This window comes from Bombina bombina, chromosome 3 (genome assembly GCF_027579735.1).
Source record: "Bombina bombina isolate aBomBom1 chromosome 3, aBomBom1.pri, whole genome shotgun sequence".
NCBI lineage: Eukaryota > Metazoa > Chordata > Amphibia > Anura > Bombinatoridae > Bombina > Bombina bombina.
Window position 1 is genome coordinate 291,683,500 of NC_069501.1, and position 144,179 is coordinate 291,827,678.

The 144,179-nt window shown below is 38.9% G+C and overlaps 2 protein-coding genes across 2 annotated transcripts in view; one reads left to right on the forward strand and one right to left on the reverse strand.

The window, feature by feature from the left end:
• Window positions 1–11,558: 11,558 nt before the first annotated feature.
• Window positions 11,559–82,214, forward strand: LOC128653204 (myeloperoxidase). Its single transcript, XM_053706353.1, has 14 exons — window positions 11,559–11,608; window positions 12,634–12,718; window positions 20,841–20,934; window positions 22,743–22,924; window positions 25,585–25,705; window positions 31,073–31,202; window positions 33,231–33,437; window positions 51,627–51,942; window positions 53,490–53,650; window positions 58,882–59,134; window positions 59,685–59,855; window positions 60,032–60,269; window positions 78,978–79,189; window positions 81,827–82,214. Exons 2-14 carry the CDS (start codon window positions 12,643–12,645, stop codon window positions 81,847–81,849), a joined length of 2,184 nt encoding a protein of 727 aa, XP_053562328.1. The 5' UTR covers window positions 11,559–11,608; window positions 12,634–12,642; the 3' UTR covers window positions 81,850–82,214.
• Window positions 82,215–92,147: 9,933 nt separating this feature from the next.
• GDPD1 (glycerophosphodiester phosphodiesterase domain containing 1) overlaps window positions 92,148–144,179 on the reverse strand; it is a 286,956-nt gene continuing 234,924 nt past the window's right edge. The window contains exons 6-10 of the mRNA XM_053706354.1: window positions 137,754–137,843; window positions 124,440–124,573; window positions 117,902–117,961; window positions 95,653–95,704; window positions 92,148–94,837 (exon numbers count right to left, since the gene is read on the reverse strand). Of these exons, the coding sequence (XP_053562329.1) occupies window positions 94,715–94,837; window positions 95,653–95,704; window positions 117,902–117,961; window positions 124,440–124,573; window positions 137,754–137,843 (459 nt within the window). The 3' untranslated portion in view covers window positions 92,148–94,714. The remainder of the gene's footprint in view (window positions 94,838–95,652; window positions 95,705–117,901; window positions 117,962–124,439; window positions 124,574–137,753; window positions 137,844–144,179) is intronic.

Genomic DNA, 144,179 nt, shown 5'->3' on the forward strand with positions numbered 1-144,179 from the left:
TTGGGGGGGGGTATGGTATGTTTTTTTTTACAGGCAAAAGAGCTGAAATCCTTGGGGCATGCCCCGCAAAGGGCCCTGTTCAGGGCTGGTAAGGTAAAAGAGCTTGTAACTTTTTAAATTTAGAATAGGGTAGGGAATTTTTTATTTTGGGGGGCTTTGTTATTTTATTAGGGGGCTTAGAGTAGGTGTAATTAGTTTAAAATTGTTGTAATATTTTTCTTATGTTTGTAAATATTTTATTATTTTTTGTAACTTAGTTCTTTTTTATTTTTTGTACTTTAGCTAGTTTATTTAATTGTATTTATTTGTAGGAATTGTGTTTAATTAATTTATTGATAGTGTAGTGTTAGGTTAATTGTAGGTAATTGTAGGTAGTTTATTTAATTAATTTATTGATAGGGTAGTGTTAGGTTTAATTATATCTTAGGTTAGGATTTATTTTACAGGTAAATTTGTTATTATTTTAACTAGGTAACTATTAAATAGTTCTTAACTATTTAATAGCTATTGTACCTGGTTAAAATAATTACAAAGTTGCCTGTAAAATAAATATTAATCCTAAAATAGCTATAATATAATTATAATTTATATTGTAGCTATATTAGGATTTATTTTACAGGTAAGTATTTAGCTTTAAATAGGAATAAGTTATTTAATAAGAGTTAATTAATTTCGTTAGATGTAAATTATATTTAAGTTAGGGGGGTGTTAGTGTTAGGGTTAGACTTAGCTTTAGGGGTTAATCAATTTATTAGAATAGCGGTGAGCTCCGGTCGTCAGATTAGGGGTTAATAATTGAAGGTAGGTGTCGGCGATGTTAGGGAGGGCAGATTAGGGGTTAATACTATTTATGATAGGGTTAGTGAGGCGGGTTAGGGGTTAATAACTTTATTATAGTAGCGCTCAGGTCCGCTCGGCAGATTAGGGGTTACTAAGTGTAGGCAGGTGTCGGCGACGTTGAGGGGGGCAGATTAGGGGTTAATAAATATAATATAGGGGTCGGCGGTGTTAGGGGTAGCAGATTAGGGGTACATAGGGATAACGTAGGTGGCGGCGCTTTGCGGTCGGAAGATTAGGGGTTAATTATTTTAAGTAGCTGGCGGCGACGTTGTGGGGGGCAGGTTAGGGGTTAATAAATGTAATACAGGGGCCGGCGGGGTTAGGGGCAGCAGATTAGGGGTACATAAGTATAACGTAGGTGGCGGTCGGCAGATTAGGGGTTAAAAATTTTAATCGAGTGGCGGCGATGTGGGAGGACCTCGGTTTAGGGGTACATAGGTAGTTTATGGGTGTTAGTGTACTTTAGGGTACAGTAGTTAAGAGCTTTATGAACCGGCGTTAGCCAGAAAGCTCTTAACTCCTGCTATTTTCAGGCGGCTGGAATTTTGTCGTTAGAGCTCTAACGCTCACTTCAGAAACGACTCTAAATACCAGCGTTAGAAAGATCCCATTGAAAAGATAGGATACGCAAATGGCGTAGGGGGATCTGCGGTATGGAAAAGTCGCGGCTGAAAAGTGAGCGTTAGACCCTTTAATCACTGACTCCAAATACCGGCGGTTGCCTAAAACCAGCGTTAGGAGCCTTTAACGCTGGTTTTGACGGCTACCGCCGAACTCCAAATCTAGGCCAAAGAATTTAACTTGTAATAAAAGCACTAACCCGCCCATATTTGCACGCAAGCAAAAAAAAAAAAAAATTAACACTCTACTTGTAATCTGGACCTAAATATATTTTTTACACTTAGTATTGAGGATATTTCCTGCCTCCCTCTAGATAGTAATAAATAAAAAACTAGACTAAATGCTAAAATACGGTACAATCTAAACCTAAAACCCTTTTACCCTTACTCAAGGCTCATAAAAATAGGATGCACATACCAAAGCTTAATGGGACATGAAACCCACATCTTTTCTTTCATGATTCAGATAGAGAATACACTTTTAAACAACTTTCTAATTTACTTCTATTATCTAATTTGTTTAATTCTCTTGGTATCATTTGCTGAAGTAGTAGTAATGCACTAATGGTTTCTAAATGAACTCATGAGTGAGCCAATCACAATCAATATATATATATGCAGCTACCAATCAACAGCTAAAACCTAGGTTCTCTGCTGCTCCTGAGCTTTCCTAGATAAAGCTTTCAGCAAAGAATAACAAGAGAAGGAAGCAAATTAAATAATAGAAGTCAAATGTTAAAGGGACACTGAACCCAATTTTTTTCTTTCATGATTCAGATAGAGCAACTTTCTAATTTTCTCCTATTATCATATTTTCTTCATTCTCTTGGTATCTTTATTTGAAATGCAAGAATGTAAGTTTAGATGCCGGCCCATTTTTGGTGAACAACCTGGGTTCTTCTTGCTGATTGGTGGATAAATTCATCCGCCAATATAAAAGTGCTGTCCAGAGTTCTGAACCAAAAAAGAAGCTTAGATGCCTTTTTTTTTTTTTTCAAATAAAGATAGCAAGTGAATAAAGAAAAATTGATAATAGGAGTAAATTAGAAAGTTGCTTAAAATTGCATGCTCTATCTGAATCACAAAAGAAAAAATGTGGGTTCAGTGTCCCTTTAAAATAGAGCTAAATTAAAGTTACAATTATTAACTAAATAATAGCTATTTAAAATTAAATACATACTTACCTGTGAAATAAAACCTAAGCTAGCTACAATATAGCTAATAGTTATATTGTAGCTAGCTTAGGTTTTATTTTTATTTCACAGGTAAGTCTGTATTTATTTTAACTAGGTAGACTAGTTAGTAAATAGTTATTAACTATTTACTAACTATCAAGATGAAATAAATACAAACTTACCTGTGAAATAAAAATAAAATCTAAGCTGCCTTACACTAAAACCTAACATTACAAAAAATAAAAAAACACTAAAATTACAAAAAAATAAATAACCTACCTTTGCAAAAAAAACAAACAAAATTATCCAAAACAATAAAAATGATTCCTATTCTAATACCCTGTTTAAAAAAAAAAAAACACCCCAAAATAAAAAAACCTAATCTATAATAAACTACCAAGGGCCCTTAAAAGGGCCTTTTGTATGCCCTTAAAAGAGCCTTTTGTATGCCCTTAAAAGAGCCTTTTGTAGGGCATTGCTCTAAAGAAATCAGCTCTTTTTCTACAAAAGAAAAACAAACACCCCCTAACAGTATACAAACCCCCAAACCCCCAAAATAAAAAGATTAAAATCTAATCTACCCATTGCCCTGAAAAGGGCATTTGTATGGGCATTGCCCTTAAAAGGTCATTTAGCTCTTTTAAAAAATGCCCAAACCCTAATCTAAAAAAAAAAAACACCCCAAAAAAACTTTAAAAAAAACCTAACACTAACCCCTCTTTAGGTACTCACAGTTGCTGAAGTCCCGCTTGAACGATCTTCATCCCAGCGGCTCCATCTTCATCCATCGTGGGACCAGCATCTTATTCATCCCTTATTGAATGCCCATACAAATGCCCTTTTCAGGGCAATGGGTAGCTTAGTTTTTTTAGAGTTAGGTTTTTTATTTTGGGGGGTTGGTTGGGTGGTGGGTTTTACTGTTGGGGGGGGTCTTTGTATTTTTTTATAGGTAAAAGAGCTGTTTAACTTAGGCCTTTTAAGGGCTATTGGTAGTTTATTGTAGACTGGGGGGGGGGGCTTTTTTATTTTTATAGGGCTATTAGATAAGGTGTAATTGTTTTTATTTAATATAATTTTGTTTGTTATTTTTCATAATTTAGTGTTTTGTTGTTTAGAATTTTTTTATTTTTTGTAATTGTAAATTTAATTTTTTTAGTAGGGTTAGGTTTTTTTATTTTTTATTTAGTTTATTTAATTTGTAGTTAGTTTAATTTTAGTATAATAGTAATGTTAGTTTAATTTATATTGAAATCTATCTTTCCCTACATGCCAGTGCTGGCCTGTTTTTACATGTGCAACAACTATCCTTTAGATACCTGCAGTGAAACCTAGGTCCCACAATTGCGGCACCCATAATTAGCAGGAAATGCATGAAATCTATTTAGTTTTTACTGTCCTTTTCATTCTCTTGGGTTCCTTTGTCCAATACCTAGTTAGGCTTAGGAGCCGAAATGCATTACTGAGAGATAACTGCTGATTGGTGGCTGCACAAAAAGCCTCTTGTTATTGACTTACCCAATGTGTTTAGTTAGCTCCCAGTAGTGCATTGCTGCTCCTTCAACAAAGGATACCAAATGAATGAAGCAAATTTTGGGGGGAAAAGTAAATTGGAAAGATGTTGTATGCTCTGGTGCTTTTTGGCCTCATCTTTAGATGTTGTCTCCTAATAATAGGATGAGTTGAAAGAACAACTGTATTTTGATGTGAAACGGAAGTGAAGCTTATCAGTCTATGTTGGCAATTAAGTCCTTATCTGCTGGCAGGTGTTATTGTTTAACTGCCGTAAAATAATTACAGATATTTATATGATATGCAATTCACAGTTCTGAGACAAAACATTATCAATGCACATATTAATATAGCAAACAATCCATTTTGATCATTTGCTAAAGATTTTAAATGCAAAAATTAGAAACTAATAATCCAGATTAAGAACCAAGTTTAAATCTTGTAAGTATCTGAAGAACCCTTATTTGAACTGTAAATATTAAAAAACACAGATAAAAATGTGTTGTGTGTTTTTTTGTTATTGAGAGATAAGGAACTATTCATATCATTAAACAGAATCAGATTATGACACAGTTCTCTAGTTGTACAACATTACATTGTTCTGTAAATGTACAACTTCTTCTTTCTAAATTCCTCTTTTGTTTGTTTTTTTCTTTGGTATTTTTTTCTACACTGCCCTTTCACTTTTTGTAGCTAGTCAGTGAATATCTATAGCAAGTCTTAAAGATATCAGAAAAACATAGTCAGTGCTACTTGTATCTAGATTTTGCTTCTATTTTCTATCAACTATCAACTGTGCATTGTATATCCAAATCTAGTCAATAGCAGTCAATGTGATACAATTCTCAGGTGCTCTCTCCCAGTGCCAGGACTTCATATTATTCTATAAATTCCTCTTTGCCTTGACATCTTATATCTTCAACATAAGTTATGGCAAGGCCCAGACCATCACAGATATGTTAAAGTGAGTCCACTTAATATCTCTCTTCCCCCGCGCACAAAGTATTTATACTCATCAATCTATGAATTCCATTGAGCAGTCTTTAATAGATTATATAGTACAGTACAGCCAAATATGTATTGAGTCAATTCAAAGGAACATTATTATGTCAAAGTGTGTAATTAAAAAAAAAAACTTTCTAATTTACTGCTATTATCATATTTACCTCACTATCTCATTTTTCTTGTATGTAATGTTGATCCTTTCCATTACAGTATAGGCTCAGGAGTGTGCACATTTAGTGCTCAATACTTGTGCACACTATTGAACCTACTTTCTCATAGACATGAGTTACATTTCAACAAAGCCTATCAAGTGAAATAAAGTTAGTTTAGTCATAGAAACACATTGGAACATTTTTAAAAATTTCTCTCACTGTCTGAATCATAAACAAATAATTTTGACTTTACCTTTAATGGGACAGTCTACTGCAGAATTTGTATTGTTTAAAAAGATATATAATCCCTTTATTACCCATTCCCCAGTTTTGCATAACCAAAACAGTTATAATAATACACTTTTTACCATTGTTATTACATTGTATCTAAGCCTCTGTAGACTGCCCCCTTATTACAGTTCTTTTGACAGACTTGCATTTTAGCCAATCAGTGCAGAATCCTAGGTAACTCCACAGAAGTGGGCACTATGTTATCTATATGACACACATGAACTAGCGTTGTCTAACTGTGAAAAACTGTAAAAATGCATTGAGATAAGAGGAGGCCTTCAAGGGCTTAGAAATTAGCATATGAGTCGACCTAGGTTTAGCTTTCAACAAAGAATACCAAGAGAAGAAAGCAAATTTGATTATAAAAGTAAACTGAAAAGTTGTTTAAAATTGCATGTCCTATATGAGTCATGGAAGTTTTATTTTGACTGGACTGTCCCTTTAAAATAGTTAGCTATATAGCAAAGTTGTATCTGCCAGCATCACGTTAAAGAGGCAGTAAACGAGTGGTAAGGACAGAACCTCAAATCAAAGGTTAAAACTATGCCATATTAACTGTCTCATTCATGTTACTATTTCTGGAATTTCAAATTTATAAAGACAGGATAAGAGTGAAACTGTGACGTGGTTGTTTAAATAAAAAAACTGCTCCGCCAAAGAGAAGGACATTTGCACTTGCAACAAGGTAAATAAACTTTTTGCTGCCTTATTCTAAATTTTAAAATATATTTTGCTATCCTTATATTTCATTGTCTCATTTTTCTTTATTATACCACTCCCTACAGTGAAATTCCATCGCTGGATCATCTTCACATGGTAAAATGACACTGTATTATGATGTTATTTCTGGTTTCGGACCCCCTGAAAAGATGAACAATTAGTGTCACTCTTATCTTGGCTCTATAATCCATGTAAATAAATTTGAAAATAAATATTTGAAATAAATTTGAAATTCCTGGAATAGTAACGTGAAAAAAAAAACACAGTTAATTTTACATAGTTCTTACCCTTTTGATTTAAGTAAGTCTTTACCACATATGGGCACAAGTATGATACACATCTGTTTCTTTCTGACCTGGCAGAGCTCCCCGGCTACTGAAAGAAATCCACTTTGTTTCCTGTGCCAATATATATATATATATATATATATATATATATATATATTATTTAATCTATTTCTCCATCCCTTTACAGAAGTATTACTAGTATCTCCCAACAGTTAATCAGTGACATGTTCTTCATGAATCAAAATTTCCCACCACATACACTGCATAGGTCAGCAGAACCTATTACGGGTCCCCATGATTGAGACTAAATATTAATTTTATTAAATCAGAACTCTCCTTGTGCAGATGGGCATCTCCTTAGGTCATTTAAGGTGAGTTCAGTTTTACTTGGTCCTTTAAGATGAGTTCATATAGACTTCGTTTTACTTCCTCCTTTACTGGTTTTGCATAGTTTCTCACTAGCTGGTTACCCAGCAACTATGTAATTCTAATATAGATATTGTAAGCAACATTGTAGTGTCTCTATGTGAGCAGTAGAAACTTATACACAAGTCAATTTAGGAGAGTTTTCTCAGACAATTTCTCCAACTCAATTGTCTAAACATATTCAGCAAAAATGAATATAAGGTTGTGTCTACATTAGTTATTTCTTCTTATATAAGGCCTCTATAATTGCCAACATCTCTTTGATCAGTGGTCCTGGAAAACGTAAAGGGATATGAACCCCAATTTTTTCCTTTTATGGTTCAGATAGAGCATGCAATTTTAAGCAACTTTTTTTATTCGTTCTCTTGGTATCTTTATTTGAAAAAGCAGGAATGCACAGTGAGGGAAAAAATGATTTGATCCCCTGCTGATTTTGTACGTTTGCCCACTGACAAAGAAATGATCAGTCTATAATTGTAATGGTAGGTTTATTTGAACAGTGAGAGACAGAATAACAACAACAAAATCTAGAAAAACGCATTTCAAAAAAGTTATAAATTAATTTGCATTTTAATGAGTGAAATAAGTATTTGATCCCCTATCAATCAGCAAGATTTCTGGCTCCCAGGTGTCTTTTATACAGGTAACGATCTGAGATTAGGAGCACTCTCTTAAAGGGAGTGTTCCTAATCTCAGCTTGTTACCTGTATAAAAGACACCTATCCACAGAAGCAATCAATCAATCAGATTCCAAACTCTCCACTATAGCCAAGACCAAAGAGCTGTCCAAGGATTTCAGGGACAACATTTTAGACCTACACAAGGCTGTAATGAGCTACAAGACCATCACCAAGCAGCTTGATGAGAAGGTGACAACAGTTGGTGAGATTATTCGCAAATGGAAGAAAAACAAAATAACTGTTATCTCCCTCGGTCTGGGACTTCATGCAAGATCTCACCTCGTGGAGTTTCAATGACCATGAGAATGTTGAGAAACTACACGGGAGGATCTTGTCAATGATCTCAAGGCAGCTGAAATCCTGCAGTGCCTGCAAGGTCCCCCTGCTTAAGAAAGCACATGTACAGGCCCGTCTGAAGTTTGCCAATGAACATCTGAATGATTCAGAGGAGAACTGGGTCAGATAAGACCAAAATCAAGCTGTTTGGCATCAACTCAACTCGCCATGTTTGGAGGAGGAGGAATGCTGCCTATGAAACCAAGAACACCATCCCCACCATCAAAAAAGGAGGTGGAAACATTATGCTTTGGGGGTGTTTTTCTGGTTAGGGGACAGGACAACTTCACCACATCAAAGAGACGATCGACGGGGGCATGTATCGTCAAATCTTGGGTGAGAAACTCCTGCCCTCAGCCAGGGCATTGAAAATGGGTGGTGGATGGGTATCCAAGCATGACAATGACCCAAAACACACGGCCAAGGCAACAAAGGAGTGGCTCAAGAAGAAGCACATTAAGGTCCTGGAATGGCCTAGCCAGTCTCCAGACCTTATTGCCATAGAAAATCTGTGGAAGGAACTGAAGGTTTAAGTTGCCATACGTCAGCCTCAAAACCTTAATGACTTGGAGAGGATCTGCAAAGAGGAGTGGGACAAAAATCCCTCCTGAGATGTGTGCAAACCTGGTGGCCAACTACAAGAAACGTCTGACCTCTGTGATTGCCAACAAGGGTTTTGCCACCAAGTACTAAGTCATGTTTTGCAAAGGGGTCAAATACTTATTTCACTCATTAAAATGCAAATCAATGTATAACTTTTTTTAAATGTGTTTTTCTGGATTTTGTGTTGTTATTCTTTCTATCACTGTTCAAATAATAAAATTATAGACTGATCATTTCTTTGTCTGTGGGCAAACATACAAAATTAGCAGGGGATCAAATGATGTTTCCCTCCCTGTATGCTGCATTTAGCCACCAATCAGCAAGCCTTACCCAGGTGCTGAACCAAAAAAAGATAAATAGAGATACCAAGAGAACAAAGAAAAAATTATAATATGAGTCAATTAGAAAGTTATTTAAAATTGCATGCTCTATCTGAATGATGAAATAAAAACATGTGGGTCTCATATCCCTTTAATTTAGGCGTATGTATATATATATATATATATATATATATATACAGTATATGTATATATGTGTGTGTGTATATGTATATATATATACTGCTTGTATGTGTGTGTATATATATATATATATATATATATGTATGTATATATATATATATATATATATATATATATGTATATGTATATATATATATGTATGTATATATATGTATATGTGTGTGTATATATATATATATGTATGTATATACATGTATATGTGTGTGTGTGTATGTATATATATATATATATATATATATATATGTGTGTATATATATTGTCCTGCAACAATAAATACGCAATTTGGGAGGCGCATAAATGCGTCCTCAGAGGGGAACTATTTAAATTAAAAGCTCAACACCAAAAATCATGCCGACATACATACAAAGATCTATCAGATACATTTGCACGCCTTGACTTAGCCCACAAGCTATCCCCGACAGACCCTTTAACTACCACCAACCTACAAAAAGCTAGACAAGCATTGGACAGCTTTTTTGCAAATCGAATACCAAACACTACGTACAAAAACCAACAGTTTGTTTTCTACAAAAGCAATAGGTCAGGCAAACTTCTAGCCAGAGCATTGAAAAGAGACTTAAGTCTTACATAAACAAAATCCAGCACCCCAATTCTCCAACCACCCTTAAGATAACAAAAGATATTCTCCAATCCTTCCACGACTGCTATTCAACACTATATAACATACAAAAAGATACACCAGTACAAGACCCTTCCTTAGACATGACAACTTATGTTAATTATGCACAATTGCCTAGTCTAACACCAGACCAACTCCAAAATCTCAACAGCCCCATTTCCCAACCAGAACTACTTGCGGCTATCAAATCACTTAACAAAGGGAAAAGTCCAGGCCCAGATGGGTTTAATGGAAAATATTATCATGCTTTCTCCTCAATACTCTCACCCCATCTCACCCAACTCTTCAATGAAGTTAACCAAAATTTATGTAAGCAACCTGACCTATTTAACTCATGTAAGAAGAAATCTGTTATTCTTTATGTCAATAAAATAATTGAAACTCGTTGCAGATGTAATCACTTTTTATTGCTTGTATCGTTTTACATCATTTTCAATAAAACATTTTGGGGGGGAAAAGACAATAAATTGTTATAGGAAGTAGGATTTTTGATGCAAAGAGACATAAAATAGTAATAATAAAATGCTCTATTGGGCAAAAGGTATTCAACACAATGTAAAAGGGATGTGAAGCCCAAATGGTTTCTTTCATGCTTCAGACAATTTCAAACAGCCTTCCTATTTACTTCTATTATCCTATTTGCCTCATTCTCTTTGTATTCTTTATTGAAAGAGCAGCTATGAACTACTGGAAGCTGATATGTGCAGCTACCAATCAGCAGCTACCTCCCAGTACCAGAGCTTACCAAGGTATGCTTTTCAACAAAGGGTACCAAGAGAACAGAGCAAATTAGATAAATGAAGTAAACTGGAAAGTTGTTTTAAATTGAGCTGAACATGGCTGAGACAGTCGGGGAATAGTAAGTGTTTAGGAACCAATCACCTGCCGTGCACAGACATTTTACTACAGACATTTTATGGTCCATTACATTGTGTCACCTTTTTTCCATCCCTTATCAGCCAGTGAACAATCTAGGGAATTTTATACAATGCATTTCCTGTAAGCTCCTCCTATATTAATGGGATAGGAAAGTCAAAACTAATCTTGCATGATTCAGATAGAGCATGTCCTTTTAAGACACTTTTAAATTCACTTCTATTTTCAAATGTGCTTTGTTCTTTTGGCATCCCTTGTTGAAAATAAATACGCACATATCCTACACTAGTGGGAGATGCTGCTGATTGGTGCCTGCACACATTTGTCATGTGTGATTGGCTAACGAGATGTGTTCAGCCAGTAGTGTAATGCTGTTCCTTCAGCAATGAACAGCAAGAGAATGAAGCAAGTTTGATAATAAAAGTAAATTGGAAAGTTGTTTAAAATTGTATGTTCTATCCATATCATAATAGAAATGTTTTGGGTTTACTGTCCCTTTAATTATAAACACCTTTAACTTAACATTTTTCATACAAACATATTTTTTATCACGTTTAATAGAGAGAATGAGAGAATATTTTTTTTAGTTTCTTATCACGTCAAAGATAATTTATTTTCTTTTTTTTTTAAAGTGCTCCTAAAACGTGTAACTTTAAGAAAGAAATGTAGTGCTTGGCTCCTTTAATACAGAAACAATTTTGCAAGTTCTTTGCTGTCCAACCTGCCTACTTTCACTTTTTTTTTTTTTTTTACTATTTCCCTGCTCGGGTGATTTGTGGGCTAGCTTCTCCCTTGCAAGTGGGTGTTGATGTGGTTACAACACTCATGGGGAGCTTTATAAAGCGACTTCCCAACTGCACCTATTTGAGAAGGACAGTCCCTGATTCTGAGCTCTGTTCCATTAATTTCACACATAGAAGCAAAAGGGTGAGTATATATATATATATATAAATATATATTTCTTTTCTTTTAGAAATAATTAGGCACAGAAAGCAAATTTACTATTAAGATCAAAAATATATTTTTAGTGTTTTCTGCATTAATATTTTACTATATTTTTTAAATTAAAAATAATTGAATGTACTATGTGTGTTTACTGAACTATAATGCGTTTTAAAAATCCATATAACTTTTCAATTTATATTTAAATCTTTTTATTGAAAATCTTTCGTTTGTGCAGCTTTAAAATATTTCAAACATTACATATTAACAGGAGACATAACATACATAACACTATGATGCCCCATATTTCTGTCGCCTTTTTAAGTATGACATTGCGGCCCACTGGCCACCGTTTCCCTCTTTCAAGCCTCCGTCAAAGTTAGTTGTATTTGTCTATCAACTTTCCAAGATCCTTTTTCGACCCATCTCTCTGTGGCGTCAAATAACTTTTCAATTTAAAGTGACATGGAACCCAAAATATTTCTTTCATGATTGAGACAAAAAATACAATTTTAAACAACATTCAAATTGACTTATATTATCTTATTTGCTCCATTCTTTAGATATCATTTGTTGAAGAAATAGCAATGCACATGTGTGAGACAATCACAAGAGGCATCTATATGTAGCCACTAATCAGCTGCTACTGAGCCGATTTAGATATGCTTTCAACAAAGGATATAAAGACAATGAAGCAACTTAGATAATAGAAGTGCATTGAAAAGTTGTTTAAAATGACATGCTCTTTCTAAATCATGAAAGAAAAAAAATGTATTTTAAGTTCCTTTTAAAAATAAAATAAAAAAAAAGTTAATTTATTTTATTTATAAAATATTTTACCAGGAAAGATTACATTGAGATTTCTCTCGTTTTCAAGTATGTCCTGGGAAACAAATTGCAGTGTATCGTATTCAAGACATATTTTATGCTAACGATAATAGCAGTCTTAATTTAAAATGAGAAACTGTTCATAAAAAAAGTATTTTAACATCAGATTTATCTCTCTGTAGGGCTTCATAATGGCCTCTTTGCGCATCATGTTTGGGCTTCTTCTTGCCTTTGGATTGGTGGGGAAAAGTACATCTTCCTTCTACGGTAAAATATTTCTATTTTTTATTTATTTTTTTGCTATCTGCAGCACATCTAAACTGCTTCAGGCTGCACTAAAGTGTCCCATGCACTTATCACTCTAGATGTTTTTTGTACAATTATGTGATAGGACCATATAACTGTGTCTTCCGTTTTGCTTTACACATATATCCATATAAAGTTTGGTTTGAACATTTCAATATTTGCATGACATTACTGTGAATTAATTAACTTAAATGGTCATGAAACCCAAAGTTGCATATAAGTGCAGCCACCAATCAGCAGCTTCTGAGTCTATCTAGGTATGCTTTTAAAAATAAAAAGGATGTCAAGAGAACAAAACAAATAAGATAACAGAAGTCAATTGGAAAGTTGTTTGCAATTGCAATTGAAATCCTTTAATGTACACAGATAAAGATTGTAGCAAACAAGAAAGAACAGAATAGGGAACCGTAGACATTAATGATTATTTCATTGACATCAGTAGTTGTGTAATGTTGATACTTGGTTTAGACCAGCAATGTGTCCCAATAATACTTAACAGGAAGTTATATGTTTCCCCCTAGATATTTGCAAAATAGGTATTCCGATCATTTAAAGGGCAAGTGTGTGGCAAACAGAGATTAAAAGCCCCTAAAGTGTTACCATAAAATTTCAAACGTGTTGTTTTTTTATAAGTAAATAGTTTTGTCTATTTTGATGTGCTATATTTTGTATAAATCAATGTAGCATAATACTGTGTTTATGAAGCAAACTTTACTTTTATTTATGATGTTCAGAAACACAAGTTATACATGAAACCCATTTTTTCTTTTTTTCATAATTTAGATAGACCATACAATTTTATTCAACTTTCCAAGTTACTTCTTTTATCTAATTTGCTTTGTTCGCTTGGTATCCTTTGTTGAAAAGCATACCTAGGTAGGCTCAGGAGCCAGGGGCTAGCTGCTGTTTGGTTGCCACACACAGGGCTTTTTTTGTAGGGATATTCACTGGTACTGAGTACCACTACTTCTGGCATCTCATAACAGTTAAAGGGACAGTCATCTCAATTTTTTTATTGTTTTAAAAGATAGATAATCCCTTTATTACCCATTCCCCAGTTTTGCACAGAAAACAGTTATATTAATATACTTTTACCTCTGTGATTACCTTGTTTCTAAATATCTTCTGATGGCCCCCGGATCACATGACTTTATCTATTGACTTGCATTTAAGCCAATCCACGGGCGTCAGCACAATGTTATCTATATGACTCACATGAACTAGGCTTCCCCTGTTGTGAAAAGCAAATACAAAAACATGTGATCATGGGGCTGTCTTTAGGGACTTATAAACAGACAGAAATTTACAGGTTTAAAAATTATAACGTATGTTAATATAACCATGTTTTCTTGTGCAAAGCTGGAGAATGGGTTGTAAAGGCATTATCTATCTTTTTAAACAATAACAATTTTGTGTTGACTGTCCCTTTAATATTTGTAATCATCATGTAAATACTCTACTTTATATCAAACATTGTAAATAACTTTGTCCCTTTGCTTTTCTCAAAGTTATTGAGCACAATATATCAATCATTAATCAATGAGTACCGGCACCTTGTTTTTTTTTGTTTTTGTTTATACAAAAAAAGCACTGGCTGCACATATATGAATCTTGTTATTGGCTTACCAATGTGGTCAGCTAGCTCCCAATAGTCAGTGCTCCTTCAACAAAGGATACCAAGAAGATGAAGTAAAATTAATAATAAAAGTAAATTGGAAAGTTGTTTAAACGTGTATACTCTATTTGGTTCATAAAAGAACAATTAGATTTTCATATCCCTTTTAGGTCTGAATTCATGGCACTGGTTATGTACATATATACAGCTATGTTGTAAAGAGAGGTTGAATAAAGTTGGTGGCAATTGTATGTCACATATGCAACTACTGGTATTCTGCACTGCAAGACTAGGACTTGGCAATCATTTTAATCATCAGCCACTACCAGAAGTTTGTTAGAATACATAATTATTTTTTAATGCAAAGGATCTTTATGCTCTATACCAGGGATAGGCAAGGTGTCCGTACACGGACACTGGTGTCCATGACTAGCCCTTGCAGTGTCCGCCACAACCTTAGTATATCTTTTCTTTCTGATTAAATAATAGGAATAAAGAAAAATATGTAGTGTGAATAAAGTTAGTGGCTTGTCAAGAGACTGCTAGTGATATTGGGTGATAAGTTATGGAATAAATAAAGCCTGAGTGAAATACTGGATGTGTATCTGTATAATAACACCCAGTAGTGACACTGGCACATGGGTATAGCCAGAGGAGGGCCGGTTATAGAATCAGTGGTTTCTGCATCAGTATAATAACACCCAGCACTAATTAATGACATAGTAGTGACACTGGCACATGGGTATAGCAAGAGGAAGGCTGGTTATAGGATAAGTGGTATATGCATCAGTATAATAACACCCAGCACTATATAATGACACAGTAGTGACACTGGCACATGGGTATAGCAAGAGGAAGGCTGGTTATAGGATCAGTGGTATCTGCATCAGAATAATAACACCCAGCGCTATATAATGACACAGTAGTGACACTGGCACATGGATATAGCCAGAGGAGGGCTGGTTATAGGATCAGTGGTATCTGCATCAGTAGTTTCAGTGGTATCTGCATCAGTATAATAACACCCAGCACTATACAAAGACACAGTAGTGACACTGGCTCATGGGTATAGCCAGAGGAGGGCTGGTTATAGGATCAGTGGTATTTGCATCTGTATAATAACACCAAGCACTATACAAAGACACAGTAGTGACACTGGCTCATGGGTATAGCCAGAGGAGGTCTGGCTATAGGATCAGTGGTATCTGTATCAGTATAATAACACTAAGCACTATATAATGACACAGTAGTGACACTGGCTCATGGGTATAGCCAGAGGAGGGCTGGTTATAGGATCAGTGGTATTTGCATCTGTATAATAACACCAAGCACTATTCAAAGACACAGTAGTGACACTGGCTCATGGGTATAGCCAGAGGAGGTCTGGCTATAGGATCAGTGGTATCTGTATCAGTATAATAACACTAAGCACTATATAATGACAAAGTAGTTACACTGGCTTGTGGGTATAGCCAGAGGAGGGCTGGTTATAGGATCAGTGGTATCTGCATCAGTATAATGACTCTGAGCGCTATATAATGACACAGTAGTGACACTGGCACATGGGTATAGCCAGAGGAAGGCTGGTTATAGGATCAGTGGTATCTGCATCAGTATAATAACACCAAGCACTATACAAAGACACAGTAGTGACACTGGCTCATGGGTATAGCCAGAGGAGGGCTGGTTATAGGATCAGTGGTATCTGCATCAGTATAATAACACCCAGCACTAAATAATGACACAGTAGTGACACTGGCACATGGGTATAGCAAGAAGAAGGCTGGTTATAGGATCAGTGGTATCTGCATCAGTATAATAACACCCAGCACTATAAAATAATGTTTTTAATTTCAAAATGTGCCTTGGTGTCCTTCACTAAGGTCTGTGCTTTGGAAAAGGTCCTCCATAGCCTTTGTCTGTGCCTATCCCTGGCTATACACAAAGCTCTTACCAATCATGTTTTTCTTACAGCCTTAGCAGTATCCACTTAAGGGACATTAAACAGTATATAATTTTCAATATACTTTCATTATTTATTTTGTCCCTGTTTCCTGTAATTTAATTATGAAAATTGTGAGCTTTCTAATTCCCATTATGGAAGTGTTAACTCCAAACGTAGCGCTGCTATAGTTCACAAAGCAGTCGGTTAAACGCACTACTGATCCATCTATACCTGTTTCTGTTATAAACACTAAAAGTATGCTCTTATTTTTTTTCGATATTTAAACAACTGATATAAGAAAAAGTAAATCTGCATATTATCTCTAAGCCAATCTTTGTTTTTAATGCACTATTTTAGTATCATTTTATTGTTTAAATTTCCTTTAAATAGACAGGAAAATCAATTGGCTAGATTTAGAGTTTTGCGGCCAAAGGGGTGCGTTAGCTACGCATGTTTTTTTCCCCCCGCACCTTTTAAATAATGCTGGTATTTAGAGTTCTCTGAAGGGCTGCGTTAGGCTCCAAAAAGGGAGCGTAGAGCATAATTTAACGCCACTTCAACTCTCAATACCAGCGTTGCTTACGGTAGCGGCCAGCTTGAAAAAACGGGCTCATGCACGATTTCCCCATAGGAAGCAATGGGGCATTTTGAGCTGCAAAAAAACCTAACACCTGCAAAAAAGCAGCGTTCAGCTCCTAACGCAGCCCCATTGTTTCCTATGGGGAAACACTTCCTAAGTCTGCACCTAACACTCTAACATGAACCCCGAGTCTAAACACCCCTAACCTTACACTTATTAACCCCTGATCTGCCGCCCCCGCTATCGCTGACACCTGCATTATACAATTAACCCCTAATCTGCTGCTCCGGACACCGCCGCCACCTACGTTATTCCTATGAACCCCTAATCTGCTGCCCCTAACATCGCCGACACCTACATTATAATTATTAACCCCTAATCTGTCCCCTCAACGTTGCCGCTACCTACCTACACTTATTAACCCCTAATCTGCCGCCCCCGCTATCACCTGCATTATACAATTAACCCCTAATCTGCCGCTCCGGACACCGCCGCCACCTTCGTTATCCCTATGAACCCCTAATCTGCTGCCCCCAATGTCGCTGACACCTACATTATAATTATTAACCCCTAATCTGCCCCCCCCAACGTCGCCGCTACCTACCTACACTTATTAACCCCTAATCTGCCGACCGGACCTCGCCGCTACTCTAATAAATGTATTAACCCCTAAAGCTAACCCTAACCCTCCCCTAAATTAAATATAATTTTAATCTAACGAAATAAATTATTTCTTATTAAATAAATTAATCCTACTTAAAGCTAAATACTTACCTGTAAAATAAACCCTAATATAGCTACAATAAAACGAATAATTATATTGTAGCTATTTTAGCATTTATATTTATTTTACAGGCAACTTTGTATTTATTTTAACTAGGTACAATAGCTATTAAATAGTTATTTACTATTTAATAGCTACCTAGTTAAAATAATTACAAAATTACCTGTAAAATAAATCCTAACCTAAGTTACAATTAAACCTAACACTACACTATCAATAAATTCATTAACTAAACTACCTACAATTACCTACAATTACATACAATTAAATAAACTAAACTAAATTACAAAAAAAATAAACTCTAAATTACAAAAAATAAAAAAAGATTACAAGAATCTTAAACTAATTACACCTACTCTAAGCCCCCTAAAAAAATAACAAAGCCCCCCAAAATAAAAAATGCCCTACCCTATTCTAAAATAAAAAGTTAACAGCTCTATTACTTTACCAGCCCTTAAAAGGGCTTTTTGCGGGGCATGCCCCAAAGAAATCAGCTCTTTGCCTGTAAAAAAAAACATACAATACCCCCCCCCCAACATTACAACCCACCACCCACATACCCCTAATCTAACCCAAACCCCCCTTAAAAAACCTAACACTAAGCCCCTGAAAATCTCCCTACCTTGTATTCACCCAGCCGGGTATCACCGATCCGTCCAGAAGAGGGTCCGAAGTCTTCATCCTATCCGGCCAGAAGAGGTCCTCCAGAGGGTCGGAAGTCTTCATCCAGGCGGCATCTTCTAACTTCTTCCATCCGGAGCGGAGCGGGTCCATCTTGAAGCAGCCGACGCGGAGCCATCCTTCCTCACCGACGGACTAACGACGAATGAAGGTTCCTTTAAATGACATCATCCAAGATGGCGTCCCTCGAATTCCGATTGGCTGATAGGATTCACTATCAATAAATTTATTAACTAAACTACCTACAATTACATACAATTAAATAAAATAAACTAAATTACAAAAAAAACAAACACTAAATTACAATAATCAGCCAATCGGAATTAAGGTAGGAAAAATCTGATTGGCGTATTGAATCAGCCAATCAGATTCAAGTTCAATCCGATTGGCTGATCCAATCAGCCAATCAGATTGAGCTCGCATTCTATTGGCTGATCGGAACAGCCAATAGAATGTGAGCTCAATCTGATTGGCTGATCCAATCAGCCAATCGGATTGAACTTGAATCTGATTGGCTGATTCAATCAGCCAATCAGATTTTTCCTACCTTAATTCTGATTGGCTGATTATTGTAATTTAGTGTTTGTTTTTTTTGTAATTTATTTTATTTTATTTAATTGTATGTAATTGTAGGTAGTTTAGTTAATAAATTTATTGATAGTGTAGTGTTAGGTTTAATTGTAACTTAGGTTAGGATTTATTTTACAGGTAATTTTGTAATTATTTTAACTAGGTAGCTATTAAATAGTAAATAACTATTTAATAGCTATTGTACCTGGTTAAAATAAATACAAAGTTGCCTGTAAAATAAATATAAATGCTAAAATAGCTACAATATAATTATTTGTTATATTGTAGCTATATTAGGGTTTATTTTACAGGTAAGTATTTAGTTTTAAATAGGAATACTTTAGTTAATAAGAGTTAATTTATTTCGTTAGATAAAAATTATATTTAACTTAGGGGGGTGTTAGTGTTAAACTTAGCTTTAGGGGTTAATACATTTATTAGAGTAGCGGCGAGGTCCGGTCGGCAGATTAGGGGTTAATACTTGAAGTTAGGTGTCGGCGATGTTAGGGAGGGCAGATTAGGGGTTAATACTACTTATTATAGGGTTTGCGAGGCAGGAGTGCGGCGGTTTAGGGGTTAATACATTTATTATAGTGGCGGCGAGGTCCGGTCGGCAGATTAGGGGTTAATAAGTGTAGGTAAGGTAGCGGTGACGTTGGGGGGGGGCAGATTAGGGGTTAATAAATATTATGTAGGTGTCGGCGATGTTAGGGGCAGCAGATTAGGGGTACATAGGGATAATGTATGTGGCGGCGGTGTGCGGTCGGCAGATTAGGGGTTAAAAATTTTTATTAGAGTGGCGCCGATGTGGGGGGACCTCGGTTTAGGGGTACATAGGTAGTTTATGGGTGTTAGTGTACTTTAGAGCACTGTAGTTAAGAACTTTATAAACCGGCGTTAGCCCATAAAGCTCTTAACTACAGCCTTTCCATGGGCGGTAGGAGTTTTGTCCTTAGAGTTCTAACGCTCACTTCAGCCAAGACTCTAAATACCGGCGTTAGGAAGATCCCATTGAAAAGATAGGATACGCAATTGGCGTAAGGGGATCTGCGGTATGGAAAAGTCGCAGCTGGAAATTGAGCATTAGACCCTTTCCTGACTGACTCTAAATACCAGCGGGCGGTAAAAAGCAGCGTTAGGACCCCTTAACGCTGCTTTTGACGGCTAACGCAGAACTCTAAATCTAGGCGAATGTTCTTTTTAGATGTGTCTAAATTATGATTTTTTATTTATTTATTTATTTTAATAGATGTCTCTGTCTTGAAAAAAAATCATACTTTGTGTTTTTATGCTTAGGCATGTGTGCCTGTCCCTATCCACCAGGAAACGTTATGTCCCTAGGGATTATAAATGCACAGTCATGCACTTTGTGCTAATTTTAATATAAATGTATATAGATTTGACTTATCCTTTATTTTATTTTACATTTTTTTTGTAAAAATGCCAAAAGCTCTGTATATTTTTTTTCATGAAAAAAGCAAGCAAAAGCTAGCTAGAAATATGTCACATACTGCAGTATTCATTCTCATTGGCTGAATTGGTATACTGGGACAAAAAAAGTATTTTGCACTTATTTACATTTTATTAAAAAAAAATAACCCAAGATGAATTTTCAAATGCCCTATTTTAGTTGGAGCATAGAAAACAAGTCTAATGACCCATGAGAGAGTGTTGTAACATATTTATTTATAATCGAAGATGCCTGGAAAAGTGTGTTATTAGGTATTTTCCATGTACTGATGTAAGTCTTGCACTGAGCCATATAATGGCATTTTCAGTTTAGTTGCTTCTTTTTGTTATTTGTTATAAATATGTTTATCCTATATTTTGGAAATAACCTAGTTGTTATTTTTTTCCTTTTAATTAAAAGAATAATTATGTCATCTTAAAATATTTTCTACTTTGCAGATGGAGTTGAGGAGCTGGATAATGATGTAATTCTCAGTTCTGCTAAAGAAGCAAGAAAACTAGTGGATGCTGCGTATAAACACACCCGAGAAACGTGAGATAACTTCCTTAGACATTATTAACTTCAGCATATTAAATGTATGGGAAATTAGGTGTAATTTTGTATTTAATCACTAATACCTCCACTCATTGTTATCAAGAGCTTGCCTATTCCTCTCTGCATATTTGCAAAGGATAGTAGGTCCTGAAATTGCCATTATGGGTGGTGGTTTTAGTTACAAAAATATACCTAAAGGAGCAGTTTCCTGTACATTTAATACTCTTCTGCTGGTCATTGGGGACACAGCAAATTGACATTAAAGCCTATTTTTTTAATTTGTGCATTAGCATGTGTTAACTACATTGCAACAGACCTGCGTTCAAAATATTTGTAAGAAAAATATGCATTGTTTTGCAGTCCCCAGACATACCTCTTGAAAAGCCTATTGAATATTGTGTATCTTGCTTCCTTTACTTTGGACAATTAAGGGATAATATAAATAAGCTCCTGTGCAATAGTCTCCTATCTATTATTTTGTATGTTGGCTTGTATAATATGCATTAAGGAGCTGCATCTCCAAACACTGTATTTTATACACTTTATTGAGTTACATAAAGCTGATTCACAAAATAAATTAAAAACTAAGCTTCGACACATATCAAACAATCATTGTGAAGCGGATTGGCCCACCGGGATGCCGAGACATTTCCTGGTGGGCCGTTGTTCTGTCGAGAACTCCAATTCCTCGAAAGCTTAAATCTGAAGTCACTTCCGGTGACTCCTCTATTTTCACTATCTGTTTTGCCTGTCTTGGGGGGCGCACCGCCAATCCTCTGGCATACACCCTAAGTAAATCTTGGGGAATAAGGTGTACAAGGGGGGCTTTGCCCCCCTTGAAACCCGCAGGCGGATGCAAAATAGATAGTGACGATAGGCGATTACAGTGCCCATCTGATTGGTTGTGAATCCTGTCACTCACTGAGACTAGAAGCAATCAGATGTATGGAATCACTGGAAGTGATGTCAGATTGGAGTTTTTGATGATTTGGAGTTCTCGATAGAACACTGTCAATATCGCAAGACCACATCCTGGCCATGAATGCAGAGGGAGCCTCCCAGCCAGGACACAGAGCGAGCCTAGTGCACAGCATAGCGCATCTATTCAAGGGCGCTCCGCTCCTGGAAGCTAAAAAGTAATGGGCTGGGGGGAGCTGGGGTGGAGTGGGGGGGAGCTGGGGTGGAGTGGGGGGGGGGATGGGCTGGGGAGGGGGGGGTGGGGCCAGTCTTCAAAAATATCCAGGGCCGATTTGATTTCCCAGTCCAGCTATGATGTGAAGCATATCAGAGTGTCAGAGTTCTGCTTCCCACATAATCCACGCCAGCCTCTCTGGTGGGAGTGGAATCACTACGATTTTAAACTACAAATCAGGCAAAATAAATAATGAAAGTGCATTGCAAATTTTTTTAATTATGCGGAATTAATTAATCTTTTTATGGGAAATAAAATGTTGAGTTTAATGTCAGTTTAAGGGGGTAAATGACAATACAGTGTCTCTTTAAGCTCTATGTTCTATTCTATTATTTTTATAAGTGCATGGGAAAATGTATATACAGCGGTTTGTTTAGTATCACCATTATGGTCTTGATTACAGCAGGGTAAGATGCTCCAAAAAAATAATATCTGTGGCAACAGCTGCAGCTGGAGAGAGTTGCTTGTACACGAGTTGTCATTTGTCAATTTAAAAATCAAATGAGTGACTATGTGGGTGCTTCTGCTTGTCCTCTGGATGCACGTGCTGCTGCTGGTGTCATTTCCTTGTGCTGTATAGGGCAACTTCTAATTATTCACTGTATATTTCCAGCCTCAAGCAGCGCCTGAAAGCAAAGAATGTGAATGCTGCTGATGTTATGTCATTCTTCAAGCAGCCGGTAGCGGCCAGCAGAACTTACATCAGGGCTGCAGATTATATGGGCACCACTCTCCAGCTCCTAAATGAAAAGGTGAAGAACATTTACAGCAGCAGCAGACCATTCAATATCACAGGTAAGTGTAGCGGATTTTAGGTTTCACAATATAGTTGTAACTTACCAGGGGACGTGCAGAGCTGATACCTGACCCACAGCTCCTGGGAAGTTTGGGCAGCGTTAGGGTGAACTGTGTTCATGACTTGGTGGTTTGGTGTGGAGTTGGTATGGACACTGTTGTCCCTGTTTATTTTGGGGACAATCAAGGCAATATGTGGGAAGACTTTATGATTTCATATATACAATATATAGTATAGAGGAAGCGTCAGGACAGAGGGCTCAGTTCTCCCAATCTGTCGCAATACAAATTGCAGAGTTAGATAAACTATAGGAAACTGCAATATACAATATCATCCTGCATAAGGGATAACGGACATTCAATGGGTATTAATTAAAAATAAAAATATAAAAGAAATTATAGAGGTTTAGCTGTTTTGGTAAGAGTTCTCTTTACCAATAGTATGTACTGTGACTGCTTAAAGGGACAATAAACTTCTCACAAAAAATGTAATTATGAATAATAAAAAATACAAAATATATTCACTGTTTATTTTGTCAGCTTTCCCTGCAATGTGTAGCTTTAAAAAAACACACACAAAACACTGAGCACCAAAAAGATATGTATATCACTCTCTCCGAATGGAATAATACAAGAAATGACCAACCTTTTCTTAAATTCTTCAAATTTCAAGGATATCTCAGAATAATAGAAAGACACCAGAGAGTGCAACACAACTCAGCTCTAAGTGTTAATAATAGTGTGGGTTAAAGTTGTATTAGTGGTTCCACAATGTGTGGGATAAAGTAAAATCAGTGGCTCCACACTTTTTCATACCACTCAGAATAAGAATGTAACCTTTTATTATAAAATAGTTAAATAGTTATAGCTAAATAGTTATATAGGAATAGTCAAAACACAAGTTGTCCTATTATCTGTACTCAATATCTTAACCATGCTAAAACTCTGAAAGAAACCCCATCTACCAAGGGTAGTAGAGAATATTAACTATAGCAAACAGAGGATTAGCTCTATAAGCAATTAAGATAACACCCAGATAAAAATTATTCAAGTTTCTGAAAATAAATTAACAAATCCTTAAACTCTAAAATGTAAATACTATTAAAATGAAATAAAGTGCACTATTTGATTAATACCAGTGCTGGTAGTTAAAAGTTATTTGAAATTGAAAAATGAATCCGATAGAGTGTCTACAAAGTGTCTGTGTTCGATACAAGTAAAGTTTTATAGCCCTCTGGGTTAGGTATAATCCTCTGTGCAGGATAGGGTTAAAGTCTGACTCATGTTTAGGAGATTCATTCTTCTATGAAGGGTGAGCTGTCCTAGTCTTTTGATGATTGGTGTCTGTCAAAACTCTTTGACACTTGGAATATCTTTCGCCCACAACTGTCCAACCTATACAGGTGTAAGGCAATGAGATTTTTCGGTAGCAGGTCAGTCCCTTGATGGTAAATTGGGAGCGTCTCTACTGCGTTCTCCTATGTTCAGCCATCTACCTGATTTAAAGAATCCTGCCCTTGCCGGATAATGATGCCCAGTTGTATATACTCCACACTCTGCCGTTGTGCTGTGTGGTGGTTGCCAATCAGTTTGTACCCAATCGTTTTTTGTTAGTTTCTGTTTTCTAAGTTTCTACTATGGTTAATCGCAATTCGATAAAACAGGATATTCAGGGATCCCAACCCTCCTTGCTCTCTTGGCTTGTAGAGTTTAGTCTTAGCAACCCTATGGAAACGACCTTGCCATATATATGAGTTAAAGACATTTTGGAGTTTAAGGAATTCAGGCAATAAAGGGATTGGGAGAGTCTCAAAAAGATAGCCTCTACACTGTCTCTTCATACACTCCAGAATACAATTCAAAGTATTAACCCTAAGCTATAAAGCAGTCAACAGGCTCATCTCAAAATAGTTACTCCTGACTCATCCTCTTAGATTAACCTCTGACCTATGTGTCTCTACACCTTTTATCTCTATATCCCTCTCCTGCCTCCAAGACTCTGTACGTGCTGCTCCTTTCCTCTACCCCACTCCATCAGACTGTCTCCAACCTTGTATAGCTTCAGACGCTCCTTGAAAACCCACCTATTCAGAGAGGCTTATCATCTCTCCTCTGTTTTTCATCCTAACCAAAATAATTTTTGAAATGCCTTGACTCACTGCTGCACCTACAATCTATGTGACAAGCTACCCCAAACCTTATGTCTCTGCGCCCTCAACCTGTAGACTGAAAGCTCTCTAGAGCAGGACCCTCTTCCTTTTGTACTAGATCTGTATAGTCTGTTATGTTTGTGTATCTTATCACATTGTCATTGTATACCCCTATCTCTGTACCTAGCACTGCGGAATAATAAATAAGAATAATATATTAGTTGGGGTAAAATAGTCATCTTTTATGCATGGATTCGTACCACCCAAGAGAGGTGTTTTTGTTTCTATGCAGCTAAATCTATCTGGATATTAGTCAATAGTGTCTGATAAGTCTTTCTTTTCTTAAACTAAATTGTTCTTCATAAAAATTATAATTTTCCATATACCCCTCACTGAAATGTGTAGTCTAATTTTTTTGTTTTGTTTTTGCTAGTAGCACTAGTGAAATGAATAATTATTACACTAATTATAAAGTTTTTTTAATATATTGTTTTTGCTTGAATTCAACAGACATACTGACAGAGAATCAGCTGGACACAATATACAAGGTTTCTGGGTGTGCCTTCTTGTATCTCCCAAAGACTTGTCAAAACAGTCCTTATCGTACGTTCACCGGGGAGTGTAACAACAGGTGAAGCCATTTTGTAATACCCAGATACAGTGATTAACAAACTACACTACTCTTCTGTGACTGCTGTATATTCTGGAGAAAAAAAAAATCTGTATTTAAATGTATATTTTCCTGCCAATATTTCTACTTCTAAGTATTCTGAGACATTTTCATGTTGCATTTACATCACAATCACAACACCAAGGGAAATGCTACTTAGACAATCTGTGGCATTTCAGGAGCTTGTGTGCATTGTTTCACTATTATGAGCACTACCAATGGTAGCTTATATATTTATAATTTAATGTAGCGTTTTCTAATAATTAAAGTGTGTAGTTGTGCTGAACATAAGCATTAAGAAATATTTTGTGGAAAGTTCTGGCAATTTTTCAATCAGGTACAGGTATACCTCACTTTACAGCGCTTCACTTTACAGTGTTTCGCTAATACAGCGCTTTGTGGAGCTGAAGTTCAACCTCCAAGGATTTTAAAATAGTGCTGTAATCACTGTGAGATTGCGAGATAAGTGAATATCACCTTTTTTATGCTTAGTTCACTCTGTTTACAGCATTACAGTGCAATCTGTGTCTCAGTGCTATAGTCTGGCAAATTTTACTACAGTAATTGTCGCTATTTCACAGGTACAGTATTTATTGAATACTGTGCTGTGCTAGTGTTAAACTAAACGTAGCACTATTGTACCCCTAATATATGTTAGTTCGAACATGTTTTAACGTTTTCAAACACACTGGCAAGTGAAAAGAAAGCTAAAACTGCCTTGTGTCACTTTAAGGCGGTTTTCACTTTACAGCGGGGCTCCGGTCCCTAACCCGCTGTATGAGCGGGGTATACCTATAGTAGACAGTCTGAGAGCAGGCTCCCTAGGCAGTAAACTTGCCAGTTTTTATATACCTGTTAGGAAATATATTGCGTACATAGGAGGATAGTTATTACATTATGGGATTTTATTAGGAACATACTTTAGATGGTGGGGCTGTGAGGTATCTAATATCTGCAAGTAGATTTTCAAGGGATTTATGAGGTGCTATGTTGAGTGAACTTAGTGCATTACCAGCACCCCAGGCAGTAGTCAAAGTTGCATGAAGATTCTCAATATCACTGTACTGAAAACATTGTTATCTAACAGTAAGTAAGTAATCACTACAAAACAGGTTTTTGTGCAATATATCTTTGGATGTTAACTACTTGCTTTGCTTTTGTGGGGATAAAAAAATCAGTTAATTGATCTTCTGAATGAAATGGAGATGAGTGAAGGATTTTATGTTTACCATTTACCATTCCAAGGATCATTTGTTTACTAAATGGTTGTCCTCAGGTTCCGATAGTAGAAATAATCAAAACCAAATGCAGCCCTACCAGAGAGAGGAAGGCTGGCAGAGTTTGCACAACTGAATTATGTGATCAAATACTTGCTTAGGCATTAAAAGTATTTTTTTATATAAATAAATAAATGCTTTCTCTTTCCTTTAGAAAGATTAGTAGAAAGAAAAAAAAAGCATTAGTAAAATAGATTATTTTAATATCCCAGTATCCATGAGATTTAATTCTGTGGGTTTTTATATGGATAGTTATTTATCCTTTTGTGTCTTCTGGGAGTTTATGGTCCTTTGTATTTATATTTAAAGGGAAATGAAACCCAAAACATTTATTTGTGGTTCAGACAGAACATACCATTTTTAAAGAGTTTCCAATTTACTTGTCAATTTATCCATGATATTTTGTGTTGAAGAGATACCTGGGTATGCATCTGGAGCACTACATGGCAGCAAATAGTGTTGCTATCTAGTGCTCTTGCATATGGGAAACGATCTTGCAAAACTGCTGCCATTTAGTGCTCCAGAAATGTGTCATGTTGATTTTTGCTACCTGTCAAATTTTGCATTCCACGTGTTTCAAAAACACGCCTGGAATGCGGTGGCTTATGTGCAAGCATGCATGACGGAGAGTAAAATTACCCACTGCATTCCTCACATTTGTTTTCGTCACACAAACTGCGTATGCTTGCGCTCCGGACTTCATACTTTCCCTCAATTGCAAACGGCTAGGCTGTGGCTCATTTGCTGAAATAATGTGGTTTAGAATGTGCGCTTTTTTTTTATATATATATGTCTCTACTTTCCCCACTATGCACGAGCCATGTTGAAGGGGATAGGGTAGATTTAATGATCAGCAGATATTAATAAATGTATTAATCGTGGATTTATGGCCTTAACTGATGTTTATTATTGATTCAGCATGAGATTTAATCAGACAAGTTGTGTTGAAGCTGTACCGATACAAAGCGATACACGCCTTCGCTTACATGGAATTAAATGCTACCCATAGGGATGAAAATAGAGACATATATAAAAAAGCGCCCATTATTTCAGCAAATGAGCAACAGCCTAGCCGTTTGCAATCGAGAAGTCCAGAGCACGCATGTGCAGTTTGTGTAACAGAAACAAAAGGTAAGAATGCAGGGACTAATTTGCTCCTTCATCAACATTTGCTACCTAATGATGTGCGCATGCTTGTAAACACATTCCACACATTATTTTGAAACATGTGGAGTGCAATTATGTAATTATGCACATGCGCATATCAAGGTAGCAAATTTCAACGAGTTAGCAAATTTCGACAGAACACCGGTTCCTAAGCAATTGTCCCTACTTTTCAACAAAAGATACCAAGAGAACAAGAACATTTTATTATAGAAACAAATTAGAAAGTTGTTTAAAATTGCATGCTCTATCTGAATCATGAAAGAACATTTTTGGGTTTCATATCCCTTTAAGTATTTCAGACAAATATCATCTTATTAGTGCAGGAATGAAGGCTTATAATTAATTACACATTAATTAAACTTGCTTCATCTGCAATTGTTTTGATTTAATTGGATACTGGAAGCATTTTATTTAGTTATCATTGGTTTTGAAGCATAAAAAAAGAAATAAATACTGACATGAATTCAGCGCTAGCAGACATCTTTTATCTATTTTTAAAAAAATCTTTTTTGTCATAGTGGTCAACAAGTTCCATGTTTGCTTCTTGCCTGTGGTACTATGACTGCCAACACCAGTATCTAATAGGTCTTATAGGATACCAAAGAAAATACTTGTGGTTTGGAAATAACCCATTTCTAGCTATTTGTGTATGAACATTAGTTGATACTTTCAGTAAATTACTTTGTGTTTCTATTTCATATTGACTTATAAAAAAGATATTGTCATTTATATCTCTTGTGGAGTCTTCTGCTTCGTCCACTACTGGTAGGAATTGTGTGTGATTATGCCTAGTTAATACATTTACATACATTTTAAGAACAATAACAGTGTCAACTGTTATTGTCATTATTTAATCCTATATTATAAAAGGCCAAGTGTGTTTGTCTGAAGCGTCATGCGCAGTAGAGACAAACACACTTAGCCTTAGATCCTCGCACGCGCACCTCCGAGCTGAGAAGACACCTCGCACGCGCACAGCTGACTGCTGACAGGACCTACCCACACACTTGGCCGCACGCGCACACCCTCGCACCCACACACCCACAAACTTGGCAGCACGCGCACCTATACCTCGCACGCGCACCCTCGCCCACAAACTTGGCCGCATGCGCAAACACCTCGCACGCGCACCCTTGCACCCACACACTTAGATTATACCTCACACGCGCACCCTCGCACCCACACACTTACCTCGCACGCGCGAGCACCCACACACTTAGCCTCAGCGCGATACAGCAGCTGAATCCACACCGGCGCGAGTAGTCGCGTGACTATCAGTTGAAAGCGTTGCAAAGGCTTCACAAAAGTTAATAAAACAAACGCTCCACTATACCTTACTCAGACCTCACACATATAACTGCTGGCCTCAGAGCGTAACCTCACACATGAATTGAAAGCGCGGGAGAGGGGAGAGGGGGGGGGGGGAGGGGGGGGATGGGGGGGATAGAGAGAGGGGGGGAGATAGAGAGAGAGAGGGGGGGGGGAGAGAGAGGGGAGATGTGGGGAGAGAAAGAGGGGAGAGAGAGAGAGAGAGAGGGGGGGGAGAGAGGGGGAGAGAGGGGGAGAGACAGAGGGGGGAGAGAGAGAGGGGAGATAGAGAGAGAGAGAGACAGAGAGAGGGGAGAAAGAGAGAGGGGAGATAGAGAGAGGGGGGAGAGGGAGAGAGAGGGGAGAGAGAGAGGAGAGAGAGGGGAGAGAGAGGGGGAGAGAGGGAGAGAGAGAGAGGGGAAAGAGAGAGAGAGAGAGAGAGAGAGAGGGGAGAGAGAGACAGAGGGGGGAGATAGAGAGAGGAGAGAGAGAGGGGGGGAGAGAGAGGGGGGGAGAGAGAGGAGAGAGAGAGGGGGGGGGGAGAGAGAGGAGAGAGAGAAAGACAGAGGGGAGAGAGAGAGAGACAGAGGGGGGAGAGAGAGGGGAAAGAGAGAGAGAGGGGAAAGAGAGAGAGGGGGGAAAGAGAGAGAGAGGGGAAAGAGAGAGAGAGAGGGGAGAGAGAGAGAGAGAGAGAGAGAGAGAGAGAGGGGAAAGAGAGAGAGAGAGGGGAGAGAGAGGGGAGAGAGAGAGAGGGGAGAAAGAGAGAGCGGAGATAGAGAGAGGGGAGAGAGAAAGAGAGAGGGGAGAGAGAAAGAGAGAGGGGAGAGAGAGAGGGGAGAGAGAGAGGGGAGTGAGAGAGAGGGGAAGGAGAGAGAGAGGGGAGAGAGAGAGAGAGGGGAGAGAGAGGTGAGAGAGAGGGGGGGGAGAGAGAGGGGAGATGGAGAGGGAGAGGGGAGAGAGAGAGAAAGAGAGAGGGGAGATAGAGAGGGAGAGAGAGAGCGCAAAAGAGGGGGGAGAGAGAGAGTGCAAAAGAGAGTGGGGAAGAGAGAGCGCAAAAGAGAGGGGGGAGAGAGAGAGCTCAAAAGAGAGGGGGAGAGAGAGCGCAAAAGAGAGGGGGGAGAGAGAGAGCGCAAAAGAGGGGGGGAGACCACTGTACTGCAAAAAATGGCCCGTGTGAACGGGCTTTAGGACTAGTTTAATATAAATGGTTTAAAATGCTACAACTAAAACCTAGTGTAATAATTTATCCTTATTTTTTTTGTCACCCTGCCCTATCAGCGGGACTCTTTGTTCCTTTTAGTCAGTTAAAAACAATACCATACTAATTATATAGATAACACATTTTTTTGTTCCTTCTACACACTGCTTCTGTAATATTCTGCTATATTTATTATCTGCATGCTATGTCTATATTCATGAAGATAGCGTTACCGATTCCAGATGTTACTTTTGAAAGTTTGAATTGTCTCTTCTGCATAAAAATGTGTTTATTGTTGTTGTTTAAATTACATAAAAATACATTGCTTAATAAAATGCTGAGTAGTTACAGTAATGGATTTACAATTTGTGCTTACAGGCGATTTCCCAGGTTTGGTGTGTCTAATGGGCCCTATACTCGCTTGTTACCAGCACAGTATGAGGATAGAGTTGGTCTCCCTCAAGGCTGGACAGAAAATAAAAAGATCAATGGCTTCATTTTGCCTCTGGTATTGCTTGATTTCTTTCTGCACCTATTTATTGCGTTTTGTAGGTCTCAAGAGATCTCACATGAAATACACTAAATGGCCAAAACTATGTGGACGCCCCTACTAATTATTGAGTTTAGGTGTTTCAGCAACATCCATTGCTAACAAGTGCCTGACCTCACAAATGCTCTTTTTTTCTGAATGGGCACAAATTCCCCCAAACACACTCCAAAATCGTGTGAAAAGCCTTCCCAGAAGAGTTGCAGCTGTTATAGCTGCAAATGGGTGGGCAGCTCCATATTAATGCCCAAGGATGCCCAACAAGCTCATGTAGGTGTGATGGTCATGTTCACATGCTTTTAGCTATATAGTGCACGTAGCAACAAGAGAATGGATAGGACACATTTTTTGTTGCTTTTACGGGACGCGTCACCAGACAAGCTAATATTCTGTGATGTTTCTATATGGGCTTCAGAGATTAAGGAATGGAATATAAGAAAGGGTGACAGCAATATGGGGAGAGGGTTGGAGGAGAAAGATTAGGAAGGTTATGGAGTGTAGCAGAGACTTTTGTAAGAATGAAATGGAAATTAGATGAACCAGAAATTGTTACCTATAAAAAGTACTATTATACAGTTTAGAGGACGGACTGTGTCCTCACATTGCTATATTTGCATCTGTATTGTTCTTTTGTTTTTTTTATTTCATTATTCCCATACTTTTACTTGTAAATGTGATAAGTTTAATAAAGCTCTTTTGAAAAAGAAAAAAAAAAAAAAAAAAAAAGTACTATTATATATATATGTGTATCCTATTTATCTATATAACTTTATCAGTGGTGGGGGAATAAATCCCAGTATTTACTAGTCAGGGGGAAAAGTTACTGGTCCACCCAGTAAAAGTAACAGGTTCACTCAATATTAAAGACACTCCAAAATTATTTATTGATTCAGATACAGCATGCAATTTTAAACAACTTACTTATTTACTTCTATTATCAATTTTTCTTTGTTCTATTGGTATCTTTTACTGAAAAGCAGAGATGTAAGCTCAGGAGCGTGCACGTGGCTGGAGCACTATATGGCAGCAGTTTTGCAAGAATGTTATTCATTTGCAAGATCACTAAATGGCAGCACTATTTCCTACCATGTAGTGCTCCATACACCTACCTAGGTATCTCTTAAACAACCATGGGAACGAAGCAAATTTGATAATAGATGTAAATTGGAATTTTTTTTAAATTGTATGTTCTGTCTGAGTCACAAAATACATTTTTGGGGTTTCATATCCCTCTAAATATAAGGAAAATATCTTACTCATCCATTGCAGATTTGTACAAGTTAGGGATTAGTGTTATTCCCATATATAGAACTCTTACTATGTTCATTTCACTGGGAATGTTACCAAGTGGTCATCCGAACACAACAGCCTATTTACTGTACAATAATATGGATCCACATAACAGATATATAGCAATGAAAAGGGCATCCTAGTACAAATACAATATTCTGTGTTAGCACAGTTTAGATTTAAACAAGTTACCATCCTTTACTATGTTTTAACTACATTCTACTCCAGGTGAGTAAACAGCCAGAGATCGGAGCATACACATGTATGCCTGACCTTATTTGTTCATCCGCTGTAGACTTTCCTGGACTGGCACAGCTCTCACTATGCATTTAAACCCTTTGTAGGGGGGTAAAATACATATTAAAATAGATTTCATTTAAAAATAAAATGCTCTAACAAAATAAAGAATGTATGTATGTCCCCACAAGTATAGAATATGCCGGTACAATGTATTAGTGGCTATTGTAACTTCTACATTTCAAGAGAATTATATGAATTATTAATAAATGAATATATTTTATTCTGAATCATTATCAGCCATTGCTGGGAGACTATAAAACAAAAAGCAGTAGACTTCTTCCTGGGGTTATGCCAGAGCAGTATGTATGTTCTCCTTTCAGCTTCATGTCGTTCCACATTATTAGAAGAGAGTGTTACTAAATCTTTAACAAGGGCTTCTCCTTTTGATATTTGTTTCAGGCACGAGCTGTATCCAATGAAATTGTCCAGTTTCCCACTGCAAACCAAACTCTGGACAGGCAGCGATCACTTATGTTCATGCAGTGGGGACAGTGGATCGATCATGACTTAGATCTCGCCCCCGAAACCCCAGCAAGATCATCCTTCCTGCAGGGTATAGACTGTGATAAAAGCTGTGCCCGGGAAGCCCCCTGTTTCCCGCTTCGGGTAAATCCCTCTGTTCTTTTGTTTTTAAGAAATTATTTATAATTTGGTGATATTAGAAAAACCGTCTCAAGCATTATTAAATGTATTTTGTTTTCCCTCATTACATTCCAGGTACTAGAATGGAGGAACCTAATAGTGTGTCACATATTCTGGTCTCACAAGAGAGGCCAGTTATATAGGGGTATTGCAATATTGTCTTAACTTTCAACATTATTTTGCTTTAAAGGGACATATATATATATATACAAGGGTACATAATAGTTATTTCTAGACATACCAGAATGATTTCAAGTGTACATAATAGTTTTTTATATTATATATATAATAGAATCATTTGTACCATATAATACAATATTAGATAAAATCCTTCTAGTAAAACCTGACGCTGGTTCAATAGCATACTCACATATGCTTTTCATGCCTCGTGCATGAAACACACCTTCCCAGAGAGTCTGCAGTCGCTTGTATGGTGCAAATGAATCTCTGCCATTCTACCACCTGCATTATTTTATTGAGGGTACACAGAAACACATAGCATATGTGCATATGCTGCTCAGTGATAGTTTTTATTAAAATCATCATCATGCACATTTACCATTTTGTTTGGGCTATAGCAGCTATCTAATATTTTCCTTCTCAGATCAGTTTATAAAGGAGCTCTACTCCAATCTGGATTTGTATAACATTAGGCTTCTTTGGAGTCACCAAAACCCTTCATTTCAGATTGGAATTGCAGCAATCATTAGCACATAAATACAGAGCAGCATCTCAAACAGAATGTTTATATTTCAACAGACATGAAACTCAAATGACATTTTCATGAATCAGATTGTACAGTTTAAAAAAGAAAACATTTTTTTTTCCAATTTACTTAACAAATTTTCTTCATTCTCTTGGTATCCTTTGTTGAAATGTAGCTCCTCTCTATAAGAACATACCTATATAGGCTTAGGAGCATGCATGTGCCTTGAGCACTATATTTTTAACATTGTTACAAAAATTGTTGTTAGCACTGCTGCCATTTTGTGCTCAAGACATGCGCGTTCTCTTGAGCCAACCTAGGTAGTCTGTCATGGAAAGGAGCTATGTTTCAACAAAGGATACAAAGAGAAAGAGGAACATTTGATATTAGAAGTATATTGAAAATAGTATTGTTTAAAGGGACATTCCAGTCAAAATTTAAACGCACATAGATGAATTGCATCTTTGAATAGAAACAGGTTTACAATATACATGTACTGGCAAAAAGGATTCTAGTAAAAGTTATCACTGTATAATTGTTAACATTTTTCTCTGCACGTGCACGTGAGACATAGCTAGAAATTCTCAGAGCCCCAGAATTTTAAATACTGCAGCTGGTCAGAGTGCCAGTGGGGCTTGTATCATGTCAGCAATTAACAAATTGAGTCATTGCCAGATGATACAAGCACCTTAGGCTCTCTGAGCAAGTGCTGTGTTTACAATGCTGGTGCACGGGGCATACTTAAATACACTTTTGAAACAGCTATAGCTTTCATAATACATGTATATTACAAAAATGCTACTATTCAAAATTGAAATGCATCCATGTGTATTTAAATTTTGGCTGGAATGTCCCTTTAATTTCACTCTGCCTGAACCATGAAACACTTCTGTCCATAGCACTAATTCCTTTAATCTCTGCACGTTTTATTCCACTTAAAGGTACAGTAAACACAAGACATATCTGTGGCTTTGCTATGAAATAATATATCAGCCAAGTCTTAAAGGGACAGTAAACACAAGACATATCTGTGGCTTTGATATGAAATAATATATCAGCCAAGTCTTAAAGGGACAGTAAACACAAGACATATCTGTTGCTTTGATATGAAATAATATATCAGCCAAGTCTTAAAGGGACAGTAAACACAAGACATATCTGTGGCTTTGCTATGAAATAATATATCAACCAAGTCTTAACAGTTTTAAAACAAATTAGCTTTGGGGGTTTTTCTGCAATTATTTATCAACATCTCCAACCTCCAGCCACCATTTGCCTTATCTGAAGCAGCCAATCTGGGCTTTAGCTGGCAGACAACAAGGCTAGTTATGATCATAAAGTTAGTACAAAGTGCATTGTTTTGCATTTGTTGCCTGATATAGCCAATTAGGGACAGATATGCAGCAGATTTAGCCTTGACAAGTCAGCAGGGTACATTTCAAGATATGAAAATAAGAAATTGCTCAGTTTTCATGGCTAAATTAAAGGGATATGAAACTCAAAAAATGTCTTTGTTGATTCACAGAGGACATACAGCTTTAAACAACTTTCAAATTTACTTCTATTATCTAATTTGCTTCATTCTCTTGATATAATTTGTTGAAGAAGCAGCAATGCACCACTGGGAGCTAGTTGAACACACTGTGTGAGCTGATAACATGAGATATATGTGCAGCCACCAATCAGCAGCTCCTGAGCCTACCTATGTATCCTTTTCAACAAAGGACTCCAAGAGAACAAAGTAAATTAGATAACAGAAAGCAGATATCCTCCGCACCTCCCAAAAATGAAGAAAAATATTTATATAAAAAGTAACATTTATTTAGCAAAAAGATAAAAAAAAACATGAAAATCACCATAAAAAAACATTGTGGTCTGATGGAAGAGTGTGCCAAACATGTTTCAGGCCTCACCCTAGCCCTTGTTCACTGGCATGAATTAGATAATAGATGTATACTGAAAAGTTGTTTAAAATCACGTGCTCTATCTGAATCACGAAAGGAAAAAATTGGCTTTCATGTTCCTTTAAATGACAACATAAATAATGAAAATATACTGCAATGTTGTTTAATTGCGCATAACTAAAAACTACATATTAAAATCTTAAAGGGATAGTAAACACCAAAAAATGTTATTGTTTAAAAAGATAGATAATCCCTTTATTTACCATTCCCCAGTTTTGCATAACCAACCCTATTATAGAAATATACTTTTTACCTCTGTAATTACCTTGTATCTAAGCTTCTGCAGACTGCCTCCTTATCACAGATCTTTTGACAGACTTGCATTTCAGGCAATTAGTGCTGCCTCTTAAATAACTCCACGTAAATGAGCACAATGTTATTTATATGAAACACATTAACTAACACCCTCTAGCTGTGAAAACGGTCAAATGCATTCAGATAAGAAGCTGCCTTCAAGGGTTTAAGAAATTATCATAGGAGCCTGCCTAGGTTTAGCTTTCGAATAAGAATACCAAGAGAATAAAGCAAATTTGATGAAAAGAGTAAATTAGAAAGTTGTTTAAAAGTGCATGCCCTATATGAATCATGAAAGTTTAGTTTGGACTTTACTATCCCTTTAATATGTTTACTGTCCCTTTAACTTCATTACAAATAATTATAGATAATGTGCAAACCTTTCAACGATATAAAATGATTCACTATTCATCACGTTATAAGCAATTAATTGCACAATACAAGTGGTCAGCCACTCTATGACATACAGAGAGATATTGCACTAAGCTTCCAGAACATTAAGTTTAAAGGGACAGTCAACACCAGAATGTTTGTTGTGTTAAAAGATAGATAATCCCTTTATTACCCATTCCCCAGCTTTGCATAACCAACACTGTTATATTTATATACTTTTTACCTCTAATTACCTTGTATCTATGCCTCTGCAAACTGCCCCCTTATTTCATTTTTTTTTGACGGACTTGCATTTTAACCAATCAGTGCTCACTCCTAGAAGCTTTAAGTGCATTAGCTCAATGTTATCTATATGAAACACATGAACTAATGCCCTCTTGTGGTGAAAAACTGTCAAAATGCTTTCAGATTAGAGGCGGCCTTCATGGTCTAAGAAATTAGCATATGAACCTCCTAGGTTTAGCTTTCAACTAAGAATACCAAGAAAACAAAGCAAAATTGGTGATAAAGGTAAATTGGAAAGTTGTTTAACATGACATTCTCTATTTAAATCATGAACGTTTTTTTTTTTTACTTGACTGTCCCTTAAAAGGTTAAATGCTTCATTAAATCCAATGTGCAAAATGTTTGAGTTGATTATCATATTATAAGTTGAAAGACTCAGGTGCACTAACTTCAGGACTTTTAATATTATGACATCACTAAAGCCCTCTCCGCATACACTTCTATTAAGGAAGCTTCCCAGCAACTATGCAGCAAATGTGCCAGACTGAGGTTTTCTGCCAGAACCTTACATAGACTTCTATTAGGAATAATTTACATTCCTATGTTCTTCACATAGACGAAAATGTTCTTTTAATTTGGAAATGTTTTATATTTTAAAATTAAAAAAAATTTCTTCTACGTGAAGAACAAAGGAATGTAAAGCATTTCTTTAGTTCTATAAATAACTCATTAAAATATTAAAAAAGAATAAAAACGGTATTGCTCGCCTGAGAATGAGCAGCTTCCTACCTACTTAGATTTCTCAGTCTACAATGGCCGCAATGGGTCTACAGAGGCGGGGCACACAGCGAGATTTCCTGACAACCTGTTGTTAGCAGAATACCTCAATGTGCAGATTTAAAGGGACATGAAAACCAATTTTTTTCTTTTATGATTCAGAAAGAGCATGCATTTTGAAACAACTTTCAAACTTACGTCTATAATATAATTTGCTTCATTCTCTTGTTATCCTTTGCTGAAAGGTTTATCTATGTAAGTTCAGGAGCAGCAAATAACCTAGGTTCTAGCTGCTGATTGGTGGATGCATATATATATATATATATATATATATACTGTATATATACATGATTGTCATTGACTCACGGTTGTCATTCAGTTAGAGACCAGTAGTGCAATGCTGCTCCTTCAACAAATGACACCAAGAGAATGAAGCAAATTTAATAATAGAAGTAAACTGGAAAGTTGTTTAAAATTGTATATTCTACCTAAATCATGAAATAAAATGTTGGGGTTTCATGTCCCTTTAAGCCTCTATATATAATAACTGACCCACAACTCTGCAAGAGCAGCAGTTTGATAAAAAATGTCTGCCGACAGTTAATTAGTCTCAGGAATGGAAGCTGCCCCTTATCACCCGACTCACCAGCACCTCAAAGCATAGTCCTACCCAGCAATTCTTGTAAGTATGGCCGAGTGGTAAGACGTTATGGTCCAAATTTTACAACTAATTGTGAGTCCGGAGTTCTTTTTCCGGACTATTGCATACATAACTCTACTAAAGTCTCCGTAATAAATCCTGACCCTCTCCCACATCGAGCCTATAAACTTGGAATTATGACAACAGTCAGTAAAGTAGGAGTTGGTTGAAGAACCAACTTCACTGCCTACCACTGCCTTCTAACAACTAGTCAGAATATTATACATATTTGGTCCTTTTATTGCAAAATTGCAGGACTTTGGACCAATTCATACTTTTAGCTAATATAACCTAGTATTGTTTTCTTATTAATCTATTTATATTGCTGACTTATACATGGAGTATTTATATATTCAGTAAAGTATGCTCAGCTTGCTAAGCATAGATCGTACAACAATGCCCATAATTAGTTTAGCTTATACTGAAGTAATGTGCCCTTTTGGGGATAATTAACAATGGGCCAAATTACAATTGTTGTGGTACGGCTATATCGCTGAAAAATTGACCTTTGCGCGTGGAATGGCAGGTCTCCCGTATTACAAGTTGTGGCGATAGGGCTATACCGCAAGCGTTTTAGCCTGTACTGCAACTCTCCATTCCGCACTCAAAAAATGGTTTTTGAGTGTAGAATTTTCATTGCTCCTGTATTACAGGTTGTGCAGTCCAGCTATAACGCTAGTGTTATAGCTTATACCACCGGTATCCATTCCACGATCAGAGACCAGTACTAATGGATTTTGCGAAACAAAAATGTTTCACAAAACTCAGAACAAAATTGTTACAAAGTACACTAACACCCATAAACTACACTATTAACCCCTAAACCACCATCCCCCGCATCGCAAATACTTTATTAAACTTATTAACCCCTAAACACTAACATAAAGTATTAACCACTAAACCCCCACATCACCAACACTAATTACATTTATTAACCCCTAAACCGCTGACCCCCCACATCACCACTACTAGAATAGACCTATTAACCCCTAAACCGCCTACCCCCCCACATCATAACTACAATAATAAACCTATTAACCCCTATACCACCGGCCCCCCACATCGCAAATATGAATCTAAACCTATTAACCCCTGAACCACCGGCCCCCCCACATTGCGACACACCAAATTATACTATTTGCATACAAAGAGAGAAGCGCTCTACCAGGAACGAACAACAGCTCAGTGGCTTGTTCTATGGCGATTTACCACCCGGAAGCAGCCTCTTTTAGACCAGTGTGCTTTTCACAGAAGAAAACTTTCCTGAAGTATATCAGTCTGATCCCGCCAAGTAAGGTCAGTCCAGCCCCGAAATACCAGGCAATTCTCCTCTGAACAAGGAACATGACAACCCCAGACGATCGTTTCGGCCTCCTATGGGCCTCGTCAGTGAGGTGCAGCCACATTCCTCTAAGCACACTGGGCAAGGAGTCCACGTCTGGTTTCCCCCATCACCCATAGGGAGACTTCCCCAGGGTCATAATAATTTGCATACAAAGAGAGAAGCGCTCTACCAGGAACGAACAACAGCTCAGTGGCTTGTTCTATGGCGATTTACCACCCGGAAGCAGCCTCTTTTAGACCAGTGTGCTTTTCACAGAAGAAAACTTTCCTGAAGTATATCAGTCTGATCCCGCCAAGTAAGGTCAGTCCAGCCCCGAAATACCAGGCAATTCTCCTCTGAACAAGGAACATGACAACCCCAGACGATCGTTTCGGCCTCCTATGGGCCTCGTCAGTGAGGTGCAGCCACATTCCTCTAAGCACACTGGGCAAGGAGTCCACGTCTGGTTTCCCCCATCACCCATAGGGAGACTTCCCCAGGGTCATAATAATTTGCATACAAAGAGAGAAGCGCTCTACCAGGAACGAACAACAGCTCAGTGGCTTGTTCTATGGCGATTTACCACCCGGAAGCAGCCTCTTTTAGACCAGTGTGCTTTTCACAGAAGAAAACTTTCCTGAAGTATATCAGTCTGATCCCGCCAAGTAAGGTCAGTCCAGCCCCGAAATACCAGGCAATTCTCCTCTGAACAAGGAACATGACAACCCCAGACGATCGTTTCGGCCTCCTATGGGCCTCGTCAGTGAGGTGCAGCCACATTCCTCTAAGCACACTGGGCAAGGAGTCCACGTCTGGTTTCCCCCATCACCCATAGGGAGACTTCCCCAGGGTCATAATAATTTGCATACAAAGAGAGAAGCGCTCTACCAGGAACGAACAACAGCTCAGTGGCTTGTTCTATGGCGATTTACCACCCGGAAGCAGCCTCTTTTAGACCAGTGTGCTTTTCACAGAAGAAAACTTTCCTGAAGTATATCAGTCTGATCCCGCCAAGTAAGGTCAGTCCAGCCCCGAAATACCAGGCAATTCTCCTCTGAACAAGGAACATGACAACCCCAGACGATCGTTTCGGCCTCCTATGGGCCTCGTCAGTGAGGTGCAGCCACATTCCTCTAAGCACACTGGGCAAGGAGTCCACGTCTGGTTTCCCCCATCACCCATAGGGAGACTTCCCCAGGGTCATAATAATTTGCATACAAAGAGAGAAGCGCTCTACCAGGAACGAACAACAGCTCAGTGGCTTGTTCTATGGCGATTTACCACCCGGAAGCAGCCTCTTTTAGACCAGTGTGCTTTTCACAGAAGAAAACTTTCCTGAAGTATATCAGTCTGATCCCGCCAAGTAAGGTCAGTCCAGCCCCGAAATACCAGGCAATTCTCCTCTGAACAAGGAACATGACAACCCCAGACGATCGTTTCGGCCTCCTATGGGCCTCGTCAGTGAGGTGCAGCCACATTCCTCTAAGCACACTGGGCAAGGAGTCCACGTCTGGTTTCCCCCATCACCCATAGGGAGACTTCCCCAGGGTCATAATAATTTGCATACAAAGAGAGAAGCGCTCTACCAGGAACGAACAACAGCTCAGTGGCTTGTTCTATGGCGATTTACCACCCGGAAGCAGCCTCTTTTAGACCAGTGTGCTTTTCACAGAAGAAAACTTTCCTGAAGTATATCAGTCTGATCCCGCCAAGTAAGGTCAGTCCAGCCCCGAAATACCAGGCAATTCTCCTCTGAACAAGGAACATGACAACCCCAGACGATCGTTTCGGCCTCCTATGGGCCTCGTCAGTGAGGTGCAGCCACATTCCTCTAAGCACACTGGGCAAGGAGTCCACGTCTGGTTTCCCCCATCACCCATAGGGAGACTTCCCCAGGGTCATAATAATTTGCATACAAAGAGAGAAGCGCTCTACCAGGAACGAACAACAGCTCAGTGGCTTGTTCTATGGCGATTTACCACCCGGAAGCAGCCTCTTTTAGACCAGTGTGCTTTTCACAGAAGAAAACTTTCCTGAAGTATATCAGTCTGATCCCGCCAAGTAAGGTCAGTCCAGCCCCGAAATACCAGGCAATTCTCCTCTGAACAAGGAACATGACAACCCCAGACGATCGTTTCGGCCTCCTATGGGCCTCGTCAGTGAGGTGCAGCCACATTCCTCTAAGCACACTGGGCAAGGAGTCCACGTCTGGTTTCCCCCATCACCCATAGGGAGACTTCCCCAGGGTCATAATAATTTGCATACAAAGAGAGAAGCGCTCTACCAGGAACGAACAACAGCTCAGTGGCTTGTTCTATGGCGATTTACCACCCGGAAGCAGCCTCTTTTAGACCAGTGTGCTTTTCACAGAAGAAAACTTTCCTGAAGTATATCAGTCTGATCCCGCCAAGTAAGGTCAGTCCAGCCCCGAAATACCAGGCAATTCTCCTCTGAACAAGGAACATGACAACCCCAGACGATCGTTTCGGCCTCCTATGGGCCTCGTCAGTGAGGTGCAGCCACATTCCTCTAAGCACACTGGGCAAGGAGTCCACGTCTGGTTTCCCCCATCACCCATAGGGAGACTTCCCCAGGGTCATAATAATTTGCATACAAAGAGAGAAGCGCTCTACCAGGAACGAACAACAGCTCAGTGGCTTGTTCTATGGCGATTTACCACCCGGAAGCAGCCTCTTTTAGACCAGTGTGCTTTTCACAGAAGAAAACTTTCCTGAAGTATATCAGTCTGATCCCGCCAAGTAAGGTCAGTCCAGCCCCGAAATACCAGGCAATTCTCCTCTGAACAAGGAACATGACAACCCCAGACGATCGTTTCGGCCTCCTATGGGCCTCGTCAGTGAGGTGCAGCCACATTCCTCTAAGCACACTGGGCAAGGAGTCCACGTCTGGTTTCCCCCATCACCCATAGGGAGACTTCCCCAGGGTCATAATAATTTGCATACAAAGAGAGAAGCGCTCTACCAGGAACGAACAACAGCTCAGTGGCTTGTTCTATGGCGATTTACCACCCGGAAGCAGCCTCTTTTAGACCAGTGTGCTTTTCACAGAAGAAAACTTTCCTGAAGTATATCAGTCTGATCCCGCCAAGTAAGGTCAGTCCAGCCCCGAAATACCAGGCAATTCTCCTCTGAACAAGGAACATGACAACCCCAGACGATCGTTTCGGCCTCCTATGGGCCTCGTCAGTGAGGTGCAGCCACATTCCTCTAAGCACACTGGGCAAGGAGTCCACGTCTGGTTTCCCCCATCACCCATAGGGAGACTTCCCCAGGGTCATAATAATTTGCATACAAAGAGAGAAGCGCTCTACCAGGAACGAACAACAGCTCAGTGGCTTGTTCTATGGCGATTTACCACCCGGAAGCAGCCTCTTTTAGACCAGTGTGCTTTTCACAGAAGAAAACTTTCCTGAAGTATATCAGTCTGATCCCGCCAAGTAAGGTCAGTCCAGCCCCGAAATACCAGGCAATTCTCCTCTGAACAAGGAACATGACAACCCCAGACGATCGTTTCGGCCTCCTATGGGCCTCGTCAGTGAGGTGCAGCCACATTCCTCTAAGCACACTGGGCAAGGAGTCCACGTCTGGTTTCCCCCATCACCCATAGGGAGACTTCCCCAGGGTCATAATAATTTGCATACAAAGAGAGAAGCGCTCTACCAGGAACGAACAACAGCTCAGTGGCTTGTTCTATGGCGATTTACCACCCGGAAGCAGCCTCTTTTAGACCAGTGTGCTTTTCACAGAAGAAAACTTTCCTGAAGTATATCAGTCTGATCCCGCCAAGTAAGGTCAGTCCAGCCCCGAAATACCAGGCAATTCTCCTCTGAACAAGGAACATGACAACCCCAGACGATCGTTTCGGCCTCCTATGGGCCTCGTCAGTGAGGTGCAGCCACATTCCTCTAAGCACACTGGGCAAGGAGTCCACGTCTGGTTTCCCCCATCACCCATAGGGAGACTTCCCCAGGGTCATAATAATTTGCATACAAAGAGAGAAGCGCTCTACCAGGAACGAACAACAGCTCAGTGGCTTGTTCTATGGCGATTTACCACCCGGAAGCAGCCTCTTTTAGACCAGTGTGCTTTTCACAGAAGAAAACTTTCCTGAAGTATATCAGTCTGATCCCGCCAAGTAAGGTCAGTCCAGCCCCGAAATACCAGGCAATTCTCCTCTGAACAAGGAACATGACAACCCCAGACGATCGTTTCGGCCTCCTATGGGCCTCGTCAGTGAGGTGCAGCCACATTCCTCTAAGCACACTGGGCAAGGAGTCCACGTCTGGTTTCCCCCATCACCCATAGGGAGACTTCCCCAGGGTCATAATAATTTGCATACAAAGAGAGAAGCGCTCTACCAGGAACGAACAACAGCTCAGTGGCTTGTTCTATGGCGATTTACCACCCGGAAGCAGCCTCTTTTAGACCAGTGTGCTTTTCACAGAAGAAAACTTTCCTGAAGTATATCAGTCTGATCCCGCCAAGTAAGGTCAGTCCAGCCCCGAAATACCAGGCAATTCTCCTCTGAACAAGGAACATGACAACCCCAGACGATCGTTTCGGCCTCCTATGGGCCTCGTCAGTGAGGTGCAGCCACATTCCTCTAAGCACACTGGGCAAGGAGTCCACGTCTGGTTTCCCCCATCACCCATAGGGAGACTTCCCCAGGGTCATAATAATTTGCATACAAAGAGAGAAGCGCTCTACCAGGAACGAACAACAGCTCAGTGGCTTGTTCTATGGCGATTTACCACCCGGAAGCAGCCTCTTTTAGACCAGTGTGCTTTTCACAGAAGAAAACTTTCCTGAAGTATATCAGTCTGATCCCGCCAAGTAAGGTCAGTCCAGCCCCGAAATACCAGGCAATTCTCCTCTGAACAAGGAACATGACAACCCCAGACGATCGTTTCGGCCTCCTATGGGCCTCGTCAGTGAGGTGCAGCCACATTCCTCTAAGCACACTGGGCAAGGAGTCCACGTCTGGTTTCCCCCATCACCCATAGGGAGACTTCCCCAGGGTCATAATAATTTGCATACAAAGAGAGAAGCGCTCTACCAGGAACGAACAACAGCTCAGTGGCTTGTTCTATGGCGATTTACCACCCGGAAGCAGCCTCTTTTAGACCAGTGTGCTTTTCACAGAAGAAAACTTTCCTGAAGTATATCAGTCTGATCCCGCCAAGTAAGGTCAGTCCAGCCCCGAAATACCAGGCAATTCTCCTCTGAACAAGGAACATGACAACCCCAGACGATCGTTTCGGCCTCCTATGGGCCTCGTCAGTGAGGTGCAGCCACATTCCTCTAAGCACACTGGGCAAGGAGTCCACGTCTGGTTTCCCCCATCACCCATAGGGAGACTTCCCCAGGGTCATAATAATTTGCATACAAAGAGAGAAGCGCTCTACCAGGAACGAACAACAGCTCAGTGGCTTGTTCTATGGCGATTTACCACCCGGAAGCAGCCTCTTTTAGACCAGTGTGCTTTTCACAGAAGAAAACTTTCCTGAAGTATATCAGTCTGATCCCGCCAAGTAAGGTCAGTCCAGCCCCGAAATACCAGGCAATTCTCCTCTGAACAAGGAACATGACAACCCCAGACGATCGTTTCGGCCTCCTATGGGCCTCGTCAGTGAGGTGCAGCCACATTCCTCTAAGCACACTGGGCAAGGAGTCCACGTCTGGTTTCCCCCATCATAATGCCAATTATGACATTTTGGGAAGTCTCCCTAAGTGTGATGCGGGAATCCAGACGTGGACCCGTTGCTCAGTGTGCCTAGAGGGATATGGCTGCACCTCACTGACGAGGCCCACAATAGGCCGAAACGTACGTCTGGGGTTTTGCTGTTTCTCTCGTTCAGGGAAGAATTGCCTGGTATTTCGGGGCTGGACTGCACTGTGAAGTCAGGATCAGACTGATATGCTTCAGGAAAGTTTTTCTCTGTGAAAGGCACATGTTGAGCAAAAAGAGGCTGCTTCTTGGGTGGTAACTAGCCATAGAACAAGCTATTATGCTATTGTTCGTTTCCAGGTTGAGCGCTTCTCTCTTTTTATTTATGCAAATTATGACATTTTGGGAAGTCTCCCTAAGTGTGATGCGGGAATCCAGACGTGGACCCGTTGCTCAGTGTGCCTAGAGGGATATGGCTGCACCTCACTGACGAGGCCCACAATAGGCCGAAACGTACGTCTGGGGTTTTGCTGTTTCTCTCGTTCAGGGAAGAATTGCCTGGTATTTCGGGGCTGGACTGCACTGTGAAGTCAGGATCAGACTGATATGCTTCAGGAAAGTTTTTCTCTGTGAAAGGCACATGTTGAGCAAAAAGAGGCTGCTTCTTGGGTGGTAACTAGCCATAGAACAAGCTATTATGCTATTGTTCGTTTCCAGGTTGAGCGCTTCTCTCTTTTTATTTATGCAAATTATGACATTTTGGGAAGTCTCCCTAAGTGTGATGCGGGAATCCAGACGTGGACCCGTTGCTCAGTGTGCCTAGAGGGATATGGCTGCACCTCACTGACGAGGCCCACAATAGGCCGAAACGTACGTCTGGGGTTTTGCTGTTTCTCTCGTTCAGGGAAGAATTGCCTGGTATTTCGGGGCTGGACTGCACTGTGAAGTCAGGATCAGACTGATATGCTTCAGGAAAGTTTTTCTCTGTGAAAGGCACATGTTGAGCAAAAAGAGGCTGCTTCTTGGGTGGTAACTAGCCATAGAACAAGCTATTATGCTATTGTTCGTTTCCAGGTTGAGCGCTTCTCTCTTTTTATTTATGCAAATTATGACATTTTGGGAAGTCTCCCTAAGTGTGATGCGGGAATCCAGACGTGGACCCGTTGCTCAGTGTGCCTAGAGGGATATGGCTGCACCTCACTGACGAGGCCCACAATAGGCCGAAACGTACGTCTGGGGTTTTGCTGTTTCTCTCGTTCAGGGAAGAATTGCCTGGTATTTCGGGGCTGGACTGCACTGTGAAGTCAGGATCAGACTGATATGCTTCAGGAAAGTTTTTCTCTGTGAAAGGCACATGTTGAGCAAAAAGAGGCTGCTTCTTGGGTGGTAACTAGCCATAGAACAAGCTATTATGCTATTGTTCGTTTCCAGGTTGAGCGCTTCTCTCTTTTTATTTATGCAAATTATACTATTAACTACTAAACCTAACACCCCCTAACTTTAAATTAAAGTTACAATATAACTACCTTAAAATAAATAAAAACTTAACAGTGAAATTAAAAAAAACCTAAGCTTAAACTATACATTAACCTAACATTACTATTTTAAAAAACTAAAATAAAATCAAAATCAAAATCCTAAATTTCAAAATTAAAAAATCCTACCGGTAACAATACAAAAAAATTAAAAACAAATTAACATTAAAAAATACCAAACAAACACTAAAATTATGACAAATAAAACAAATCTAAGATTACAAAAAATAATAAACGAAATTATCCAAAATAATAAAAATTAAACCTATTCTAATATCCCTATAAAAACAAAAAAGCCACCTCAAAATAAAAACACCCCCTAATCTAACAATGAACTACTATTAGCCCTTAAAAGGGCCTTTTGTAGGGCATTGCCCTGAAGCCATCAGCTCTTTTACCTAAAAAAAACTATGAAGTACCCCTAATAGTAAAACCCCCACCTAACCAACCCCCCTAAAAAACTAAGTCTAAAAAAACCCTAAGCTACCCATTGCCCCTAAAGGGGCATTTGTATGGGCATTGCCCTTAAAAGGGCAATCAGTTCTTTAGTGTCCATTAAAAAATAAAAAATTAACCCTAATAAAAAAAAAAAAGCCACCACAAAATTTTTGCTAATTTTACTAATATTTACACTAACCCAAAAAAATGTACTCACATTTCCAGAAGGCCGGACATCCATCTTCATCCAGGCGACGACAAGTTTTCATCCAGGCATCTTCTATTTTCATCCCACTGGCGCGGAGCTGAGCAGGATCGGTGGCAACAATGACATCCAGCGCGAAGCCTCCTCTTCATGCGATCTCTGCCGCATACTGAAGATTGAATACAAGGTCCCCCTTTTATATTTGGGGTACCTTGCATTCCTATTGGCTGAAATATTCAAATCAGCTAAAAGGATGATGGACTGCTTAAATCCTATTGGCTGTTCAAATCAGCCAATAGGATTTAAGCAGCTCTCCTATTGGCTGATTTGAAAATGTCAGCCAATAGGAATGCAAGGTACCCCAAATATAAAGGGGTACCTTGTATTCAATCTTCAGTGTGTGACGGAGATCGCATGAAGAGGAGCCTCCACACCGCTGAGGACCGCCGATCCGGATCCGCGCATCGGGGAAGACCACTCCGTACCTCCAGGAATAAGATAGAAGATGGTCCCACGTTGGATGGAGATGGAGCCGCCTGGATGAAGACCTTCACCTCCGGACTTCAGGAACTGTGAGTACCTATTTCTGGGTTAGACTTAGTTTTTTTTTTATTTTATTAGGGATTTTTTTTTTTTTTAATGGGCACTAAAGAGCTAATTGCCCTTTTAAGGGCAATGCCCATAAAAATGCCCCTTTAGGGACAATGGGTATCTAAGGTTTTTTTAAAGTTAGGTTTTTTTTATTTTGGTGAGTTGGTTTGCTAGGGATTTTACTGTTAGTGTGTACTTTGTAATTTTATTAGGTAAAAGAGATTGCTTCAGGGCAATGCCCTACAAAAGGCCCCTTTAAGGGCTATTTGGTCGTTTATTGTTAGATTAGGGGTGTTTTTATTTTGGGGTGGCTTTTTTATAGGGGTATTAGATTAGGTTTAATTTTTATTATTTTGGATAATTTCGTTTATTATTTTTTGTAATCTTAGATTTTTTTTAATTTTTGTCATTTTAGTGTTAGGATTTTTAAATTTTGTACCATAGTTTTTTTATTTTTCGTTTATTTTATTGTTTTCAAATAGTTATGTTAGGTTTATTTATAGTTTAAGCTAGGTTTTTTTAATTTCACAGGTAAGTTTATTTATTTTAAGATAGTTATATTGTAACTTTAATTTAAAGTTGGGGGGGTTAGGTTTAGGGGTTAATAGTTGAATTTAGTGTGTTGCGATGTGGAGGGCTGGCGGTTTAGGGGTTAATATGTTTAGTTAAGTAGTTGCGATGTGGGGGACTGGCGGTTTAGGGGTTAGTAGCTTTATTATAGTAGTTGCGATGTGGGGGGGCAGCGGTTTAGGGGTTAATAGGTTTAGTTTAGTAGTTGCGATGTAGGGGACTGGCAGTTTAGGGGTTAATAGCTTTATTATAGTAGTTGCGATGTGGGGGCCCGGCGGTTTAGGGGCCGGCGTTTTAGGGGGTTAATAGCTTTATTATAGTAGTTGCGATGTGGGGGGCCGGCGGTTTAGGGGTTAATAGGTTTATTTAAGTGTTAGCCATGTGGGGGTGGCGGTTTATGGGTTAAGAACTTTATTTCGTTTGGCGATGTCGGGGGGCGGCGGATTAGGGGTTTTTAGATTAGGGTTTTATGTTAGGGTGTTAGGTTTTTACTTAACCTTCTCGTCCCCATAGACATCAATGGGAATTGCGTTATAGTGATCGCCATTCTGCAATCGCAGGTGTAGTTTTTTTCTAACACTTTCTCTCCATTGATGTCTATGGGGGAAAACGTGCACGAGCACGTCAAGTCAGGCCTTGGCTTTTGCACGGTATGGAGATTAACGTAACATAACGCACAGCACAAGGTTTTTCTGTAACTTGTAATGGCAGCGCTATGGAAGGTGCGGTAGCGCTACATTTTTAGCGTTATTTACGCACAGGGTTTAGCGCACAACTTGTAATGATGGTGTATATGAGCTAAGGTACATGATATTGAGCCAATTTCATAAGACCTATACGGAGCTTTATTATTTATGGTTCTTTATGACATTTGATCTGCGGGAGGTTTAGTGACAGGGAGTTAAGTATGGTTTCTTTTGTCCCTTTATTGATTTATTTCTTCTCTTCCCTTTTCCGGTAAATCTATCCTGCAGCAAATATAGAGAGACACAAGGGAATTGAGTTATTCACCATTAAAACTTTATTGCTAAACCATCCCAAATCTGGATCTGCTGCCAGTGGCCGGGGTACAGGGGAAAGAGAGGGTGCCTGAATAATAAATATACAGTATGTTTTGCTCTTTAATCTCCCCAGTCTCCTCTTTCTAATTATATTAACTTGGTATATAAGGATACAGTATTCCAATATTTCAGTTTTAATAGGCTCATTAAGCTGTTTATACACTTCTTTCCTTTAGTCAGTGGCTTTATTACACTTGTTTTAACTATACTTGAGCTTACTATATAAAATCACTGTTTTGTTCATACCTCTGGTCTCCCCTTAGATAAGACTGTAGGTGGGCTAGTCACACTATATAAAGTATATTCATATGGCTTTCCTACTTCCCAAGTTTTAATGTCCCCAACCAGAGTTCAATTTTGTTTAAATAGTGCTGCTTTGCTAACATGTCTCATATATTCAGGGCCCAAAGAGTCCTGATTCCTACCCTCCAATTCCCTTACTAAATTATAGGTTACAGTGTTTGGTATATCATATAAGGGATATACATAACTATAGGTCCTTTAAAATTACTATGCTTAAATGCTAGAGCTTGTATTTCTGCTTCAATAACAATGTGTATTATTCCTTGTGCATTGTGAATATACAGTATGTATAAGATGTCAGAGATTTATTCTACCATATTTAAATATAAAATCAATAAAAATATTTAAATATTTAAATAATGATATTGTGTGCTTCAAGGTATTTGACTGGGAAGGGCTCAAAAGTTTAAATATATGTCTATATATGTATGTATGTATGTATGTGTGCACATATTTACACCTATAAATATATAAAAACACATATATACACAAACACACACATACACACACACATATATATATATATATACACACATACACACACATTGGAGCGCTTCCCAATCAAACACCTTGCCATATACCATATCCCTTTTATCAATATGAAAATGATATGTTTTTATTAAAAACAGTATATATACATGTAATAGTTTATTTAAATATGTTTTTGATGTATTTTATGAATTTTAATTTAAGTTTTACACTTTACTTCAGGTCTCAAGTCGCACTAAATATTCTAGCACAGTTTTGGCTTTTGCTCGATCGCAAACTATAACTTTCAACTTGTAATACCATCGCTACTTAGCATGGTCACGATCTCCATTGAAAGTATAGGTTTCGCTAAAGAGATGCTGGCTGCGCTAACCCTTCTCTGGTACATGGGATTTACCATGGACTTGTAATATCAAGTTGTGCACTAATGTCCAGCAATAATGCTTATCGCGACCTGTGCTACAATTAGCACACCACTTGAAATCTGGCCCAGAGTGTGCCTAGTATAATATTTTCTTAATATTCTTAATTGATGTATGGAGTCACACTTCACATCTGTTCCTTCAGAATTAAGTATGGTATTTTAAGATATAAATATACTTTAAGCAAAAAGTAGCTCCTCAATAAACATTGATTAATTATTTCACTATCAGTGTTTTTTCTAAATCTTGGATCATTGGAATCAAAATTGAGTTATGCTAAACATTAGCTTATACCTATTGTGCTGTGGGTTGCATATGATACCTGTGAAAAGTTATAGAAATGGATCAGTCAATGTAAGGCTTTTTCCACTGACCGCAAGTTAAACCTTACGTTATTGATTGTTTAGATGTGGAAGATAAAATGAACTACAGTTCCTCATATTTATTGTTTTCTGGTTCCTTGGACAGATTCCACCAAATGATCCTCGGATAAAAAATCAGAGGGACTGTATCCCATTCTTCCGCTCCTCTCCAGTCTGTGTCCCTAAAACTCCTGTACGTGAGCAGATGAATATCCTGACTTCGTACATTGATGCCAGCCAGGTGTATGGTAGCAGTAACGAATTAGCCAGAATGCTCCGCAATAACAGCAACCAGCTAGGCCTGATGGCCACCAATACCAGGTTCACAGACAATGGACTGGCCTACTTGCCATTTAGCACAGCCTCTGAGGACTTCTGTGAATTGACAAACAAAACATCTGGGCTACCTTGCTTCTTGGCTGGTGAGTACCAAAAGCAGTGCAATGTTGGATCTTTAGGAGCAAATACACACTATCCCAAGGACATGAAACACTATAAAAAAATAAACATAAAATATTTAATTATGAATTGTATCAATGTCCTGTAATTTGTCATTAAACATAAATTACCATGCTAAGTTCATAGTCCAGACTTCACAAGCTTATCCCTGCTACAATCTACATAATCACTATGGAAGTTAATTTATCTCTCCCTTATTGGCCTCGGTAGAGGTGATAAGATCTGATACTAAAAACAATGTATGTTTATATAGCCTTGTCTGCTCCGGTAATAGGACCAAATTAGGCGAATGGTGGGGAAGCCGTCCGTTCTATTGAAAAATAATTGCAGCACACAAGGTGACCATGTATTCTGAAATGTTACAAGACTACACTAAAGTATTGTAATTGTTTCATTTCCCTTTAATAAAATGAGATTCCCACTGCATACAAAATTACATACAGAAATCATTTAATCATTTAATAAACTTATCTTTGACCTCACTGGGAACAATTCACACTTCAAAGAGCTACAACAAATTACTCCCTATACACAGGCATCTACTAAAAGGATCAGGAACATACGCATCCCGTAAACAAGGCCTTGATACATAAATTGTTTTATATATGCAACAGCTGCTAGGTTGGTACTAAAACTGCAAGAAACCTAAGCTTTTCAATGACACCACGCCTGACAAAGACTTCACAGGTAGCGCTACATTTAGATCTTGATAGCCCAATATATTGTACTTGCTTTTTATTTTTGTAATCCTTTGATATGGTGTGGAACTGTACTGCAGATTCAAGGTGTTGGTGTACTCCATAATGTGTGTGTATCTTGTGCATGTATAATATTGTTCCAAACATTATTGTGCACACCACTGCCCTAGCATTCTCAAGACACGTGCACACTCCTGAATCTTCTATTCAGTGAGCTTCTTGAATCTTAGTATGGGTTCATTATGTGTACAGAGATTTCCAGGGAAGAGATGGAATTAAAGGGACAGTAAAGTCAACATTTAACTTTCATGATTCAGAAAGAACATGCAATTTTTAACAATTTCCAATTGACCTCTATTATCTAATTAGTTTTTCTCTATTGGTATCCATTGTTGAAAAGCCTGCATAGGTAGGCTCAGAAGCAGTTCAACACTGTGAGCTAGCTGCTTGTCACTGTCTCACCAAATGTATTCAGCTATGCCCCAGTAGAGCATTGTTCTCCTTCAACAAAGGATTCCAAAAGAATGAAGCCAATTTGATCATAGAAGAAAATCTGAAAATTATATGCTCTATCTGGAACACAAAAGTTATCTTTTATGATTGACAGAGCTAAGTTTCAGCAATCATATCAAGAGAAAGAGGTACATTTTACAGAATTAAATTTGAATTCTTTTTCTTCAAATTTTATGCTTTATCTGAATCATAACTTCCAGGTTTAGTTAAAGGAACATTTTATGTACTTCTGGTAATGCGCTAGTGATATTATTGGTAGGTTTTGCATTTATATAAGAATTGTTTTCTGTTTCCTGCAGGAGATGGACGTGTCAGTGAGCAGCCTGGTCTGACTGCATTTCACACTATTTTTGTGCGTGAACACAACCGCATTGCTACCGAGCTGCGCAGGTTAAACCCTCGGTGGTCTGGTGAAGTATTGTTCCAAGAGACCAGAAAAATTATTGGAGCCATCACTCAGGTGAGACTAAGCACAAAGATTAAAGTTCAGTAGCACATGAAATATACAATAAATGATTGGTTTGCAGGTCTCTAATTATACCCGAGATACAGAATTATACATTATATATTGTATGCGCAACATATCATTCCTACTTTGTTGTTGAAATCAATTTTATTTATTTTTTTTGTGATAAGTTCCATATTTAAAACATGGTATTTACCTATATACAGTATATATATACATATATATATATATATATATATATATATATATATATATATATATATATATATATATATATATATATAGTATATACTAGACATGTGCATTTGTTGGAGCCGGATTTCTGCTTGTGAAAGTGCAACACACTTGGATCTGGAAATACATTTTGAAATGTCCTCTTTTAGATGAAACCACACAGTTGGCTACAGTGTCCCTTTAATGAAAGTCAAAATTATATTTTCATGATTCATAAAGAGCATACAATTAAAAAACAAACTTCTTTCCACTGTATTTTAATTATAACATTTAACTTCTACTCTTTTCCATGAGAACATACTGAGCTAGCTTTAGCACTGTGCACATTTCTGCAACAGCAATGTTTGAAACAATGTTTGGAACAATGTGCACACTCCTGATCCTATCTTGGTATGCTATTATTGAAAGTAGCTAATTTCAATAAAGGGTATTGTGACGGATACCCCCGGCTACCCCGACTGGGTAGCTCCGCCAAACTGGTCCTGCTTCCTCCCTGCCGATTGCAGCTATGTAGCTGGCAAGTGACCACAGCCTGTAGCCACCCCTGATGCCCGACAGCACCAGTACTCAGGGTCCCACCCTGTGGCAGACTCCAGCTACCAGACTAGGTAGCTCTGTCAGAGTGTCCTTCCTCTGCCTGGAACAGGCTACTATGTAGCCCAGGAAAAGTTATTGTAGCTGGAGCAAACACAAATAACTAGACAGCCTAGCATTCAGGTTTAACAGGAACTGATTTTTTTGAAAACACACACTCCTTTTATACAGTCAGCTCATCTTGATAAGACCCTGGACAATCCCACTATTTTCCCGCCCCTCTAGACAGCCCGGCACCTCCATAGGAGCCACAGTCTCACATAATCCCAATACATAGGGGTGGCGGTTTCGGGTGATCCCGGTGGAGCGGCGTCATTTTAAAGCTCTCGGTCCCCAGATGCCACAGTCCAAAAATCAGCATGATTCATTACTGGAGACCGGAGTTACAGTCCGTTGAAGTTATGGGGTTAGGGGTGTCCAAAACCCCCAGTTCCAAAAGGAGCTGCCCTCCGGCAATTCCCCCACCCCTTGTACTCCCCAGGGGCTACTAATCCCCAAAAGAGCGGAGCTCTGGGGCACATGGTTGCTGGAGCGACCTGGGTTAAAGTTAGTGAGTGTTCTGCTGTCCAGTGGCCGACCGGGAGTTCCAGGAGCCTGGCCAGCCTGAGAGGGGTTAGGCGGGTGTCCGTTGTAAGGCAGCCAACCGGGAGTTCCAGGAGCCCGGCCAGCCTAGGAGGGTTTTCCTGGTCATACACCAACTTTTCTCTGAACACAAAAACAAGCCAACACAAAGCAAACAAACAGCTTCCAGAGATGGTGGTTGCTCTGAGGAGCCCAAAACCACTGAGAAACAACAGGGGTGAGGTTGTAGGGGGGTGGGGGGTAGCCTTAGCCGTCTGATATCCGTGACATCTCCCCCCTCCAGTTCGGCAGACTCGGCTAGACCCTTAATGGGTCGGCCTGGGGCTGTCCGACAGTGGCCCTCCACTTCTCGGTTGCTGAGAGAGGTTATCCCATCTCTCCTGAGCTTGGGGCATCCTGGGGGGATTCTGTTGGCGTTTATACCCTGCGCCCTGGGCGCAGGGATAATCACAAAATGCAAAGTCCCAAACAAGTTTGCTAAGGCCGGCTCCCAAACAATTGCTGTTCCACAAGTTCCAGTGTCCTTAAGTTCCATGGCCAAACTGTTTCCCTCTGTGACACTCTGTTGAGTACCGGCTGACCCACCCACAAACAAAGCCAGTACCGGTTTCCCGGCTGTATACCCACCCCAGACTGTTGGTGGAAGTGGCTCCTTGGTGGGGCAGGCAAAACTCAGGTGCCCAAACTTGTGGCACCAACTGCATGAGCGGGTACCCCCCTGGCCTGCCCCCTGTGAGATATACTCCAGGACAAGAAAAGGTTATAGACCCTGCCAAGCTACTGAGGGGAGAGACCGTCTGTCTCCTCTCCTGAGAAGGAGATCTACTGCTGGGGAGGGAGGTCTGCTACCTCTGCTCCATGGGAAACTGTGCTGCCGCTGGGGAGAGAGACCGACTGTCTCCTCTCCCAGAAAGGAATTCGGCCACTGGGGAGAGATATCGATACTTGTCTCTCTGTAAGGGGAGGGAGGACGACTACCTCTGCTCCCAGGGGATGGCTCTGCCGCTGGGGAGAGAGACTGACTGTCTCCTCTCCCGGCTCCTGGCTCTGAAGCTGGGGAGAGAAACCGACTGTCTCCTCTCCCGGCTCCTGGCTCTGCCGCTGGGGAGGGAGACCGACTGTCTCCTCTCCCAGGAAGGGGTTTGGCCGCTGGGGAGAGATATCGATACCCGTCTCTCCCTGCAAGGGCTTCTCTGTAAGGGGAGGGGGGACGACTACCTCCGCTCCCAGGGGATGGCTCTGCCGCTGGGGAGAGAGACCGTCTGTCTCCTCTCCCGGCTCCTGGCTCTGCTGCTGGGGAGAGAGACCGACTGTCTCCTCTCCCAGGAAGGGGTTTGGCTTACGGGGAGGGAGGACGACTACCTCCGCTCCCAGGGGATGGCTCTGCCGCTGGGGAGAGAGACCGACTGTCTCCTCTCCCGGCTCCTGGCTCTGCCGCTGGGGAGAGAGACCGACTGTCTCCTCTCCCAGGAAGGGGTTCTGTTTATGGGGAGGGAGGATGACTACCTCCGCTCCCAGGGGATGGCTCTGCCACTGGGGAGAGAGATCGACTGTCTCCTCTCCCAGCTCCTGGCTCTGCTGCTGGGGAGAGAAACCGACTGTCTCCTCTCCCAGGAAGGGGTTCTGTTTACGGGGAGGGAGGACGACTACCTCCGCTCCCAGGGGATGGCTCTGCCGCTGGGGAGAGAGACCGACTGTCTCCTCTCCCAGGAAGGGATTCTGCTGCTGGGGAGAGTTATCAACATCCATCTCTCCCTTGTCCAAGTCTATAATCTCAGAGCCAGACTGCTGATCAGGATCCAGGAGCCCTGGTTCCCTTTCTCTTTGCTGCCACTCCTCCACAGTCAAGCTCCATGAATCCCAGAGGGCTGCTCCCCAGATCTGTATGCCCCTGGCATGCTGCTTAGCGAGATCCAGCAGCCTCTTGTATTCCTTGACCAGTGCCTCTTCCTGGTCAATTATAAAATCCAGATCGTCCAGCAGCCAGGTCTCCTCCAAGAGATCCAGCAGTTCCTCTTGGAGCCAAGAGATATCCTCTAGACCCTGGTCTGTCTCGCTCCCAAACTGTGGGTCCTCTGTCCTTTTTGTAAACAACAATCCAGGGCCGCCGAAGCCAAAGCCCTCTGTGGGGGATCCTTCCTCCAGCCATGGCTGCACTTGCATAGCGAGCCATTGGAGGGCTCGATAGCCATCCTCCACCCACATCTCTTGCTTTATCAGTCTATGTAGAACAGCTAGCCATTCCTTCTTTGGCTGTTCTCCCAGGAAAGGCAGCCTCACGGTCCACCGTACCCGGAATCTCGTGTCATTCGTGGGGAGGACCTTTCCATTTTCCTGCTCCTGTTGCAGAGCCTCCCACCAAAGGTCTCAGAGGGCAAGGTTCCTCCATGTCAGAACATCCTGTTCCGAACAAGGATCCTTTGTTCCAGTCAGCATCTTTTGTACTCTCCCTAGGAACTCTGCCTCCATATTTACCGGCTACTGTGGTACGTCTCCTCTGTCAGCAGGAACCTTGTAAACGAAGCAGATCCCACCGCTGCCAGCCAATGTGACAGATACCCCCGGCTACCCCGACTGGGTAGCTCCGCCAAACTGGTCCTGCTTCCTCCCTGCCGATTGCAGCTATGTAGCTGGCAAGTGACCACAGCCTGTAGCCACCCCTGATGCCCGACAGCACCAGTACTCAGGGTCCCACCCTGTGGCAGACTCCAGCTACCAGACTAGGTAGCTCTGTCAGAGTGTCCTTCCTCTGCCTGGAACAGGCTACTATGTAGCCCAGGAAAAGTGATTGTAGCTGGAGCAAACCCAAATAACTAGACAGCCTAGCATTCAGGTTTAACAGGAACTGATTTTATTGAAAACACACACTCCTTTTATACAGTCAGCTCATCTTGATAAGACCCTGGACAAAACCACTATTTTCCCGCCATTCCCGCCCCTCTAGACAGCCCGGCACCTCCATAGGAGCCACAGTCTCACATAATCCCAATACATAGGGGTGGCGGTTTCGGGTGATCCCGGTGGAGCGGCAGCACTTCCAGGGTGTCATTTTAAAGCTCTCGGTCCCCAGATGCCACAGTCCAAAAATCAGCATGATTCGTTACTGGAGACCGGAGTTACAGTCCGTTGAAGTTATGGGGTTAGGGGTGTCCAAAACCCCCAGTTCCAAAAAAAGCTCCCCTCCGGCAATTCCCCCACCCCTTGTACTCCCCAGGGGCTACTAATCCCCAAAAGAGCGGAGCTCTGGGGTGCATGGTTGCTGGAGGGACCTGGGTTAAAGTTAGCGAGTGTTCTGCTGTCCAGTGGCCGACCGGGAGTTCCAGGAGCCTGGCCAGCCTGAGAGGGGTTAGGCGGGTGTCCATTGTAAGGCAGCCGACCGGGAGTTCCAGGAGCCCGGCCAGCCTAGGAGGGTTTTCCTGGTCATACACCAACTTTTCTCTGAACACAAAAACAAGCCAACACAAAGCAAACAAACAGCTTCCAGAGATGGTGGTTGCTCTGAGGAGCCCAAAACCACTGAGAAACAACAGGGGTGAGGTTGTAGGGGGGTGGGGGGTAGCCTTAGCTGTCTGATATCCGTGACATGTATAAAGTGGTATATTTGATATAAAAAGTAAATTGAAAAGTATTTTTTTAAATTGCATGCTGTGTCTCAAAGTTATATTGACTTCCATGTCTCAACACTCAGGGGGAAAAAAGTTTCTAGTCATTTGAATGTTAAACATACATAGTATTTTTATTTATCTGTCAGTTGTGTGTGCCAGTCTTAGAAAAGTGAAAATGAAATAAGTGTAAACATTTGCTTGTTCAAACAGAAAATAAATTACAAGGACTGGTTGCCCCTACTGTTGGGCAGTGAAATGTCTCGTGTGGTTCCCCGGTACACCCGGTATAATGAAACAGTCAACCCAGGAGCATCAAATGTATTCAGCCTGGTATTTCGTATGGGCCATACGATGATTCAGCCCTTCATTTACCGACTGGAAGATCGTTACAGGACATCACCGAGGCTGCCTCCAGTGCCCCTGCACCTTACGTTTTTTAACACCTGGAGAGTTGTTAGAGAAGGTAGTGTGCTTTGGTTTGCTGATGTTGCCTTATTGCTACAATGATATGTTATCTTACTGACTTCTACCTTGTAGACATATTTGTAAACAAGTATAACTACATAAGAATGTTAATCACAGTAACTAAGAAACAGCCATACCTAATATGCTCGAGCGATCTTTATGTTTTTGGATTTTTAGTTTACCTTTTGAAAATGCAAATTACCGAGTAAAATGAAGAGATAAAACCTAACAGGGAACTTAAACTATATTGGGAAAAGATAAATATATTGTCACATAGCTAGATTTAATTTGTTCCTTGACAACATTACTGTACTTGACCTAATTACTATTGTTTTTTCTTGTATTTATGTTTATTGCTGAAGGTTATCCCTCAGTACTACAGAAAATTGTTAGGGTCCATGTGTAAAGACTTAAGTGCTATAAAATGGAGTGCTCCTTCCTTCCTTTATTTGTACACTTTTAAACAGTTGCCTTGCATGAGACTTTAGAATTGACATTTTGTATGTTGCCTAACCATGCCCCATTTTTTGCTATCCATTCTCTTACAGGTGGAGTTGATCCTCTTCTTCGTGGACTTATGGCAAACAATGCCAAACTGAACCGCCAGAATCAGATTTTGGTAGACGAGCTAAGGGATCGTCTTTTTCAGCTCTTCAAACGTATTGGCCTTGATTTGGGAGCCCTGAATATGCAGCGTAGTCGTGATCATGGATTACCAGGTAACATCTTTCAACATAGACTTTAGTTAACTTTGTTAGCTCCTCATCATTTCCTCTATTTATTTTAAATAGCGTCAGAGGGTAGGGACTGATATTTTTTATAACATTAGCCTTGTTATTTGAGTAAAGTTACTTATCTCTATTTATGACACGTTCCATTTCATCCCACATTTCAGGTTACAACGCATGGAGGAAATTTTGTAGACTTTCTCAACCAGAATCTGTGAATGAACTGGCTGCAGTGTTGTCCAACAAACCACTTGCTCAAAAATTAATATCACTCTATGGTACACCCAAGAATATTGACATTTGGTTGGGAAGCGTTGTTGAGCCACTGATCTCTTATGGTAGAGTGGGTAAACTACTGGCCTGTTTGATTGGAGATCAGTTCCGAAGAACCCGTGATGGAGACAGGTAATTAAATAAGACTTATGGGCCTAGATTTGGAGTTCGGCGGTAGCCGTCAAAACCAGCGTTAGAGGCTCCTAACGCTGGTTTTAGGCTACCGCCGGTATTTGGAGTCAGTGATTAAAGGGTCTAATGCTCACTTTTCAGCCGCGACTTTTCCATACCGCAGATCCCCCTACGCCATTTGCGTAGCCTATATTTTCAATGGGATCTTTCTAACGCTGGTATTTAGAGTCGTTTCTGAAGTGAGCGTTAGAGCTCTAACGACAAGATTCCAGCCGCCTGAAAATAGCAGGAGTTAAGAGCTTTCTGGCTAACGCCGGTTTATAAAGCTCTTAACTACTGTACCCTAAAGTACACTAACACCCATAAACTACCTATGTACCCCTAAACCGAGCTCCCCCCACATCGCCGCCACTCAATTAAAATTTTTAACCCCTAATCTGCCGACCGCCACCTACGTTATACTTATGTACCCCTAATCTGCTGCCCCTAACCCCGCCGACCCCTGTATTACATTTATTAACCCCTAACCTGCCCCCCACAACGTCGCCGCCAGCTACTTAAAATAATTAACCCCTAATCTTCCGACCGCAAATCGCCGCCACCTACGTTATCCCTATGTACCCCTAATCTGCTGCCCCTAACATCGCCGACCCCTATATTATATTTATTAACCCCTAATCTGCCCCCCTCAACGTCGCCGACACCTGCCTACACTTATTAACCCCTAATCTGCCGAGCGGACCTGAGCGCTACTATAATAAAGTTATGAACCCCTAACCCGCCTCACTAACCCTATCATAAATAGTATTAACCCCTAATCTGCCCTCCCTAACATCGCCGACACCTAACTTCAATTATTAACCCCTAATCTGCCGACCGGAGCTCACCGCTATTCTAATAAATGTATTAACCCCTAAAGCTAAGTCTAACCCTAACACTAACACCCCCCTAAGTTAAATATAATTTTTATCTAACGAAATAAATTAACTCTTATTAAATAAATGATTCCTATTTAAAGCTAAATACTTACCTGTAAAATACATCCTAATATAGCTACAATATAAATTATAATTATATTATAGCTATTTTAGGATTAATATTTATTTTACAGGCAACTTTGTAATTATTTTAACCAGGTACAATAGCTATTAAATAGTTAAGAACTATTTAATAGTTACCTAGTTAAAATAATAACAAATTTACCTGTAAAATAAATCCTAACCTAAGATATAATTAAACCTAACACTACCCTATCAATAAAATAATTAAACTACCTACAATTACCTACAATTAACCTAACACTACACTATCAATAAATTAATTAAACACAATTCCTACAAATAAATACAATTAAATAAACTAGCTAAAGTACAAAAAATAAAAAAGAACTAAGTTACAGAAAATAAAAAAATATTTACAAACATAATAAAAATATTACAACAATTTTAAACTAATTACACCTACTCTAAGCCCCCTAATAAAATAACAAAGCCCCCCAAAATAAAAAATTCCCTACCCTATTCTAAATTAAAAAAGTTACAAGCTCTTTTACCTTACCAGCCCTGAACAGGGCCCTTTGCGGGGCATGCCCCAAGAATTTCAGCTCTTTTGCCTGTAAAAGAATAAATACAATACCCCCCCCCAACATTACAACCCACCACCCACATACCCCTAATCTAACCCAAACCCCCCTTAAATAAACCTAACACTAAGCCCCTGAAGATCTTCCTACCTTGTCTTCACCATACCAGGTTCACCGATCCGTCCTGAAGAGCTCCTCCGATGTCCTGATCCAAGCCCAAGCGGGGGCTGAAGAGGTCCATGATCCGGTCAAAGTCTTCATCCAAGCGGGGCAGAAGAGGATCTTCCATCCGATTGAAGTCATCATCCAGGCGGCATCTTCTATGGTCTTCCATCCGGAGCGAAGCGGCAGGATCCTGAAGACCTCCAGCGCGGAACATCCATCCGGACCGACGACTGAACGACGAATGACTGTTCCTTTAAGGGACGTCATCCAAGATGGCGTCCCTCGAATTCCGATTGGCTGATAGGATTCTATCAGCCAATCGGAATTAAGGTAGGAATTTTCTGATTGGCTGATGGAATCAGCCAATCAGAATCAAGTTCAATCCGATTGGCTGATCCAATCAGCCAATCAGATTGAGCTCGCATTCTATTGGCTGTTCCGATCAGCCAATAGAATGCGAGCTCAATCTGATTGGCTGATTGGATCGGCCAATCGGATTGAACTAGATTCTGATTGGCTGATTCCATCAGCCAATCAGAAAATTCCTACCTTAATTCCGATTGGCTGATAGAATCCTATCAGCCAATCGGAATTCGAGGGACGCCATCTTGGATGACGTCCCTTAAAGGAACAGTCATTCGTCGTTCAGTCGTCGGTCCGGATGGATGTTCCGCGCTGGAGGTCTTCAGGATCCTGCCGCTTCGCTCCGGATGGAAGACCATAGAAGATGCCGCCTGGATGATGACTTCAATCGGATGGAAGATCCTCTTCTGCCCCGCTTGGATGAAGACTTTGACTGGATCATGGACCTCTTCAGCCCCCGCTTGGGCTTGGATCAGGACATCGGAGGAGCTCTTCAGGACGGATCGGTGAACCTGGTATGGTGAAGACAAGGTAGGAAGATCTTCAGGGGCTTAGTGTTAGGTTTATTTAAGGGGGGTTTGGGTTAGATTAGGGGTATGTGGGTGGTGGGTTGTAATGTTGGGGGGGGGGTATTGTATTTATTCTTTTACAGGCAAAAGAGCTGAAATTCTTGGGGCATGCCCCGCAAAGGGCCCTGTTCAGGGCTGGTAAGGTAAAAGAGCTTGTAACTTTTTTAATTTAGAATAGGGTAGGGAATTTTTTATTTTGGGGGGCTTTGTTATTTTATTAGGGGGCTTAGAGTAGGTGTAATTAGTTTAAAATTGTTGTAATGTTTTTATTATGTTTGTAAATATTTTTTTATTTTCTGTAACTTAGTTCTTTTTTATTTTTTGTACTTTAGCTAGTTTATTTAATTGTATTTATTTGTAGGAATTGTGTTTAATTAATTTATTGATAGTGTAGTGTTAGGTTAATTGTAGGTAATTGTAGGTAGTTTATTTAATTATTTTATTGATAGTCTAGTGTTAGGTTTAATTATATCTTAGGTTAGGATTTATTTTACAGGTAAATTTGTTATTATTTTAACTAGGTAACTATTAAATAGTTCTTAACTATTTAATAGCTATTGTACCTGGTTAAAATAATTACAAAGTTGCCTGTAAAATAAATATTAATCCTAAAATAGCTATAATATAATTATAATTTATATTGTAGCTATATTAGGATGTATTTTACAGGTAAGTATTTAGCTTTAAATAGGAATCATTTATTTAATAAGAGTTAATTTATTTCGTTAGATAAAAATTATATTTAACTTAGGGGGGTGTTAGTGTTAGGGTTAGACTTAGCTTTAGGGGTTAATACATTTATTAGAATAGCGGTGAGCTCCGGTCGGCAGATTAGGGGTTAATAATTGAAGTTAGGTGTCGGCGATGTTAGGGAGGGCAGATTAGGGGTTAATACTATTTATGATAGGGTTAGTGAGGCGGGTTAGGGGTTCATAACTTTATTATAGTAGCGCTCAGGTCCGCTCGGCAGATTAGGGGTTAATAAGTGTAGGCAGGTGTCGGCGACGTTGAGGGGGGCAGATTAGGGGTTAATAAATATAATATAGGGGTCGGCGATGTTAGGGCAGCAGATTAGGGGTACATAGGGATAACGTAGGTGGCGGCGGTTTACGGAGCGGCAGATTAGGGGTTAAAAAAAATATGCAGGGGTCAGCGATAGCGGGGGCGGCAGATTAGGGGCTAATAAGTGTAAGGTTAGGGGTGTTTAGACTCGGGGTACATGTTAGAGTGTTAGGTGCAGACGTAGGAAGTGTTTCCCCATAGGAAACAATGGGGCTGCGTTAGGAGCTGAACGCTGCTTTTTTGCAGGTGTTAGGTTTTTTTCCAGCTCAAACAGCCCCATTGTTTCCTATGGGAGAATCGTGCACGAGCACGTTTTTGAGGCCGGCCGCGTCCGTAAGCAACTCTGGTATCGAGAGTTGCATTTGCGGAAAAAATGCTCTACGCTCCTTTTTTGGAGCATAACGCAGCATTTGATTAAACTCTCGATACCAGAGTTAAATTTATGGTGCGGCCAGAAAAAAGCCTGCGGAGCGTTAACAGCCCTTTTACCGCCGAACTCCAAATCTAGGCCATGGTGAGCATATCAGTGGCAGACTGAAGATGCAGGTAATTACACAAGAAAAAAAGTAGAACCTCTATCTATCCATCATATATTTTGTATATTTAAATCAATCTGAGTATTTGATGCCAACTGTAGACTTTGGGCCAGATTACAAGTGGCGTACTAAAGATAATGCGACCACGCTAACTTACGTGTTAGAAGTCGAAAGTAAACGGGTGTGCTCAAGTGCAAACAGAATTTACCCTTGTCTAGTTAGCGTGACTAGATCTAACGTGAAGTGTAAGGGGTAAAAAAAATAATTTGTGCACCAACCACAACATAAATACATTTAAATAAAGTGTTATATACCGTCTATGAATTTATGTATACATTATTTACATAAATATTAAAAAAAAAAATTTTTATAAGGGATAAAAGGTATATGGTATATGACAAGGTATTTGAATGAAAAGGGCTATAATGTATATATATTTCTAAATATGTGTGTGTGTGTGTGTGTATATATATATATATATATACAGTATATATATATATATATATATATATATATACACACACATCTGTATTTATGTGTTATATATGTATATACATACAAATATACACTTTGTAGCCCTTTCCAGTCAATACCGTAAAAGATTTTCTGTGTAAGAAACACAAACACCGGAGGGCGCCTCCTCATGTGATACAGTATGGGTAATCAGCCAACAACGTATTAGAAGTCAGAATACTCACAAGTGAGGCAGCACCAATGTGCTGAGTAGCACAGGCTGGGATATCACAGTGCCTCAGCTCACTGATCCAAACAATAGGGCCGGTATCACTCCAAACCTCACAGACTCAGACTCGTGCTTGTGGTAGTAAAAAGGTTTTATTAAAACAATTTAAAAACAGTTGTTTTAAAACCAGGGTTTAATAATCCCCTTAAGAGAATAGCGACGCGTTTCTCAGCATAATACCCGCTGTTTCCTCAGGCTTATGTCTAACTATTGCAAGCACAGTCCTTTTATACAAGCTTTCAGCCAATCATAGTGAATCATTACACTCACGCCCACCCCCATCACATTTGTTACAGTGATTAGATGTTACAAGTATTACATTGTATACTCTGTTTACCCAATTTTACAATACCCTTTATTACCCTTCTTTTTACATATATAGTTATGTCTCTGTCTGATGGAAATCTGTAATCCTTACCATGTGAGATTATAGAATATTTGTAGCAATTAATAATGAAGACTTTTTTAGTTTGTGGTCATTGATATTAATTTTTTTCAGTTTCTTGAAATCCTGCTTTTTGGTGTTTTAATAAAGTTCTATTTCTAATCCAGCCTTTTCGAATGGTGAGCGTATGTGCATGTACTCATACCTATCTACAGTTATTATGTCGAGAAGTCTACTGAATTTGGTGATTCTGATACTGCTCTATCAGGGACGCACTACGATCTATATGTATGTGGGATTTCCCTAACAGACCTATCATGTTGCTCATAGGTCTAGTGGCCATTTAAAAGATCAACAAGAATTGAGATGTTCATTTCGATATATCACAAATTTATTTTCATATCTGATATATTTTATCAGAATTACAAGTTATAATGCACATAAAGCAAATATTATTTACATTCACCATTTTATCTTCACACAAAAGAAACATCGGTGTTGATATTCAGTAATAGAACCAGCGAATATTAATTTAGAAACATACCACTAAAATAATATATGATTTTATACACATTCAGTATTATTCTTACCAGTTATTATAACAGCACTAATTACATTTCACTAGTCATAATAATGGCACTTATGAAATTTCAAATTGGATTTAATGCACATAGTAAGAGAATTAAAAATGATTCACACTTAGTCACATTTAAACAACAAACACTATTTATATATACAATATATTATTTTTTTCCACTCACACATCACACCACAATAATATCCATATTATAGTACACAAATATATAGAGAAATATGATACAGAGAATTCACATTAAATAACACAGTAGAACACCAAATATTAATTATAATAAGAAGGAATCGACCTTAATATCAACTATTTAGTAATGACACTAATAGTATAATTGGAAAATGCACTATGTTAGTTTTTTAAAAATATATAATAGTATAATATACAAATTATCATCTTATAGTTATTTATACCTATTATTTGTAGATACTATCAGTCTATTTGATAATGTTATAGATAAGGTATCATATTGTAGCAGCATCTGTTAGTCAAATTATCTTTGGCGATGTCAATATCGATACATACGCATTAATATAGTTTATTAATCTCTGCACTTTTCTATAAAAAATCTAATGAATGTAGATAGGTATGAGTACATGCACATACGCTCACCATTCGAAAAGGCTGGATTAGAAATAGAACTTTATTAAAACACCAAAAAGCAGGATTTCAAAGAACTGAAAAAAATCTTTAATATCAATAACGACAAACTAAAAAAGTCTTCATTATTAATTGCTACAAATATTCTATAATCTCACATGGTAAGGATAACAAATTTCTGTCAGACAGAGACATAACTATATATGTAAAAAGAAGGGTAATAAAGGGTATTCAAAGAAACCTCCAAAGTCCTGCAATTTAACAGTGAATATTCATATGACTGTGGTGTAAATGTATCTGTGTAAAATATGTGTCACCAAACGCCGTCTTTGTGGGCTCAATGTGGACAAGTGGTCAATAGTCAGTGTAGTATAGGGCTATAAGCGGGCTTACCTCCTCTGCGTCTTCTTATGTCTCAGCTTGGTCACTAGTGCTGCTTCCATACTCGGCTGATGGGTGACCAAACAGAAATGCTGACGCTCTCGCTACTCAGCATGTACTCACCCTTGCAGCTCGACCTTTCTACGCTGTTTCTGCAGAGAGGTGCCCCTTGGAAAATTGTAGCCTTTAATCCCGGGTATCGTCTCACTGCTCCCTCGTCTCTACTCCTGACACCGCTTCCAGTCTTCGGCCCTCCTTCATGACATCATCAAAGTTTTACTGCTGACCTTACAGTTTTCAGGTAAGTCTTTTTACGGATGCCTGGATTCTTTAGCTTGGAAGAAGGGGGAAAATGAGGAGCTCAGTTTTGGAGAGATTTAGCTTGAGGTAGTGAGAGGACATCCAGGAAGAGATGCTAGAAAGACAGTTAGTGACACGGGTTAGCAAGGAAGGAAATAGGTCTGGTGCAGAGAAGTAGATTTGGGTGTCGTCGGCATACAAATGATATTGGAAACTGTGGGACTTTATTAGGGAACCTAGTGATGACGTGTAGATTGAGAAGAGAAGGGGACCGAGGACAGAGCCTTGTGGTACTTCGAAAGAAAGTGGTGACGGGGCAGAGGAGGCCCCAGAGAAGGCTACATTAAAGGTACGGTCTGACAGGTAGGAAGAGAGCCACAAGAGGGCTGTGTCATAGATGCCGAAGGATTGGAGGGTTTGGAGCAAAAGAGGGTGGTCAACAGTGTCAAAGGCTGCGGACAGATCAAGGAGGATAAGCAGAGAGAAGTGGCCTTTTGATTTTGCTGTAAGTAGGTCATTGGTAACCTTAACAATTGCTGTCCCTGTGGAGTGATGGGGACGAAATCCAGATTGCAGTGGGTCAAGAAGGGAGTTTAACGTAAGGTAATGGGATAGGCGTGCATATACTAGTTTTTCGAGAAGCTTTGAGGCAAGAGGGAGGAGGGAAATAGGGTGGTAGTTGGATGGGGAGGTAGGATCAAGGGAAGGTTTTTTGAGGATAGGTGTGACCAGTGCATCTTTCAGCGATGAGGGAAATATACTGGTGCTGAGGGAGAGGTTGAAAATGTGTGTTAGTATAGGGGTAAGGGTAGCAGAGAGGGAGGGGAGTAGCTGTAAAGGGGATAGGGTGAAGGGGAGAGGTAGTGAGGTGAGAACGCAGTATAAGTGCCAAAACTTCTTCCTCAGTAACAGGGGAAAATGAGCTAAGTTTAAAAACAGCAAACTTCAGTAAAACAAGCGAACATGTTCAGACACAATCGTGAGACAGAGACATAACTGTATATGTAAAAGAAGGGTAATAAAGGGTATTGTAAAGTTGGGTAAAGAGAGTATACAATGTAATACTTGTAACAGCTAATCACAGCAATGATTTGTAACAAATGTAATGGGGGTGGGCGTGAGTGTAATGATTCCCCATGATTGGCTGAAAGCTTGTATAAAAGAACCGTGCTTGTAATAGTTAGACATAAGCCTGAGGAAACAGCGGGTATTACGCTGAGAAACGCGACGCTATTGTCTTAAGGGGACTGTTAACCCCTGGTTTTAAAACAACTGTTTTTAAATTGTTTTAATAAAACCTTTTTACTACCACAAGCACGAGTCTGAGTCTGAAGGGAGGTTTGGAGCGATATGGGCCCTATCGTTTGGATTAGTGATATCCCAGCCTGTACTACTCAGCACATTGGTGCTGCCTCACTTGTGAGTATTCTGACTTCTAATATGTTGTTGGCTGATTACCCATACTGTATCACATGAGGAGGCGCCCTCCGGTGTTTGTGTTTCTTACACAGAAAATCTATGTTCCAAAGAAGGTAAAAGTATTAGAGTAGCTCCACTAATCTAACATCCCCCAGAGAGGGCTATGCCATATAAAGAAGATTGAATATCTAACTACGATCTGGTATCAGTGTCACAAATAGACACTACATTTCTTTCACCATATATATATTTTTATGGACTTACTTAGTTTGGATATATACAAATATATGTACTGTAGATATATGCTATTTAGTTGATCAATTGTTTTGCATATACTGTTGTACTTTTCGTTTTGCATGTATCACTCTTAATGATATATATTTTATGACTATAAGTGAATTTGTAAAACCTAATTAGTAGCGCCCCCTGGATATCAATATAACAGATTGTTGGAAGATAGGATTTTTATAATACCTTAAAAGATAAAGAATAATTTTTAATCAATTTTAATATTTAATAATGTGTTTTACTGTAAATATTTAACATTCCAATGTTCTTCACTTAGAAGAAAATGTTTTTAAATAGATATTTTTAGTTCTATATATTTGAATATATATCTATACCTGTAAATATATTCATATAAATATATAGGTATATATGTAGTTTACAAAAAAAAATATTAGATATATAAAGAAGTTTATATGTAAAAATAAAAAGAAAATTTTTCTTTTATGTGAAGAACAATGTAATGAGAAAAATTCATAACTACATTTGGGTTTAGCGCTGTAGGTCTAACGCGTTGTCAGGTTAGCGTGCAAGTGATAGGTGTTAGATTTTTGTTTTAAAGTGCGCTTTATTGAGGTCTATGGGAAGAAAAATGTGCGATATCCAAAGTCCTTTTTTTAACTTGTAATCCGCGTGCTAACCGCCCGCATTAAAAATTTACTGTGAGCATTATTTGTGCGTGAGCGAAATAAAAATAAGAGAACCACTTGTTATCTGGCCCTATATTAGATAATTATCATACTTGTGTAACTTGTTAGTTAAGTCATTGTAATACTTCTTTAAAGGGACAGTAAAGTCAAAATTAAACTTTCATGATTCAGATAGAGCATTTCATTTCAACAACTTTCTAATTTACTTCTATTATCAAATTTGCTTTGTACCTTTGGTATTCTTTGTTGAAAAAGGCTGATAGGAGTGGAGGAGCGTGCCAGTCTATGTCAGTAATATTGCTATAAACAATGTTACAAACACTGCTGCCAGATGGCTTAAGAAATGTGCACGCTCCTGAGCTCACGTAGGATTACTCTTTAACTAGGGATACCAAGAGAACTAAGCAAAATTGATCATAGAAATAAACTAGAAAGTTGTTTAAACTTTCATGCTCTATTCAGTGAATTTTACTTTACTGTACATGGCATTACATAGAATGTCAACTCATGTTTTATATTCAATCTACCCCGGTGACTTGGTCTTCATTAGGGGAGGGATACCTGCCTTTCTTTGTTATTTTTTGTTTCAGAACTCATCAGACGTGATCTTAAAGTTCATGATTTAAATAGGAAATGTAATTTTAAACAACTTTCAAATTTACTTTTATCACCAATTTTGCTTTGTTCTCTTGATATTCTTAGTTGAAAGCTAATTCTAGGATGTTCATATGCTAATTTCTTAGACCTTGAAGACTACCTCTAATCTGAATGCATTCTGACCACTAGAGGGCATTAGTTCATGTGTTTTATATAGATAACATTGAGCTCATGCACGTGAAGTTACCCTGGAGTGAGCACTGAGTGGCTAAAAAACAAGTCTGTCTAAATAACTGACATAAGTGGGCAGTTTGCAGAGGGTTAGCTACAAGGTAATCATAGAGGTAAAAAGTGTATTTATATAACCGTGTTGGTTATGCAAAACTGGGGAATGGGTAATAAAGGGATTATCTATCTTTTCAAACAATTTCAATTCTGGAGTAGACTGTCCCTTTAACATGGCTACTAAGGCATGAAAAACTGCAAGCCTGGATTATTTTTGCAATTATCATTTCATCTAAAGAAGTGGAGCATATGCTGCCACATTTGTGTGTTATTTCTGCCAATTCACTTAATTTTGAATAGCAGCTGCCTATATTTGACTTGCTTTTCACATATATTTGACTCCATGCTTAATTATAATGAAACATACAATACATGTTTGCTTGGAGTAGTCTTATTTCTAGTTCTTCAAAATTGCCAAGTGCCTACTCAGCTACTCATTTTCCACTTCCAGGCCAGCACTAGAAAAAAAAAATGAATTGTCCATGTTGAATGTTATGGAAAAACACAAAATATTATAACAAAATGTTCCTGTTAATAGTTTACGAATCTACAAAATGAATAAGACAGACTTGCTACTTTCATTATATCAGGATATTTATTTAACTCATTAAGTCATAGGGAGGTATTTGAGAGTATTATAATCATGAAGACAACATGCTTTTTATTTATTTATTTTAGGTAGGTTTTATTGGTATTTCATCTACACCACATAACCATTTATCAAAATATTTTCAATCTGCAGCTTTAGTCACTTAACATTTGTACCGGGTTTGTGAGAATTTCTATACCTGTTATAATCGGCTAGATTACGAGTTTTACGGTACGGCTTTTAACACTGAAAAATTGGTCATTACGCTGGAATGGCCAGGAACGCATATTATGAGTTGCGGCGGTATAGCTATACCGCAAGTATTTTAGCGTGTAACGCAACGTCCATTCCGCACTCAAAAAAATTACGTTTGAGTGCGGGATTTTCATAGTGCCAGTATTATAGGTTGTGCGTTCAGGCTAAAATGCTTGCATTACAGCTTATACCGACAAGATCCATGTCACCATCTGGGACCAGTAGTTATGGATTTTGTGTAACAAAAATGTTTCACAAAACTCATAACTAAAATGTTACAAAATACACTAACACCCATAAACTACCTATTAACCCCTAAACCGCCGCCCTCCCGCATCGCAAACACTATATTAAACGTATTAACCCCTAATCTACTGCCAACATTGCAACTATTAAAGTTATTAACCCATAATCTGCCGCCCAACCACATCATTTTAATATATTAACCCCTAAACCGCCGTACCCCGACACAAAATAAACCTATTAACCCCTAGACCGCCAGCCAACACATCGTAACTACTAAACTAAACCTATTAACCCCTAAACCACCTGCCCCCTACATCGCAAAACACTACATGAAACTATTAACCCCTAAACCTAACACCCCCTAACTTTAAATTAAAATTACAATATAACTGTATTTAAAGGGACACTGAACCCAATTTTTTTCTTTCGTGATTCAGTTAGAGCATGCAATTTTAAGCAACTTTCTAATTTACTCCTATTATCAAATTTTCTTAATTCTCTTGGTATCTTTATTTGAAAAGCAAGAATGTAGATGCCGGCTCATTTTTGGTGAACAACCTGGGTTGTTCTTGATGATTGGTGGATTAATTTAACCGACCAATAAACAAGTGCTGTCCAGGGTCTGAACCAAAAAATAGCTTAGATGCCTTATTTTTCAAATAAAGATAGCAAAAGAATGAAGAAAAATTGATAATAGGAGTAAATTAGAAAGTTGCTTACAATTGCATGCTCTATCTAAATCACAAAAGAAAAAAATTGGGTTCAGTGTCCCTTTAAATAAATAAAAACTTACCTGTGAAATAAATATAAACCTAACATTATGCTATAAATTAACCTAACGTTACTATTCTAATAAAATTAAAAAAAATACCAATTAAAAAACCTAAATTACGGGGGCAAAATTCATCATAGCTAAGCAGTTTTGACCGCTTGGGGCAGACAACTTTTCACTAAACAATACAAATACTGTTGATATCACCTAGGTGTCCAACTGTAGGGGGCGCTATGATATGGCTATTAAATAATGGACAAATATAGAGTACAGAATATGTGGATCTATCACAAATGTGACAATCTGTAAAAGTGGTGCAATAAAGTTAAAATATATGAGTTGGGCTGAGAAATGCGTTGCGATCTGTCTCAACACTTATTTTTACATTTTGGGTGAAGTATATACACCCACCTGTTTTTATTAATCATTTTAATAAATACGTTGTATTTTATGGAAGCCTGAGCCTATCCTTTCCACCTCATTGCTTGGATATCCTGGATCCCATCATCCTGTTGCAGGATCAGTGTAGCTGGGTCACTGTGATTCCCCAGTCTGTGTCAATTAGCACATTGGTGCTGCTTCGTTTGTGAGTATTACTTTATCACAAGATTTGCTATTTCACCATTCTCGCAGTGTTGCACTAGGAGGTGCCCTCTTTCTTTGTGATCCTTTCACAGATTCCTGGTTTTCACTAAACAATGGCTGATTAACAGATGAAACACTTTAGACAACAAGAATAACGAAAGTCACTTGAGCAATAGCATGTTTCTCCGTTTATGCCAATAAAGATCACTGCAGCAAACATAGAGAGAACGCCATCTTGTCAGCGAGACCACGCTGGGACCTCTCCACTGAGACTAGTTCGCCCACTTTTGAAGCTCTAGGGACCCTGTCACTCTCTCAGTATGGATAGCCACATATCTGATGCAGTCTTCAAATAACTTTTTATGGCTCTCGAACGGAAAATGGATCAGTGCTTCGAGGATCTGCGCCAATCGCTACGCTCAGAGCTCACATGCCGTGAAACTAACCCAGGGAGCTTGAGACTCAGACACCTCTATGGATTGCTGCCCTTAGCAACCGAGACCCTGGGCAGATAGAACATACTGTCGCTCTGACCACAGAGCAGAACAGCCCGACGTCTGTAACAGAGACTAGACGCCCTATAGACCAACCCCATCTATCACTTCTGAAGACACTGTCCGTCTTGGGGACTCTCACACAATATCTCTCACTACATGACAGGATGTATCAGCATGGTGAGTGGGATCCTGGAGGCGATGAGCCTAGCCTGTAAGAGACGCTGACTCCCTGCATGAGCTTCAAATATGACCTTGTGAGGTGTCACTTAACGGCCATACATTGAAACTTTTTAAAATGGGGACACAACCACAGACACTTTTGACAGAATTGATGAACAGTACAACGTTCCTGTACCTAGTATAGTTCATGATAGCGGGGGATGTAGATACTATGGATATCACTGTGAGATGTCTCTATATAACACAATCAAAAACGTTAATTATCATTCTGTCTGCTATATTTTTTAGTCCTTCTGGTATACTTTGAGCACCCCTGACCCACTCCTCCTTGTACCTCAGCTCCTGATGTTAAAAGTCCTATATCTTCTAATGGTAGCTCTTTCTGGATTACCGGTCATAGCAGTGGGCTAGGAAACTCAGATGCTATACCTTTTGTCATTCCTGGCACTAATCAAATGTATTAGGCATGTTAGTTAGCCGTAACCTGTTTCTTGCTTTATTATAACTGTCTATATGTTAGTTTTTGATATGTTGCCTAATTTTGAGTTACTGTGGATAACTTTAAAAACGTACCATTGATTTATGTGTTATTTAGCTTGGGACACAAGTTAACGACATTATGAGTGTAGTTCACTATATTCTAGTCACTTTGACAGTTCATTATTTTACTCCCCCCCCCCTTATTCACCCCTCTCAGTCTCTATTCAACACTATAATAGAGATCATTAAAGGATTACTTTCTGTTATAATTTTTAAGCTAAACAACTAACATATTAAAGTTAATAAACATTAATTAAAACCTACTGACCTATATTTTCTCCAAAATGAAGTTTCATAACGTTCTAAAAGTTACATCTTTAATTCACCGATGATGTCACGTTATCCTGCCCACTATTTTCAGCACTGCATGTTCAAAATACTTAAACCAATAACTTTGTGTTTAAAGCGCCATTTTGAAACCTAGGTATTGTAAACGGATTGGTACAGAGCAAAGGATACCCACTGAGTGGGTTTGGAAAACAATTAAATTTGCAGACAAGATTTCTGATATACGGTAGAGATATGTTAATGAAATGCTATTGATAAAAGCGTATTTGGGGTTGTTAGTTAGTAACAGGCATAGAAAATATTTACTTACAGTGGCCCTTTAAGGCAGGACATTACATATTGGTAGTTACACTATAACGTATGTAGACCTGGCCACTTCACAGATGTTTACCCCTATACCAAGAGGCCTCCCTTTCAACAATAATGACCACCACTTATACACAGACATATTGGATTGTATTGCATGAGTACACAATGTTTAATTGTTTACTTTTATTTGATATGTTAGTAAAACTAAGTCGTGCTTTCTATTTTCATCGGGCTTGAGGCATATGAACCTCTAGTTATATCCCAGCAGTCTGAATTAGCCCTTGTGGGTATCAGTTAATACAATCTTCTGACATATGCCCAGGCTTTTACAAATGCTGTAAACAAGCTCTCATTTCACAATTCCAATTATATCTCTGTTATGCAGCTGGTTCTTATTATATTTTGTATTTATTTTATTTATTGCTCCTTGGCTATCTCACACAGATTATGGAATATTCATCTTGTTTGCAAGCCTTACTACATATAGGCATGGGTTGAATAATGCAGATACTATACATACGTTATACCTTGTTTCTATTGTTGTCAATAACCAAATTAATAGGATGTATACATTCATCAGTTTAGAATCCCTGCCTTTCACTTAACAGATTTGAGTTTGATGTGCCGCTGTTATTAAGACTAATCATCCGCATAAGATAATCTGTATTATTTATGAGACTGTATTTGAATTTAGGCAATACACTCCCCTATGCAATGTATACAGGGGAGATTTTGGACCTTCTCCCATACCCTTTAAAGTTTATTATCTTATTGCTTACTATTAGGATAACCCTAAATACTAACTGCCCCCTTCAGCTCCACTCTGTTTGCTCTGATTCATTGGGGTGTATATATTCAGTACTTAATACCCTAACTCTCACCGTCCAGAGGTTCACCGCTCTGAGACTTCAGCTCTACATTTGATCAAAGAGACCCTCATAGTTTTCTGTGTAAGTATTATCTGCCCCACTTATAGAGTTTTACAGTCCACGGGGATATTTCGAGTTTACTAGTAATTCAGTAGGTACAACGTCACTCCGCCTGACGCCATAAATTAACTCACTAGCTCGGGTATCTCGGACACCACAAGGATACTTTATTATCCCATGTATTATTCCCAGAATCCTCTATCGCTTACATTAAGCCTACCCCTGGGAGATGTTCTACTCCTTTAAATTCTCCTCATATACTCCTCCATCTCTCTCTAACTGTTCATTTATATTTGTTCCAGGTAATAGTTTTAGCCCCCTGCATACTATTATTGTACTGTATACCATACATAATGGAAGAGATTAAAATATATCTCAGTTCTCTTCCTTTACACCATAACACTGATCGGAGACATTCTTACTTGTTTTATCCCCAAAAACCTTAGAGACCCTAAAGCTTCACCGATCTTACACCCTAACTGGCTTAGCCCCCCCCTCCTCATATAGAGTGGCTCTTGCCCGCTGAATTCCCCTCCCCCTAAAAAACCATAACGCCAACCCCCCTTTGCCCCAATCCTATTCTATCAGATAAACTATTTCATGTTTTACACGGCTATGCAGGGACCATTCTTATTCTTTCTATAATATAACACTGAGGTTCTATTACACACTATACTAAACTCTTACAGACATACTAGTTCAATTTATTTTAGATTGTCACCCCCATTTACTAGCTCCTGTTTCAAGATTGATCTCTCCTTTTAAAGATAGGTGGAATTATAGACTAAGCTATACACCCCATAGGCACAATCTGCTTACTGTTTCAAATCCTTCCTAAGTTGTATGCCTAGAGTCATTATAATAATACTATTTCGCTGTCTCCACTAAAAATATATGTCCTATTACGATGTTGTTATTGTTTATTGGTGATTCTGTACGTAACATCCTACTCAACCTCAATAAAAAAAAATATTAAAGAAAACAAAAAACCCTAAATTACAAATGAAAAAAAAACTAACATTGAGAAAAAATTGAAAACCTAAATGATAAATTAAAAACAAATAATCCTACGAAAAAAATTACAAATATCTAAGATTACAAACAATAATAAACACTAAAATTAGAAAAAATAAAAACACTAAGATTACAAAAAATAATAAACGAAATTATCAAAAATAAAAACAATTACACCTAATCTAATAGCCCTATAAAAATAAAAAGGCCCCCTCTAAAATAAAAACACCCCCTAACCTACAATAAACTACCAATAGCCCTTAAAAGGGCCTTTTGTAGGGCATTGCACTAAGTTTAACAGCTCTTTTACCTGGCAAAAAATACAAAGTCCCCCCCAACAGTAAAACCTACCACCCAACCAACCCCACAAAATAAAAAACCTAACTATAAAAAAATCTAAGCTACCCATTGCCCGTAAAGGGGCATTTATATGGGTATTGCCCTTAAAAGGGCATTCAGCTCTTTTTCACTGCCCTTAAAAGGGCCTTTTAAGGGCTATTGGTAGTTTATTGTAGGTTAGGGGGTGTTTTTATTTTAGGGGGCTTTTTTATTTTTATATGGCTATTAGAATAGGTGTTATTGTTTTTATTTTTGATAATTTCATTTATTAATTTTGTAATCTTATAGTATTTTATTTTTCGTAATTTAGTGTTTATAATTTTTTGTAATTTTAGATTTTTTTAAAATTTTTTCGTTTTGTTAGTTTTTTTAAAATTTGTAATTTAGATTTTTTTAATTTGTAGTTTTTTTTTAAATTTTATTAGAATAGTTATGTTAGGTTAATTTATAGTTTAAACTTAGTTTTTTATTTCACAGGTAAGTTTTTATTTATTTTAAGATAGTTATATTGTAATTTTAATTTAACGTTAGGGGGGGTGTTAGGTTTAGGGTTTATAAGTTAAATTTAGTGTTTTGCAATGTGGGGGGGGGGGCGGCGGTTTAGAGGTTAATAGGTTTATTTAGGTGTCGGGGAGCGGATGAATAGGGGTTAATAATTATATTTAGTGTCAGTGATGTCGGGGAGCAGCGTATTAGGGGTTAATAACTTTCATTAGTGTCGGGGAGCGTCAGATTAGGGGTTAATAACTTTTATTAGTGTTGGGGAGCGGCGGAATAGGGGTGTTTAGACTATGGGTTTATTTTAGGTTTAAATGTAACTTTCTTTTCCCTATAGACATCAATGGGGTTGCGTTACGGCGATTTGCCATTCCGCACTTCAGGTGTTTTTTTTCTAACACTTTCTCCACATTGATGTCTATAGGGGAAAGCGTGCACGAGCATGTAAACTCAGCCGTTGACTTTTGTGCGGTATGGGGTTCAATGCACCATAACGCACAGCACAAGGAGGCTTTTCAGTAACTCGTAATGGCAGCGCTATGGAGAGTGCAATAACGCAATTTTTTTGGAGTTAGTTTAGTGCAAAACTCGTAATATAGGTGAATGTTTGGATGGTTTTTTATTCTTCTTGTGAAAAGTTCAATAAAAATTATTTCCGAAAACAAAACATGAAAGAAAATTTAAAAGAAAAAAAAGCCAACCCATTTTATTTAAGTACAAATATTTTTTTGTTTCTTTTTTTATAATAGATAGTTTATTGTTTTATTAAAAGACCACTAAACACAGTAGAAATGCATAATCAGTAAATGCATAATAAAAAGACAATGCAAAAGCACCTTGAATTTCAAGAGATTTCTTTCTGACAAATTTAAAAGTAAGTTCTACTTTACCTCCTACTGCATCATGTGACAGCCATCACCCAATCACAAAATGCATATACCTATAAACTGTGAATCTTGCACATGCTCAATAGGATCTGATGCCTTAGCAAGTGTGTATATATAAAGATTGTGCAAATTTAGATAATGGAAAAGAATTGGAAATTTGTTTCAAATTGTGTGCTCTATCTGAATCATGAAAATTAAATTTTTACTTATGTCCCTTTAAATCAAATCTTGTGCCAGTTTGCTGAATATCACTATTATTTCTCTGTACAGATTTTATTATGAAAAACAAGGAGAATTCACTGTGGCCCAGCTGAATACAATAGAAAGAGTTACTTTTTCAAGGATAATCTGTGATAATACAAAGATCACTGAGGTCCCACGAAACGTCTTCATGGCGAACCAGTACCCGCGTGATTTTGTAAAATGCTCTATCATCAAAGCTTTGGACTTATCTCCTTGGAGGAGGAGGAAAAGCGGAGCAGGTAGGAGGCGGAGCCAATAAGACTAAGAAGTGCCTTTCATTTTAATGTACAATGTGGGGTGGAAGCAACAAATAATATTTTAATCCTTTAAAATTATTTTCTCCCTAACAATAAATGTCAACAAACCTTCAAAACAATATTTTATTTTTTTATTCATTGATTTATTTATTTATAAAGTCGAGTTAAATAAATAAACACATTTAGTTTCTGAGGTATTTTGTTCCACAATCCATACTTATTGTAGAAAAAGAAAACCTTTTAATTAGTATTTTATGTATATGCCCCCTCACTAAGAGATGTAATCATTTTCTAAATAACTGTTATACATGAAACATTTAAACAAACTTTAGACTCCTTAAATAGAATGATTTCAAACTAATTTATCAAGTTAACTTGTAAGCATTTTTCATTATACTTTAGTTTGTTCAAACGTTTTCTTTGCTTCACTAGTAACTTTTAGTGTGCATGCACCTGCTGCAATCAGTTTTGTGCATGCAAATTTTCCCTCATACTTGTTGAAAGCGCTAGTGATGTTATGACTAAACATTAGGGGGCAAATCTAAATGAACATCAAGTGATTCCCTATCTGTAGTAAGTACGCTAAAAGCTTGCATGATATGGAATAAGATTGCTGTAAAAAAGGCAAGTGTGTATGATTCTTTATCATTGTACATAAATTGTGACACATCAATACAAATCTAAATGTTCAAATACACATCTTTAATTCCAAATACAATTATTATTTATTATTATATATAGTGTTTTTTGGAATTACACTTTTGGTTTTTGGAAATATAATATTTTTTATTTTGGAAGTACAATTCCTTTTTTGGGGGAATTACACTTTCAATATGTGTCAATAACAGTGTAAAAAATAAACCTAGTTCCCATTTTGCTAAAGGACTTGTGATGTCACAGCATTCACTTTTTGCAGTTTGCCTAGGATCTAGCTGCTCTTTTGCTTTAATTAAAAGTGGAGATATCTCAGGTAAAAGTTTTAACATTTATCATGTGATACAACATGGCTTAACATGTCAGAACTGATTATTCTCATTTGCATCATACAACACTATACAGAGGAATATTGATTTTGTGTTTTTAAACACAGTTTTCATGTTAGAAGCAAAAACTCACTATTAGCATGTGGTCTTTCATAGTACTGTATATATGTTTTATGTTTTAAAATACAACATAAGTTAACATGCTCAAAGTGCTTATTCTGCCTTGTTTTATAATAATAATGAACTAAGGGATATTGATTTTGATGATTTAATCACAGTTTTTCTTCTCCATATGTAATTAAAAACAAGAGACAGTGGTGTATTTAGATTTTGTGCTGCCCTAGGCACTTAAAATAATGCCCCCCCCAACCCCCCCAGGTTTTAGGCTTTTTTCAGCCATAATATTTTTTGGTAAGGGTTTGTGTATATATATATATATATATATATATATATATATAGAGAAGTCCCATTTGTACTCACCAGGTAACACAATAATTTCTACTTGGAGCAAATGTACCCTGCAAGATGAGTCAGTTACAGAATCTAAAGTATTGGAGCCGTTAAAAAGATGACTTTTACTAAAACATTATTGTTTTATAAACATAGTTGTTTGACTGTGCAATAAAGGGAAGCATCCTATATTATCATTTATTTGCTTCCAGTTCCAGTGTTTCTCCATAGACAGATAGCGTGGGCCATGGAGGGATATGTAGAGCTCAGGATCCTGTACCAATAAAGGGCGACTTCCTTGAGTTTCTTCAGGACAGACTAAGGCATCCTGATCCGGCCCCTGCCCATGTAATGTGTGATCGCTTCTTAATCCGGGCTTTGGAGTGACATGGTGTTGCGAGCATCAAGGGAGACAGATCTCCAAGGGGAGACTATTAGTTACAACACCCGGCACCAGTAAAGGGGCATGTAAGAACTGCTGCTGCAGGCAGACCACTGGGAGCAGAGCAGAGGCAATGGCAGTTAGCGCCTGGCACTGTTAGCAAATGTACTACTTCCTTGAGTTACTTCAAGGCAGACTAAGGCATCCGGCCCCTACCCACGTAATGCGCAATGGCTTCTTGATCCGGGCTTTGAAGTGAGTGTTTTGCGAGCGGCAGGGGAGACAGATCTCCAAGGGGAGACTATTAGTTACAACACCGGCACCAGGCAGACCCTTGGGAGCAGAGCAGCAGAGGCAATGGCAGTTAGCGCTGGGCACTGTTAGCAAATATGCTACCGGATATGTAGGGCTTAGGACCAGCAATAAAGAGCAATTTCTTGCTGAGAGAGAGTGACTGTTCAGCTGCCTACTGAGGCTGCAAAAAGTGCCGCCCCCCTCAATCTGCCGCCCTAGGCAGTAATACGCCCCTGACAAGAGAGCAGCTACTTCCCAGACAGACAAAGTGAATGCTGTGACATCACTAGTCCTTTAGCAAAATGGGAACTAGGTTTATTATTTAGTGTTTTTACAAGTTAGAAGTGTAATTCCAAAAAAAAAAAAAAATTGTATTCAAATGTCAGAATTTATGTACAATGATAAAGAATCACACACGCTTGCTTTTTTAACAGAAAACTTATTCCATAGCATGAAAAGTATATCAAGTGCATGTGCAGCATTAATTCACTGTTTTTTTTGTTTATACAGAATTTGATGATCCAGCTGAATAAACACAACAGGACCAAAAGAAAATGTATATGATATTTGCCAAGTGCACAGTATAATATATATGTACATCGTATCAGTATACAGGAACATTTAACAATGTATTGAAGAGACTCTAATAATACAGTAGTAGTTCCTATGATTATTACTTCTGTAATAATGCGCTAATTTTCTTTAAATTAAATTAAAACAAAGAATAAAGAGAAAATGTATAATTATTATATGGTTACATTCATCCATAAGATCTTCTTTTGCTTCTCTAACTCATCAAAAATACTATGTATTCCTCAAACTGTATAATACCGCTGCATGATATTTTTCATTTACATGATGAACAAAGTATTATTAATAAAAACTATATTCCAGATTATCAGTGTTTTATTTATTTTTTTCGGTTTCCTGTAGATAAAACAAATACCCCTGCACACTATATAAAAAGAGAGAAATGTATTAAACAAGATTAAAAACAAGACAGCAGCAAATATTTTAATACTAAGAGGACACACAGTCACATGTTTGACATTATTAGTTCTAAAACAAGGTTATTAAAATTTTAGTCAAATAAATACGTACAATAAATCCCATCAGACAGCAGTGGAGGCTTGGCCATAGTTATTTTTTTTATTAAATTATGCAATAGGATTTAGTAAATTCCACTTATCTGGGGATTGCTGAGATTTGTATTCTTTCTAACACAGGACCTCACACACTGCCTTTAGGTTATGGTAGTACCAGAAGACCATGAGAAGCAGTGAGTAAATATGCAGGGGAAGTGTTAGCTTTCCTATTTTTTGCTTCTTTAACAACAGCTCTGAACAAAGCTATGCACCTCCAGAGAAAGTACTGCCTGCAGTGTATGTTGTCAGAATATGTACAGCTAAAACAAGACACATAAGTAATTGCTGGCTGACAGTGCCGTTGTTCTGTCAGATTTAGCTACCCTCTCAGTGCGCATGCTCAGAGATACGTAATCGCACTCCACATATGTTAAAAAGGAATGTGTGGAATGCGATTATGTAATGAGCAGCATTCGCACTGAGAGGGTAACAAATCTTGACAAGGAAATTGTTGTATCAGATTTTAATGTGGCCACGGACATGTGTGTATGCGCAGTTCAATTTTCACCGGGAAGGCATTCATTAATGTAGAGTAGATCCTCCCTGAGTAAGGGATATATGAATGATCTTGAAGAAAGACTAGTAAACTTTCACCCCTTCTTAAAGGGACACTGAACCAAATTTTTTTCTTTCGTGATTCAGATAGAGCTTGCAATTTTAAGCAACTTTCTAATTTACTCCTATTATCAATTTTTCTTTGTTCTCTTGCTATCTTTATTTGAAAAAGAAGGAATCTAAGCTGTTTTCTTTGTTCAGTACTCTGGACAGCAGTTTTTGATTGGCGGATGAATTTATCCACCAATCAGCAAGGACAACCTAGGTTGTTCACCAAAAATGGGCCGGCATCTAAACTTACATTCTTGCATTTCAAATAAAGATACCAAGAGAATAAAGAAAATTTGATAATAGGAGTAGAATAGAAAGTTGCTTAAAATTGCATGCTCTATCTGAATAACAAAAGAATAAATTTGGGTTCAGTGTCCCTCTAAGTTTGTTGGTGCTTTACAAGGTGCTAGATTTGTATATTGTATAGACCACAGGTTACATGTTACTCAATTGTCAGATGTTTATAAATTACTATAAGAGCAGCAGGCTTGGATATTGCTACCTTTCTGCCTTTGGTGTAATGCACATGAACAATTGAGCCTCAGTCATATTTGTTATAGTGTTAGTTATCTGGGAGGTAGAGAATGCAAGAAAGGAAAACAGTGAGGGATAGAAAAAAAGTTTGGTATAAATATGTAATAGATAAAGGAATCTTTCTGTGGACTAGTGAGTCTCTGGTATACTTTTCCACTGCTGTTTTTGTTTGTTTTTTAACATTGGGGAAAAGGGAGAAATATGTTTCTACATCTTTATTCTTTTCTATGTAAGGGTATACTGACTAAATGAAATGAAATAAGACTACAACCTTCTTTATAACCCAAACCCTCTCTTTTTGTGTAGGTGAGGGTCACAGGGGTGGCGTTTAGGAAGTTGTCAGGGGTGAGGTTTGACATTGTTTGGAAATATATTATTTGTGTGTATAATATCCATAAATTAAAAATGTGGCCCTTAAAGGGACATGAGCAAGTAATTTTAAACAATTTTTCAATTTACTTCTATTGTCTAATTTGCTATAGTCTCTTTGTTGAAAAACCTATCTAAATAAGCTTGGTGACTACACATAGATGCCCCGTGATGGCTCACCCATGTGCATTGCAATTTCTTCAACAAAATATATCTAGATAATGAAGCAAATTAAATTAAGTAAATTGGAAAGTTGTTTAAAATTATAGTCTCTATCTGAATCATGAAATAAAAAAAAACAATTTATGCTTACCTGATAAATTTATTTCTCTTGTAGTGTATCCAGTCCACGGATCATCCATTACTTATGGAATATATTCTCCTTCCCAACAGGAAGTTGCAAGAGTCCACCCACAGCAAAGCTGCTATATAGCTCCTCCCCTAACTGCCATACTCAGTCATTTGACCGAAAACATGCAGAGAAAGGAAAAACCATAGGGTGCAGTGGTGACTGTAGTTCAAATGAAAAAATTACCTGCCTTAAAGTGACAGGGTGGGCCGTGGACTGGATACACTACAAGAGAAATAAATTTATCAGGTAAGCATAAACTATGTTTTCTCTTGTTAAGTGTATCCAGTCCACGGATCATCCATTACTTATGGAATACCAATACCAAAGCTAAAGTACACGGATGATGGGAGGGACAAGGCAGGTACTTAAACGGAAGTTACCACTGCCTGTAAGAAACCCTTTCTCCCAAAAATAGCCTCCGAAGAAGCAAGGTATCAAATTTGTTAAATTTGAAAAAGTATGAAGCGCAGACCAAGACTCCGTCTTGTAAATCTGTTCAACAGAAGCCACATTTAAAAAAGGCCCAAGTGAAAACCACAGCTCTAGTAGAATGAGCTGTAATCCCTTCAGGAGGCTGCTGTCCAGCAGTCTCATAAGCTAAATGAATTATGCTTTTTAACCAAAAAGACAGAGAGGCTGCCGAAGTCTTTTGACCTCTCCTCTGTCCAGAATAGACAACAAACAAGGTGAACGTTTGATGAAAACTATAGTAGCTTGTAAGTAAAACTTTAAAGCACAAACCACGTCCAATATTGTGTAATAGACGTTCCTTCTTTGAGGAAGGATTAGGATACAAGCATGGAACAACTATCTCTTGAGTGATGTTCTTGTTAGATACCACCTTAGGAAAAAAACCCAGGTTGGTACGCAGGACTACCTTATCCGTACGAAGGACCAGATAAGGAGAATCACATTGTAACACAGATAACTTGGAGACTCTACGAGTCGAGGAAATAGCTACCCAAAAGGAACTTTCCAAGATAAAGATTGATATCTATGGAACAAAAAAGGTTCAAACAGAACTTCTTGAAGAACCTTAAGAACCAGGTTTAAGCTCCATGGTGGAGCAACAGTTTTAAACACAGGCTTGGATCTAACCAAATTTGGGGGGTGCTGGCGCTAAAAACAGCTTAGGGACAGTCTATATAATCTGTGAAAAATTCAAATAGGATATTTGACAGGATAGTCTGAAATTTTATGTGGCTGATGCAATAGCTGTGAATTATATTATAACATGTATTGTATTGTTATTGCTCGAATTTGCCTGATAAACCGGATACAAATAAAATCCTTTGGAAAATGACACAGTTTATAAGGATTATGTAATATACACTTATATATGTAAAGGTGGGATGGATCTTAGATTTAGACTAGACCTCTAACAGTAATCAAATAAACAATGAAATAACAAATCCACAATGACCAAATATAGTAAAAGAAAGATTATTTTTTGGAAATAAAATAGAATTATATTATAGGTAAAAAGCGCTGGACGTCCAGACTAATTTTTATAAAAAACTATTAATATATAATTGGGTAGAGTGGTCTTAATATGTATAGGGCTGACCTGTATACAGGTAGGTACCTAGTACCAATTGTAATTTACACTAATAAAAGTACCTTTGTAAATATCCTCACTCTACGTCTAGAGTGAGGAGTATTATTAGTTCTATGAATGTGGGTCCGTTCTTGAGCTCTGTGTAAGGAAGGTGTTTTTGTTAGGAATCCGGTGCTTCCTTGTTTCTGGGTCTCGCTTGGTCCGGTATGCAGTCCTGGTCCTTGCTGGTGTGCTTGTTTTACTTAGCGTTACCCTGGCGTGGTGATCCTCGCTGGCTGTGTTGTTGCTCCTTACGTCACTTCCGGAAGTGGCGTGTAATGCCGTGTTGGTATAGAATAGCTGTGCGATATGTTGCAGTCTGTTTAGTGGCAAGATTGTATCTCCATGCGACTGTGTTTGCAATAAGCTCCTGCAAACATTTACCTCTTAGTGCTGTATCAGTCTCTTAGATGGTATTATTTGCAGGAGTGTTGGTTTCGGCTTTTTATCCTCCTCTGGCTTGAGTGCCGTTTAGATGTAGGTTGTCCCGCTGTCAGGCTAGTAGCCTGTATAGGTGATCCGATGTTCTCCAGGGGCACTTTCTCTTAGTGCTAACTGGAGATGGTGCAGTATGCTTGGGCTAATCTGTATTCAGCAGCATTACTGATTCAAAGGTAGAACAATGCTTCTCAGTGCAATAAAAAGAGGTGAGAAGATTGTAGCAAGTGTAGAGAGGTTATAATCCTTATGTTCCACTTGAAGAGTTACTCAAATCAACGCGTTTCACCCCACACTAGGGGCTTTTTCAAGAATGAGTAACCTTATGAGATAGCACCCTTTATATAGGCCAAGCTTCCTTCTTATTGGTTGATCCTTTGTGGGTGTGTTCCTCAGGTGTTTCTGCAGGTAGTTGATTTAAAGGTGGACTCTTTTTTTATATTATTAAAAAGGTGGACTTTTTCCTTTTTCTCTCTTTTTCTTCTTTTCTTGTTCTTTCTTCTTTTCATTATCTCTTACTTGAAGGGATTAGTGATAGGAAATTGTGTAGTCTATCATACCACAACTTAAAACTACTACTAGCCCCTAGTGAATACAAACATAAAGAGAAACATCTGATACAAAAGGACCTACAAGGCAATGAAGTTAATGGATTTTATCCATGTTTCTGCTGCAAGTCATGCCATTTCAGTTCCAAAACGAAATCATTTAAGTCAAACTATACAGGAGAGGCCTTCAAGATAAGGGACACCATCAGATGCACTGATAAGGGAATTATCTACCTTATTCAGTGCAGCTGTGGGAAACAGTATTTAGGTGAAACAACGAGAACTCTAAGAGAAAGGATTAGAGAACACCTATGGACCATAGAGAAAGGAAATAAAGACACTCACCTTTACAAACATTTCAAAGATGCACATAATAATAAACTTAAAGACTTCAAATTCTGGGGAATCCTAAAAGTAGAAGCCCACTGGAGAGGAGGGAATTATGAGAACAAACTCCTTAAAAAGGAAGCCAAACTCATTTACAGAATGAAGACGCTACACCCATGGGGCCTAAACTCTGAATTAGATGTGACCCCATTTATGTATGACTAAACCACATACATATATCTGCAAAGTTAAACAAGAAATTTTTTTTCCCCAATCAAGACACGTATTAATATATACAAAGTATGCATAATTAACTAACTAAAAATGACCTCATAAGCTATCAAATGACAATTTGATAAAACAATGTATCCATCTTATTGGATATTATATATATCCCATTCCTATAATTGCGTTTTAGATTCTGAACATGTATTTATACAATCTTCACAGAAACTTTCATAGAACGTTTTTATAACTAAAAACAGATGGTATGATAGACTACACAATTTCCTATCACTAATCCCTTCAAGTAAGAGATAATGAAAAGAAGAAAGAACAAGAAAAGAAGAAAAAGAGAGAAAAAGGAAAAAGTCCACCTTTTTAATAATATAAAAAAAGAGCCCACCTTTAAATCAACTACCTGCAGAAACACCTGAGGAACACACCCACAAAGGATCAACCAATAAGAAGGAAGCTTGGCCTATATAAAGGGTGCTATCTCATAAGGTTACTCATTCTTGAAAAAGCCCCTAGTGTGGGGTGAAACGCGTTGATTTGAGTAACTCTTCAAGTGGAACATAAGGATTATAACCTCTCTACACTTGCTACAATCTTCTCACCTCTTTTTATTGCACTGAGAAGCATTGTTCTACCTTTGAATCAGTAATGCTGCTGAATACAGATTAGCCCAAGCATACTGCACCATCTCCAGTTAGCACTAAGAGAAAGTGCCCCTGGAGAACATCGGATCACCTATACAGGCTACTAGCCTGACAGCGGGACAACCTACATCTAAACGGCACTCAAGCCAGAGGAGGATAAAAAGCCGAAACCAACACTCCTGCAAATAATACCATCTAAGAGACTGATACAGCACTAGGAGGTAAATGTTTGCAGGAGCTTATTGCAAACACAGTCGCATGGAGATACAATCTTGCCACTAAACAGACTGCAACATATCGCACAGCTATTCTATACCAACACGGCATTACACGCCACTTCCGGAAGTGACGTAAGGAGCAACAACACAGCCAGCGAGGATCACCACGCCAGGGTAACGCTAAGTAAAACAAGCACACCAGCAAGGACCAGGACTGCATACCGGACCAAGCGAGACCCAGAAACAAGGAAGCACCGGATTCCTAACAAAAACACCTTCCTTACACAGAGCTCAAGAACGGACCCACATTCATAGAACTAATAATACTCCTCACTCTAGACGTAGAGTGAGGATATTTACAAAGGTACTTTTATTAGTGTAAATTACAATTGGTACTAGGTACCTACCTGTATACAGGCCAGCCCTATACATATTAAGACCACTCTACCCAATTCTATATTAATAGTTTTTTATAAAAATTAGTCTGGACGTCCAGCGCTTTTTACCTACAATATAATTCTATTTTATTTCCAATAAATAATCTTTCTTTTACTATATTTGGTCATTGTGGATTTGTTATTTCATTGTTTATTTGATTACTGTTAGAGGTCTAGTCTAAATCTAAGATCCATCCCACCTTTACATATATAAGTGTATATTACATAATCCTTATAAACTGTGTGTCATTTTCCAAAGGATTTTATTTGTATCCGGTTTATCAGGCAAATTCGAGCAATAACAATACAATACATGTTATAATATAATTCACAGCTATTGCATCAGCCACATAAAATTTCAGACTATCCTGTCAAATATCCTATTTGAATTTTTCACAGATTATATAGACTGTCCCTAAGCTGTTTTTAGCGCCAGCACCCCCCAAATTTTCTTACTTGTAACAATTTCCAGGGTTTTGATTGGAAGACCCTACCCTGTGCTTGGCTTATTAGGGGTCCTAAGCGCCAGCTTATTTCTGTTCTCACCTTGGATCTAACCAAAGCCTGACTAAATGCCTGAACGTCTAGAATACCTGCCAGACGCTTGTGCAAAAAAATAGACAGAGTAAAAATCTGTCCCTTTTAAGGAATTAGCTGACAACCCTTTTCTCCAAAACATCTTGGAGAAAAGATAATATCCTGGGAATCCAGACTTTACTCCATGAGTAACCCTTGGATTCATAACAATCAGATATTTACACCATATCTATGTTCAATTTTCCTAGAGACAGGCTTTCATGTCTGTATTAAGGTATCAATGACTGACTCGGAGAAGCCATGCTTTGATGACATCAAGCGTTCAGTCTCCAGGCAGTCCATCTCAGATTGATTCTATTGAAAGGACCCTGAGGTAGAGGGACCTGTCTCAGAAGCAGAGACCGTGATGGAAAGGATGACATGTCCACCAGATCTGCATACCAGATACTGCGTGGCTACGCAGGCGCTGACAAAAACACCAAAGCCCTCTCCTGCTTGGTCTTGACCTCCGGAGGAAATCCCACTCCCCCGGAAGAAAAGTCTGACGACTTAGAAAAACCACCTCCCAGTTCTCAACACCTGGGATATGGATAGCTGATAGACAAGAGTGAGTCTCTGTCCAGTGAATTATTGTAAGACTTCTAACATCGCTAGGGAACTTCTGTTCCCCCTTGATGGCTGATGTAAACCACAGTCGTGTATATTGTCTGACTGAATATGATGTACCTCAGAGTTGCTAATTGAGGCCAAGTCTGAAGAGCATGGAATATCACTCCCAGTTCCAGAATATTTATTAGAAGGAGGGTCTCCTCCTAAGTCCACTATCCCTGAGCCTTCAGGGAGTTCCAGACTGCATCCCAACCTAAAAGGCTGGCATCTATTGTAACAATTGTCCCATCTGACCTGCGGAAGGTCATACCCTTGGACAGATGGACCCGACATAGTCACCAGAGAATCTCTGGTCTCTTGGTCCAGGTTTAACAGGGGGACAAACCTGTGTAATCCCCGTTTCTCTGACTGAGCATGCATAGTTGCAGCGGTCTGAAATGTAGACGTGCAAACGGTACTATGTCCCTTGCCGCTACCATTAAGCCGATTTCATTCATGTACTGAGCCACCGAAGGGCGCGGATGGAATGAAAAACACGGCAGAAATTTAGAAACTTTGACAACCTGGACTCCGTCAGGTAAATTTTCATTTCTACAGAATCTATCAGAGTCCCTAAGAGGGAAACCCTTGAGATTGGGGATAGAGAACTCTTTCCTTGTTCACTTTCCACCCATGTGATCTCAGAAATGCCAGTACTACGTCCGTATGAGACTTAGCAATTTGGATGTTTGACGCCTGTATCAGGATGTCGTCTAAATAAGGGGTTTGAAAAACAGTGAAAAAAGGCAGTAAAACAAACGAAATTTTTACAGTACATGTAATAAGGTAACAGAGCATTGCACCCACTTGCAAATGGATGATTAAACCCTTAATGCAAAAAACAGATAAAAAAAACGACATAGACGTTTTTAAAAACAGACACAACAAACTGCCACAGCAGAGCTGTGGATTACCTTCCCTATAAACGATTTTGGAAGTCTTTTTAGCCCTTTAGAAATGTCCTGTAGTATTCATGGGACTGCTGAGGGAATCTGGATGATTCATTTTGTAATTTTAACTGCGCAAAAAAGCGCTAAATTAGGCCCTTCCCACTCATATTACAACAGTGGGAAGCTTCAGTTAACTGTTTCTATGCAAAATTTAAGCCAGCCATGTGGAAAAAACTTAGGCCCCAATAAGTTTTATCACCAAACATATGTTAAAAAACGATTAAACATGCCAGCAAACGTTTTAAAACACATTTTTACAAGAGTATGTATCTCTATTAATAAGCCTGATACCAGTCACTTTTACTGCATTTAAGGCTATACCAACATTACAGTGTTATCACCAATGTACGTTAAAAAACGATTAAACATGCCAGCAAACGTTTTAAAACACATTTTTATAAGAGTATGTATCTCTATTAATAAGCCTGATACCAGTCGCTATCGCTGCATTTAAGGCTTTACTTACATTACTTCGGTATCAGCAGTATTTTCTTAGTCAATTCCATTCCTAGAAAAATATTTTACTGCACATACCTTATCTGCAGGAAAACCTGCACGCCATTCCCCCTCTGAAGTACCTCACTCCTCAGAATGTGTGAGAACAGCAAATGGATCTTAGTTACGTCTGCTAAGATCATAGAAAAACGCAGGCAGATTCTTCTTGCAAATACTGCCTGAGATAAACAGCACACTCCGGTGCCATTTAAAAATAACAAACTTTTGATTGAAGAATAAACTAAGTATAAAAAAACCACAGACTCTCACGACCTCCTATCTATGTTGAGGCTTGCAAGAGAATGACTGAGTATGGCAGTTAGGGGAGGAGCTATATAGCAGCTTTGCTGTGGGTGGACTCTTGCAACTTCCTGTTGGGAAGGAGAATATATTCCATAAGTAAGGGATGATCCGTGGACTGGATACACTTAACAAGAGAAATTGGGTTTCATGTCCCTTTATGGCTTCTAAAATATTGGTCTGCAGCGCCTAATTGCTAGGAAGTTGGCCATCACTGATCGAGCCTATAGTATTTAACACACACAACTCTAAATCGGAGTTAATGAAAAATATACTTGGAACAGTACGGTAACTATGGCACCAGTTATATTATACACACACTAGAAAAGTATAATTCACTGCTAGTTGTCCTAATCATTTCACACATAGAAATGTAAGATGTTTGTCTAATAAAAACACCCACTTTCTTGCCTTACTTATTTAGAAAATAAATACAGCTAGCACTGCACTTCAGTATGTATAAAAAGTTTATTAGGTCATGTTTTCTAACGCTTTATATGATACAGAGTAATACAGTTTAAAAAGTTTTGCAGGCCAGGCCGGTAGATTGAAATGATGTTGCACTTGTTTCCCAGTATTTATTTTTGAATGGCTTTTAAGTGTAACCTTATGTCAGACTTGTCCTTAAACACAGGATCATTACATAGGTTTGTATTAAACTTGCTTTATTACAAATAAGTGGAATTAATGGTGCTACAGATGACTTTCCATCAGTAAATCTGGGAATTGAAAGATGAGTGTGTCTTATACATAGTACAGAGGTTCAGCCTTGCTGGATACATGCACTGTGTGTTACATGGCATGTATGGGAGGGATGATGTATTCCTCATAGCCATAAAAATGTAAACGTCATGAAAAACCTACATGATTATACATAATAGATACAGGAACTCTCGTTCAGTATATTCCACAGACAGCTTTTATCATCATCCAGGTGCGCTGCAATGTATGGAGTGGTCTACTGGCGTATGCAATATTACATTTTGCCTGATGTGTCATAAATAACTATTTTTGATACATCAATTCAGGGGCCCATCCTTCTTGTCCATATAGATGAACTATGAGTTAAGAGAAAGTTTCTAAGTAATAATAAAGGAATTATAAATATACCATACTTTTAAGGTTGAATTGTTATTAACCATAGTGCACCAGTATAGGCTTTAAGGTCCATGAGTAGGCCATGAATTCTGGATCTGAGCTTTACTAGATGAATGCATCAGATTGTTACTTTGATTACGCCACATACACAGACTATAAAATCACAGACTGTAAACAACCCTCATGTATTGAGTTTAAACATGGCTGGTAAATATGATACCAGCCTGTACAGAACCCGTTATCAATAAATGAACCTCAAAATGGCTGGTTAGTTAATGTGTGACAGTTTGTATAGCTATACATTGTGTATTGTTTCCACACACAAACATACATTCTCTCCAGGGCCTGATTTAGCCATATGGATACTGAGCAGCTGTCTAGAAGGGGCAACATGCGATGCAATCTATTTAATCTTCCATTCTTTGCATTGGTGCACCTGGAGAGCTTTATATACTTCTTATGTAAGATTTATTTTAGGTCAACAAAGTGACAACATTACTACACAGAGAAGGAACAACACCAAAAAGTAATATGAGGCACCATTAGCCAAGGGCGCTGGCCTCTCTCTGACCAGTATTTATTTTTTTGTTGTCTTTCTATAAAGTAATAAAAACAGGGATCTAAGTTTTACCTAATTATAAAAATGAATTATAAATGGTGTCCTCCTAAAAGGGATAAAAACATAGCATATTAATCATTTTATTTCTTTAACATCCCTGGTGAAAGATTCCTGCGGAACTGAAGAAATACACCTTTCTGTTAGTGTGTTAGATATATAAAATTTCCCATATACTGTATATTTTAAATTTCTATAAAATCATTATTTCCTATCCAAGGAAAAAAAAGGAGTGCATTGCATAAAACAGCAATGATTTTTTTGCTTCAGCAATAACTGGTTAATATCAGGGGTAGCTCTATAAGTGGACCAGGTGGGACCATGGCACCTACATAGGTAGCATATATCTAATGTTTTTTAAGAGAATAAACTCTCTTATAGGTTATCAGCATGCTCACGTGTGAAAATTCTGCTGAACTTTAACCTGTCAAACAGTTAACAATGGGCAAAATTTATCATGATTGTAGGCGGATAGGTTTGCAAGTAGGGAACTTGTCTGTCTGCAATCGCCACTACAAAATGTAACATTGCACAAGAGCTTTCTTGTGCAGTGCCACCCCTACTCTTGTGCAATTAGCTGAGTGAGAGCAGGGCATGTCAATCACCCTGAATGAGGTTATTCCAGGTAATTGTTCCCGCCATTTTTGAGGTGGTAAAGAGGCAAAAGAAGCAGTTTCTGCTTCTTAAATTTGTGGCAGCAGTCTCACAACTCTGCAAAGCCTTAAAAGCTGTGAATGCAGCATAATAAAGTTACTATTATGCTTGTATTTAGAATGTAGAGGTTGATGAGCTGGAGGTGTTTCATTCTTAGACCCAGTGAGTACAATGTCTTGAGCCATCTCTGGTTATTTCAATAGTTGTCTTAGGAGTGTTTTCTCAGTATTTAAATAAAGACCATAAAATAAAAAACAATAAACCAACCAATTTCTGCCCGTAACAGACACCTATCCTCTACCAGTGAGGATGAGAGTACAGTGTAGGGGGTGAACGTCTTAGTTTCTGTAACCAAAAGGAAACATAGAATCTGATTTTAAAGATAATTAAAATACTGCATCCATGCCATTCCAATCGGTCAATATGAAAATTGTTTTTCCTGAATATACAGTACTGTGTAATAGTCCTGATTCTTTGTACGCTATTTACAAAAGTAAACTATACAAGATCTCATTTAAATACATATGTATATGCTAAATGTTCATTACACTGCCAAGCGTGAGGTATGATGACATTTTACAGTAAGATTCAGATGACAGCGCCTGTCCTTTATCTTGTTATTATTTTTTTAAGTACGGATGCTGAGGTTCAGTGCGAGTACTTTTCCAGAAAGCACTTCAGCTTTGTAGGATAGTCTGTCATGACACCAGTGGCACCCAGTTCAAATGCCCTTTTGTATTCTTCCTCGTTGTTTAGTACCCAGATATACACCTGAGAAAAAGAGAAACGGCAACAAATGTAAAAAATATAATCAAACTGCAAATAAAGTATATTTCATCACAATAGGAAACATTATAGCAAAACACTCTAGATAATTTAGTATTGTATCCCAAGATCAGTGATTTGTGTAGAAAATTTCTGCATGTATGATCATTTTAATAAAACGGAAATATTCAATTAAAAGGGACACTGAACCCCATTTTTTTCTTTCATGATTCAGCATGCAAATTTAAACAACTTTCTAATTTACTACTATTATTAAATGGTCTTCATTCTCTTGGTATTGTTATTTGAAAAAGCAGGAATGTAAGCTAATGAGACGGCCCATCTTTGGTTCAGCACCTGGGTAGCACTTGCTGATTGGTGGCTAAATGTAGTCACCAATCAGCAATGGCTATCCAGGTGCTGAACCAAAGATGGGCCGGCTCCAAGCAAGAAAGTTGCTTAAAATTGCATGCTCTATCTGAATCATGAAAAACAATTGGGTTCAGTATCCCTTTAATAATCCTAAACTGACTGGCTTCTAAAAGCAGTAGACAATTCAGGAAACGTTTTACTTTTATTTCACACTGACAGCTATTTTGGTCTTGAGACCAGCATTCATTATCTGATCAGCAATAAGCCACCAATGGAAATATTGAGTGCAAATGCAACCAACAACATTCGTATAACAGCATTTGTATAACCCTCCCCAGTATAATGAATGGGTCTGACATCCCAGTAATGTTAGGATGGTTCCCAATGGATAACAACTTAAAGGTTATGTTCTATTTTTATAGAGATTGTATTTTACATGAGAACAATACCTGAATGCCTCGTGCTGACAGATGGTTAAACAAAGATTTTCTCATTATTAATCTGGAAAAGAACAAAAAAACCTGTTATTGTGTGCGAATCAACACTATGGTGTTTATTAAAGGGACATGGAAGTCTTTAAGTATTCTATTAGCAATGCAAAGTGCATTCAAAAAAGCTTCTTTAGCCTTTATTAACGCTATACAGGCACCACATATTAAATGATTAATTGATATGTCCTGTGCAAAGAGCATACTTACAAACTGGCATTAAAAAAAGACTAAAGTGGCCCTTTTTAACACTGCATTAATGGAGCTGCTGTTTTTAGTATCTAACAAATTGTATGCCCATATAATCAAATCAGAACTAAACCAAGAAACGTGATTATTTAGTATACATCAGCAACTTACAAGAATGCATTATGGAGTCTGACACAAGCCAGAAGACAGATGTATCCTGCCCATATTCCAATCTAATGAAGGTTTAATAAACTATCAGTATAACTGCTTGCACATCTCAGCTACTAGATGTTTTTAGTGTGCTTGTTCTTGTTATATTTTGCTACAAGGTTTTCGTATGTATATTTACCCTTTCTGTAGGGCAGTCCACATTCTTTTAACTCTATGCATTAATATAACTTTTTTCCAGAAAAAATACCTTTTCGCTCCCCTCCTCATCAATATATTAATGGGACACTAAAAACGACATACATTTTATCTCCCTCCCTCTAATCATGGGTGCTGCATTTATGGAACCCACGTTACACTGCAGGAATTTGAAGGAGAGTTTTTACACACATGCAAACAGGTCAGTACTGGAATGTAGTGAAATTAAGATTTCAACATGGTGGCACTTATGACTAGAGGGAGGTAGGAAATAACCTCAATACTATACTTATATAATGTATTTAGGGTCAGATTACAAGTGGAGCTCTATTTAATGCTCCCGCATGAGTTTTAACTATGCTAGAAATAATCTTTTTGCACACGTTGGGTTGCTCTCATAAAGTAAAAAGTTATCGCTCGCAAACTAACCCGATGTGCGCTAAAAGCCGAAGTTAGAATATTGCGTGCACAATAACCTATTCCCAATAAAAGTCAATGGAGAAAAAATACATATACTTACACGTTTTCAGCTACTTAACTGAAAAGGGCTCTAATGCACGCACACACACACACACGTATATATATATAAACATATGTATATATGTGTGTGTATATATGTATACATATGTATTTATATGAGTATATAAGTCTGTAAATACATTTATACACATATAAATACATAAGTACACATATATACATACATATACATCTTTAGACATGTATATATCTTCATGTTAACCCTTTGGCTGCTAAGCCATTTCCCACCTGTGTGCTCAGCTGGTTTTGAGCTTTTTGTTGCAGTTCACATTTAAACACTTTTAGAAGTAGTTTATGTGAATAAACTATACAAAACTATATATTGTTTTTTTCAGCAGACCCAGCAGATTCAAAATATACCATTATTATACAGGTATGTGTATGTATCATCAGGTTTAAAAAACAGAATTTATGCTTACCTGATAAATTACTTTCTCCAACGGTGTGTCCGGTCCACGGCGTCATCCTTACTTGTGGGATATTCTCTTCCCCAACAGGAAATGGCAAAGAGTCCCAGCAAAGCTGGTCACATGATCCCTCCTAGGCTCTGCCCACCCCAGTCATTCGACCGACGGACAGGAGGAAATATATATAGGAGAAACCATATGATACCGTGGTGACTGTAGTTAGAGAAAATAATTCATCAGACCTGATTAAAAAACCAGGGCGGGCCGTGGGCCGGACACACCGTTGGAGAAAGTAATTTATCAGGTAAGCATAAATTCTGTTTTCTCCAACATTGGTGTGTCCGGTCCACGGCGTCATCCTTACTTGTGGGAACCAATACCAAAGCTTTAGGACACGGATGAAGGGAGGGAGCAAATCAGGTCACCTAAATGGAAGGCACCACGGCTTGCAAAACCTTTCTCCCAAAAATAGCCTCAGAAGAAGCAAAAGTATCAAATTTGTAAAATTTGGCAAAAGTGTGCAGTGAAGACCAAGTCGCTGCCTTACATATCTGGTCAACAGAAGCCTCGTTCTTGAAGGCCCATGTGGAAGCCACAGCCCTAGTGGAGTGAGCTGTGATTCTTTCAGGAGGCTGCCGTCCGGCAGTCTCATAAGCCAATCGGATAATGCTTTTAAGCCAAAAGGAAAGAGAGGTAGAAGTCGCTTTTTGACCTCTCCTTTTACCAGAATAAACAACAAACAAGGAAGATGTTTGTCTGAAATCTTTAGTAGCCTCTAAATAGAATTTTAGAGCACGGACTACGTCCAAATTGTGTAACAAACGTTCCTTCTTTGAAACTGGATTCGGACACAAAGAAGGTACAACTATCTCCTGGTTAATATTTTTGTTGGAAACAACTTTCGGAAGAAAACCAGGCTTAGTACGCAAAACCACCTTATCTGCATGGAACACCAGATAGGGCGGAGAACACTGCAGAGCAGATAACTCTGAAACTCTTCTAGCAGAAGAAATTGCAACCAAAAACAAAACTTTCCAAGATAATAACTTAATATCTACGGAATGTAAGGGTTCAAACGGAACCCCTTGAAGAACTGAAAGAACTAGATTTAGACTCCAGGGAGGAGTCAAAGGTCTGTAAACAGGCTTGATCCTAACCAGAGCCTGAACAAATGCTTGAACATCTGGCACAGCTGCCAGTCTTTTGTGAAGTAAAACAGATAAAGCAGAGATCTGTCCCTTCAGAGAACTTGCAGATAATCCTTTCTCCAAACCTTCTTGTAGAAAGGATAGAATCTTAGGAATTTTTATCTTGTTCCATGGGAATCCTTTAGATTCACACCAACAGATATATTTTTTCCATATTTTATGGTAAATTTTTCTAGTTACAGGCTTTCTAGCCTGAATCAGAGCATCTATTACAGAATCTGAAAACCCACGCTTTGATAAAATCAAGCGTTCAATCTCCAAGCCGTCAGTTGGAGGGAAACCAGATTTGGATGTTCGAATGGACCCTGAACAAGAAGGTCCTGTCTCAAAGGTAGCTTCCATGGTGAAGCCGATGACATATTGACCAGGTCTGCATACCAAGTCCTGCGTGGCCACGCAGGAGCTATCAAGATCACTGAGGCCCTCTCCTGATTGATCCTGGCTACCAGCCTGGGGATGAGAGGAAACGGTGGGAATACATAAGCTAGGTTGAAGGTCCAAGGTGCTACTAGTGCATCTACTAGGGTCGCCTTGGGATCCCTGGATCTGGACCCGTAGCAAGGAACCTTGAAGTTCTGACGAGACGCCATCAGATCGATGTCTGGAATGCCCCATAATTGAGTTATTTGGGCAAAGATTTCCGGATGGAGTTCCCACTCCCCCGGATGGAATGTCTGACGACTCAGAAAATCCGCTTCCCAATTTTCCACTCCTGGGATGTGGATCGCAGACAAGTGGCAGGAGTGATCCTCCGCCCATTGAATTATCTTGGTCACTTCTTTCATCGCCAGGGAAGTCCTTGTTCCCCCCTGATGATTGATATATGCAACGGTCGTCATGTTGTCTGACTGAAACCTTATGAATTTGGCCTTTGCTAGTTGAGGCCAAGCTCTGAGAGCATTGAATATTGCTCTCAGTTCCAGAATGTTTATCGGGAGAAGAGACTCTTCCCGAGACCATAGACCCTGAGCTTTCAGGGATTCCCAGACCGCGCCCCAGCCCACTAGGCTGGCGTTGGTCGTGACAATGACCCACTCTGGTCTGCGGAAGCTCATTCCCTGTGACAGATTGTCCAGGGTCAGCCACCAACGGAGTGAATCTCTGGTCTTTTGATCTACTTGAATCGTCGGAGACAAGTCTGTATAATCCCCATTCCCCTGTCTGAGCATGCACAGTTGTAATGGTCTTAGATGAATTCGTGCAAAAGGAACTATGTCCATTGTTGCAACCATCAATCCTATTACTTCCATGCACTGCGCTATGGAAGGACGAGGAACAGAATTAAGTACTTGACAAGAGCTTAGAAGTTTTGATTTTCTGACCTCTGTCAGAAAAATCCTCATTTCTAAGGAATCTATTATTGTTCCCAAGAAGGGAACTCTTGTTGACGGGGACAGAGAACTTTTTTCTTTGTTCACCTTCCATCCGTGAGATCTGAGAAAGGCTAGGACGATGTCCGTATGAGCCTTTGCTTTTGACAGGGACGACGCTTGAATCAGGATGTCGTCCAAGTAAGGTACTACTGCAATGCCCCTTGGTCTTAGAACCGCTAGAAGGGACCCTAGTACCTTTGTGAAAATCCTTGGAGCAGTGGCTAATCCAAATGGAAGTGCCACAAACTGGTAATGCTTGTCCAGAAAAGCGAACCTTAGGAACTGATGATGTTCCTTGTGGATAGGAATATGTAGGTACGCATCCTTTAAATCCACGGTAGTCATAAATTGATTTTCCTGGATAGTAGGTAGGATCGTTCGAATAGTTTCCATTTTGAACGATGGTACCCTGAGAAATTTGTTTAGGATCTTTAGATCCAAAATTGGTCTGAATGTTCCCTCTTTTTTGGGAACTATGAACAGATTGGAATAAAATCCCATTCCTTGTTCTCTTATTGGAACTGGATGTATCACTCCCATCTTTAACAGGTCTTCTACACAATGTAAGAATGCCTGTCTCTTTATTTGGTTTGAAGATAATTGAGACCTGTGGAACCTTCCCCTTGGGGGTAGTTCCTTGAATTCCAGGAGATAACCTTGAGAAACTATTTCTAGCGCCCAAGGATCCTGAACATCTCTTGCCCAAGCCTGAGCAAAGAGAGAAAGTCTGCCCCCCACTAGATCCGGTCCCGGATCGGGGGCTATCCCTTCATGCTGTTTTGGTAGCAGTGGTAGGCTTCTTGGCCTGCTTACCCTTGTTCCAGCCTTGCATTGGTTTCCAGGCTGGTTTGGGTTGTGAAGTATTACCCTCTTGCTTAGAGGATACAGAATTAGAGACTGGTCCGTTTCTGCGAAAGGGACGAAAATTAGGCTTATTATTAGCCTTAAAAGACCTATCCTGTGGGAGGGCGTGGCCCTTTCCCCCAGTGATGTCTGAAATAATCTGTTTCAAATCAGGTCCAAATAATGTTTTACCTTTGAAAGGAATGTTAAGCAATTTTGTCTTGGAAGACACATCCGCTGACCAAGACTTTAGTCAAAGCACTCTGCGCGCCACGACAGCAAACCCTGAATTTTTCGCCGCTAATCTAGCTAATTGCAAAGCGGCATCTAAAACAAAAGAGTTAGCCAATTTAAGTGCTTGAACTCTGTCCATAACCTCCTCATACGAAGATTCTTTACTGAGCGATTTTTCTAGTTCCTCGAACCAGAAACACGCTGCCGTAGTGACAGGAACAATGCATGAAATTGGTTGTAGAAGGTAACCTTGCTGTACAAAAATCTTTTTAAGCAAACCCTCTAATTTCTTATCCATAGGATCTTTGAAAGCACAACTATCTTCGATAGGAATAGTAGTGCGTTTGTTTAGAGTAGAAACCGCCCCCTCGACCTTGGGGACTGTCTGCCATAAGTCCTTTCTGGGGTCGATTATAGGAAATAATTTCTTAAATATAGGGGGGGGAACAAAAGGTATGCCGGGCCTTTCCCACTCTTTATTTACTATGTCCGCCACCCGCTTGGGTATAGGAAAAGCGTCGGGGGGCACCGGAACCTCTAGGAACTTGTCCATCTTACATAATTTCTCTGGAATGACCAAATTGTCACAATCATCCAGAGTAGATAACACCTCCTTAAGCAGTGCGCGGAGATGTTCTAATTTAAATTTAAATGTCACAACATCAGGTTCAGCTTGATGAGAAATTTTTCCTGAATCTGAAATTTCTCCATCAGACAAAACCTCCCTCATGGCCTCTTGAGATTGGTGTGAGGGTATGTCAGAACAGTTATCATCAGCGTCCTCTTGCTCTTCAGTGTTTAAAACAGAGCAATCGCGCTTTCTCTGATAAGTAGGCATTTTGGATAAAAGATTTGCTATGGAGTTATCCATTACAGCCGTTAATTGTTGCATGGTAATAAGTATTGGCGCACTAGATGTACTAGGGGCCTCCTGTGTGGGCATAACTGGTGTAGACACAGTAGGGGATGATGTAGTATCATGTTTACTCCCCTCATTTTAAGGAATCATCTTGGGCAATATCATTATCTGTTGCAATACTGTCCTTACTTTGTTTGGACACTATGGCACAATTATCACATAAATTTAAATGGGGAGACACATTGGCTTTCATACATATAGAACATAGCTTATCTGATGGTACAGACATGTTAAACAGGCTTAAACTTGTCAACAAAGCACAAAAAACGTTTTAAAATAAAACAGTTACTGTCACTTTAAATTTCAAACAGAAAACACTTTATTACTGAATATGTGAAAAAGTATGAAGGAATTGTTCAAAATTCACCAAAATTTCACCACAGTGTCTTAAAGCATTAAAAGTATTGCACACCGGGGGCGGAGCCGACCAGCAAGCCGAATGGTCGCACAACACTCGAGCTCCGGCTAATGCTCTCTATAATGGGCACTCTATAACGAATTACTGACTATCACTGGGTCATTAATCACAAATACAGACTAACTGAGGCTGAACGTGAACTTTTTATTAAGAGTCGGTGATTTCACGGAGCTCTGCGGAGGAAGATACAGTATGGGGCCTACTGACAGTCCCTGAGGACGGAAGAACACAGAAGAGAGATCCGACATGATGTGGTGAGAACCGGGATGAATCAAACTACAACTAGCTATGAGGAGACCGGAATGATCGCTACCTACAAACACATAAACCGGCAGCCATAAATAGTTATTATAAGGATGATGCGGGTTCACGGAGGTGGCGCACCCTGGGCCTGTTAGCCGATGTGACGCAGGTGGATATTCCGAACCGGGCGTTCAGCATTCCTGAAGAGGTGAGCTAAAACCTTACAGTATTGCCTTATCACCCTGACAAACTAGGCCACCACACCATATTCAAGCTCACGGATTCCAGCTGCCCTATAACCCGGTCTCCTATAACCACAACTTGCATGATCCGGGACTCGTAACCATTAGCCTCCATTAACAAGTGGGACATCATAAGCCTGTTCTTTTTTCTGTCTATGATGCAGAGTTATGTTATTTAATACGCAAAACTGCTTGGATATACTGCACTACCGCAATGCTTGATATAAACCTCCCATATATAAAGCACAAAGGGAGAGCTTGGACATTAATAACTAAGAGACACCACACACCAAAGCAGAAAGACACTAGGCCTCCCAGGCTTGTTCATAACTTGAGGCGGGCAGACATACGGAGTGCTTGCAAAACTTTTTAGTTAATGCTGAATGGTCACTGTTCCTGATACAAACCTTCTGAAAGAAAACGGAAGAGAACACCTAGACATTTATAAACAAGAGAGGTGAAAATATATAAGACACCCTAACAAAATGACCTCCAAAAGCAAAAACAAGACTGATAAGGCACTGAAGGGGAATATAACTGCAGGAGGCAAACTGAACTCTTATTTCAAAAGCCAAGACACAGTTGCCATCGGTGACATGAGACTACAGGCTCCTGATTCACCAGAATCCATTTCCCAGACTGCCACCACAGTAATAGATGACACAACCCATATCACACGAGCTGATCTCCAAACCCTGTCTACCAAAGCAGACCTAGCAGCTATTGTTCTACAAGTCAGTAAAGCCATAAAAGACGGCCTGGCAGAAGTGAAGAAAGACATCAATGAACTGGGTGATAGGGTCCTGGAACTAGAGGAGCAAGTAGAAGAAGTTAATAAAGCTGCAGATAACACCACCCAAGCCTTCCAGTATCAACATGAGGCTATAGAAAGTTTACAGATCCAAATGGAAGACCTTGACAACAGGGGACGGAGACAGAACCTCAGGATAAGAGGTATCCCTGAAAAGATACTCCCACAACAGCTCTCCTCCTACCTCCAGAACCTCTTCAAATTTCTGCTCGACCCGGAGAAAGAACCCATCCCTCTAGACAGAGCCCACAGGGCCCTGAGACCAAAACCTTCTGACAATTTGCCCCCCAGAGACGTCATTCTATGCTGCCACAGATTCGCAGACAAGGAAAAACTTTTGCAAGCGGCCAGAAAAAAGGCACCAATCTACTTTGGAGAAGATGCCCTACAATTCTACTCTGACCTTAGCCCAATCACTTTAGCTAAACGCAAAGAAGCTAGGTACTTAACCTTACACCTGCAGGATCTAGGCATTGCTTACAGATGGGGCTTCCCTTTCGCTGTCAAGGTGCTGAAGGATGAGAAAACCTACGTATATCGTCGCCCAGAGGATCTAGAGTTATTTTGCAAACAGCTTGACATCTCGCTCCCATCTCTGCCCAAGATTTCAGAAGCTGCAAAAAGTGACCCCCAGAGGAGATCATCTTCACCCAAACCACAAAGAAGGAGCTGGTCTACTAGACCAACCAAGAGAAGGAACACCACAATGACTGACCCTCTTATCCACTCTAAAGATCCGCCATGAAAAGATGTCTGATAATAGAGGTTTTTCTTTTGACTCATCTCACCCTTTCTCCCCGTTCCCTCTTTCTCACTCCCTTTATTCATAGATAATTTTACAATATGGATACGGGACTTATCATTTTGTCCTTACAGCCTTTCTATACGGACCCAGTTGATTGAGACAGACTTCATTTAGTAATATGTTTACACTAGCTCATTTATGCCCATTAGTGAGTTAAAGGCTAAGTCACCAGCCTTAGTTTCCCCCCCGCTCACCCATTATCTGTTTATTCTTTTAAATGAATAGTGATGGAAATGTTTCTATTATGTTTTACTTGTTCTATTTACATGTCTATTTTTATTTGTTTGTTATACTGACCGATTGTATTGCTATGCTTACTCCTCCTAGATTTCCGCTTCCAGGTTTTTGTAGCTTTGTTGGCCTTGATTGTCCACACTTCCCTACAGCCATGCTGCTGTGTTTTGAATGCAGAGGGTCCCTATATACTCCACGCATCTCCCTTTTCCAGGTAAGACAGACTCAACAGATGCCCACTTCCAGTAAAACTCATGACGGTTCCTAATATACAGATTATATCCCAAAACACTAAGGGCCTTAATTCACCTAATAAACGCTCTGTTGCCCTAAAACACTTCGCTAAAACCCCCCATTCCATCATATTTCTACAGGAAACTCACTTCGTCGCGGGTTCAGAACCTTCCCTTACTTCAAGAGATTTCCCTGTCAGTTACCATAACGCATACCTCAATAAGAAACAGGGGGTTAGCATACTTCTCCATAAACACTTGCAATTTCAGTTGCATAATAAGGTTGTAGACACTGAAGGCAGGATTATTATTCTAGTTGGGCTTTTGTTTAATAATCCAATTACTCTTGTTAATATTTATGCCCCCTTTAGCCGTAGAAAACGTTTTTTCCAAAAAATGCTATCCATGGTTTTGGAACATAAGAGGGGCCCAATAGTTATGGGTGGAGATTTTAACACCACACTTGACCCAACCATGGACTCTTCTACAAAATATGGACAGTCTAGAACCAGGGCACCGAACACACTTCTTACCTGTATGGAAGAATTAGGCCTTTTAGATGCATGGAGAATACAACACCCGACACAACACAATTACACCTTTTACTCCCACCCTTGGGCAACCTACACCCGTATAGATTACCTGTTCATTGACCAAGATCACCTATCCCTGTTGAAAGACTCTGACATCCAACCTACGGCCTGGTCCGACCATTCCGCCATAAGCATAGTTCTAGAGTGGCCTGACACACCAAACACAACTTTTACTTGGAGAATAGATGACTCACTCCTTCACTACCCCCCAACCCAAGAAAAATTACAAACGGCAATCTCTGAATACTTCCAATTTAATGATAATGGTGACTCACACCCTAGCTTTGTGTGGGAAGCACATAAGGCCTTTATCCGAGGAGAATGTATAAAACAAAAAGCTAGATTGAAAAAACAGTATCAGTCCTCCATAGCTTCGCTAACTGCACAATTACATGGTCTAGAAACGCAACACAAACATGATCCTTCTAACAGAACACTCCTATCACAGGTTACGAAGACTAGACTAGAAATTAATAACATACTATCCAAAGATGCACAGAGAAAGGCATTAGCTTTGAAGAAAATGTATTTCTTCGAAAGCAACAGAGCAGGGCCCAGACTAGCTAGACTATTGAACCAACAGCACACAAAGTCCCACATTAACAAACTAGTTACGCCGTTAGGCCAACAACTGATAGATAGTGGGGAAATAGCGGATCAGTTCAGAAGTTATTACTCAGAGTTATACAATTTACAGACACCCAGTTCCCCGAACAGGCTGACCGCCCTTCAAGCCTACATCACAGAGGCCAATCTCCCTAAAATACAAACACAGCTACGAGATGACTTTGAAACACCCATTTCCCTCCAAGAAATTCTCTCGGTGATTGCGAAATTACCTTCCAAAAAAAGCCCAGGACCCGATGGGTTTACCGGTACTTATTATAAAATTTACAGATCCTCCCTCGCCCCACACCTTTTAAAGTTATTTCACACCATAGACGACGGCCACGCACTCCCCACAGAGATGCAGCAAGCCCACATCTCAGTTATCTTAAAATCTGGCAAAACTCCCACAGACCCTAGAAGCTATAGGCCTATCTCCCTGCTAAACGTAGATCTCAAGATCTTGGGAAAGATCCTAGCAAAGAGACTGAACAAATTACTTGAAGATATTATACACACCGACCAGGTCGGATTTATCCCCCACAGAGAGGCCAGGGACAATACAATAAGAGCCCTGACCCTTATGTCCTATACCAAATGTCATAATATCCCGACAGTCTTCTTGGCAACAGACGCCGAGAAGGCCTTTGACAGGCTCGATTGGCAGTTCCTAAGAGAAACCCTACTAGATATTGGACTAGGACCCCAGATGCTCAGTAGAATCTTTAGTTTGTATGCACACCCCACTGCGAGAGTACGGGCAAATGGTGTCCTCTCTCCCCCGTTCCAAATCAGGAATGGGACGAGACAGGGCTGCCCGTTGTCCCCCCTCTTGTTCGTACTTACCATGGAAGTACTAGCAGCGCATGTCCGCAATAATCACTCTATAAAGGGTGTGAAAATCGGCCCCCATAATTTCAAGATCGCCTTATATGCGGATGACGTTCTTTTCACTATCACAGACCCAACACAGTCCCTATCAGCAACTATGCAGGAATTACACAGATTTGGAACCCATTCTAATTTTGTAGTAAACACAACCAAGTCAGAGTTATTGAACATTTCCCTCCGGCGAGAAGAATTTATGAAACTTGCAGAAATCTGCCCATTAACGCTTAGAACAGATTCTATAAAATACCTAGGTATTCATTTATCTCCCAACCCCACCACCCTTTTTAAAAAAAACTTTGAAGATCTCCTATCACGAACACAAAAAGACTTAAATTCCTGGGCGACAAAACCCCTGTCTTGGTGGGGGAAAATACAGTGTATAAAAATGACAACCTTACCAAGAATCCTATATATATTTCAAGCTCTCCCTATAGCGTTGCCTGGTTGGTTCCCACTGAGGCTCCAAAGTCATATAAACAGGTTTATCTGGGGCTCTAGCAAACCCCGAGTTAACAAAGCTACGATGTACAGAACTACTCTGGCAGGTGGGCTGGGTCTACCGAATCTTCAGGTGTATTTAGAAGCCATTGTACTTCAGAGAGTTTATGATTGGCACGCGTCCTCAGAGCACAAGGCTTGGATAGCATTAGACTCACAGATCTTAAAGGTTCCCTCAGTGGGAGCTCTATGCTGGGTTCCTAGGTCCTTGAGACCTCCAAGTTGCACAACACTTCCTATACACAAACACCTTTTTGAGGCATGGGACACAATTAAGCATAAAAGACGAGACATCACAGGGCCTAGATCCCCCCTCTTTCCCGTTCCCCTCAATGCTGAACTTACAGGAGGACTAGATAAGAACTTTCAAAGGAGAGCTGAATGGGGATACACCACCCCTTTAGCGGAGTTTATAAGAGAAGGTAAACTTAAGGATAGAGAAGAATTAAAAGAAGTGGCGCATGGCGCATACCATCCTTGGCTAAAATATAGGCAGCTCACACATTTTCTCCTCACTACACCATATAAGACAGACTTTTTGAGGCCCTTGACCACATTCGAGAAGCTTTGCTCAACCAACACTCCAATGCCCCACACGCTTTCTAAAATGCGCGGCATATTACAGATGTATATGAGAGAGAAACTCCCTTCATACACTACTAACTGGCACAGGGAACTGGGCGACACCTTTAACACAGAGGACTGGGGATCAATATTCCTCCATACTAAAAAATCCTCAACCTCACCAAAGATCCTAGAATTAAACTTCAGAGTGTTAACACGCTGGTACCTAACCCCGACAAGACTACACTCTACATATCCAAACTCTAGTGACTTATGCTGGAGGGGCTGTGGGAATAAAGGAAGTTACCTTCACATGTGGTGGGAATGCGACTTTGTTAAACAACTCTGGCTCTACATTGAGGAACATTTTAGAAACAGCTTAATCACTGACCTCCGCCTCACACCTCAGATAGCACTACTAAACAAACCCCCTCAAGTTCCCTGCAAGATTAGGAGACAATTACTGCAGATAGGAATTAATAGCGCCAAAGCCCTAATAGCATTGAGATGGAAATCACCTACTCTTCTGACTGGACAAATGTGGTTAGTCAAAACTGAAGAGTTGCTGAGCCTCGAGGAATTTGGCTATCTTAAAAGACTCAGGTTAGAATTCTTCCATAATATGAGATTCCTATGGGATGAATCACTGACAAGGACCAGACCCCACCCCAATTTGACTGTGCCTCGACAAGACCTTGACACAGATGTGATGCGTGGAGATAGGGACCCCTCTCCCCCCTTACTGGATGGAGCTAACACATAGGCTTCTCCATAAACCTGATAGGGGCCTCAACTAATGATATAATTGTAGGGAGCCTAAACCCTTTTTCTATCACCCAATTATGGAACCAAGATAGAGGAGATAAGACTTGGTCACCAGCTCAATCTCACTTAGCACATGCAATTCTCTCTAACAGCTACGGAGGTATCAATGGTCAGTAACGTTTTGTTCTTGTTTTGTTTCCGTTCATTGTTTTCTTTCTTTTCTTTACTTTTGTTTGTAATGTGTCACACTTAGCCTTAAAAACACCATCTGGGACTACCTTCCTACTGAAAGTACACCTATTATATTGTATCGCCTTTACGGTAAGTGTACCGTTGTTTGTAACCTTTTCTTATTTCGTACTTACAATCAATAAAGATGGTAATTTAAAAAAAAAAAAAAAAAAAAAAAAAAAAAAGTATTGCACACCAAATTTCAGAGCTTTAACCCTTAAATTAACGGAACCGGAGCCGTTTTTACATTTAACCCCTATACAGTCCCAGAATGAGGCTCTGTCTATAACTAGAAAGGCCCCCATCTGAAAAAGGTGTCCAACACAGTGCCTGCCGTTTTTCTAAACGTTCCCCAAGATTATAATACCAATAATTAGTTAGAATCTGCATAATATGCCTAGTAAAGCAATTGTTTTAGCCCAGAAAAATGTCTACCAGTTTTTAAGCCCTTTTTGAAGCCCTTTATTCTTTTATGTTTAACTAAGAAAATGTCTTACTGGTCCCCATGAGGGGAAATGACAGCCTTCCAGCATTACATGGTCTTGATAGAAATATGGCCAGTCATACCTTAAGCAGAAAAGACTGCTAACTGTTTCCCCCAACTGAAGTTACTTCATCTCAACAGTCCTGTGTGGAAACAGCAATTGATTTCAGTTACTGTCTGCTAAAATCATCTTCCTCTTACAAACAGAAATCTTCATCCTTTTCTGTTTCAGAGTAAATAGTACATACCAGCACTATTTTAAAATAACAAACACTTGATAGAAGAATAAAACTACATTTAAACACCAAAAAACTCTTAACCATCTCCGTGGAGATGTTGCCTGTGCAACGGCAAAGAGAATGACTGGGGTGGGCGGAGCGTAGGAGGGATCATGTGACCAGCTTTGCTGGACTCTTTGCCATTTCCTGTTGGGGAAGAGAATATCCCACAAGTAAGGATGACGCCGTGGACCGGACACACCAATATTGGAGAAAATAGTTGCGTAAAATGTGAAAAAAGTATATATTTTTTTATACTCCTTACTCAATAAATAATAGTATGTAATTTTATTTTTCTAAGCTCCATCATCAAAACCTGTGTGGATAAATATTTGTAGTAGGTAACCTGTCTGAAATAAGCAGAAATTGAGAACATTTCACTGTTTTTTTCCTCTGTTTTATTGCAGACATGTCAATTTGTTAAATTATCAAAAACAGCACTTAGAATTTACTGTACTGTTTTTAGCAATTAAACAGATCTAGCAACCTGAGAAATGAAAATGGGGTACACAAAGCACAGATTTGCAGAAAGTGCACCCCTTAGTGCATCAAATGTGGGGCTACAAGTATTTCAAGCATTAATTTGGTGTGTGCAGCAATTAATGGAATAAGTTGCATTGCTAAAAAAAAAAAAAAAAAAATCTAAGCAAAGAGCCATATTCTACTTATTATTACATTGTCTATGTTTGTGCTAGCAATACACGTGGCCCCTCATTTCATGAATCAAGGGATGTACATTACAAAAATGTGTACTTTATTTAATGTATCTTAATTTCTCAGGTGGCTACAGCTGTCTGATTGCAGCCTTATCCATAAAAGTTGAAAGGCTATTTTTTTTTACACGATTTTAAGATTGCCATGTCTGCAATTAAACAGTTCTAGCCACTTAGAAGATTAAAATATGGTACACAAAGCACACATTTGTAGAAAGTACACACTTTGGCGCATCAAATGAGGGGCTACATGTAATAAAATATTTTATTTTTAGCCATATTCCACTTATTATTACACTGTCCATTTTGTGCTAGCAATACATGTAGCTCCCCATTTGATGCGCCAAAGGGTGTACTTTCCAAAAATGTGTACTTTATTTAATGTATCTTAAATTTCTCAGGTGGCTATAGCTGTCTTATTGCAGACATAACCCGGTAAAGTTGAAAGACTATTTTTTTTTAAAATTCTTTTTACAAAATAAATAGATATTTTTAAGGAATTATTTTGCTAGAAAATATGTCATTTTTATTGCAAAAAATAAGCTTCTTTGCAAAAATATACTGAAGTTTTGAAAGATGGAGAGAGCTGCGTAAAGAGGGTGTTTTACTCATCTTCCACACATGCTAAAAGGCCGATTATAAAAATATTATTATTATTTTAATAGCATTCCCCTACCATTAATTAATTTGTAACCATATTATCCAGCTGATCATGGGATTACAAATATAATATAGGTCCGTATTATAAAAGGGAATGCGACATTTTTAGCTAGGTGATCACTGAACTAACGCGAGTTACCACGGTGATCATTTAGCTAAAATACTGAAACCGATATTTATTTTTCAAAAATAAACAACTTTATTTTTAGAATATGTATTTTTAGAGACCCCCAAATCCTTTTTTATTTTAAACTTTTTTTAAATGTGTTTTTTTTTTAAGTTTTATATTTTTTAATATACACATTAAAGATTTAGATGATTACCTCTCCAATGGTGGGTCTTGGGGGTCTGTAGCTGCTTAGATGCCTGAGATACAGGCATATAAGCAGAATGCCCCCATCTCCCTATTACTGACAATTGTCAGTTTTAAATAAAGTTACACAGTGACGTCATTGCGCATGACGTCACTGCACAAAACGTGAAGCCCCGGTGATGCCTGTCACTATACAGGCCAGATTGCTGGGGTGGGAGTAGATGGAGGTCCCCAGAACTCCACGACGGTGGGGGAGTTCTAGTGACGGCTCTGAGCCGTCGTTAGCACCTGAGTGGGAAACTTTGCGATGGCTCAGAGCCATCGTTAGAACTCAAGGGGTTAAAGCGTTTTGTCTGCATTGTTTATTTTTTTTAAGTACCTGAGACGTCATTTCTTTGAGCACTTAAAACTTTTTTTCTGTGCAATATTTTTTGATGTAATTTTTATTAATGGTGTTATTATGAGTGTAACTGTACTTTGTAATGTATTTTGATGTGTTTGGTTAACTGTTTTGGAAAACAAAAAAAAGTCACAAGAGTTCAGAGGTTGTAGTAATCATTCTAACTTTAATCACAATTGTGCTCACTCGTTCGCATTTACTTTCAATTTAACTTGCGTGCAAACAAATCTAATATGGCTCGCGTGCAGACGATAGCGCCCCACTCGTAATCTGGCCCATAGTGTTTATTATCCCTTTGAGTGATTTTATTGCTAAGAACCTCAATCCCATCTCTTCTGCATTACATACAATACAGTAAAAAAATCACTGGAAGTTTAAACAATTTAAAATTCACCAAGAGGAAAAATAAGGTTATTCTCCTGCTCTTGCAGGTGTTCTAGAGATATGGCTGCAAAACCGTAAACAATATTCTAAGGCCTAGATTTGGAGTTTGGCGGTAGCCGTGAAAACCAGCGTTGGAGGCTCCTAACGCTGGTTTTAGGCTACCGCCGGTATTTGGAGTCACTCAAAAAAGGGTCTAACGCTCACTTTTCAGCCGCAGATCCCCTTACGTCAATTGCGTATCCTATCTTTTCAATGGGATCTTTCTAACTCCAGTATTTAGAGTCGTGTCTGAAGTGAGCGTTAGAAATCTAACGACAAAACTCCAGCCGCAGAAAAAAGTCAGTAGTTAAGAGCTTTCTGGGCTAACGCCGGTTCATAAAGCTCTTAACTACTGTACTCTAAAGTACACTAACACCCATAAACTACCTATGTACCCCTAAACCGAGGTCCCCCCACATCGCCGCCACTCGATTAATTTTTTTTAACCCCTAATCTGCCGACCGCCACCTACATTATACTTATGTACCCCTAATCTGCTGCCCCTAACACCGCCGACCCCTGTATTATATTTATTAACCCCTAACCTGCCCCCCACAATGTCGCAGCCAGCTACCTACAATAATTAACCCCTAATCTGCCGACCGCAAAGAGCCGCCACCTACATTATAGCTATGTACCCCTAATCTGCTGCCCCTAACACCGCCGACCCCTATATTATATTTATTAACCCCTAATCTGCCCCCCTCAACGTCGCCTCCAACTGCCTACACTTATTAACCCCTAATCTGCCGAGCGGACCTGAGCGCTACTATAATAAAGTTATTAACCCCTAATCCGCCTCACTAACCCTATAATAAATAGTATTAACCCCTAATCTGCCCTCCCTAACATCGCCGACACCTAACTTCAATTATTGACCCCTAATCTGCCGACTGGAGCTCACCGCTATTCTAATAAATGTATTAACCCCTAAAGCTAAGTCTAACCCTAACACTAACACCCCCCTAAATTAAATATAATTTTAATCTAACGAAATTAATTAACTCTTATAAAATAAATTATTCCAAGTTAAAGATAAATACTTACCTGTAAAATAAACCCTAATATAGCTACAATATAAATTATAATTATATTATAGCTATTTTAGGATTAATATTTATTTTACAGGTAACTTTGTAATTATTTTAACCAGGTACAATAGCTATTAAATAGTTAAGAACTATTTAATAGCTAAAATTAGTGATGCACCGAAATGGAAATTCTGGACCGAAACCGAATCCGAAAATCCGGGATGCACTTGGCCGAAAACCGAAACTGATACCGAAAATGTATTTTTTCAAATGAATTTTTTTTAGTTTATTTTTTGCATAATTAGAGCCAATAAAAAAATCCCACACTTTTATTGAAAGTAACACACTAAAATTGGACAAAAATATCTTAAATTAATAATATGCTACACAATAATTTTACCAAGAAAAAAAAAAAAACAGGCAAACAATAATGCCATTTTCGGCCAAAATGTTTCTGCGACCAAAATTTTGGTGCATCCCTACTTAAAACAATTATAAATATCAATATACTGTATTATTCTTCATTTAGTTCTATGTAACAGAATCATATTTAACAGGTTTTTCTTTTTTTACTAATTATCCAAATAAAGTATAGTCCTAGAAAACTCATTATATGCAGAACAGAAAGTCAAGTAATAAACTTAAACAGCAACTCTAGGCTAGCATCAAATTTGAAACATGCTACACAATAATTTTACCGAAAATAACAGGCTAAAAAAACGAAAACCGAAATAGCCAAAAATGACATTTTCGGCCGAAACTTTCTGCGGCCGAAATTTCGGTGCATCCCTAGCTAAAATAGTTAAAATAATTACAAATATACCTGTAAAATAAATCCTAACCTAAGTTACAATTAAACCTAACACTACACTATCAATAAATTAATTAAATAAAATACCTATAATTATCTACAATTAAACCTAACACTACACTATCAATAAATAAATTAAATACAATTCCTACAAATAAATACAATGAAATAAACTAACTAAAGTACAAAAAATAAAAAAGAACTAAGTTACAAAAAATAAAAAAATATTTACAAACATTAGAAATATATTACAACAATTTTAAACTAATTACACCTACTCTAAGCCCCCTAATAAAATAACAAAGCCCCCCCAAAATAAAAAAATGCCCTACCCTATTCTAAATTACTAAAGTTCAAAGCTCTTTTACCTTACCAGCCCTGAACAGGGCCCTTTGCGGGGCATGCCCCAAGAAGTTCAGCTCTTTTGCCTGTAAAAAAAAACATACAATACCCCCCCCCCAACATTACAACCCACCACCCACATACCCCTAATCTAACCCAAACCCCCCTTAAATAAACCTAACACTAAGCCCCTGAAGATCTCCCTACCTTGAGTCGTCTTCACCCAGCCGAGCCAAATTCTTCATCCAAGCGGAGCAAGAAGAGGTCCTCCATCCGGTAGAAGTCTTCATCCAAGCGGGGCAGAAGAGGTCTTCCATCCGATTGAAGTCTTCATCCAAGAGGCATCTTCTATCGTCATCCATCCGGAGTGGAGCGGCAGCATCCTGAAGTCCTCCGACGTGGAACATCCATCCTGGCCGACGACTGAACGACGAATGATGGTTCCCTTAAATGACGTCATCCAAGATGGCGTCCCTCGAATTCCGATTGGCTGATAGGATTCTATCAGCCAATCGGAATTAAGGTAGGAATATTCTGATTGGCTGATGGAATCAGCCAATCAGAATCAAGTTCAATCCGATTGGCTGATCCAATCAGCCAATCAGATTGAGCTCACATTCTATTGGCTGTTCCGATCAGCCAATAGAATGCGAGCTCAATCTGATTGGCTGATTCAATCAGCCAATCAGATTTTTCCTACCTTAATTCCGATTGGCTGATAGAATCCTATCAGCCAATCGGAATTCGAGGGACGCCATCTTGGATAACGTCATTTAAAGGAACCGTCATTCGTTGTTCAGTCGTCGGGCCAAGATGGATGTTCCGCGTCGGAGGTCTTCAGGATGCTGCCGCTCCACTCCGGATGGATGACGATAGAAGATGCCTCTTGGATGAAGACTTCAATCGGATGGAAGACCTCTTCTGCCCCGCTTGGATGAAGACTTCTACCGGATGGAGGACCTCTTCTTGCTCCGCTTGGATGAAGAATTTGGCTCGGCTGGGTGAAGACGACTCAAGGTAGGGAGATCTTCAGGGGCTTAGTGTTAGGTTTATTTAAGGGGGGTTTGGGTTAGATTAGGGGTATGTGGGTGGTGGGTTGTAATGTTGGGGGGGGTATTGTATGTTTTTTTTTACAGGCAAAAGAGCTGAACTTCTTGGGGCATGCCCCGCAAAGGGCCCTGTTCAGGGCTGGTAAGGTAAAAGAGCTTTGAACTTTAGTAATTTAGAATAGGGTAGGGCATTTTTTTATTTTGGGGGGCTTTGTTATTTTATTAGGGGGCTTAGAGTAGGTGTAATTAGTTTAAAATTGTTGTAATATATTTCTAATGTTTGTAAATATTTTTTATTTTTTGTAACTTAGTTCTTTTTTATTTTTTGTACTTTAGTTAGTTTATTTCATTGTATTTATTTGTAGATATTGTATTTAATTTATTTATTGATAGTGTAGTGTTAGGTTTAATTGTAGATAATTATAGGTATTTTATTTAATTAAGTTATTGATAGTGTAGTGTTAGGTTTAATTGTAACTTAGGTTAGGATTTATTTTACAGGTAAATTTGTAATTATTTTAACTATTTTAGCTATTAAATAGTTCTTAACTATTTAATAGCTATTGTGCCTGGTTACAATAATTACAAAGTTACCTGTAAAATAAATATTAATCCTAAAATAGCTATAATATAATTATAATTTATATTGTAGCTATATTAGGATTTATTTTACAGGTATTTATCTTTAAATAGGAATAATTTATTTAATAAGAGTTAATTTCGTTAGATTAAAATTATATTTAATTTAGGGGGGTGTTAGTGTTAGGGTTAGACTTAGCTTTAGGGGTTAATCCATTTATTAGAATAGCGGTGAGCTCCAGTCGGCAGATTAGGGGTTAATAATTGAAGTTAGGTGTCGGCGATGTTAGGGAGGGCAGATTAGGGGTTAATACTATTTATTATAGGGTTAGTGAGGCGGATTAGGGGTTAATAACTTTATTATAGTAGCGCTCAGGTCCGCTCGGCAGATTAGGGGTTAATAAGTGTAGGCAGGTGGAGGCGACGTTGTGGGGGGCAGATTAGGGGTTAATAAATATAATATAGGGGTCGGCGGTGTTAGGGGCAGCAGATTAGGGGTACATAGGGATAATGTAAGTAGCGGCGGTTTACGGAGCGGCAGATTAGGGGTTAAAAATAATATACAGGGGTCAGCGATAGCGGGGGCGGCAGAATAGGGGTTAATAAGTGTAAGGTTAGGGGTGTTTAGACTCAGGGTACATGTTAGAGTGTTAGGTGCAGACGTAGGAAGTGTTTCCCCATAGCAAACAATGGGGCTGCGTTAGGAGCTGAACGCGGCTTTTTTGCAGGTGTTAGGTTTTTTTTCAGCTCAAACAGCCCCATTGTTTCCTATGGGGGAATCGTGCACGAGCACGTTTTTGAGGCTGGCCGCGTCCGTAAGCAACTCTGGTATCGAGAGTTGCAGTGGCGTTAAATATGCTGTACGCTCCTTTTTTGGAGCCTAACGCAGCCATTCTGTGGACTCTCAATACCAGAGTTATTTTAAAGGTGCGGCCAGAAAAAAGCCAGCGTTAGCTAAGCGGGTCCTTACCGACAAAACTCTAAATCTAGCCGTATGTGAGGTCTGATTAGTATCAGTAAAGGGACAGAATATCTTCCTTTTTCTGCCGCTAATACCACTTCATACACAGCTAAGGGCCTTGTTGTCTCTCCCTGAGGTTGTCACATTGCTTCCCTACATTTAAATCATCTGACATGATAGCTCAAAAGCGCCCTCTAGTGTTGCTACTAGTGACATACAGTTATGTCCCTTCTAGTGTTTTTGTTAAAATTGCTTGTCTTCTTATCTCTATACACACAAGTGAGACCTGACAAACAAATATAGCTTATTAAGATATTTAAACACTTTACACTTGTAGCCATGACAATACATTTCTTTTTAAACCAGCATTGTTTAGTAGAAATTACTTTCTTGTGAGTTTATTTTAGGAGGCTTTGTTTTATTGACAACTTTAGATAGCAAGCTGGCAAACTGTCCAATGTCATCTAAATTTACCAATATCTGTTTAAATACTTTCATTAAAAAAAAAAGAAAACAAATGTTCCATATTAATTTTTGACCAATCATCCTTAAGTCTACAAAGCTACAAAATAAACTAATTTAGCCACTGCCTCAAGATGAGGAATCTCTATTGTGATATGGCAGCCTCGGTGCTGTATGCAACAGGATCAGCCATCTTAGACCACAGAGATAGAGCTTCTTCACCTCCATAGAGAGGAGGAATTATGTGTTTATTATGTTTTTTCCCATTTTAAATGAAGCAGTTTATCCAAAGATGCATTTCACCATAGAGACACAGATTTGGTCAAATACAAAATTAGAAGGCTCAGCAGATCTCACCATTTATGGTAAATTGTTTTTTTTTTTTAAACTAGAATGTTCCTTTAACAGGATCCTCAGTGGGTGTTAGAAACGTTGGCAACTATTACATTTATACAAGAATAAGATAGAATAAAGATGAGAAAAACATTGCTTACGTATCTGCTAGCCACACCACAGTCTTGTGACTTCGACTCATTTTAGATGGATCCTTAAGTCTGCAGAGAAAGTAAAAAAATAGTAGTTTATATAATTGCCATGTATAAAGTGACATTCTTACAGTCAAAAACCCTCCAATCTCAAGACTTATAACAATTTATAGTTAATATCAGTTTTTCATAAGAAACTAAAAAAAAAGATATTTTGTGATTCAGACAAATTCTTTTATCAATTTTCCTTAGTTCTCATGATATTCTGTGTGGAATAGATACCTAGGTAGGCATCTGGATCACTACATTGCAGGAAATAGCGCTGCCATCTAGTGTTCTTGCAAATGGATGACATTTTTGCAAAACTGCTACCATACAGTGCTCCAGAAATGGGCAGACTCTTTCCTAAATACCTTATAGAGTACAATTCCTAAAAAAAATCAATACAAAGCAACAATAATGTAGAAAACTACATAAATGTAGAAAAAAATAGCAGTGCTTCCTAATTTTAAAATCTGTCCTGCTTATAAAACAGCACATTAAGAGACGGATTTATTGTATATCTTCAAGAGAAGTGTGGGAAGTCACATGTACACCATACCTACTATAGGAATTTATATTACTTTTTAAGTCACTGCTATTATTTGGACAGTGATTCAAGTGTTATTGAAGTTAAAGGGGCATGATACCCAAATGTTGGGTATCATGAAAGTGGCACAGCTGTAAAAAGCTGACTAGAAAATATCACCTGAACATCTCTATGTAAAAAAGGAAGATATTTTACCTCGAAATTTCTTAAGTATTCACACCCCACTGTAAAGAGACTTTAAGCAGCCAATCAGGATGCTAGTCCAAGGACTTACAAGGGTGTGTGCATCTGGTATATGAAGGTACAGTCATGTTATTTTCCTATTCACTTATTCACTTTAAGGAAGTTTACTATGAAATCTCACAATATTTCAGTGAAATCGGATTATATCAAAGCAAAGCATGACACTGGCACTGCTTATGCTGATTGGCTATTTTTTTTTCTTCTTTTGAAATTTTGAAGTAAAATGTTCAGGTGATATTTTCATGTCAGCTTTTTATAGCTATGCTGCATCACTTTCAAGTGATTTAGCATATGAGTATTATGTCCCTTTAAGTGATTGATAAATGCCGATGCCTACAGCACCTTCCTTGGCCAAAATGGCTTCTAAGTATAAAAGGTAAGACTGCAGACAAACATCAAGCGGAGATTCATCCCAAGTAAAGGTTGAAGGAGTGCTAATCTTGCACAAATGCACCAAATTGTTCATCAATTAATACCTGTTCCTACCATAGATCAAACACTCCAAGGAGGACTGGAATCTAAGATAAAAACACTTCAATCTGTGATGGATGGTCTTTCAGGAGATATTTGTTATTTTTTTAAATAGTTTGATGCATGTAGAGTTGAGAATTTCAGATGTGGATGACAGGCAAAAGCTTAAGTTGATAACTTAGAAAACACATCAATGTGTGAATTTATCAGCATCAATAAAAACTGTGAAGCTGAAGGATTTTGCCGCTTCCCTTCTTACATATCTCATGAAAATATCAGATTTCACCATTCCCTTCTTAGTAGTGTGGTCTCACATCAGCATCAAGGAAGTGGACAACCTAGGCCAGTTACAGTTAAATATCTGAACTTTCAGGACAAAAAGACTCTGCTTTGAGCAGTGAAACAACATCCGGATATTTCTCATGTTGGAGGTCACATTAAACTTTCTCAGGATTACTCAGTGGATGTCAGTAAAAAGAGGAAATAACGTGCCCCTTATTATATAAAGAAGATAGACAAGTAGGATTACTCATCATGTCAGACTCCTTGTGCAGTGGGAACCAATTTGTTTTTAATCTCCAAAAGCTTTGCAGATGTACCTTGAGAAAGGAGGAAAAGAACAGGGATGACTTGTCTTTCCCATTGCTGATTATCATTTATTTACTGAGAAATTACCATAAAGTCCGACACTCCTAGTTGTGCACGTCATTCAGGGTTACTGCTTCAAAGAAGTTTATTTAATTAATGGAGCACAAACAATTGAGATGTTTCTGGATTACTCCCTTAATCATGCAATGTAAATAATTTATTTACTGGCCTTGGGAGGCCTCTGGGTAATCATAATCCCTTTTAATTAAATAAATGAAAATGAATAGAAAGGGATTTTAAAATGTTTAAGTATATCTTGATTGCACAATATATGTTGATAATTCTACTTTATACTGCTACTGTTAACTCTTTATTTAATTTTAATTGTTTTAGGTTTTATTTGTCTGTCTCTCCTTTCTTGGTAAATCCTGATGTAGGACTTTGCAATAGGTATGGCTATACAATAGTGTGTTTGTAGCTAAACATAGGAGATATGACACATACTATACCTATCCTATTACCTAGATAGCTTGATTAGTGGTACGGCGGTAGTGAGTTTCTGTTCATTTTATCATTTCTGTAACATACATACCTATTATATTGATTCCACATAGTCTAGGAAATACCCATAGTGTTTGTGTACTGTGGGGGTATAACCTTACCAATTAGACAATCTTAAATCAGATATAGTATTTTTCTAAGTTGCATTAAGTTTTTTAAGAGATTCATCTGCTCCAGCAGAACCGTAAAACTGATTAGGGGAATGAGTCAGTGGCGTATTTAGATTTTGTGCTGCCCTAGGGGCTTACAATTTCAATGCCCCTTCACCCCTAAGATTTTAGGCCTTTTTTGGCCATAATATTTTTTGGTCAGGGAGTAATGTGAATTTTTTTTATGGCATTTCAAAAATAAATGCTCACACACGCAGAGTTATACACATACAAATGCATGCAGGCACACACACACACATATACACACACATGATCTATTGCTGCAATATACTTAAAAACAAAACAAAAACAGATTTCTTTAAAAAACAATACTTCGCCAAACAAAATACTAAATGCTGAAAGCCAACAGAACTAAAGGCAATAGCTAGCTGAATAAAATAAAGGTTCAGAGCTACCTCTAAACTATAAGCTCCATGGGCAGTCTCTTATTATACCCCCCTAGGATGTAAGCTCTTTGGGCAAAATATCCTATTATATACCTGTATAAAAATTCTAAAATATCTGTAAGCTTCTTACAAATATAGCCACAAAAAAAGTGCTGGCCACTCTCAATCTGCTGTCCTGGGCAAGTGCCTCGTTTGCCTAGACCAAAATACAGCCCTGGAATGGGTAGAAGAAGTGCTATTTGCCTCACATGAGAGGAGAGGTCAGCTATTTTATAAAGTGTATTACTCCTAATTAGTGAGTTTGTGGGATGACACGGATGTTAGGAAGGGAACTATAATGGTCCAGTTGATTTATTTAAAAAATAAACAACCAAAAAACAGCAACACCGTTTCCATTCTCTAAACCTTTTTAATTTTTTTTTCAGGGTTAATGAACACAATTTTGGAAAATGCATAAATTAAAACTATATGTTACCTTTGAGATCCATACATTCCAATGAACAATGTTTTAGCAAGATGTACGTCACTGCTTAGACTTATTGTATGCGCCACAAACCTTAAAGCAGACTCTTCACACTTTTAGCTTGCTGTTACATGGATGAATGAGGGAAACTGTGCTTTACAAACTGGGGACGTAGTTTGTAATAAGTAAATGATTACTCAATGTCTGCAATAAATATTTGACTAAACTAATAACACACAGATAGTTGTACTTTTCAGATTTTGTGGTAAATTTACCATCCCTGCAGGTGGACAGTTTGCAAGTAGTGAATCTATCCACCTGAAATCACCACTTTTGATGTTTCAGAGGATTTTTGGGCGATGCTGCCCTCTGCCCCAGAGCAACCATTTCTGCTAGATGGAATGTCAATCGCCCCGAATAAGCGAGTGTCGTAGTGATTGATTTTGCCACTTCTAAGGGGGCGGAGAGAAGAAAAAAAAACCCGTTTTTGCTTCTTAAATATGTGTCATATGATCACTTGAGTGAACCTGCTCCACATAGCCAGAAAAGCTGCTCAATAAATATACCCCCTGTGTTTGTTTATAATTGTGACTTAGATGAAGGTCAAACTGCATTTTATTAGTAACCAATGCAGAAATCCAGGTAGTTCTAAAGGGTTTTAAAAACATTTTTCTTACAACTGTAAATATTATAGTTCAAAAAAGTAGAAGTGAATTTAAAAGTATCCTAAAATGACATGCTCTATCAGCAAGTATTGACTTTTTTACCCCTTTAAGGGACAGTCTACTCCAGAATTTTTATCGTTTAGAAAGATAGATAATCCCTTCATTACCCATTCCCTAGTTTTGCATAACCAACACGGTTATATTAATACACTTTTTATCTCTGATTACCTTCTATCTAAGCCTCTGCAAACTTCCCCTTATTTCAGTTTTTTTGATAGACTTGCATTTTAGCCAAATCAGTGCTGACTCCTAGGTAAATTAACAAGAGTGAGCACAATGTTATCTATATGCCACACATGAACTAGCAGTTTGAAAACAAAAAGATCCGGCAAACCTCAAGGCATTTTTTGAAAGAAAGTCTCTTTTTTATTGCAGGGAAAAAAAATTACAGGCTTAAAATGTGTCTAAAACATATATAAAACAAAAAAGTGAGGGGGTCACAGCAGGACTAGTTACAAGGTCTCACGCGTTTCGGCTTCCAACCAGCCTTACTCATAGACATAATCATTCTCAACCATTCAGGGCTTAAATAGCCCTAAGTTGATTGAAAATACCGGTCCTGCTGTGATCATGGTTATATTTAAAGGGACCACACCATAATACATCGAGAGGCAAATACCCTTATGACACTAATCACAATACTGCATATTTACAAAAAGGAAAAGTACATATAGGGTTATAAGTTTATATAAAACATAATAGTTACGTGAAAAAGTATATCTTATCTCTAAGCATAACTATATTAATTCTATACTTGGAATAAAGGTATATTAGGGTCACGTTGGATTCTTTATAATTATACTCTGAATGTTTTGGGGGTGTTTTTGAAAAACATTATATAAAATGCTGCTATTTCAAAATAATTCCACCCTTTCCTTCCCAAATAATCAAATATATACTCAACTGTTAGCCCTGTTAATTTTACCTACATATTACTTTACCTAAATCTTATAAAGAGTCCACCAAAATGTACCATCAATATGCAAATGTTTGTGCACAACTTAATAATTCGCAACCAAACTACTCTATAGTGCTTTATTTATTATTATATACACATATCTCCTAGCTATAATCAATAAGTAGATCCTAAGCTAAACGTGAGGAACATAATGTTTTTGAATTAAATACATAAATCATCTTCTATGCCAAAAGTTAATGACATCGTGATCTATATTCAGACCACCTGGTCTGCGAGTTTTTAACTGGAAAATCCAGTAAGCTTCTCTAAACAAAACTCTCTGTGCTCTGTCACCCCCCCTGGAAGAGGGTCTTACATACTCAATGATCTGCCATTTTAAACTACTCACATCTCGATTGTGCACCTGTATAAAATGCTGTGTCAAGCCTGAGCATTCAATTGATAGTTCAATATTTCTTAGGTGCTCACGTATACGTGTTCGTGCTTCTCTCGTTGAGCACCCCACGTATTGCTTGTCACATAAAGAGCATTCTACAAGATACACAATATGTGTGGTTCTACAGTTGGTCAGATCAAGAATATTATACACTCTCTGAGTCATTTTGGACTGAAAGGTGCGTGTAGTCTTTGCATAGCTGCATGAACTAGCAGTGTATAGCTGTGAAAATGCACTGAGATAAGAGGCGGCCTTCAATGTCTTAGAAATTAGCATATGAGCCTACAGTGATTGGCTGATATATGCAGGAACATGTCTACTTCTGTGCATAATTGGTCACAGCAAAGGAAGCAAGATAAATAACATTCAAGAGTTTTTTAAAGGGGTGTTTCCTGGGAACAACAATGCAGAGGTTAAACAATATGGTTAAAGGGACTCTGTACCCAAAAAATGTATTTCGTGATTCAGATTGAGCATGAAATTTTAAGCAACTTTCTAATTTACTCATATTATCAAATTTCTTCATTCTCTTGGTATCTTTATTTGAAATGCAAGAATGTAAGTTTAGATGCCGGCCCATTTTTGGTGAACAACCTGGGTTGTCCTTGCTGATTGGTGGATAAAATCATCCACCAATAAAAAAGTGCTGTCCAGAGTACTGAAACCAAAAAAAAGCTTTGATGCCTTCTTTTTCAAATAATGATAGCAAGAGAACAAAGAAAAAATGATAATAGGAGTAAATTAGAAAGTTGCTTAAAATTGCATGCTCTTTCTGAATTACAAAAGAAAAAAATTGGGTTCAGTGTCATGCAAGCAATAGTTCAATAATAAAATTTTCTGAACTCATTAGAGCAATTTTTTTACGTTTATAGCCCTTTAATAACAGGATTCATTTAAACAAGTGCATTTATTCTATAAGTACGTGCAAACCAATTTATCTAACTTGGTACAGACACAAAGTCATCAAGTAAACAAGAATATAACAATGATTCTTACTTCATAATTATAGAAGGCATTGGAATCTCCAGAAATTGTTCACGAATTGGGACAAAAGGCAGAAGTCCAGTGTAAAACAGGCCAACGAGAAGCAGAACACGTTGAATACAAAAAAGTAGTGGGATTTCACAGTTCTAGAAATGAAAACACATAACTTAATTTTTTCTAAGCTTTTATATATTGCATGTTAATGAATACATAAAACATATTTATAGTATATCTCTATTTCACGATGAATTAAAGATTATTAAGAAAAACATCATTTATGCTTACCAGATAAATTCCTTTCCTTCATGGCAGGGAGAGTCCACAACTTCATTCCTTACTGTTGGGATTTACAACACCTGGCCAAAAGGAAGAGGCAAAGACACCCCAGCCAAAAGGAGGAGGCAAAGACACCCCAGCCAAAAGGCTTAAATATTCCCCCCACTTCCCCATATCCCCCAGTCCTTCTGCCGAGGAATCAAGGAAAAGTAGGAGAAACATAAGGGTATAAAGGTGCCAAAAGAAATAATATAAAAAAGGAGCCGCCCAACAAAAATAAATTACGCGCGGGGTCATGGACTTTCCCTGCCAGGAAGGAAAGGAATTTATCTGGTAAGCATAAATTATGTTTTCCTTCCATAAGGCAAGGAGAGTCCACAACTTCATTCCCCTTATGGGGAAAAAAGGCATTCCTTACTGTTGGGAAAACTATACCCAAGCTCCAGAGGACATTGAAGGAAAAACGGGAGGGAACAAAAAAAAAAGGCAGACCCTCTTCTGAGGGCACCACAACCTGCAAAACATTTCTCCTGAAAGTTGCTTCTTCTGAAGCAAAGACATCAAACTTGTAACATTTAAAAAAAAGTGTGCGAGAACCAGGTTATCCTTTCAGGAGGCTGTCGCCCGCTGTCTCATAAGCTATGCGGATGACACTCCTCAACCAGAAAGATAGGGAAGTCGTAGTAGCCTTCTCCCCCTTATGCTTCCCCGTATAGATGAAAAACAAAGAGGAAGATTGTCTGAATTCCTTAGTAGCCTAAAGATAGAACTTCAAGGCACGAACCACATCTAGATTGTGAAGTAAGCGTTCCTTTGCTGAAGAAGGATTAGGACACAAAGAAGAAACAACAATGTATTGATTAATGTTACGATCAGACACCACCTTAGGGAGGATGCCTAATTTAGTACGTAAAACCGCCTTATCAGCATGGAAAACAAGATAAGGGGGGGGGGTCACATTTCAAAGCATAAATCTCAGAAACTTTGCGCGCAGAGGCAATAGCCACAAAAAAAATACCTTTCAAGATAACAATTTAATGTCAACAATATGCATAGGCTCAAAAAGAGCCTGATGCAAAACACTAAGAACAAGATTGAGGCGCCAAGGCGGAGCCCCAGATCTAAACACAGGTCTGATCCTAGTCAGAGCCTTAACAAAGGACTGCACATATGGAAGCTCAGCCAATCTCTTGTACAGTAACACCGACAGAGCCAATATCTGTCCCTTCAGGGAACTAGTAGATACTGATCAGGGAAGAAGCATACTATTTAACCCCTATAATATTAGTGTAATTCTAATGAAAACAGAATCAGTTAACCATACTGACACATTTTCTCACAACTAGATTATTATAACTGTTTTCATTAGCAAAAACATATATACATCATATATGAAAACTGATAACTAAATGAAAACAAAATCAGTTAACCATACTGATACATTCTCTCACAACCAGTCTATGGTAACAGTTTTCATTAGCAACGTATAGACATCATATATGAATAGTAATAACGATTAGATTACACTGATATATCATATATGAACAGTACTAATAACTGTACTATACCTACATATCATATATGAACAGTACATATGACTATATTATACATATAATCTGTCCCGGGGCTATTTAACTACACCTATGCTTGTCTTATATCTATGCTCTGTCTTAGTATTCCTCTGACAATCTTAGCAACAACCTATGGCCTAGATTTAGAGTTTGGCGGTAGCCGTCAAAACCAGCGTTAGAGGCTCCTAACGCTGGTTTTAGGCTACCGCTGGTATTTGGAGTCAGTCAGGAAAGGGTCTAACGCTCACTTTGCAGCCGCGACTTTTCCATACCGCAGAGCCCCTTACGTCAATTGCGTATCCTATCTTTTCAATGGGATCTTTCTAACTCCGGTATTTAGAGTCGTGGCTGAAGTGAGCGTTAGAAATCTAACGACAAAACTCCAGCCGCAGAAAAAAGTCAGTAGTTAAGAGCTTTCTGGGCTAACGCCGGTTTATAAAGCTCTTAACTACTGTGCTCTAAAGTACACTAACACCCATAAACTACCTATGTACCCCTAAACCGAGGTCCCCCCACATCGCCGCCACTCGATTAATTTTTTTTAACCCCTAATCTGCCGACCTCCACCTACGTTATACTTATGTACCCCTAATCTGCTGCCCCTAACACCGCCGACCCCTATATTATATTTATTAACCCCTAACCTGCCCCCCACAACGTCGCCGCCAGCTACCTACAATAATTAACCCCTAATCTGCCGACCGCAAAGCGCCGCCACCTACATTATAGCTATGTACCCCTAATCTGCTGCCCCTAACACCGCCGACCCCTATATTATATTTATTAAACCCTAATCTGCCCCCCTCAACGTCGCCTCCACCTGCCTACACTTATTAACCCCTAATCTGCCGAGCGGATCTCACCGCTACTATAATAAAGTTATTAACCCTAATCCGCCTCACTCCCGCCTCAATAACCCTATAATAAATAGTATTAACCCCTAATCTGCCCTCCCTAATATCGCCGACACCTAACTTCAATTATTAACCCCTAATCTGCCGACCGAATCTCGCCGCTACTGTAATAAATGGATTAACCCCTAAAGCTAAGTCTAACCCTAACACTAACACCCCCCTAAGTTAAATATAATTTAAATCTAACTAAATAAATTAACTCTTATTAAATAAATTATTCCTATTTAAAGCTAAATACTTACCTGTAAAATAAACCCTAATATAGCTACAATATAAATTATAATTATATTATAGCTATTTTAGGATTAATATTTATTTTACAGGCAACTTTGTAATTATTTTAACCAGGTACAATAGCTATTAAATAGTTAATAACTATTTAATAGTTACCTAGTTAAAATAATTACAAAATTACCTGTAAAATAAATCCTAACCTAAGTTACAATTAAACCTAACACTACACTATCAATAAATTAATTAAATACAATACCTACAATTACCTACAATTAAAGCTAACACTACACTATCAATAAATTAATTAAATACAATACCTACAATTCACTACAATTAAACCTAACACTACACTATCAATAAATTAATTAAATACAATTCCTACAAATAAATACATTGAAATAAACTAACTAAAGTACAAAAAATAAAAAAGAACTAAGTTACAAAAAATAAAAAAATATTTACAAACATTAGAAAAATATTACAACAATTTTAAACTAATTACACCTACTCTAAGCCCCCTAATAAAATAATAAAGCCCCCAAAATAAAAAAATGCCCTACCCTATTCTAAATTAAAAAAGTTCAAAGCTCTTTTACCTTACCAGCCCTGAACAGGGCCCTTTGCGGGGCATGCCCCAAAGAATTCAGCTCTTTTGCCTGTAAAAAAAACACATACAATACCCCCCCCCCCCAACATTACAACCCACCACCCACATACCCCTAATCTAACCCAAACCCCCCTTAAATAAACCTAACACTAAGCCCCTGAAGATCTTCCTACCTTATCTTCACCATACCAGGTTCACCGATCGGTCCTCGGAAGTCTTGATCCAAGCCTCGGAAGTGTTGATCCAAGCCCAAGCGGGGGGCTGAAGAGTGACGTCCATCCTCGGGCTGAAGTCTGGATCCAAGCGGCGACTGAAGAAATCCATCATCGGGCTGAAGTCGGAAGTCCATCATCGGGATGAAGTCTTCTATCAAGAAGCATCTTCAATCTTCTTTCTTCCGGAGCCATCATCTTCCAGCCGACGCGGAAAATCCTCTTCTCCCGACGCCTACTCGCCGAATGACGGTTCCTTTAAATGACGTCATCCAAGATGGCGTCTGTCGAATTCCAATTGGCTGATAGGATTCTATCAGCCAATCGGAATTAAGGTAGGAAAATTCTGATTGGCTGATGGAATCAGCCAATCAGATTGAAGTTCAATCCGATTGGCTGATCCGATCAGCCAATCAGATTGAGCTTGCATTCTATTGGCTGTTCTGATCAGCCAATAGAATGCGAGCTCAATCTGATTGGCTGATTCCATCAGCCAATCAGAATTTTCCTACCTTAATTCCGATTGGCTGATAGAATCCTATCAGCCAATTGGAATTCGACAGACGCCATCTTGGATGACGTCATTTAAAGGAACCGTCATTCGGCGAGTAGGCGTCGGGAGAAGAGGATGTTCCGCGTCGGCTGGAAGATGATGGCTCCGGAAGAAAGAAGATTGAAGATGCTTCTTGATAGAAGACTTCATCCCGATGATGGACTTCCGACTTCAGCCCGATGATGGATTTCTTCAGTCGCCGCTTGGATCCAGACTTCAGCCCGAGGATGGACGTCACTCTTCAGCCCCCCGCTTGGGCTTGGATCAACACTTCCGAGGCTTGGATCAAGACTTCCGAGGACCGATCGGTGAACCTGGTATGGTGAAGATAAGGTAGGAAGATCTTCAGGGGCTTAGTGTTAGGTTTATTTAAGGGGGGTTTGGGTTAGATTAGGGGTATGTGGGTGGTGGGTTGTAATGTTGGGGGGGGTATTGTATGTGTTTTTTTTACAGGCAAAAGAGCTGAATTCTTTGGGGCATGCCCCGCAAAGGGCCCTGTTCAGGGCTGGTAAGGTAAAAGAGCTTTGAACTTTTTTTAATTTAGAATAGGGTAGGGCATTTTTTATTTTGGGGGGCTTTGTTATTTTATTAGGGGGCTTAGAGTAGGTGTAATTAGTTTAAAATTGTTGTAATATTTTTCTGATGTTTGTAAATATTTTTTTATTTTTTGTAACTTAGTTCTTTTTATTTTTTGTACTTTAGTTAGTTTATTTCATTGTATTTATTTGTAGATATTGTATTTAATTAATTTATTGATAGTGTAGTGTTAGGTTTAATTGTAGGTAATTGTAGGTATTTTATTTAATTAATTTTTTGATAGTGTAGTGTTAGGTTTAATTGTAACTTAGGTTAGGATTTATTTTACAGGTAATTTTGTAATTATTTTAACTATTTTAGCTATTAAATAGTTCTTAACTATTTAATAGCTATTGTACCTGGTTAAAATAAATACAAAGTTGCCTGTAAAATAAATATAAATCCTAAAATAGCTATAATATAATTATAATTTATATTGTAGCTATATTAGGATTTATTTTACAGGTAAGTATTTAGCTTTAAATAGGAATAATTTATTTAATAAGAGTTAATTAATTTCGTTAGATTTAAATTATATTTAACTTAGGGGGGTGTTAGTGTTAGACTTAGCTTTAGGGGTTAATACATTTATTAGAATAGCGGTGAGCACCAGTCGGCAGATTAGGGGTTAATGTTTGAAGTTAGGTGTCGGCGATGTTAGGGAGGGCAGATTAGGGGTTAATACTATTTATTATATGGTTAGTGAGGCAGATTAGGGGTTAATAACTTTATTATAATAGCGGTGCGGTCCGCTCGGCAGATTAGGGGTTAATAAGTGTAGGCAGGTGGAGGCGAGGTTGTGAGGGGCAGATTAGGGGTTAATAAATATAATATAGGGGTCGGCGGTGTTAGGGGCAGCAGATTAGGGGTACATAGGGATAATGTAAGTAGCGGCGGTTTACGGAGCGGCAGATTAGGGGTTAATAATAATATGCAGGTGTCAGCGATAGCGGGGGCGGCAGATTAGGGTTTAATAAGTGTAAGGTTAGGGGTGTTTAGACTCGGGGTACATGTTAGAGTGTTAGGTGCAGACCAAGTAAGTGTTTCCCCATAGCAAACAATGGGGCTGCGCTAGGAGCTGAACGCGGCTTTTTTGCAGGTGTTAGGTTTTTTTTCAGCTCAAACAGCTATGGGCGAATCGTGCACGTTTTTGAAGCTGGCCGCGTCCGTAAGCACCGCTGGTATAGAGAGTTGAAGTTGCGGTAGATATGCTCTACGCTCCTTTTTTGGAGCCTAACGCAGCCATTCTGTGAACTCTCAATACCAGCGGTATTTAAAAGGTGCGGCCAGAAAAAAGCATGCATAGCCAACGCACCCCTTTGGCCGCAGAACTCTAAATCTAGGCGTATGCATGTTGTTGTCCTTGCTATATCTTACAACATATTTAGTTCCTCTTGGTTTATATTACCAATAACCTTGCATCAGTGTGCTATTACCCTTTGGCACGATAAGATTTCTACCCATATAGGAGACGTTGAATTTGATTATTTATAGGATTGGTTAATACCACTTGTTGTTTTTAAGTGTTTGTCCCTATTTTAACTTTTTTCTCAATAAAATTTGATATTTTAACCTCTTGTTTTTTTCCCCCTTAGGGGGAATTGTAGTGTTTTTTATAGTGATATTTCTCTTAATCACATGGACATATAATTCCTAATTTGGCTAGTATAGAGAAGTTGAGTGCTTTTGTAGTTAAACAACCTTCTTTTGGTTTCAACCTTCTTTTGCAACTAGTAGATAGACCCTTCTTAAGTCCATCCTGGAGAAAAGATAAAATTCTGGCAACCTTAACCTTACGAAAAAGACAGGATACTCCAGCCCAGTCGTAATCTTAAAAAGGGACCTTTATTGGTAAATATGGTCCAAAGAACAAAAAATGAGCAACGTTTCGGATCTACATTAGACCCTTAATCATGATTAAGGATCTAATGTAGATCCAAAACAATGCTCAATTTTTTTACTTTGGACCATATGTACCAAAATAAAGGTCCCTTTTTAAGATTATGACTAGGCTAGAGTATCCTTTCTTTTTCATGTATGCTGCAAGGGTTTGACTGGCCTTTAACTCTGTGCCCTCCTTAAACTTGCTTGGTGCTGTTCCTTACTTCAAGTTTGTGCAACCATAGCCTTATGTCAGGAAAAACCACGCTCTTCACACCAGAACAAGTAAGTCCTCCACACTTTGTGGTAGATACGACGAGTAACTGGCTTACGAGCTTGAACCAGAGTGTCGATAACACTAAGACTAAGCGTTCAATCTCCACGCAGTCAGCCTCAGAGAATCTAGATTTTGATGAACGAAGGGGTCCTATATCAGCAGATCTCTGCGACAAAGTAACCTCGACTGAGGAGATGAGGACATCCCCACCAGATCCGCAAACCCCGTCCTTCGCAGCCACGATGGAGCAATCAGACTCACTGATGCTTGCTCCTGCTTGATGCGAGCCACCACTTGAGGGAAAAGCGGTATTGGAGTAAAAGATATATGAGTCTGAACTTCCATAGTACTGATAGGGCATCTATTATTTCCGCCTGAGGATCCCTCAACCTATAACTGGGTAGCTTGGTATTGAGGCGGGATGCCATGAGATCTATCTCCGGTGTCCCCTACTCTCTGCATATCTCTGCAAACACCTAGGGTGGAGAGACCATTCCCCTGGGTGAAAGAATTGCCTGCTGAGGAAGTCCTCTTCCCAGTTGTCCACACCCAGAATGTGGATCGCTGACAGCATACATCTGTGAGTCTCTGCCCACTCTAGTATCTGAAATACTACTCTCATCGCCAAGGGACTTCTCGTTCCCCCCTGATGGTTGATGTAGGTAACCAAGGTTATATTGTCTGAATGGAATCTGATAAACTGGGACGAACCCAGAAGGGGTAAAGCCTTTAAAGGCATTGAAGATTGCCCGGAGTTCCAATATATTGATCGGAAGGGAGGACTCCTCTTGAGTCCACAGACCTTGTGTCTTCTTGGCACCCCAAACGGCTCCCCAGGTGGAAAGGCTTGCGTCCATAGTCACAATCTCCCAGGACGGTCTCAAGAAGCATGTGCCTTGGGATATGATCTGGACAGAGCCACCAGGAGAGCGAGTCTCTTGACAGGTTGTCCAGCACAATCTGTTGAGACAGATCTGAATGGTCACCATTCCATTTTCTTAGCATGCATAGTTGTAAGGGTCTGAGATGGAATTTGGCAAAGGGAATTATGTCCATACAGGACAGCATGAGTCCAATCACCTCCATACACTGGGCCACTGGAGAGCAAGACATGCAGTTGATAGCTTCCATCCATGTGATCAAAGAAGACTGAGAAGGGACTCTGAGTGTTCTGCCGCTAGATGAAAAGATGGTATCTGTACCAAGATATCGCCCAGGTAAGGCGCTACTGCAATACCTCGTGTTCTGGCAACAGTTAGAAGAGCCCCCAGAACCTTCAAAAATATCCTTAGAGCAGTAGCTAGGTCAAACGGAAGAGCTATTAACTGGAAGTGCTGGTCCAGAAAGGCAAACCTCAGGAACTGAAAATGTTCCCTGTGTATCGGAACATGAAGGTATGCAGCCTTCAGGTCTATGGTGGACATAAATTGCCCTTCCTGAACCAGAGGAAGGATTAACCGTATTGTCTCCATCTTGAAAGAGGGAATACTCAAAAACTTGTTTAGGCACGTTAGGTCGAGAATTGGATGAAAAGTTCCCTGCCTTTGGAACCACGAAAAGGTTTGAATAAAACCCCAAACCTCTTTCTGCTGTAGGTACCAGGACAAATACTCCTAGAGAGGAGAGATCCCGTACACAACCTAAAAAGGCAGTCCTCTTTTCTGGTCTTGTAGACAGTCTGGAGAGTAGAAATCTGCCCCTGGGCGGATGAGATTTGAATCCTATCCGGTATCCCTGAGATACAACCTCAAGGATCCAAGGATCCTGTACATCCTGGAACTAAGCGTCTGAAAAAAAGAGACAGTCTGCCCCCTACTCGATCTTATCCCGGATCAGGGGCCATCTCTTCATGCCGATTTGTTCTCGGATGGCTTTTTAGTCTGTTTGGACTTATTCCAGGACTGAGCCGGCTTCCAAGTACTCTTGGGCTGCTCTGACTAGGATGAGGATTGCTATCGTGATTTGTCAGAACAAAAGGAATGAAAATTAGACAATTGCCGTCCCTTAGGCCTATTCTTCTTATCCTGTGTTAGGAAGGCACCTTTCCCTCCAGTAACTGTAGAAACAATGGAGTCCAGCCCTGGACCGAATAAAATCATCCCTTTGAAAGGAAGAGAAAGGAGTCTGGATTTATAAGTCATATCCGCAGACCAAAACTTCAATCAGAGAGCCCGGCGGGTTAGTACCGCAAAGCCAGAAGCCTTTGCATTTAGGCGAATAATCTGCATATTCGCGTCACAAATAAAGGAGTTGGCAATTCTCAGAGCTTTAATTCTCTCCTGAATATCCTCGAGGGGAGTCTCCACCTCAATGAGCTCTGACAGAGTGTCGCACCAGTAGGTAGCTGCTTCAGCAACCACGGCTACAGCTGCCGGCGGTTGAAATAAAAACCCTGTATGTTGAAAAATCTTTCTCAGAAAAGTTTCCATTTTCTTATCCATAGGCTCTCTAAAAGAAGAAATGTCTTCCAGAGGGATAGTAGTACGCTTAGCAAGCGTAGAAATAGCGTCATCCACCTTAGAGATGGAGCCCCACAAATCAAATTGAGAGTCAGGGACTGGGAATAATTTTTTAGATGAAGGGGAAGTTCCTATCCTTTCCCATTAGTTACTAATAATGATTGCCATCTTAACTGGCACAGGAAAAGTCAGAGGGACCTTCCTGTCTTCATAAAATCTGCCTAATTTAGGGATCTTAGGTTCCTTTGGAACCTCTAGCGTAGACCGAACCTCCTTTAATAAAAAATGCAGATGCTCAATTTTAAATCTAAAGGAGGGTTTCTCCACTGAAGGAGGTTTAGAAATTGAAGTTTTCGACTCAGAACGTTCACCCTCTGAAGCTACAGAGGTTAACTCATCCTCGGATCGCTGGGACATGGTAGCTTAATCCGACAAATATTTAGATGACTCTAGGTCAGGAGAACTATGCTTAACCTTTCTCTTACATTTGCCAGAGGGAGGTAAGGCACTCATGGCCACAGACACCGCCGATTTTAACTGCGCCGTAAAATCCACAGGAAAAAAGTCCCCTCCAGATGGAGGATTAGTTGAGCCGCGGGGAAATGCATGGGGAGCAGGTAGTGTAGAAAGGGTATTAATCTCTCGGTACACAGATTGCTGAGAGGTAGATGGCTCAAAGGGGCTAATAGCGCTATGAGTATTAGCAGGCTTGTTCTTAGACATTAGAACAGTGCTTAGACAAATGGAACAAAATTGAGCAGGCGGGCAAACTACGGCCTCCTCACAATATAAACAGGAATTATTAAACAGTACAAAAAGAGCGGAACCTTCTAATGTAGTACCTGAGTCCTCCATTGCTAAGATATATCCACAAAAGGACAGACAAAAAAAGAACGCTTTTATTAAAAAAACAGCACCTTTATAATCACAATGGCTGGGGCACTCACAACCTCCTAGACCCAGACAGCTAACCATGAAAATGCTCTCCTTAGGAGTGATGTCCGCAGCAGGATTGTATGGAAATGAAAAGACCACACCCGGTTACTTGGTGTGTAGGTCAGGACTTCCCCTGCTATGAAAAAGGCGCTAAGCTATTATGAGCTGTGCAACACTCAAAAACAAAAGTGAAACCTGTTTTTTCCAAGCCAAAAGCACACAGTCTATGAGCCCCAAAACTCTCACATTAAAGCAGTTATAAATAACCCCTAGCTGTTCAAATAATCTCCCTGAAGGAGATATTAACCCTTGATCCAATCGAGGCATAAAGGAGCCACACTTTGATCCTAATAGCAAAAGTGTATATATAAAACAGTCTTACCCTCCAGGATCCATGCTGTGGAACAGGCACAGCTTCTCAAGTGTGACAGTCTTGCAGCGACGCTCTGACATTATTATTTATTATTATTATCGGTTATTTGTAGAGCGCCAACAGATTCCGCAGCGCTGGACATGGACTTGAGTGTGTAACAGCAAGCAGTGAAACTCGTCAACACTGATTGCTCAGGAGCTGTTAGGCGACAGTCTGGATGGGTTCACAGAAAAACTTTCCCTGCATCTCCAGCCTCTAACTTTCATGAATACTCTCACTGAAAGGTTGACATGATTACGTAAAACTCCATTACTTTCTTGAAAGGAACATACCCATCACAGGACTATCCAAATCTTCTGACACCTCCTATAGTGACGAAAGACAAAGAATGAGGGATAGGGGAAGTGGGAGGGATATTTAAGCCTTTTGACTGGGATGTCTTTGCCTCCTCCTGGTAGCCAGGTGTTCTATTTCCCAACAGTAAGGAATGAGCTTGTGGACTCTCCCTGCCTTATGGAAGGAAAGTAAAAAGTATATGAAACTTGTAAAATTAAACCAACAACCATATTACCTATTTAAGTGGTCTTCAGCATTATACATAATATTGACTGCGGTGAACTGCAAAATAGATATGCAAAAGAAATGCAGACTGATCTAAGACTGAATTAAGAGGATGAGAAGGTAGAAGAATATTGACATCTGCACATGACATTTTTACTAAACTGCTCACAAAGTGTGATCTAAAACAAATGAGAATATGACAACAGAATATATATATATATATATATATATGCACTAAACAGTGATGTCACTACTGAACCTCTATCTTGTGATAAGAGTGACTTAAATGGAATGTTATGAAAGCTAGATGAATCTAGTGGCCATAGCAACTATTTACTGCTGAAGTATAATGCTCCCTGATGCAGCTTAAGTGACTGACATACATTGCTGTCTGTACTATATTCAGTATTATTATATTGGCACTACTATTGCACAGAGCTGTATAATAGGCTAAATGCATCATCCCAATAGCGCAAATACAGGGGTCTTAAAGATCTTAACTGAGACAGGCCCATGCCTCTAGGGGACCCATTTGTATCCTACAATCAGTAGTGACATCATTCCACCTGCATCAAGTATGGCCATTCTGTGGGGCCCCTGCAAACCAGGCTCACAGCTTAAGGAAAGTGTATGGATTTGTCTTTGGTGGCAGGGTTTTCTAGATGGCTGCCAAAATGCTGCTGTGCTGAAAAACCTGCCACCATATATTTACAGGAAGGCAAATCCTCTACCAAGACTAACCAAGGGGGAAGGATGAGTCATATTAATAGAGAAGCAGCTCTTTCTCCTATGTGACAGAAAGGGCGCTGTTAAAATAGGGGGTACCACCATAGCATGTACCTGGGACTAGCGAGACCTAATTACGCCCCTGAATCATACCCTTGCACCGACACTGACATTCTTACATTAAACTTATACTGCTGTATATTTGCCTAGCACTGAGTGGTATATGTAAGTAAAGATTTACAGACATGCACTGCATTGAACAGTGGTATAAAGGAGAGGAGAGCCCTGGAGGCGATATCTCCAGAAGGATATAAACAACCAGGAGAGGTTCAATTAAGTAAATATGTATCGCTTAGAGGAAAGAAGGGAAAGAGGTGATATGATAGCAACTTTCAAATACATTAAGGGGCTACATAAAGCTGAGGTTGTGAGTATTTTTCATAAAAAATTAAAATTCAAGAACAAGGGGTCATGATCTCAAGCTGAAGGGTAGTAGATTCAGGAGTAATTTGTGGACGCACTTCTTTACAGAAAGGGGGATTGATTCATGGAATAAACTTCTACAAGAGGTTAAGAATGCCTGGGATAAGGATAAGGCTATCCTACGAACTAGATAAGTTTATACTTTTAGGAAATATTGGGCAGATTTGTTGGGGCTATGGTTTTTATCTGCCGTCAAAATCTATGTTTCTATGTTAAGTTACCAAATAGTTCCCCCTATACAGCAGTATCTACTTGTCATATCTCGGCTGCTTAGCACGTAGAAGGTCCTGGGATCAAGAACCAGTGGGACTACTGCAGGTTCCTTTGAGCTGCAAATCGGAGGAAGTGTTTTCATCTTAAGAACTCTTAAGATATATATAATGTCCCAACAGCAATATTGTAGCCACAACAATTTTGCATCTTAAATTTCTTCATTTTCACAAGGTTTCCATGAGCATATAGCAATATCACTTCTGTATCAATGCTGAGTGTAGATAACAATGCCCAAGGGTTATCATAACAATAACCCTACTCGCCACAAAGTTGCCAATTCATTTTCATGAAGATGGGTGGATGGTGACATTATCAGGCAGTGAGATCTCGATAGTAACAAGAACTCTGGCAACAACATTACAACACATTTTATACACATTGGCAATTATGTGAACAGATCTGGTCTACACATACCTCCTTGTGACACTTCTGTACTATCTCATAATCTGCATTTCCCCACACAGTCAGACCTTCTCTCTTGTATTGTTTCACCAGGTCAGAAACCTACAAGAAGATAAAGACGTGTAAACAAATATATCTAAATCTTATTTCAATACTTTTCTGAGAACATCTTTGGCACTCCAATTTTTCACTTGCATGATAATTGTGCATAAAATAACATTTTAACTCAGCCAGGTTAGCAAATTACAAGTCGAAACTAAAAAGATAACGTGCAAGCAAAAGTCTGATGTGCACTAACTTCAGGACTTCAGATGTCAAGACCGCGCCAACGTCTTCTCCTCATAGACTTCTATGGAGGACGCCATTAAAAACAAACAACTAACAGTTATTGCTCGCATGCTATCGGAAGGTAGTTATGAATTGTAAATGTTTACATATATCTATATATATTATTTTTTATAGGTATATAGCCCCAAATCTAAAACTCTAAAAACCAAACTTTTTAAATATTTTTTTTTTAAATTTAATTATGAAAAATTACAATTTTTCCCCACCAGTAGATAACAATCTTTTCTGTCTGTATCTTTGTTTTTTTCTGTTCTAAAATGCAAATAATAGTCAATATTTATTCAAAAAATATATATTACCTTTCTGATTACATTACTGTACTAGCTTTCTTAAGATACTATGTATACAAAAATAATAATAAAATATATACGAGAGAGAGAGAGTGATAATCGCAGTGGTCTCTTAATTTTTTGCAGAGTTCGGAATAGTTTGGATTTTGGAATATTTGTATCTTTAAAATGGGTATAAAAATAAGAGGGAAAGCAAGCATTATATTGGCACACTTGCAGGTTATATTACCAGGGAAGATAAGTGGTGAGGTGCGGTATATATCTCAGATATTCAACCATAAGTTTATAAAATATAACCTTTATTATTTATTGAAATATAAAAAAAGAACTGTGGACCATGCCATCATTAAAAACATGTGTTCGTGTGATATGTATGATTGTGTTTATTTAAAAGCACAAAAAGGAAAACAAAAAATGAAACACTAATCCTCCAATAAGAGCAACAAATGCCTAGCAATTAAAGTTAAGCAATTAAAGAACATGTGTGGGCAATGCTGTTTATATATATCAGTACAAAATCTCAATATAGATGGATTTCTACAAAGTGAGCGGTTTCCCAATATCGTTATCTATCAGTGTGGAGGTGATAGAAAAAATTTTCTACACCAGATTATAGTATATTGAGTATATAGGGAAATAGCCTGATCATCTAATCAACACTAGATGGTGTATAAGATACTCCAAATTGCTAAGCTGCGTAACAATAATTTCTTGTGAGACTATTCACAGTATAAGAATACACTACACAAATAGGTACCGTGATACCACTAAGTAAATAAGAGGCAGATATAGAGAGAGAATTCCCTCTGTATTAACCCTGATCCTTATACTGAAATTGTTCTATATCTGGCTTAGCACACCAGCAACAGTTTAAATATCATCGTACCTAAGTACACTGATATAATCCACAAATTCCCCACCAGCGGCTAACGTAGTTAAAGTTCAATTATTTGGTATTAGTTTTCTAGAGGAATACCCCAAAGGGGGAATTGACTAGCTTGAACAATTAACTATACTCTATGATTATCAGCAGAGCTAGTTGTAACCCCAAATTTTTAAAGCTATTAGTTATTTAAAAGTCGCCGCAAAAATTCAATAAGTTTCTATATTTTAAACAAAATTATAAGGAGAAGCAGTGAGAACACCTGACGCGCGTTTCGCATCTGCTTTGTCAACGGCAACCCGCAACTTCACCCGGGCTTCCTTAAAAAGGCCACACGCCAATCAGATCCGTCAATAATCTCTCAGCCAATCGCATTGTCTCTTCCGCGATAGGCTGGATGTAGAGGGTGTGTAATGTTGTAGCCAATCAGAGGTATGTGTATTACGTGACATGTATATGTATATTCATTTAAGTGCCCTTTAGTATGTCATTCTTACTTAGCCTGTGGTTCTACTTACTACATCGGTGACCATTCTTTACCTATGTGTTTAAGTGCAAAAAATATCTCCTGTGGGTTTGTACTCCCTATGTTTGTATATTCATTTAAGTGCCCTTTAGTATGTCATTCTTACTTAGTCTGTGGTTCTACTTACTACATCGGTGACCATTCTTTACCTATGTGTTTAAATTATATATATTATAACATTTATATCTTTGATATTAATAACATTTATAATATCATTTTATATAAAATTAAAATAGATTAAAGTGACTTAGCTTCAAATTCTGATGTTTATATGTGCTATAAAATTCCTAAATATCCAATTATTATTATTAATTATTGAATATTCTCCCTGTTGACTTATATAGTTTGGCCTGTGGGGTTCTTTATTTCTATAGTTCCACCCTCTCCATTCTTTCTGTGGATAGTAATTACTATGTTGATTCTCCATCCTATTTTTAAAATAATGATCATCCCATCCTTCTCTCTGTTCTCCTTGATATCTTTTGTTATCATTATACCACCTCCCTCTTTGATCATATTTCCTTTCCTCATCATATATTTCATCCCATCTTTTATGACTGCTCTGATCCGGAAATCTTCTATTATCTCTTCTAATCTCTCTTCTTCTATACTCCCATTGTTCTTTTTTATTTTTCATATTTCCTATACTACTCTCTCCTCTTTTTGACATTTCTTTATTTAAATTAACATTTGTGTTATTCTCTTCTATAGTTCCTGTCTCAATGACTGGTTTCTTTTTACTGAAAAGTCTCCCATTGTTTCTTTCATCCTCTTTAACCTGTTCATCTCTCCCATAATCTTCCTTGTCTCTTTGTAATTTTCTCCACTTTCCCTTTAAGATCTCTTTGTTTGTTTCCTCTAATTGCTTTATAATTTCTTGTTGTTTTTCTTTATAACCCTCATAATTCTCTTCACTTTCTATAGTCTCCTTGCATTTCCCTATATACTCAATATACTATAATCTGGTGTAGAAATTTTTTTCTATCACCTCCACACTGATAGATAACGATATTGGGAAACCGCTCACCTTATAGAAAATCCATCTATATTGAGATTTTGTACTGATATATAAACAGCATTGCCCACACATGTTCTTTAAGTGCTTAACTTTAATTGCTAGTCATTTGTTGCTCTTATTGGAGGATTAAACATTCCTGATTTATATAGATCATTACATTTTAAACAACTTTCCAATTTACTTTTATTAACAATTTTGCATAGTTTTCAGTGTGTCCTTTGTTGAAGAGTAAAGCTAGGCTGATACGAGTTTAAGAGTGTGCACGTGTCTTTACCATTCTATGGCAGCAGTGTTTGCAACTATGTATAACACTGCTATAAACATTGTAACAATTGCTGCCGGCAGATGGCTAAAATACGTGCACATTTCTGAGCTTACTTAGTATTATTCTTTGACAAATTATACAAAGAGAACTTGATAATATAAGTAAATTGGACAGTTGTTTAATATTTCATGCTCTATTCAATCAGTTTGAGCTTTATTTTGACTTTACTGTCCCTTTAAATCTTTTTCTGTTGAGCTGTTTTTATTTGTTTGACCCTCAATGCATTTACACGATTTTCTTTTAACTTTTATTATGTGAGGTACTCACACAAATTATACAGACCAAGCACTATTAGAAAAAAAACCATTAGTTTGCAGAAATCTCTAAAAACAAAATGTATGCTTACCTGATAAATTTATTTCTCTTGTGATGTATCCAGTCCACGGGTTCATCCATTACTTGTGGGATATTCTCCTTCCCAACAGGAAGTTGCAAGAGGACACCCACAGCAGAGCTGTCTATATAGCTCCTCCCCTAACTGCCACCCCCAGTCATTCGACCGAAGACAAGCAAGAAAAAAGGAGAAACTATAGGGTGCAGTGGTGACTGTAGTTTAAAAATAAAAAACACCTGCCTTAAAATGACAGGGCGTGCCGTGGACTGGATACACCACAAGAGAAATAAATTTATCAGGTAAGCATAAATTTTGTTTTCTCTTGTAAAGGTGTATCCAGTCCACGGGTTCATCCATTACTTATGGGATACCAATACCAAAGCTTTAGGACACGGATGAAGGGAGGGACAAGGCAGGAACTTAAACGGAAGGCACCACTGCCTGTAAGACCTTTCTCCCAAAAATAGTCTCCTAAGAAGCAAAAGTATCGAATTTGTAGAATTTAGAAAAAGTATGAAGCGAAGAACCAAGTCGCCGCCTTACAAATCTGTTCAACAGAGGCCTCATTTTTAAAAGCCCATGTGGAAGCCAATGCTCTAGTGGAATGAGCTGTAATTCTTTCAGGAGGCTGCTGGCCAGCAGTCTCATAAGCTAAGCGGATTATGCTTCTCAGCCAAAAAGAAAGAGAAGTTGCCGAAGCCTTTTGGCCTCTCCTCTGTCCAGAGTAGACAACAAACAAAGCAGATGTTTGACGAAAATCCTTTGTAGCTTGTAAATAAAACTTTAAAGCACGAACCACATCAAGATTGTGTAAAAGACGTTCCTTCTTTGAGGAAGGATTAGGACATAATGAAGGAACAAAAATCTCCTGATTGATATTCTTATTAGATACTACCTTAGGAAGAAACCCAGGTTTGGTACACAAAACTACCTTATCTGCATGGAAAATCAGATAAGGAGAATCACACTGTAAAGCAGATTACTCCGAAACTCTACGAGCCGAGGAGATAGCTACTAAAAACAGAACTTTCCAAGAAAAAAGTTTAATATCTATGGAAGGCAAAGGTTCAAACGGAACCCCTTGAAGAACTTTAAGAACTAAATTTAAACTCCATGGCGGAGCAACAGGTTTAAACACAGGCTTGATTCTAACTAAAGCCTGACAAAACGCCTGAACGTCTGGAACCTCAGCCAGACGTTCTCCAATCCCTCTTGGAGAAAGGATAAGATTCTAGGAATCCTGACTTTACTCCATGAGTAACCCTTGGATTAACACCAATGAAGATATTTACACCATATCTTATGATAGATTTTCCTGGTGACAGGCTTTCGAGCCTGAATTAAGGTATCAATGACCGACTCAGAAAAATCACGCTTTGATAGAATCAAGCGTTCAATCTCCAAGCAGTCAGACGCAGAGCAATTAGATTTGGATGTTTGAAAGGACCTTGAAGTAGAAGGTCCTGCCTTAGCGGCAGAGTCCATGGTGGAAAGGATGACATGTCCACCAGATCTGCATACCAAGTCCTGCGTGGCCATGCAGGAGCTATCAAAATCACAGAAGCTCTGGCAATCAGACGAGGGAGCAGAGGAAACGGTGGAATACACATAAGCCAGGCTGAAGGACCAGGGCGCTGCTAGAGCATCTATCAGCGCTGCCTTTTAAACCCTGGACCTGGACCCGTAACGAGGAAGCTTGGCGCTCTGACGAGACGCCATGAGAGCCAGTTCTGGTTTGCCCCATAGTTGAATCAACTGGGCAAATACCTCCGGATGGAGCTCCCACTCCCCCGGATGAAAAGTCTGCTGACTTAGGAAATCCGCCTCCCAGTTCTCTACTCCTGGGATATGGATAGCTGAGAGATGGCAAGAGTGAACCTCTGTCCATAGAATAATTTTTGAAACCTCCAACATTGCCAGGGGGCTCCTTGTACCCCCCTGATGGTTGATATAGGCTACAGTCGTGAAAATTCGACGCCTGTATCAGAATGTCGTCTAGGTAAGGAGCCACCGCTATGCCTCGTGGCCTTAGAACCGCCAGTAGGGACCCTAGAACCTTCGTAAAGATTCTTGGTGCCGTGGCTAACCCGAAGGGAAGAGCCACAAACTGGTAATGCCTGTCTAGGAAGGCAAACCTGAGAAACCGATGATGATCTCTGTGTATCGGAATGTGGAGATAAGCATCCTTTAAGTCCACGGGAGTCATATATTGACCCTCCTGGATCATAGGTAGGATGGTTCGAATAGTCTCCATCTTGAAGGATGGGACCCTGAGAAATTTGTTTAGGATCTTGAGATTCAAGATTGGTCTGAAAGTTCCCTCTTTTTTGGGAACTATAAACAGATTTGAATAGAATCCCTGCCCCTGTTCCTTTCTTGGAACTGGGTGGATCACTCCCATAACCAGTAGGTCTTGAACGCAAAGTAGAATTAAAACTACACTAAGTCACCACATATCTCTTGATACTTCCTATCTTGTCGAGAGTTGCAAGAGAATGACTGGAGGTGGGGGTTAGGGGAGGAGCTATATAGACAGCTCTGCTGTGGGTGTCCTCTTGCAACTTCCTGTTGGGAAGGAGAATATCCCACAAGTAATGGATGAACCCGTGGACTGGATACACCTTACAAGAGAAACTTACTTTAAGATATCTCTACCACTTATGTTTCCCACTCTCAACCTCCCCATATACTTCCTTTAGATTGTAAGCTTGAGA

Coding starts and splice junctions, on each gene's coding strand:
- LOC128653204 (XM_053706353.1), top strand. CDS start 12,643: ATGGCCTCTTTGCGCATCATGTTTGGGCTTCTTCTTGCCTTTGGATTG. Junction 22,925..25,584: donor CAGACCATTCAATATCACAG/GTAAGTGTAGCG, acceptor TGAATTCAACAG/ACATACTGACAGAGAATCAG. Junction 25,706..31,072: donor ACCGGGGAGTGTAACAACAG/GTGAAGCCATTT, acceptor TTGTGCTTACAG/GCGATTTCCCAGGTTTGGTG.